This window comes from Miniopterus natalensis, chromosome 13 (assembly GCF_054644295.1).
Source record: "Miniopterus natalensis isolate mMinNat1 chromosome 13, mMinNat1.hap1, whole genome shotgun sequence".
Lineage (NCBI taxonomy): Eukaryota > Metazoa > Chordata > Mammalia > Chiroptera > Miniopteridae > Miniopterus > Miniopterus natalensis.
In genome coordinates, this window is record NC_142093.1 from 48,384,554 (window position 1) to 48,492,259 (window position 107,706).

The 107,706-nt window shown below is 43.2% G+C and overlaps 1 protein-coding gene and 2 pseudogenes across 2 annotated transcripts; 2 read left to right on the forward strand and 1 right to left on the reverse strand.

Moving 5' to 3' along the window:
• Window positions 1-14,337: 14,337 nt before the first annotated feature.
• On the reverse strand, window positions 14,338-18,535 carry LOC148091671 (large ribosomal subunit protein eL32 pseudogene; annotated as a pseudogene).
• Window positions 18,536-24,687: 6,152 nt separating this feature from the next.
• Window positions 24,688-90,371, forward strand: KCMF1 (potassium channel modulatory factor 1). 2 transcript variants are annotated; one of them, XM_087823665.1, is made up of 7 exons: window positions 24,688-24,778; window positions 61,939-62,106; window positions 65,654-65,793; window positions 78,694-78,795; window positions 80,852-81,026; window positions 82,856-83,138; window positions 87,856-90,371. In XM_087823665.1, exons 1-7 carry the CDS (start codon window positions 24,763-24,765, stop codon window positions 88,115-88,117), a joined length of 1,146 nt encoding a protein of 381 aa, XP_087679791.1. In that variant the 5' UTR covers window positions 24,688-24,762; the 3' UTR covers window positions 88,118-90,371. The 2 variants fall into 2 exon arrangements, with proteins under 2 accessions (XP_087679791.1, XP_087679790.1); XM_087823664.1 differs by lacking the exon at window positions 24,688-24,778 and having other exon boundaries at window positions 60,785-62,106.
• Window positions 35,749-37,262, forward strand: LOC107544362 (small integral membrane protein 13 pseudogene; annotated as a pseudogene).
• Window positions 90,372-107,706: the final 17,335 nt, after the last annotated feature.

Sequence of the window (107,706 nt, forward strand, 5' to 3'; positions counted from 1 at the left end):
GAAAAGCGGGCCTTAGGGACAGGTTCGACGGGTTAGCCCGGGACAGGCTGCCCCTGACCATTTCTCCCCTGGACGCTTAGAGCTTAGGAGATGAACACCTATGGGGGAAGAAGAAGGGAAAGAGAAAGGCCCTGGAGCCTGCTCCCGGGAGGGAAAGCACAACCTGAGTCCTGATGTTGCAGGCAGTTAGACAGACATGAGCTGAGCAAGGCCAGGTACGGAAGGTCTCCAGGGTGCAAAGTCCTGGGTGCCTAGCAAAGGACATTTGTAGGGTGGGACCTCACCCTCAGAGTGACCTTGGTCATGCAGTTTTGTTCTCCTGACCTTTCCTCTCTAGAGAGAACATTTAGGCCTCAGTTGTATCTCAGCCCCAGGCCCAGGAAAGGAGCAAAACCAGACAAGGGACACCAAGGCTGACCTCAGGACCAGCTGCATTGCATAATGACGCCCTGCCCTGTCGCCAGCCAATCGATCAGCGGTGATCTAGACCCTGAAAAGACACACCTGGAACACTGCTGAATATTATAATGAGATCTTCCCCTGGGACCTCCCCTAAAATTTCCACCCTTAAAACCCTTAGGACAGAGGACCCAGGGCGCTCTCCCTCCTGGGAGCAGGCCCACGTCTTCTCCTTCCCTTTTCCCTTTCCCTCCCCCCTCCAGGCCTGGTGGAGCATTACCTTCCTCACTACCAAGTTCCTAGGGCCCTTCCTTTGCCTCTATAACTTGTTCCTAAGCCCATTTCTTCTATGAAATGCTTCTTCTACCAAATGTTCTCTCTCTCTTTTTTAATACAGGTGGTTTTTAAAAAATATATGTTTTTATTGATTTTGGAGAGAGATGAAGGGAGAGGGATAGAGACAGGTAACATCGGTGAGAGAGAGACATCACATTGATTGGCAGCCTCCTGCACCCCCCCCCCCCACACACACACTGGGGATCAAGCTAGAAACCCAGCTGGGAATCGAACCAGGGACTTCTTGGTGCATGGGTTAATGTTGGTTCACCCATTGAGCCACGCCGGCCGGGCCCCAGTGTTCTCTTATAGTTTTGAATCTTGACTCTGAATTTCTTTCCTAACCAGAACTCAAGTACCAAGGTTGCTGAACCCAGGTGCTATCTGACCCCCCCGGACTAACATCTGGTGCCATTCCAGCTGCCTACAACACTTTGTCTTGAGGGTTTTAAAGGCTAGGGTTTAGGGGAGGTCTTAGGGGAGGCTCTCAGCAGAATATTCATCAGCTTTATGCTGATGTGCCAAAATGAGATTTATTCCCTTAACTGCTTCTGTCCTTGGGTGTAGTTGGCAATGGAACTAATTGGATTTCTGTTCCTAGCCTCACTGAGTAGGGTGATTTAGGCTATTTACGCTCTGGTTGGGGAGGAGAAATGCAAACCATTTACTCTAGAGTGTCCCTGGTTAGGGAAGATAGGATTTTGCCATTTAGCAGATGGCGGTAAATTGCTTGGCCCTTTAAACCCTGGCTCAGTTTCCCTATTCCACTTGTCCTGGCTTACTAGCCTGTCTCACCTGACCCAGCCAGGGGTGGCGGGGATGGCGTGAGGATGTCAGCGAACTTTTCTTCATGGAGGCGATACCTAAGTTTTAAAAGTGTAAAGACAGGCGCTAGCTGGGTGGCTCAATTGCTTGGAGCACCATCCCGATACACCAAAGTTGCGGGTTTGATCCCCAGTCAGGGCACATACAAGAAGCAACCAATGAATCCATAAATAAGAGGAAAAACAAATTGATCTCCCCCCTCAAATCAATAATTTTTTTAAAAAATTAAATAAAGGGTCCCGGATTTGATTCCAGCCAAAGGCACATACCTCAGTTCCAGGCTCAATCCCCGGCCCCAGTCTGGGCACATGCAGGAGGCAACTGGTGGAGGTGTCTCTCTTGTATCGATGTTTCTCTCTCTCTCTCTCTGAAAAGCAATGGAGAAAAATATCCTTGGATAAAGGTTAAAAACAGAAAGAGAACTGGCCATGCCAAGAGGAGAGGAAAGGACATAGCAAGCACAGTGGGCAGCTTCAAGAATGACCCAGAAGTGAGGACAGATTGGTCTGAATCCACTGACCGGCTGAATGCAGGCTGCTCTCGCCACCCATTTCCCTCCACTACCACCAGAAAAATCTTAAAGCTCAAATTTGACTTCCTGTCTCTCCCGCTTGCAACCTGCTGCTAGTTTCCCTTCCTGATCTGCGGCTTCTCAGCCTCCCCTCTGTGGTTCAACTTCTTAAGGTGCCTTTGACAGCATTTCCCGTCTCTGGACCTTCTGCTTTTCTGCCTGCCTGCCAGGAACTTCCTGCCCTGACTATGTTGATGTGACAAACTCCTATTCATACCTCAGAGTGACTCAGATGTGACTCAGCGGTGACTTATTGCACAAAGATCCCTCCCACTTGCACTCACGTCTGTGGTGCACGTACAGGGCGGTGAACTTCACCTGTTTACCAGTCTCCCTCCAGCCTCCGAGTGAGGGTACAGACCTCCCCCTTCACCCACCAGCACCGGGACCAGCCCCACAGCGGAGCTTCAGCAAATGAAGACACGAGGGCTCCGGGCTAGGTGAAAATGCAGCTAATGACCCAGAAAGTAAAAGCTGCTGTAACATTCCTGAGACCCTTTAGACCTAGAAGGAGCTGGACGTGAGGGGGTTGCCGGCCAGATGGCTGATGCCCCTGTCCCCAGCTCTGCCTCACACCCTGGCTCCAGCACAGCTCCGGGCTTCCAAACCAAGGCCCTGACCTGGCTTCTCAATCCAACCTGCTTCCCCTTTGTCCATGGATCCAGCTAGACTCCCATTTACAAGCCTAGATGGATGCTTAGGGGCACTGTGTAATGGTAATTGGGTGGTTATTGTCATTGTGAAGTTGTTATTCATGTCAAATAAGGCTTATGTACATTATGATTAAGACTAGTGAACTCTTGCCCTTGCCGGTGTGGCTCAGTGGTTAGAGTGTTGGCCCATGTACCAAAGGGTCACGGGTTCAATTCCTGGTCAAGGGCACATACCTGGGTTGCAGGTTCAATCCCCAGCCCCTGGTTGTGGCTCTTGCAGGAGGCAACTCTCTCACTCTCTCTCCCTGCCCCCTGCCTTCCCCCTCTCTAAAAACAATGGAAAAAATATCCTAGGGTAAGGATTAAGAAAAGACTAGTAAACTCTTCCGAATTAAAAAAAAAAGTCCCAACTGAATTTTTAACTTTTTATTGATTGATTTTTAGAGAGAGGAAGGGAAGGGAGAGAGAAAAATATCAGTTTGTTGTTCCACTTATTTATGCATTTATTGGTCGATTCTTGCATGTACTCGGACAGGGGACTGAACCTGCAAACTTGGCATATTGGGATGATGCTATAACAAACCAAGCTACCCGGCCAAGGCTAGTTGAATTTTATTTAATTACAAAGCAAAGCTCTTTCGGTGCACGACATTTAAACAATAAGTTAAGGAAATGTACTCATCTGCTCCTACCTCCCACTTCCCCAATTCTAATCACTTGGTGTGAGTTAGGTGTGTCTTTTTCATGTGTATACAAATGTGTGTAATTCTGACCCCTTCTTCAAAAATATTTACTTATTTATTTAACAGCTTAATGGACATCTTTGTCAGTACACATAATTTTATTTGATTCTTTTAAAAAATATATATGTTTTTATTGATTATTTAGAGAGAACAGAAGGGAGAGGGAGAGAGAGATAGAAACGTCGATGAGAGAGAACCATCGATCAGCTGCCTCCTGCACACCACCCGTCGGGGATCAAGCCCGCAGCCCGGGCCTGGGTCCTGACTGGGAAATCAATCGGCGACCTCTTGGTGCATGGCTCAATCCACTGAGCCACACTGGCCAGGCTTATCTGATTCTTTTTAATAGCAAAATGGTAAGAGTTCATTATATCAGAGCTCGGCAAACTATGGCCTGCAGGTTGAAGATGACCTAGCAACTAAATAAATGTTCCTGGAACACACACCAGCCCATTCAGGTATATGTTGTCTATGTCAGCATGCGCTTCTCAACAGCCGAGTTGAATGGTTATATCAGACTCTGTGGCCCACAAAGCCTAAAATGTTACTCTCTGGCCCTTTCCAGAAAAAGTGTGGCAACCCTTTCAGCACATGGCTGTGCCATGCTTTTTTAACCCTGTTAATAGCATTTAAATTGTTTCCATTTGTTTAGCAGTACAAACAATCCCACAATTAACATTTTTTTTCCACTTAACACCAGTCAATGGTCACAGCGGGGGTCACTGAGTGAGAACAAGATTGAATGTGAACGCAGTGTGTCCACACAGAAAGATTTCCTTTAAAAAATTTCTTCAAATCAACAGACCAAGGGACTCTGCGATTATGAGCAATTGCCAAGGTCATTGGGGCAAAGGGTTGTAGCGAAAGATCTTGTTTTCATGATAGAGAACCAGAATACCCACCAAAGAGCACACTCCAGGGTCCAGCTGAGGTGAAAATTCAGGGATGTAAAACAATAAAAAATAGATACTAGCAATTAATGGCCTACTCTCGAGGATGGCAAGATATAAAAGAGCCCCAAAGAGAAGGAAAGGAAAGAAAATTAACAATTCCCAACCGTACGCCAGGCAAGTGAGCCAGAAAACCTATATACTACAGTAATGTCAAATAGCCACTGCAGGGGAACTCACTGCGATGTCATATGGCTCTAGCACCAAAGGCGGCTGGGAAATGTTGGACTCCTAACTCTCTGTAGCCTCAGGCTTGGCTGACTACCCAGAAAACTGAAATGTTGCCTGAAGATAAACGTCATGGCCCCAGGAAGGAGGTTACTGAGTGTATACAGTGTGATAACTGTCCGATGTTATCTGTTAATTTAGGAATGCCCTGTTCTTTCTGATGGTCTACATGAGTACACACCATATGGTTTTATTTACCCCCTATTTAAAGGGATCCTGTCCTGGGAGGGGTGTGGATTCTTGCCAGCTGGCCACCACTGGGTTAGCTGCTTTGCCCGTGTAGGTAAGTTTCTCTTATTAAAGCTTTTATGAATTTGAATAAGGCTACGTGTCATTTCTTCAAAACTGATCCTGAATTTAGACTTTTGGGTCTTTCCTTCAACAGCCATTATGTTATAGGCATCAGCCAATCAGGAAGGATGCAGACCTTAAATAACAGGTATCACTGAACCCATATGAGCCACTGAATATCACCCTGCCCATATTTAAATATTAAACTTAATCAGCTCAGCGGTTGAGCATCAGCCTAGGATCCAGGAGATCGAGGTTCAATTCCCGGTCAGAGCACATGCTCGGGTTTCGGGCTCCATCCCCAGTAGGGGGTGTGCAGGAGGCAGCCGATCAATGACTCTCACATCATTGATGTTTCTATCTCTCTCTCCCTCTTCCTTCCTCTCTCTAAAATTAATAAAGATATATTTTTTTAAAAATTAAACTTAATCCCCAGAGTAATATGCCACCTGACAGCCAAGAAAAGCAGCATTGAGGGGAAATATCAACCTACAGCATTCCCCTTTCTTCAAGGAAACCTCAGGAAATTGCCTCTCCACTCTAATCACTTTTGGTAGCTGAAGAAGCACTTAACAGGATTTGGGTCCAGTCTCGGGCTGTACTGGGGAATATGAATATATGTGTAAAGTGTTAAAGTTATGCATATTTCTCCAAAGAAGACATACAAATGGCCAATCCATGTATGAAAAGATGCTTGACATCATTATTATGGAAGTACAATTCAAAGCCACTGTGAGGTACAACGTCACACCCACTAGCATGACTATAAAAAGACCAACCCTAATAAGTGTTGAGTAAGATGTGTAGACATTGGAACCCTCATACATTGATGGTAGGAATGTAAAGTAGTGCAGCCACTGTGAAAAACAGTTTGGTAGTTCCCCCCCAAAATAAACATAGAGTTACCCACCACATGACCCAGCAGCTCTACCCCTAGGTATCCAGGTTTCTCCCGCAATCCGAAAGTAGAGCGTTCCCATGAAACCTTTGGTAAGCAGAAAAGGCGTAAATGGAAGAGGCAGTTACCATTTACTTACATGAAAAAAAAACAAAACTCGAGCATTCTCAGACCCAGAAAATAACCTGCTAAATCACAGTAAATAATACATAAAACCTAAAATAACACCAACATTTATTGAAGGCAGTGCCCCTCTCACTGCTGGGGGTGCGTGCTGCCCCTATGAGGCTCGCTGCAAAATAAGTGCTGAATGATATCTTTGCTTTTTACCTTTTTCATAAAAGAAAAACGCTCTTCAGAGGGTTTTATTACCGTTAGCAATAAAACTTTCAAAAAGCGGTGAATACCTGATACTCATGAAAAAACGAAAACAAGCTCACACAAAAACGTGGGCACAAATCCTCATAGCAGCATTATTCACGGTAGCCAAAAAGTAGAAACCACACAAATAGTCACCAACTGGTGAGTGGACAGACAAGATATGAGCGTCCACCCATGAACCAGGAGGTCACGGTTCGATTCTGGGTCAGGGCGCACGCCAGGGTTGTGGGCTCCATCCCCAGTAGGGGGCCTGCAGGAGGCAGCTGATCGATGACTCTCATCATTGATGTTTCTCTCTCCTCGCTCTTCCTCTCCCTTCCTCTCTCTGAAATCAATAAAAACATATTTTTTAAAAGTTAAAAAAAGAAGAATGAAGTACTGATATATGCTACAACATGCGTAAGCTTTGAAAGCATTATGCTAAGTGAAAGAGCAGCCACAAGCATATTGTACGATTCCATTCACATGAAATGTTCAGAACAGGCAAGTATACAGAGACTGAAAGTAGATTAGTGGCAGCCAGACACTAGGACGGGGGATGGGGAGGGACTCAGTGGATACAGGGTAATGAACTGTTCTAGGATTAGGCAGTGGGTATGGTTGCACTGCTCTGTGAATACACAAAAATCCTCCGTATTCCCTTTTCAGAAGGGTGAATTCCATGGCATGCGAGTAAAATTCTTTTAACAGTTATACGTTGTTACACCAGTGAGCCATAGTTTAAAGTTCCATCCCGAAGATCTCCCTTTATAAGAGAGAACATTTATAAGCCCAGTTCCAGCTAATTCTGCTAGTTCCCTTTTGAAACCAAGTCCTCTGCTGAGCCCTGCCACTAATGGGCCTGCTTCAGACAGCGGTTCTTCCCTATGCCCTGCGGGCCCCGCGTCACACCTCAGAGCCAGACCCTGGCTCCCTTCCTGCGCACAGTGCCCTCCCTGCTCAGCCAGGCTGCCACCCCGGTGGGGACAGGAGTCAGCACCTCTTCCAGGATGGGGCAGAGCCCTATTAGGAGAAGAGATAGAGATGAGAGAGACACACAGAGAGACAGAGACAGAGGGGAGGAAGGAAAAGAGGTTCCTAATATTCTGCTTTGCCCCCCCCTTTCTCTTCCCTTCACTCCTCCAATGAGCTTATCCATTCATTCTTTCACTCACACATTGTTCTTATGTAACAGGCATAGGACCAGGCCCTGAGGAAGTCACATGTTTTCTGCTTCAGTTTTGCTCTTCCCTTCGGTAAAGCTCCTCCTGCTTCTTCTTCTTCTTTTTTTTTTTTAATGTATCTTTATTGATTTCAGAGAGAGGAAAGGAGAGGGAGAGACAGAAACATCAATGATGAGTCATTGATCAAGCCCGCAACCTGGGCATGTGCCCTGACCGGGAATCGAACCCCGATCGCCTGGATCCTAGGTCAACGCTCAACCGCTGAGCCACGCCCGGCCGGGCTCCTCCCGCTTCTTGATGACTGCCAGCTGACATCCTGGCTAACTTTCCTCAGCGGCCATGTGGCCTTGATGGCAGATGTCCTCTGTTCCTGGAGCCTGTCAGCAGCACCTCAGCAGCTTCTGACGAGCTTGCATCTTCCTATTTCAAAGCCCATGTCCACTGGAGTCCAATTCCTTGACTAAGAGACGCCTCTTGCCCACAGTCTATTTATAATGAAAGGACAGTAGGTCCTGGACACTCTCCAAGCAGCCAGCTCCCCACGCTTCCATGGGTATTTAGGGGAAGGACAATTAACAACCCTCAGCCTTCATGCGGGTGGAGGGTCATCTGCAGCGAGGAGTAGGTGAAATTACTCCACAGGGGCACAGGACTGGCTGAAAGGGACCCCTGGTCACAAACTGAAAGTGATGCCGCAGGAATAGACCAAGAGGGAGTCTTAGTTTGTGAAAGGTCAAGGCGAGTCGTACGTACCAGGTACATGGAGCACAGTTTGAGGCAATGTGGCAGGGGTGAGGGGATGTGCAACATTTAAAATATGGCTTTTTCTTTTTTTTTCTTTTTTAAATATATCTTTATTGATTTCAGTGAGAGGAAAGGAGAGGGAGAGAGAGAGATAGAAACATCAATGATGAGAAAGCCATTGATTGAGCACGAAACCCGGGCATGTGCCCTGACCGGGAATCGAACCCCGATCGCCTAGATCCTAGGTCGGACGCTCAACCGCTGAGCCACGCCTGGCCGGGCCGGCTTTTCCTTTTTAACTGCTATGTGTGCCTTCCTCTTTTGGGACCACACCTTGCCTACTTTAATTATAAGGTGATAGTAACAACAGTAAAAATAAGTAATGCTTACCTAGGCTGACTCTCGGCCAGACACTGCGCTAAGTGCTTTACAGGAGTGAGTAAGCTTTATTGGGTGGGAGGAGCCACTGTTTATACCACTGGAGCAGTGGTCCCTGAGGTCTCCCCATTAGGGTTCTGAAGAGGCGGCCTCCACATTGGGATGTGGGCAGCAGTGGTGCAGAGAGAGCACAGGGCACTGTGTCCAAAAGAATCAAAAGGAAACTCAGAACCCTGGCGGAGGATAGCCTGGGACAGTGCCCAACAACAGGGAACAAGGCGAAGCTCAAAATCGGGAACCAGGTTGCAGACTGGGATTGGAAAAGAAATCAGAGTGGGAGGTGGGTTCCCAAGGGGACAACCCTCAGCACCCCGTGGAGGGGCTGGTGCTACAACATACACTCTCAACAAACATGGTCAGTGTGATCTAGGTCTCCGTGAAGAGCCCTCGTGGCTGCTCAAGAAGTAAGACTGGGGCACAGAACTGGACGTGAAGTGCAGGGGTGGTGCCACTATGGATTTCCAAGCCTGCTTTCCCCGTGGGTCCTGAGAGGATGGTGCCTGGGAGAACAAGGCAGATTCCAGTGATCTGGGAGGTGTTCAAAGATTTAATCTATAAGGAGGGAAAGAAAGAGAGTAAGCCCGGCCGGTGTGGCTCAGTGGTTGAGTGTCGACCCATGAACCAAGAGGTTACTGGTTTGATTCCCAATCAGGGCACATGCCTGGGTTGCGGGCTTGATCTCCAGTAGGGGGCGTGCAGGAGGAGGAGGCAGCTGACAGATAATGTTTCTCTTTCATCGATGTTTCTATCTATCCCTCTCCCTTCCTTGCTCTCTAAAAAACCAATAAAAACATATTTTTTAAGAAAAGAAAAAAAGAAAGAGAGCAAGACAGAATAGCAGGACCCTAAACAAAAGGCCAAGCCCAGGAATGGGGATCATGGGCAGAGTAAGCAATGATTTCAGAAACAAAATGTAGGCTCAGTGGGTGTCCCTGGGCTGTAGGCTCCAGGGGCCAGCACATAAAGCAAAGGTGTGGGAAGCAGACACACAGCTCAGGGATCAGCACAGTGCTAACAGCTGAGTCTGTTCCCAGTGTGCCCCCTGGAATAAAGGTGGGCTGACGGGCTGCATAACAGGACGCAAGGGAGACCACGGGACAGGATTGTCAACCCAAATTAATTCTAGACTATAACAAAGAATAAAAAGCATTATTTAAGCAAAAGGAAGTGTAGCCCAGGAGACACAGATTCAGGCAGCAACCTAAATTGTGTTCTGCCCAGACAAAGGACAAACCGCCTTTTGTAGTGAAAGTTCCCACCCAATTAGGCCCCATTTATGTACATGAAAAATCCAAATTGTGTAGTTCTGATTGGTTAGTATAGATGCACACAAGGGTATAATCTGTGTAGTTGTGATTGGCTGGGGCAGGCCTCAGTCAGTTGTAGCAGGATGAAACCAGGGCTCCCTTGCAGTTGTTGACTCAGGCAGTGTAGACCAGCCGGGTACAGTAAGTTCAGTCTGAGGTTCTTCCCAGCATACAGAGCACCTGAGGAGCCTCTGTCAGCAAAAGGCCACCAGACTCTTACTATTTATAAAATGTGGGCCCTCGGTTGACCATAGGGAGTCCATCGCAGCAGATAATTTCCTTCTCCGGGGTTCATGTTAAATGAATCTTCTCGGGGTCCACAGAGTCCAGGGGAAAGCTAAGAGCAAGCCTAGCACTCTTTCCAAAATGTCAGTCTTCAGGGACTTTGCAGAAACTAAATATCAGGAGGCAACACAAGGGCCAGACATCTCTAGGATGAGATGCACAAGACAGAGCTAGTGTGTTCAGAATGGGGACAGGAGACAGTCCTGGGACAGCTCCCCTGAGCCACCCTGAGCATGGTCAAACGTGGCTGTATGCCCCCCGGGCGGATGGGGTACTGATGAACGCACCAGGCTGGTTCAGACAGGAGCTAGGCCCTCTTTGCTCAACAGCACCCCCGGGGCCAAGGCTGCGCCCACACTCCCCGCCCAGGAAGGACTGGCTCTGGAACTAGTTAGAGAAGGTACAGTGGGCCCAGCTGTGAGCCAGTGTTTCTTGAGCGCAGACTGTGGCCAAAAGCAGTGCTAACCATGACTCTGAGGGGGACCAAAGTTTTGCTGCTCCAAAATATGTCTTTTGGAATATTGATTTTAAGCTAATTATTAAGAAACAAAAGACTCAGGAAGAACCTTTGACCCTCTCCTCCCCCCTTACCTGTCTAAAGGAATTCAGACAAAAAAGCCTGCTTAGAAGGAGAGAGCATCACCTTAACATCATAATATAAACTAACTACGGCAGGCAGGGGGAAATCTAGCAGAGCCTATGTGTCAGGCTTCCCCCTGCGCCCCATTGTTTCTAGGTGGCCCAACAGGAGTTTATTTACCATGCGCTTCTCATTCTCACCCACCTGTGAACTGCCCGCTTTCCCTTTGAAATCCCAGATCCCTGCTCCCCTTGTTCTTGGTTTAAAGCGGCATATAAACCTCAGCTGCCCAATGTGCTCCTGGTCTCACATTCTTAAGGCACCTCTGCATGGACACCCATAATAAATTTTGGACATTTTCTCCTCTTAATCTGTCTCATGTTAATTTATTAGCCCAGCCAGAAGGACTTAGAAAGACAGGAGAGAAAAATTCTTTTTTGCTCCCCCAGTTCTTTGTTTATAGTTCATCTACCCAAACTTTCCATTCTTTCTTCCTTAAATGAAATTCTCTTTTCTTAATTATTTATTAACCACAACTTCTGCAAGAACATTTGTTTTAGGAAAAATGACAAATTATCTGTTCACTGTGAACATGTTACAAAGAAAAGGCTGGGATGTCATTGTTTTCTGTTCTCCTATTCCTGGGGGAAAGGAAAACATCATAGATGCCTGATGAGCACTCCAGGAGTCGGACGCTTGTACATACGTTATTCTTTGTTCAGTTTATTTGTAGTTGTCAGTCACTGAGATTTTGAGGTTCTTTGTTACTGCAGCATAACTTCTCTTATCCTGATTTATATAAGGTTATAGATGAAGAAGATCAGGGCAGGCTTCACAGAGATGCTTTGGAGGGTAAAGATGTTTAGGGCAGCAGAGAACAGAGCAAAGGGCGTTCTAGAGAGGGGATGGGGTGCAGATCGAGCTGCACAAGCCACTGACCTGGTCCAATGCGGCCCGTATGCAGGACACAGAGGAGAGGGTGTGGGAGGAAACGGGCCTGTGGAAGAAGATTGGGGCCAGGAGGTAAGGAAAGCTTGAAAATATACCTAGAGTTGCAGAAAATGAGGAGCCAACAAAGGTTTTTTTGAGTAAAACCCTACTGGGTTATATATTCTAGAAAAACAATGAGCTGCGGGGTAGAGAGAGAACAGAATGGGAGGAAGACTAGTTAGGAGGCAACTATAAGCTGGGAGTAAAGTGATGAAGGCTTAAATCAGAGGTAGATAAAATTTTTTCTATAAAGGGGAATATGGTAAATATCTTAGGCTTTGTTTATACGCGGTCTCTGTCACAACTACTCAGCCATGCCATTGTAGCACAAAAGCAGCCAGTACTCATGGCTATGTCCCGATAAAAGCGATAAGACTTTATTTACAAAAAAGGCAGTGAGGGCCAGACATGACCCATGGGCTGCAGTTTGCCCAGCCCTGAACTAAAGTAATAAGAGGATTGATACCATTTATTGAGACCTACTACACGCCAGGCACTTTGCCGGCAGTGTTGCTGATTCTTGCAAGCTTTCAGGGAAGATATTATGGGCTCCGTTTCACAAATAAGAAAATTGAGGCTGAGATACTGAGTGACTTGCTCAGGGTCACACTGATGGTGTGTGGCAAAGTGGGGATTTAGACCCAGGCCTGATTCTAGAGCTCGGGTTCCTTTGTTATTCTAAGGCCACCTCCTGAAGGCAGTCAAGAAGGAAGTGAGAGGGGCTGTCAGTCTCCGTGCCTGAGACCATTCACTCAAGCATCCGTCCATTCAATGAATATTCTGCTTATACTGTGTGTGAAGTGCAGGGGGCTTGAAGGTGAATGAGAAAAGATTTCTGTCTCTGAGTAGCTCAGAGTCCGGCATTTAAACTTGTTATTGGGTGTGGGGGAAGAAGAATATGACTTATTAAGATCAAGGAAGACTGAAGTTGCTCTCATCACTACCTTCTTTCCTCTCAGCACCCAGAGTTCCCTGGTCCCTTTGGATCACAGACATCCGATATTTTTACCCCCCAGCATTGAACACATTGGTGGATTTACTGTGCAACTACTGAAGCCTAAGCTTCAGGGTCCCTGGTTTCACGAAACAAAGCCTTCTGAGGTCCCTGTGATTTCCGCTGCCTCAAGCTCTTTGGAATTCAAGATGCCCGGGGATTCAAAGCTCCAAGAATCCTCTTGACAACCTCTCAGTGGGCCATTAGGGCAGGAAAGCCATCCTGATGGGGCTAGGAGGAAGACTGAGGCAGTGTGGTTGCTGAGCAGTGAAGGCTGGCCGTGCGTGGTTAGCAGGACTTCCCAACGTGGGGAGGTCTGTCAAGCTCATCGGCAGGCCCAGCTTTATATCCATTTGTCCAGAGCAAATCATACCCTGCAGAATTGACTGCGTTAAAAACAAGACAACAGGCCCCAAATGGAGTCGATTATGCTAAACCCTACATCACCAAATTGAAACTTAGTTTGGGCTCTCCCAGAAATGGAATCTTAAGCCAGTCAATCAAGAATCAACCTAATCAGCTCTAGGTAGGTAATCTGCCTGATAGACCCCTGCCATCCTCTAAAGGAAGATGACTTTTCACTAACCAATCACTTTTTTGTCTAGTATAACTCCTTTGTTCCCTCTCCTTTCTGCTTATAAAAGTATTTCCTTTTTTTACAGTTCCTCAGAGCTCCTTTCTATATGCTAGATTGGATACTGCCTGATTCATGAATTGTGGAGTAAGGCCAGCAAGATCTTTAAAATGTACTCAGTTGAATTTTGTTTAACAACTGTTTTACACTCACCCAAGTCACAAGTGACTCAAGACTAGAGAGTTATTAGTGTGAGAACAGGCGGCCTAACTGGCAAAATAATTGGCTCTGGTCTCTTGCTCAGAGTCCTATGCCCTGCCAGGCAAATCCGCAAAGAATACCAAATTACAGGCTGGGAATTGGGTGAGAATAATACTGACTCCTTAGGGCAGGAACTGTGCCTGTTGTGCCTACTTTCACATCTCTAGCAGCTAGTACAGCCCTTGACCCATGAGAGATGCTCAATAGAGACCTTTATTAAAAGATTAGCTGTTCTTAGAAGACATACCCATTTCTCCCAAGATGAACTGGCAGTCTTTTAGACTAGTTCTAAATTACCAGCACTGGCCAATAGTCTCAGAGCATCTTTATCCTTGGATAGTGTGGGAGATACACTATAATTTCTCCATGCAAGCCACACACACGCCTTCTATTATATGACTCATTACCTGGGAGCACCCACCTTATTGTATCATCCCAGGGCTCTTTCCCAGAGTGTGTTTTAACTCCTTGCTGGGTTTGGGGGAGACTTGGGTGACCCTTAGAATCAAAGCAGGATGCAGGGGCTTGCTCGCTCCCCCCTTTGTGGTAGTTCTACTCACTTCAGTATCATAGGGCCTTGTTTTCTGACTTTCCTTAGGGCAACCAATCCTCCATAGATCCCATTTCCCCCCAAATCTTTTCTATGTGGATTTGTGAGGGTTTTTGTTTTGTTTTTTTTCTGGCAGAATTTTAAGGTTTTATTAACACAATGTGTACACAATCTGTCTATTCACTTCCTTTGCTGTGCAGCCTGGCATTGGGTTGGTGACTCTGTTGGCCAGCTGGGCTGCCCTTCCCACAATGGCCTTGCAGCTCTTTGAGGAGACATTGTGAGCAATCTCAGCACAGTAACATTTGTTGCACATCAGCAGCACTTCAAGTTCCCTGATGCTGTGGACCAGGAAAGCCGCTGGGCAGCACGTGCTTTGTTTTCTTGTTGCTCCAGTAACCAAAATTGGGCATCAAGATCTGGCCTTGAATCTCCTGTGCACCCTATTGTCAATGCCTCTGGGTTTCCGCCAGTTCCACTTAATGTTGACGTATCGGTTTGGCTGGTGTTGGATGAACTTCTTGGTCCACTTTTTGACAATCTTGGGTTTCACGAGGGGTCTGAGGGCAGCGGTGGTGCCGAGTTGGAGGTGGCTGCTACTTCCGTAGACAACGCCAAGGAAGAAAGCAATTTGTGAGGTTTTTAAGGTGGCGTATTGTTTTTAGGAGTAGTTGGAGCAGGAAATACTTTCACAAAGAATTCGGAAGCTTATGGAGATAAAACATGTGACTGCAAAAACAGCAGATCTAGGGATCAGGACACCTGAGCTCCAGTTTGGGGCACATCACTCATGTCACAAATAAGCACCCAGAGCCCACTGTGATAGCCAAATGCAGGGCTGAGCTAGAAGTATGTAAACAAAGAGACACTCCCTCCCAAGGACAGATCGGAGGGCAACGAAAAGAATTTTAATGCAATAATGGAGAATTGTAAAATGAATTGGGAGCACTTAGTGGGGTGGTTTTCCAACTTTATTGCACTATCAGGATCCCCGTGGGTGTTCTTTCAAACACAGATCCCTGGGCCCCACCCCTCAGAAACTCTGATCAAGTATGAAAGGGTTCAAGGACTCCAAAGCCTTAACAAATGTCTCCCTCCCCAGCCCCCCACCAAGATGATTCTACTGGAAGTGGCCCCAGGACACTAGAAGCTAGTGGTCAGGAAATGGTTCCCAAAGGCAGGGGTCTACAGCTGATTTTTAAAGGGGGAAGGAATAGAAACTTATCAGACACAGAGACACAAAATGGCATGACCTTACCCTCCCCTTTGAGAAAACGAAGGCCACGAGGCGTGACTGCCACAGCTTCCTGCTCTACCCAACTGACTCCGTCCCTATTGAAGACTGTCAGCAGAGAATGAGCTGTCTTGCCCCCTCCTGGTGAAAGCTAATCACACCTGGGCTCCTCCTGGCTCTGCCATCCTGCCCCCTGCCCCACCAGTACACACACGCACACACGCACACGCACAATCACATTGGGATGTCCCATTCCAAAAACAATCGGAAATGTTCCCTTTGCTCTGGGCCCCCTCCACTCACCACCTTTTACTTCCCATTCATCTCAATGCCAAGCTTCTTTAAACATAAAAGAAAGAAACAAAAGGGCTATGAAACCAGTACATGGTCATTAAAGAAAATTTCAGAATTAAGGGGGAAATGGCCTTTCACATCCACATCATAAGCTCTTAAGACACCCTTACCACTTTATCAGAATGGCACAATTAATTTAATTTTATCACTAGAATGCAAATGTCTCAAGGACATGGACACGGTCTTTTTATCCTGTGTCCTCCGTAGACACAGAAAACTCTCAATAAATATGTATAAATTGAACCAATAATACAAATTGTCCATATTGAACCCTAAGGAGTCTGACATCCATCCAGTCTTTATGTATTTGCTTCATTAAAAAACAAACCTGCCATCATGCTATATATACATCACTTAGAAAAGGATCAGTGTATGTTTGAAACCTTTTTTTTTTTTTTTTAACTGCAAATATATTTCAAATATACCACAAATATATTTCTAGCTCCTTTGGGTTTGCATAAACCATAATTTATTTAGGTTGTCTTCAATTTTAAATATTAAAAAGAACATTGTGGCCCAGCCAGCGTGACTGAGTAGTTGAGCATCAACCTAGGATCCAGGAGCTCGTGGTTCAGTCGTGTGAGGGCTCAGTCCCCAGCAGGGGGCGTGCAGGAGGCAGCTGATCAATGACTCATCATTGATGATGTTCTCTCTCTCTCCCTCTCCCTTCCTCTCTGAAATCAATAAAAATATAATTTAAAAAAATAATAAAAATAATGTTGCCGTAAGCATTCTTGTATCTAAAATCTTTGCATACATCAATAGTGATATAAATAGACTAAATGAGTTGAAGCTGGATTGCTGTATCAAAGAATGGGCAAGTCTGCGGCTCTTGAAATCCCATTTTGGAATGGTTGTAATAATTCATGTGAATATTAAGAAAATAAAAATAAGATTAAAAACAACAGTGGGGAGAGGGCTGTGGTATTAGCTAGTGTTCAGGAAAGGCTTCTCCGAGATGATTTTAAATTAAGTTACCATAAGACAAATCAGGTACAAACATTCCAGAGGCCCTGAGACAGGAAGGAAAGGAGACCACCCTGCAGCCACGGCAACCCATCAAAGACCGACTACACAGAGGCCGGCAGGAGGCAAGCTGGAGAAGTAGAGGCAGACCCTGCAGGGACTTCAGACCCTGGCAGGAATTTGAGGTAGTCTCTGAGATGGGGAAGCACTGAAAGTGAGCCACTGAAGGACTGTAAGCAGAGGAATAACATGATCTAATTTGTGATGCTGAACAATAACTCTAGTAAGAAAACACATCAGAATGCAACACAGTTTATTATCTCCAAGTGGTAAGGTTATGAGTGATTTCTAATTTCTTTACCCTTTTCTGTATTTTCCAGATTTTCTCTGACCATGTATTGTATTTGTGGTTTTCAAAATTTAATCAAAAAGGAAAAAAAGCTAGCTGGAAAGCGGTAGGGAGGGAGTATGATTGGTGGTGAGGGACCAGGATCATTCTGAGTCTCGAGGAGACTAAAATGGTTTGGCGGCCACAGAAACGGAAAGGGGTGAACCTGACCAGTGTTTACCAGGTGAAATCCACTGGGACTGACTGGCCGTGGGAGGAAAGTCTAGGACGAGAGTCGGGTTCCATCCTGGGTGACTGACTAGGTTGATGGTGACCCCTCTCAACCCAACAGGGGATACAGGAAGAGCACACGCACGGGAGGGCAGATAAATGTGGTATCACAGTAATTGAGTGGCCCACAGCATCACAAGCCAAGCAATTAGATGATGCAGGTTATAAAGCTGAGGAAGAAGACTGACAATTCTTTCAAAAAGTTTGAATCTAAAAAGGAACAAACAATAGGGCAGTAACGAGACAGAGTGTAGGATTGAAGGGGTGTTTGTCTTTTATAAATGTTTTTATTGATTTCAGAGTGGGAAAGGAGAAACATCACTGATCAGCTGCCTCCTGCACGCCCCCTACTGGGGATCTAGCCCGTAACCCGGGCATGTGCCCTGACCAGGAACTGAACCATGATCTCCTGGATCACGGGACGACACTCGACCACTGAGCCACACCAGCCGGGCTGAAGGAGTGTTTTTTCAGCCACAAGGAATGAACCTGTAGAGGCTGAGTGGTTGAAAGTACAGATGTTAAGGGAGTGGCTGAAGGAGCATGGTCATGAAGTGGGATCATAAGCAGAGGTTGGATTTAACTAGAAAAAAGACATCTCAGTTCTTTTGGGAGAGGCAGCAAGATATACATGTACAGGTTCTTTTGGAGGCTCGTAGTGGGGAGGAAAAGTTCTTGCTTTCGGAACTTTACTCCCTCTGTGTATCAGAAGGTGGTCATCTACTGGGAATGTGGGTGAGTAAGCAGTTGAAGCTAAGTGGTAAAGGGTTATAATAATCTGAGAAGAATGGTAGTGGGTGCTGATCGAAGATAAGGGCTGAAGTTGACCTACTAGATTTTGTAACTGCCCTCTCCCCATGATCTGTATTCTTTTTTTGTTTTTTACACTGTGTTCTACAACCCAAGAAGATACAGGTGGGGAGAAATTAAATCATGCAATTGATTCCGGATTGGGAGTTTGCAGAGCTGGTTAACCTTGAGAATAAGGGCTCCTACGAATGGAGAGTTGTGAGAATAATTTGAAGTACCACGCATTACAGGAGCACAAGCGACTCTTCGGACCTCCTGCCTCACCTCTGCTGGAAATGGACTCCCGCTGCTCCTGTAACACTGCTGGTTCCTGGACCTGTACCAGCTCCTACAAATGCAAAGGCTGCAAAGGCACCTCCTGCAAGAAGAGCTGCTGCTCCTGCTCCCCCATGGGCTGCACCCATTGCTGTGTCTGCAAAGGAGCATGGACAAGTGCAGCGCTGTGCATGTCAGGAAGAGCCTGCTCCCAGCTGTATAGAGCATGTTCAAATCTGCATTTACTCATTGCACCCTGAACTGTTTGCCATATTCCCTTTTCTATGAAATATGTGAGGGATAATCAAAGTTGTTGACTTAGACACTAGCAGATTTGGCTAAGTGGTTGGAGCACTGCCCAGTGGACTGAAGGGTCCCAGGTTCAATTTCAGTGAAGGGCATGTACCTAGGTTGCAGGCTCAACCCCCAGCCCCGGTTGGGCCACATGTAGGAGGCACCCAATTGGTTTCTCTCTCCCTTCCACTCTCTCTGAAAAGCAATGGAAAAAATGTCCTCGGGTGAGAATTACAAAAAAATAAAAGTTCACTTAGAATGGGTTTAAAAGGAAATTTTAAAAAAAAGGCCGAATGAAAAGATAAAGAAATTGGGGTCCTAAAGTAGTAAAAGAATAGACTTATTGGCAAAGAAAACTGAAAAAATAAACACTTACCGATAAGACAGGTCATATATTAGAGCCCAGATATGGTCAGGACAGGGGAGTGGGTGGTTTAAGTGCAGGGGCACATGGTTAGATTTGAAATCAAGGCACTGCAAGTCCAGGCTTGAAAATACTCAGGGTTGCAGAATTTAAAATGAAAACTGTAAAGCAAGTTCAAGGCAAGTTTGGGATGTGATTCTTGCAGTGTCTGTGAGGTTGATGGAGTATAGAGGCAACCAGGTATGTCTTTTTGACCCTTTCCAGGCCTCCAGGGAGGTGGCAGAAAACTAGTTAGCAGCTGGGCATCTGGAATACATAGTGACTCAACTAGTGACTAGGTTCTAAGAGTGACTAGGTACGTGGCCAAGTCAATTAACTTCTCTGTATCTCACTTGCCTTATGAGTAAAATGAAGATATAATACCAGACACTAAATGGGCCTGAGGCCACCTGTCACTACTTGAGCCAAATTAAGTAGAGACAGGGTTGAATCATATTATGAACATTTATTCCAATAATGCCGGCAGCATGGGGAGAGCAGTCGATCACCCTGGAAGTTCTGCTGATTCCTCTTGACAGTTGGCTGATTATATACAAGCGAGGGAGATAACTGCGTGCAGCTGTGAGCTGCAAGTGTTAACAGGGAAACGGAGGGGGCGTGGGGGTGGGGGTTGAGGGTCTGCAGTCCAGCCTTCAGCTCAGTCAGATAACAGGGCGGCTAATCCTCTATGACAGGGGTCAGATGAGAATATCTGGCCCGCTGGCCGTATATGGCCAGCAAAATCATTTGGTCTGACTCTACCAAGGCAACCACAGGAGGGACTCAAAATTCAATAAATCTAGGAGCTTTTTTCATAGATTTTTTTTTTTTAACCCTCACCTGAGGATATTTTTTCCTTTTCAGAAAAAGTGGAAGGGGTGGAGGGAGGAAGAGAGACATTGATGTGAGAGAGACACATTGATTGATTGACTCCTACTTGCGCTCAGACCAGGGCCGGGGATTAAGCCTGTAACAGAGGTACATACCCTTGGTTGGAACTGAACCCAGGACCCTTCAGTCCGAGGGCCGATGCTCTAACCACTGAGCCAAACTGGCCAGGGCACTCACAGCTAAATTTTAAGTTGATAATTTTGTATGGCCTGTGAATGATGTTATAAATATCCAAATGGGCCCTTGACAGAAAAAAGTTTCCCTACCCCTGCTCTATGTTACAAACAGCTCAGCCCGTTCCTGGAACAGCAGAATGGTCAGCGTTCCTGAGGCAAACTCCCGGAGGGGGTGAGGGTCCAGGCACAGCAACCAAATAAAAATGTGTCCTGTCCTTGGTCTGTTCTCAAAACCTCTTTCTTTTCTGAGTAATGGACCCATAGAGGCAACTTCTCTTTCTACAGCCTTGTTTCATCTTCCAGTTTCCCAGGGTCTGTAAGAAAACCTCATATCTATAGTTAATAAGGTGAATAATTATTAAACAACTGTGGCTCTATTCTTTTTTAATATTTTAAAAAATATGTCTTTATTGATTTCAGAGAGAGAACCATCAATGAGAGTCATTGACTGGCTGCCTCCTGCACGCCCCCTGCTGGGGATCAAGCCCGAAACCCGGGCATGTGCCCTGACCAGGAATTGAACGGGTATCTCCTGGGTCCTAGGTCAATGCTCAACTGCTGAGCCATGACAGCTGGTCAGCTCTATTCTTATTATGTGCCCTTCTCCCTGGTCAGCTCTATTCTTATTACATGCCCTTCTCCCTATCAGATACAACAGCACCTGCACATAAAGTGCTTGTAACAAGGCCTGCCACATGGACCATGGCACTACTCTAAATGTCAGCATCATTATCAGTTCTCATTTGAACAATGAGGGGCCTGTAACAGTCTCTAAGGCAGAGATTCTCAAACTTTTTGGTCTCAGAACACCTTTACACTCTTAAAAATTATCGGAGATACCAAAGAACTTTAAAAAATGTGAATTATATCTATTTTTTTAATTTCTTAAAATAAAGCTATTTCCTAGTAACATAAGTATTTTTAAGAAAAGTAACTTTTTCAAAAGAAAAATTTGGAAGTGTGACACACTGTGCAAATAACTTGAATGTTTGGCTTATCTGAAGACAGCTGGACTCTCTTTTCTGCTTCTACACCCAATCCACTGAGGTGTGCTAGTTGAATACAAGAAAACCCAAGTACCTCACTGACCCTCTAAAAAGGGTCTTAGGACCCTGCCCACACTTTGACAATGGTTTTTTAAAGCTTTCTTCCAGCTTTAAATCATTCGTTCATTCACCCATTCAACACCACTGCATCCCAGAAATAGAAACAAATCATGTGGTTGCCTGTCCTGAAAGAGTTTAGCTGACAGAACAGATGAAAACTAAAGAAAAATTACAGCCCGGCTTAAGTGAACACAGAGGAGGAAGTCACTGGTACGCTTGAGAGGCAAGGGAGGTTTAACAGAGTACAGGGAATTTGAATTTGGGCTTTATTTCCTGTGCGGCCTCTAAGCGCAGGGAAGAGCATATGCAAATGCCCAGAGGCAGGAATCACTATAGTACAAGAAAGCACAGGGTATTTGGCAGACGAAGGAAAAGTCATTAGGCTGGAAAAGATCGTTGGGCATTCATTACACGTTTTACCCTCTAGACTACAGGAGGCTGGGGTAACAAGAGCTCGCTTTTCCTTTTTAAATCAGGTTCATTGAAGTATAACTTACATAGAAGTAAAATTTACCTTTCTAGGTGTATAGTTCTGTAAGTCAGGACAAAGGTGTACAGTAAACACTGACGCAATCAAGACCTAATACATTCTCCTCACCTCAAAAAATTCTCTCTGTAGTTAATCCCCAGCCTCCACTCTCTCAGCTGCAGGCACCTATTGACCCGATTTCTGTCCCAAAAGTTTAATTTTACTTTGAAATAAATACACACATGCACAGCAAGTTGCAGAGAGGGCCCACATACACTAGCCCCAACTCCTTCCAATGCTAATACCTTATACAAAACTGTAGAAAAATATCAAAGCCGATATCGTTGTAAGCGATGATATGATTAATTAGACTAAAGACCTTATTCAGATCCCACCAGTGTAAACATGCATTAGCTCGTTTTAGGGAACAAAAGTGGGCCACAGCATGCAAGACGGGTTGGAAGGAATTCAAGGAGGTGCAGGGACAGGAGAGGACTGAAGGAAACACTTCTGGAGAACAGACATCATTTGATGAACGATTTGGTATGAGTATTTAAATTAATCCTTTCTTCGGAAATGCAGTCTCCCACGTGGCAGGACAGCAAGCAGGCTGAAGGGCCTGACCTTTGACTGAATTGAGGAAACGTGTCTTCCAGGCATGAAATCCCCAAATAACCGTAACATTCCTGCTAACTCTTACTCAAACGGGGGAAAAACAAACAGAAACATGTTTAGTCATTTTCTTCCTTCTGCATGGTTGGGAACAACGAAATAACTGTTAAACACCTGATATTCCCTTCAGATTTGGACAGCTACCTGCTGGTTCTCATGAACAGAATTAGTTAAGTCCCCAAACCAAAACATACTAAAACCTCTATACTTTTATTCCTTCCTGGAGCTCCATATTTTGGGGGCTCTCCTACCTGCTCCAGCCCAGCATCTGACCGCAGTATTAATAATGCCTACAACTTAACATATTTACAAACATCATCTACTCATCACAAGACTGTGGGGTGTTGTCATCACTTTTACAGCCCAAGAAATCGAGGCTTGTGTTTGGTACCCAGGACATACCAACACGGTCAAGCGCTTAGAAAGGTGTGGGCACAGGGTACCCATGCAGTAAATGTGGGCCAGGCTCCTTGAAGCTGGTTTCTCCCCCCCCCCCCCCAATGGCCGCATGGACCTCCACAGCCCCGGTGTACTCAATTCAAACAAAAGCTCCACACATGCAATGCTTCTGGTGATGAAAATCCTCATTTACATCTCAGTTTGTTTAAACCTTCCTCCGGCTGCTATCTAGTTTACCACTAGTTACTACCAAATACCAAGTATCTTAAAACCAGATTTAATGAAATATGGTAGCAAACCCCTTTTACTGTATCCTGGGGTAGATATTTTACATACATTTTAGTCCTTAATCCTCCAAATAGCTACGTATGAATATTACCATCATTAATCACGTTATTATCTGTAATCATGCTCATTTTAAAGAGGGCACAGAGAGGCCAAGCGATTTGCCCCGGCCACACAGCTAGTCATGGCGGACATGAAGGTTACCCTAAGGCAAACACTACCTTGACTGAACTTCAAGTCTCAGTAGACTTCGCTTAGGGTCACAGTTCTCTTTCGTGCGAACAAACAAACCAAAAAGCAATGTCAGATATAAGAGGGTAAATTAAAATAACAACCCGACCCAACCCAGCCCGGACACAGCGGCTCGGCGAGGTTCAAGAGCCCGTCCGAGTCGCGCGGAGGGTGAGCCAAACCCAAAGCGCGACCCGCTTCCAGCGCCGCGCGTTACCCACGGGCCCGGGGCAGGGGCAGTGCCGATGCTGCATTTGTTCAACTCACGTCTGGAAGCCAAGCTGACAAGGAAGAGGGTAAGGACGGAGAGCTAGCTCACGGGCAGGGGAAGGGAGGAAAACACACGCACACACGCACACGCGCGCGCGCCCCCAACAGTTTTCAAAGCGGAGCACTCAAGACGCGCCGAGGCGCCGGAGCAAACTTGGCGCGATCCCGCCGGACACCCCGGCAGGCGGGCGCCGAGTCTTCAAAGATGGTTCCCGGGCAGGCGACCTTGGAGCCCGGCCGCCGACCCCGGCGCTCCGGCTCCCTCCCGCGATCGCCCGTCAGCCGGCCGCGCGGCACCGGACGACCGCCGGGCGCCGGCTCGGAAAGGAACGAGCACGTGTCCCCGGGCGGCCCGGCGCCGCGCCCCGCGCCCCAGGGCGGGGGCCCCTCGCGGCGGCCGCTCGCGGCCCGGAAGCACCGGCGGCCCCGCCCAGCCGCGGGGGCGCCCTCAGCCCCGAGCGCGCAGCCCCCGGAGGGCCCGAGGGCGGCCGGACCGGCGGGCGGGCGTCCCCGAGCCGCGCGCGCCGGCGGCCCCGCACTTCCTCTTCCTCCCCACGCGCGGCGCGGCGCGGCGGCCAGACCGAGGCCGGGCTCGAGCCCCGACCGCGACCTGCTGGGGAGCGCGGGCCAGCGCCGCGCCCCGAGCCGCCGCCGCCGCCGCCCCGTCCCCGCCGCGCCCTCGGGCCGCGGGGCCTCCGGCTGGCTGGGCCCCGCGCGGGCAGCGAGAGGCGGGGCCGCCGTGCGGGCGGCGGAAGGAGGCGGAGGAGGAGGAAGAGGAGGAGGAGGCGGCGGCCGGGAGCCGGGGGAGAGGGGCGGGGGGTGGGCCGGGGAAGGGGAGGAGCGGGATTTCAGGAGCGCGGCGCCGCAGCCGGGAGCCGGCGGGCCCGAGAGTGACCGAGTCACGGCGGGCGCCGGAGGAGCCGTGGCGTCGGACCCGCCTCCTGGAGGAGCTCAGCCCCGGCCAGGCCCGGCCCCATTCCCGCCCCGCGCCGCCTCCCCGCCGCCGCCGCCGCCGCCGCCGGAGCGCTCCCCTGCCCACCCCGCCCCCGCGGCCGAGCCCGGGAGTCGAGTGGGAGTCGGCCGGCCTGCGCGGGCAGCGCCGGGACCCCGCGGGGGACACTGCAGCCGGAGCCCGGGAGGGGCCGCGCCGCCACCGTCTGAACTAGGATGTCCCGACATGAAGGTGAGAGCAGCCCCCACCCCCACCGCCTGGGCCTCGGCCTACCCCTCCCGGCCCGGGCGCCGCGGCGGGCGGCCGGGAGGCGGCGGAGACTTGGGCCGGGCCGAGCGGGCCCCGAAACGCCGGGCCCGGGAGCGAGCGAGAGGCGGCGGGGAGCCGCGGCGCCGCCGCTGGAGCCGCCACGGCCGCGGCCCTGAGCTGGGCCTGGTGCCGGAGGCGGGGCGGCCGGGCCGGCCGGAGGGTTTGCACTGTCATGGGGAGGGGGAGGGGAGGCGGCGGGGCCCGTTACCGGCGGGAGCCGGGCCCCGGGGACTGATACCGGCCGCCACGGCCCGCCCGGGCGATCCCGGAGCCGCGGGCCCCGGCGAGGCCTAGCGCGCCCGCCACCCCGGAAGGGCCCGGTGCGGCCGCCGAGCGGGGCCACAGGCGGAGGCGGGAGACCGAGGAGCCGGCTCGGGATCGGCGGGCGCGTCCAGTCGCCGGGAGACGGCGGCGAGTGGCCCTGCCTGCGGAGGACCGCAGGGCAGGCGGGAAGGCTGGGCGGCCGGGGGACGGGAAGCCCCCGCCGCCCGGCCTCGCGGCTAGGCCTCGGCGCGTCCCTGGGCTCGGGTAACCAAGTTCCCGGGGCGGATCCGGCGGGGCCGCGGCGGGCACACTCCCTGCGCCGTCACCTGGTCGGGGCGGACTCGTCCCCGGCCGGCCGCGGCCCCTCTCGCGGCGTGCACCACCTACCGGGACCGGGGCTTGGGAAATGCCCGCGGGGAGGTCTAGGAATGGTCGGGGGGAGTTTGGGGCTTGGTTTTGAGCTATAAAAACAGGATGGGGCACAGTTGCAAATAAGTAGACAGTTCTAACCCAGTCCCAGGGTACAAAGAGAAAAATAAATGTTCAGGGCCCATATATAGACGTTGCGCTGGTAAAAAAAATAAATAAATAAATAAAATAAGTTAACTTCAGTTTACTGCCATATGGTTTAGAAAAAGAGGAGGGAGGTGTGTTTTTCTTTGTTTCGCTGCCACAGGTCTTTAAGTAAAAACTATTAAGAGACTTGGGGAAAACTTTATCCTAATAAGGTTAATGCAACATTGTAGAAGTGGCTGGAAAGTATTGTGTACTCTTGATTTTAAAGTCCTATGTAGGTACAGGTGATGTAGGTAGGAGTGGAGAACGTTTAGTGAGTCAGATTAGTGTGTGTGCTTCACACCCGTTGGAAGGATATTCTTAGGGAAATACGGGCCTTGGAATTTTGAGGTTTAAAAACTCAGGTTGGTTAAAATGATACTGAGAGCAAATTTGCATTACTAGTTGCAATGTTGAGATTGACTCAAAGAATATTTTGTGTTCAAGGATTCTGTATTTTGATCTTCACAAACTGAATAGGAAATATAATGCACTTTTTTTACTCACTGTGTACAGCTGTGGACATTTTGAAATAATAATGTACTTAGGCTCATAGGAATATTTTGAAACAGTACTTTCTACATTTTCTACTTAATGGAAATATATTCCCTATATGTAATTTAAAAGACATTGTAATTCTAATCAAATTTTAATTTGGAATATCAAAGTTTATATTAGACTCTAGTTGTGTGTACATTGACCACCTTCAAAACAAAATTAACAGCAATGGCTTCAGGCCCTCTTGCTCATAAGAACTGGAAGAGTTAAAGTTACAGTATCATAGCAATAGGACCCATTCTCCTTGCTTCAGGAAAGCATGCAGGTAGTTCCAGACTGAGTATTCAAATTGAGTAGTATCCTAGGTAGATTCCTTTATCCTCAGTAATCTTTTAGAACAGCAATTTTCAACCAGTGTGCTTGCAAGAATTTTTAAAACATGCAATACCTGATCAGAGTCAGGGGCCTTGATCTCTTTTTCCTTAGATTGTCAAATAAAAAAATGACAACAGCCAACACAATAACCATCCAGTGTGAATGAATCAAAATTATACTTTTTTTTTTTAATCAGCGTGGCAAAAAATGTGTTTTTTGTGTTCTGCAGAACTTTAGTAATTAGTTTGTGTGTGCCGTGAGTTGAAAAAGGTTGAAAATCGGTGTTTTAGAATAATTAAAATCCCACAGTGCTAGTAGTCTTAAATGTAACAAATTCAGTAATCTAAGCCCACTCTCCCTTACTTGGCCCTGTGGAAAAGCATGTGGCGTTCAAACTTATATTACTTTTTAGTTGCTTGAATATTACTGAACCTTAGGACATTAATAGCACACCTTTTCTGGTAACTTATATAACACCAGATGTTTCTGAAAAAGGAACATTCCTATAATACATCAGTTGAAGATTTGTAGTACAGTATTTGACAAGTAATTATCTTTTAAAGGTCTAGTTTATGGCCTAAGGCAGTTGCATTGAGAATCACATTTAATTCATTAGATGTTCAGGCTGCCGTTACTTTCATCAGTGGGAATTTAACCTATCAACAAATACAGAGTTTGACACCCTCACTATTCTAGTTCTTTATTCACCTTTCTCTTCTTTGGACCTACTAATTCCATTTCTGTTAGCATTTCTTTAGAGGTATCCGTCTATCCACCTTCAGATTCTCTGTAGTTCTTGTTTCCTTTCAGTAGTGTGACCCAGAACTGGATGTAGTAGCCTGGTGAAAGATCTGAACTGTGTTGCCTGTAATGTACTTGCAATGTGTTTCCTTTTCAGTGCCTTCAGTATGCATGTAATTTGTTACTTTGTCTTTGTATCCACCCTAATGTGTTGCACTATATTATGTATATCTAAGCTGTAACTTTGGACAACACAGCTCCAGGATGGACATCTATCAAGCTTAGACTCTGCCTTGTGAAACAGTGGACTACCTCTGAGAAAGGAGATGCAGCCAGGAGCATAGAGAATGCTTTAGCTCAGCGGTCAGCATTCTGTACCAAGGGGCAGGTAGTAAATATTGTGGCTTGGTGAGTTATGAAGTCAGCTCTGCCATTGTAGTATAAAAGCAGCTATAGACAACATGTAAATGAATGAGCACAACCATGTTCCAATTAAAACTTTTATTTACAAATACATTTGAATTTCATACAATTCTCGTGTCATGAAACATGACTCTTAGGTTTGCCATTTGAAAATGTAAAAACCATTCTTAGCTTGCAGACTGTACAAACACAGAAGGTGGCTGAATTTGGCCCAGTTTGGCCCAGGGCTATAATTTGCCTTCTTTTGCTCTAGACTAGAGCTTTGGAGAGTAAATGGAAATGGAATTTTGTATTCCATCATTTCCTTTGGGGTAATAGGGAATGAGTCTGTGGACTAAACCAGTTCTGTACCTCAGTTTCCAGCATTACCCTGTAGATTGGGATAGAAGTAATTGTTCCCAGGTGTGGGAAAGAGGTTCCCCACCTTTCCGGAACTTGTCTTAGCAGGGGTGGCAGTACTCTACATTGTTTCCTGTTTGCCCGTTATGACTTTCCCAACCAGAATTTCAGGGTCTGCTTTAATTCACTTTGTAATGTTGTTATATTAGTAAATATTTTACAACATTAGTGCCCAATTGCTTAATGTTCACTATGCTAATACCCTGTTACACCTAGTGAAACCAATTATTTTCTATTTTATTTGTAAGTATTTTTTAATTTTCACTACATACTTTCTTTTAAATACTTTTAAAATATGTTATTCAGAGCTTAAGACCATTTAATAGCTTTAGATTTTAATAAAACACATCTAATTACTCAGTGCTTATTAGCTGAAATGAAGTTATGAATGTTCTTGCATGAGTTGGAACCTAATTGACTATCCAGAGCTAGGAATACATTTATTGCCTTAAGTCAATCCAGCATTTTTTCAGCGGCTACTGTGTATTAGGCATTTTGCTAGATACCAAGGAGTGTGAAGATAAGTAAATGAGACACGGTGCCTTAACTACAGCACAACGTGAGACGTGCCAGGAGAAGGGGATAATTAATTACCAGCGTTTTTCTTCGTAATTTTGCCCAATTTCAGAGGGAATCTATTGTAATTTCTAATGCTTTTTTCTTTGATTTTAGAGAGAGAGGAAGGGGGAGGGAGAGAGAAACATCCATGTGAGAGAGAAACATTGATTGGCTGCCTCCCTTATGTGCCCCAACAGGAAATTGAACCTGCAACCTTTTGGTGCACAGGAGGATGCTAAACCAACTGAGCCACACCGGCCAAGGCTGACACTGTTTTTTTCTTGAGTGCCTTAACTTTTTGTGGGCTACTCTTGATTTTGGATAGCATTAAGATCTCAAATACAGTCCTATCTTCACCTGATTTATGCTTTCCCTAGCTGTTTGAAGATTTTCATATGTAAAAATGATACTGAATAAGTGGACAGGAGATCATATTGCTTTGTTATTCTCAGAAGCATCTGATACTGTTTATTTGTAAAACCTAAAGTACAAGAGTAGGCGGGCCATTAATCTAGTTTCCGAAAGTTGTACCATTTTTTGAAATTGTACCACTCTTCAGTTGGTAGGTTCAGATTTTCTCTTTTCTACAAATTGGTGCTAAGCCCTGCCGGGCGTGGCTCAGCGGTTGAGCGTCAACCTAGGATCCAGGCGATCAGGGTTCAATTCCCGATCAGGGCACATGCCCAGGTTGCGGGCTAGTCGATCAGTGACTCTCATCATTGATGTTTCTAGCTCTGTCTCTCCCTCTCCTTTCCTCTCTCTGAAATCAATAAAGATATATTTAAAAAATAAAAATAAAAAAAAATAAAAATTGACGCTAAAACCACATACAAATAATCCCAGAGTGAATTGCAATAATTTTGTTTTCAGAATTTGGGGATCGCAAAGACAAGATTGGTAATTAGTATGTGGTTTTAATGTAGTGACTTTTGCCTTCATGTAGCAAAGTAAGTTAACTGCCACTGAAAAGATCTTTACCATGTCATACAGTTTATTTTACTTTAACTCTGATCTAGTAAAAGATTATGACATTCTTACACCTTTTCAATTTCAATAAATCATGAATTACATTTACCTTAACTTTCAATAAAAGAAAGATAAGAATGTAAATATTTTAATTTCTGGGGCCCTTGATTTCATGATTTCTTATAAAGTTGATTTTGAAGCCCATTTTTCCCATATTGACATTTGTGTTTAACTTAATGTAATAAAATATAACTTTACTCTCTTTTAAATTGGAGATTTAATTTGGAAGAAATTCCTTTTAGTTTTAGAATCTTAAGTTGTATTAGCAGCAAACTTATTTAAAGATTGAAATTTTTTTTCACAGTAGAACTTAGGAAACTTTGGATGTGAAATGACCAAACAAATCCCTTCATATTAGGCTTGCGATGTTTTAAAAAAGAAATCCATGCACTTATGTCTGAGCCATCAGCTCCCTAACGTCTATATACATTTGCTGAGGTTTGGTGGTTTGTTTGTTTTGTTTTGTTTTTTTAATCCTCACCCAAGGATATGTTTTTATTGATTTTAGGGAGAGGGTAAGGGGGAGAGAGGGAAACATTGGTCTGTTGTCTCCTGTACGTGCCCTGACCAGGGACCAACCTTCTTGGTGTACCAACGTTGGAGCCACCCTGCCAGGGCTGTTTTTGTTTTTTTAGCTGGAGGTTCCAAAAGTTGTTTTCAGTGAAGGTTAAGGCATATTGGATTATCCTAGAAATAGTGTTGTTTTTTTAATTACATTATAAATATTGCTTTTGGGCTGCTGGCTACTGGCATAAATACGGACTCAAACATTTCCTACATTTCATAGTCATAAAAGTAAAAACTAGAATGTTGTTCATAATTAAAATCTTTATAAAAGATTAGTTTCAGTGTTGTGCTAGGAGCCATGTTTTTCATTTCCTTAAAATAAAAAGTACAGTTTTTTTACTCACTGAAGTTATTAAAATTGAGTCAAGAGCCCCTTAGAAGTATGCATATCAGAGCATTTTTATAAATATTTTAATTTTTAAAATATTAGCCATGTCCTTGCTTATGTGAAAGATAAAGGGATCATATTACCTATTACCTAGATTCTGTGCTAAGGAAGGAAGTGGTGAAGAAAAGAGGGGGTTGTTGAGATGGTAAATGACAAGGCCTGGAGGGTGATGGCAGAGGACAGCTAGGCAAGGTGGACATGAAGCTTGGAAATGATCTGTAGCCACAGAGAGTCAGAAACAAGCCAACCTTCATGCCTCGAGAACCGTCTTAAGAGCTGGGTACCAGGAGGTGGTAAATTGCCTTGTGAGGCAACTTCCATGGCGCCGTCCCTACTACCGCTCTCCCACTCTTTTGCGTGTTTTTAGTTGTCTTTTTGAATAGTAGTGAAGCAGGATGTGGGTCCATCTAGTACGTGTACATGGCCCATTTATCTCTTCCATGGCCACAGTCCCAACCAGCAGTCCAGCAGACTTGGCCAGTGGCCGCAAGGGGTGTCATGGAGAAAGTATGGATGGATCTTGCAAATCCAGCACTGCTGCTAGAAAAACCAACTGAACTCATAAGAGTGGGTCAGTCTAGTCACCTTCAGCCAGGAGGGGCAGGCAATGAGTGGGTAAGGCCTCTTGACATCATGACTAACTCGGTTTGTGTTATCTTCTGCTAAATTGTGTGGGGGTTTTCCTCTCTTGATAATACTCAGTGCCAGTGTCAATAACTTCAGTTTTTTCCAGAGTAAGAGGATTTTCATTGGAAGAGTCACTTTAGAGTGCTAACTTGATGTGTTGACTATTACAACAGTCACAGGCATATTCTACTATAATTTATTTTTTAGTTTTGACTCTTGTTTTTTTGTTGTTCTCCTAAGACTGCCACCCTCCCCTCTCAGCTAGCAAAGTTACGGGTCCATGCAGTGGCACCTCCGCCTTATTCTCCAGGCATTTTTTTTACCCTGTAATTGTTTACTTGCCTGTCCGCCTCCCCCACAAGCTACCTGAGGGGTAGGTGTAGTGTTACACTTAACTTTGTACCTTACCACTTAGGATTTGTGGGTGATTGTTAGAGATGGTAATACTTGTCTAAAAAATGATGGGACTGGAAAATGCTTTCCTTCGTCTTCATCTGGGGAAGCTGGTTAAGAGGGAGGAAGATTGTGGGAAAGAAGGCTTGCAAATTTCAAAAATGTGAGAGGAGATGAACTACATAGAGCGAAAATAACTAAGGGAGCTGGCTCATGGGGAATGGCCTGGACTAGGCTTGGAGTGTGTTTTGTTCATCTCTTCCTGGCTCTGGTTGCAGATTAACTGACTGTGGGTTCTGCATATTAATTGTACTATGTGCATGAGTTTTCTGCTTCATTCAGTCATTCATTCAGTTAATATTTATGGACTACCTACTTGAGTACCACTCAAAGTCATCTCCAGAACTTGCTGCAAGTTGTTGACCTTGCTGCAGGATGGTGACATTCAGTGGTTTGAAACACGTGTTTGGGAATTACATGCTTTCCTGTTGAATGGGCTGTGGCTCCTTTCCAGTGTGCTGGGCTTAGTTCTTAAAGTTTATATTTTATGACAGGGTGATTAAATCATATAAGTATTTTAATCTTTTGGCAATTACTTCTACATGCCCAGCAGTACATTTTTTTCTGTAACAGTATTGTCCTTAGACGATGGAAGTCTCAACATACATCTATCTGCATATGTTAAAATATATTGAAATAGGTTATTCCTCATATGTTTGTATCTTTTTGATGCTTGGCGAGAACTACAGGGATTAAATGTTTAATTTTTCTATTCAGTATAGTGTTTTGCAAAGTCCTAATAGTTATATAGCAACTGTTGGGGTAACTAGACCCTGCTTCTGTTCTTTTTTTTTTTTTTTTTTTTTTAAATCTATCTATATTGATTTCAGAGAGAGGAAAGGAGGGGGAGAGAGAGAGAAACATCAGTGATGAGAGAGTCATTGATCGGCTGCCTATCCCGCAACCCGGGCATGTGCCCTGACTGGGAATCAAACCCCAATCTCCTAGATCCTAGGTCGATGCTCAACTGCTGAACCACACCTGGCCGGGCTGCTTCTGTTCTTTTTCACCCAGTATCAGTATCCCCTTTGGTGTCCTCTGGTTATAGAGATTGGGCAGGGCAAGCCAGTGTGAAGCTTTCTAAATTCGGAGATAAAGTAAAGGACATTAAGGTAAAATGGCAGTGATTACAGGAATTGTTACAGATGTCTCTTTTCTGTAAGAATGAAATAACATGCTAGGACCTGGGAGTGGTTGGGTGCTGGGAGCCAGGTAGTTTTTATAATCAGAATTATGAACACTTATAGGGATTGTGATACATTTAATTGCAATTTGAAATGAATGTAAACTGTGCAGTGTGTTTGTATAGTTATAGTTATGGATATACAGAGTGGTCGCAGTGGTGGAACTAATCTTCCCTTGCCTAGGAGTATGGGGATTAAAACATCAAGTGGCAGCGGGTGGGCACTTGATCTGTGGTGTTCCTACATTAGGCCAAGATCAAGGATCTTCACGTCAGACATACTACGTATCTTCATGTTCATTCATTGCGCCATAACATTTTCTACAAGCAGTTTAGAAGTCACCCAAAGGAGGAGGAGCTAGCAAATCTATTTGCAGAATCAGGGTAGACTTTAACTTTCCAATAGAAATCTAGTGCAAGGCATTTGTAATTTTAATTCCCTGGTAGCCACAGTAACAACTAAGAAGGTACAAATAATTTTAATAATTTAATACTTTAGCCCAGTATATCCAAAATAACATTTCCACGTGTAATCAACATAAGATTTGTTAATGAAATGTTTGCTGTAAAAATTTGATATATGTTTTACATTTAGCACATTTTAATTCAGGTGCTAAATTTTCACCAAAAATTTTTCACTTTTTTTCTTTTTCAATTACAGTGGACATTCAATATTTTGTCAGTGTCATGTGTACAGCATTGCGGTTAGACATATATGTAACTTATGAAGTGATCCCAGGGATAAATCTGTTATCTACCTGGCACCATATATAGTTACTACAATATTATTTACTATATTCCCTATGCTGTACTTTACATCCCAATAACTATTTTGTAATCGCCAATTTGTATTTCTTAATCCCTTCACCATTTTCACCTGGCCCCCCAACAACCTCCCTCCCATCTGGCAACCATCAGTTCTCTGTATCTGAGTCTGTTTCTGTTTTGCTTATTACATTTCACATATAAGTGAAATCTTAACTGTGTTTGTCTTTCTCTGCCTGCCTTACTTAGTGTAACACCTTCTAGGTCCATCCATGTTGTCACAGATGGTAAGATACCATTTTTTATGGCCGAGTCATAGTCTATTGTATCTTTGTACCACATCTTTATTTAATTATCTCACCAAAAATATTTGATCTTAGCTGAAAATCATCTTTATGCAATGGCGATCTGCTAATTCATTGTTGATTATATGCTGCCTCTTCTGTGGGTACATTTTGATGCAGTAATGCCATCTACTTAATGGTCTACTCATGAACATTCTGGATTTCTGCTTCTTGAATTTCTCTTCTAAGAACTTAGATTTTACCTTTTTCACCTCAAAATTATTTTTTAACTTACTTTCGTTACCATCACAATAGAAACCTGCTTTACAAACAGCTACAAATGTATATAAATTCTAATCACTTTGTAGGCTGTTCAGATTGGAGTAAATAATGGCTTCAAGGTGGTTTTAATGTCATTTTGGGGGTTTATTTTAAAGTCCCCTGCATTTACAAATATAGAGCTTGTAAAAATTGTTATAAGTTTTAATATATGGTGAAATTAGAGGATAGTTGTGAGTTCCTCCTGGTGGTAATAGACTTTTCATCACTTTTGTAATTTATTGTAGACATGTTTTTTTCTTCTTCTTCAGCTAAGATAGCATAAGAAATGACTTACTGTACACGTGTCGCATTCAGCCACAACTGAGGACAACTGATCCAGAATGTCAGGTCCAGGGCAAAGGACCAAAAGGGACTGTTTTTATACAAGCAAGGTAGATAGATGGTCATGGCAGTCAGATGATGATGGATGCTCTAGGTCCATTGCCAAGTTCTAGACAATAGGCATGTATGTAGTCCAGCCGTTGGTACCAGTGTCCTTGGCCTCTGGCTTTCCTTACTTGCACTCCTGTGGGCGCATAAGCTAGCGATTCAGTTGGACCTCTGCCTCACCTTTCTTTGGCTTGTGCATTCATTTCTTCCTCTACTGGGAGCTCAAGGCGTGGAGGTTTCTAAGAAAACGGTGCAAAGACCAAGAAAGTTGTAGGTGTGTTTCATTGTAATGAGATTGGATCTCTAGTATAGTATCCAGTCTGTACTCTCTAACAATAGGAAACCCAGTGGCTGTGATTCTTCCTAAAAGTAATTTTAAGGAAACTGATTATGGAGCTAATTAATACGTAGCCCACTATCAAGGCTAGCCACCCACTGGCGATTTTTGTCTTTGGCATATGTGGTTTATTGTTTTAGCCAGTTAAAACTACATTTGCAAATGGAAGTAGACTGTTTGGAAGATCAGCTGTTAGAAATTAAAAACCTAGTGTTTTTCTGCTTTCACTTTACTGAAGCAGCGGTTGCACTGCAGTCAGTTTTATGGCTCCGTTCTTTTTCAGGCCCCCCGCAGCCTGGTCACTGAAACTCAGGAATTTGTGTCTCTCTCTTTTTTTAATAGTATAAAAATGTGGGGGCTGAGAAGTAACTGTAGCGGCTGCTAGAATACGTTACCTGCCGTTCGTTAGGGCCAAGGGAACCCTCGGGAGGCGGCTCCTCGCCGGGTGGTCGCGGTGCGCCCCTGGGCCCTGCCGTCTCCTGCCCACAGGCGCGTGGTGACCTCCATGGAAGCGCGTCCGGTCGCCGCCGGGGTACCGGGGACTCCGGGCGCTCCTGGGAGGGATGGGGGTCGGGGCCCCCCGCCGCACACGCCTCTCCCCGCGCACATTCGCCCGGGGCGGGAAGAAGGGTTGGTGGGGTTGGCCCGCCTGCTGCGGGGCCGCCCCGCACCGCCTCCGGCGGACGCCTGCCTCTCGTGCCGCCGCCCGCCGCTGTGAGCCGGCCGCCCCGCCCCGAGATGTGGCACAGCGTCGGCCTGATCCTGCTGGTGTTCGTGGCCGCACTGCTGATCGTTCTGCTGCTGATAGTGTGCGGTTGGTATTTTGTATGGCTTTTTTTTTTATCGAAATTCAAGTTTCTGCGGGAACTAGTGGGAGACCCAGGATCCCAGGAGGGAGATCGTGCGCCTCCAGGGCCTGAAATAGAAGAGGACCTCTCATCGGTGCCGCACAGGATCGGATCTGCGCGCCAGAGGAGGGCGCCCGCCTACGAAGGCCGCCCACCCCAACCGTCGTCCTCTGTTAGTGAATGATGAAGGGCAGTGGGAGCCTGTTTCTTACAGACTTGGCTTTGCAATTGCTAAAATATCGAAGAACATTCGTACTTGGATTTCAAGTTCCATTTTAAAAAATTTACATGTAAAACATATGAAAATAAAGGGCTTTTACCCCCCCCCCAAAAAAAAAAAGGTATTAAAACGCTAGTGCTCTAGTGTTTGGATATGCTCATCCAGTGGTTCCCAGAGTGTGAGTCAGGGCCAGCGGTGTCAGCATCACCTGGGAACTTGCTGGAAAGACGGATTCTTGGGCTCTGCCCTTGACCTACTGGATCCGCACTTCTGGGAGTGAAGCCCATCAGGCTGTGTTTTAAGGAGCTCCTACCAGGTCCCAGTTGTGACCGAAGGCTATGTGTGATGTGGTCACTGCTGTTGACAGACGCGCACTAGGATTGCACGACCACCCTTCATGGCGTGATGCTGACTAAGTGGAAGGGAGCCGCTGCCCTGGCCTCGTTCTTTAACGCTGTGGTGTTCGGAGGTGGAAGACAAGCGTGCCTCATTTACTCAGCACACACTGATCACAAGGGTCCTTGGGCCAGAGAGGAGTCCGGTCCCTGTGACACTCCCATTTTATTAGAAGGAACTTCGGTAGCAGGAGTATATGGCGTGTGGGCCAAACCGAGCCAGCTGCCTGTTTGTTGTGTGTTAGTGAGTTTTAATCCTCACCTGAGGATGTGTTTTTTATTGATTTTAGAGCGGGGGACAGAGAGAAGCATCGATTGGTTGTCTCCCTTATGGGCCCGGACTGGGAGTCGAACCCCACTACCCTTTGGTGTACAGGATGTTGCTTCAGCCTACTGAGCCACCTGCTCAGCGCTACCTGTTTTTGTAAATAAAGTTTTATTACAGCACAGCCACATCTGCTCATTTACATATTGTCTAAGCTGCTTTTGTGCTACAGTGGCAGAGTTGAGCAGTTGTGACAGAGAAAGCTGAAAATATTTATTGTTTGGCTCTTTATAGGAAAAGTTTGTGAACCCTGGGAATAGACCATAGAGGAATAAATATGCAGTAGAGTGTTAGGAGGTGACAGTGTTATGAAAAACTGTACAGCAAATGAAGGGACTAGAGGGGGGGGCCTACTTCAGATACAGTGGTCAGGGAGGGCCTTTCTGAAGATGGGACATTAAAAGAGAAGGATATTTAAAGGAGGAAGGAAGGATACATCTGAATGTACAGCAGGTGCAGGGGCCCTGAAGCTTGGAATGTCTGGAAATAGCAGCAAAGCCAGGAGGAAAGTGACTGAGGGGGTAGGAACTGAGGCTGGCATAGCGGGGGCCAGATCCTGCATCCCCTTGTAGGCGCAGTGAGCGCTGGGTTTAGGTGTGAGTGCTCTGAGATAATTTTGGAAACCATTCTTCTATAGAGCGATCTTTTTGGCTAAACAAATACCTTGTAGCATATTTCAGCATCTCTAAGAACATTTTTTCACCAACTTTCCTGTACATTCACCACTCTTTTAAGCTTTGTCCCCCTCAGCCCCCATGTACTGTCTGTGTATTCTATTTAGCTGAATTTTCTCAGAGGGCGTGCAGTTTGGTGGAGAGCAGATATCTCCCTGGTTTGAATGTAAAACCTTGCAGCCTAGAAATTTGGATCTTCTACATTAGCAGCTTTCACACTTTAAAAAAGTATATCCTAACACATGATAAAAAAATGTATTTGATATTATGAGTCAATAGTTACATACATATGTAATAAAATAGTTTTACAAAACAAGACTCATCTTTACTGTGAGAGATGTATTCCATTTTCTGTTCTGTTTCATGAAAAGCAATAATACCAGTGACCTTCTGAATTCACCTCTCATTCTCCTCAGGGGTCATGCCTGGCTGTTGGAAAGACACTGGCCTAAGCTGTCTAACCCAAAGCTTTGTGTCCAAGGTATTGTCATAGAGACTGCGAGGAAAGCAGAAAACTCAAATACTCTTTCCTCCTGGAGGAGAAACGGGAAGGTCTAAGCATGTAAAATAAACTAGCCGTAGTACAACTGGAGCAGTAAGTGTCCAACTGCTACAAGCGCCATAGTGTTGGCAAGTGTAATAGAATGTGTTTGGGGTGTCAGAGAAGGTATTCCCAGAGAGGTAACATTTAAACTCAAGACTTGAAGAACTTCTGTATTTTTATAACAAGAGTTGGGGACAGGTGTCTACCAAGTGGGAGAAGAGTTAGGAGGTAAGGTGCAAAGCTAAGGAAACATGAGGTGTGTTGGGGAGAGGCAGATGAGATGACACCGAGGACCAGAGTTTCTGGAACAGAAGACTCCTGTATATGAGTGGTGTGAGCGAGGTATTAGAAACATTGATTTACCTAAGATTCTGAGGGGAAAGTGGAACAGGGGCCCTTTTTTCTGACTCCTAGTTTAGGGCTAGAAGACTGTTTTTTCTCCTGTAAAAGAAGGATACTAAGCCTGCTTTGCTTTTGTGTGCAGTGAGGTGCCAGCACTTGTAAAAATGTTTTCTAAGTTAAGGAAAGCGCTGCATAAATGTTAGGTGCTGGTATTATTTATTTATTTATTTAAATATATCTTTATTGATTTCAGAGAGAGGAAGAGAGAGTGAGAGAGAGAAAGAGAGAAACATCAATGATGAGAGATGCATTGATTGGCTGCCTCCTGCACGCCCCTGACTGGGAATCGAGTCCACAACCCAGGCTTGTGCCCTGACCAGGAATCGAACCTCTATCTCCTGGATCCTAGGTCAGTGCTCAACCGCTGAGCCACACCCGGCCGGAAAGGTGATGGTATTTTATAAAATACATTTTGAGAGGGAGAGAAAGGGAGACAGGGAGAGAGAGAAATATCAATGTGAGAGAGATTGATAGTCTTTCGTACTCACTCCTGGGGACTGAACCTGCAATCCCGGGCATGTGCCCTGACTGGGAATCAAACCAGCAACCTTTTGGTTCACGGGGTGACGTTCAGTCAATTGAGCCACACCAGCCAGGGCAAGGTGATGGTATTTTTAACATGGGAGATAAGATTAGAAAGGAGGATTGGCGCAAGTTAGACAGTGAAGGATTTTGATTGCCGCACTACAGTCAATCAGTCGTTTCCTTTTTCCATGCCAATTATGGGATAGAAAAGAGGGTAGTGCACCTCAAGTTTTAAGCACAGAAAGGTCATGATGAAAAATGGTATGTTTTAGGAAGATTAGTGCTGTAGTGGTAGTGCGTGCAGGAGAGTTTGCTGCCTGTGGCAGGGAGACCAGTTAGGGGCTTTTTGGTGAAGTACACTTGAAGTTAAAAGGACCTGAATTAGTCCATGGCAGTAGGAACAAATAAAAAGATGACTTGAAATAAGGTCTCAATCCAAGAGAGCAGGAACTAAAGTATAATTTCAGGACAAACTAGCCAGAGAAGAAATGGGAAAACACAATTTTCGGCTTTTACCATTTTGAATTTAAGGTGATGGTAGGCCGTTAGGTAGAAATCAGGAGTTGCATGATGCTCTACTGGGGCTCAGGGGAGAGATCTTGGCTAGAGATAAGAATTTTATAGCTCCCTACATTGAAGCCTGGGATTGGCTAGATTTCTAAGGAAGGATACATCCAGAGGAGGGAAGATCATCAGATTGCTAAGAGAAGAACCGTGATTGTGATGTGACACCGAAGCCACAAAGGCCCTAACAACACTTGTCATGCAGGTATTGACTGACTCCTTTAGATGCAGGCTGCTTTGAGTAGGGATGGAAGATAGGGTAGATGAAGAGGTGGGAAGGGGAGAAACCAGTATTAACCAGGTGTCTGCTATATTAATAGTACTGTTTATTGAGTGCTCACTATCTGACAGGCATGGTGTTCAGCATTTCACATGTGCCAACTCATTTAATTCTTTCAGCAGTCCTTTGAGATACATACTAGTATCCCAGTTTTATAGGTGAGGAAGTTGATGCACTGAGAAGTTAAGTACCTTGTCCAAGGTCACACAGTCTGTGATACAGCTGGGATTCAGACCCAGGCCATACTCGGTACCAGGCCCTTTATAAACTAGTTTCTACAGCAGGGACCTCAATTAAAAGGCTTAGTAAAATTTCCAAACAACCCACCAAGGTAACATGGGATAACCCATTTTACAAATTAAGGAGTTGAGTCTCAGAGATTAGGTTCTTTATCCTAGGTCTCAGAGATACTAAGTGGTAAAACCAGGATTTGAATCAGTCTGTCAGCCCATATTCATTTATATTTCATGCAGAGGTCAACAAACTTTTGTGCAGAGCTAGATAGCAGCTATGGCTTTGTGGGCCATATGGTCTCTGTTGCAACTCCTCCATTCTGCTGTTGTGGCGTGAAAACTGCTATAAGACTAAACATACATAGGTGAGCATGGATGGCTATGATCCAATAAATCTTTGTTTATGGACACTGAAATTTGAATTACATGTAATGTTCAGACCTCACCAAATATTACTCTTTAAAATTTCCTTTTCTAAACATTTAAAAATGAAAACAGTATTCTTAGCTAGCAGGCAGTACAAAAACAGGCGGTGGGCTATGGTTTGCTGACCCCTGCTTTAATCTGTTCACTTAATAAGTATATTTATATTGAATACCTTCTCTATGTAGAGACATTGTGTTGGAGACTGGAGACAGAAAAACAAAGGGGGTTCCAACCCTCTAAGATGAGACAGGTGATTCTAATACAATAAAGTAAGAACTATATTAATACTTAAAAGGTATAGTGAAAGAATAGATATGGCAAGCTTCTCAGTTTCATGGGTGAATTCATGAAGACATCCCAAAAGAAGTCATGCATTTGAGCTGGGAGTTAATAGGTTGCCAGGTAGGTAGTGTGGGGCAGAGTATCCCATGGAGAGACATGAACAGAAAGAGTGTCCTTTGAAGGGAGGTTGTGGGAAATTCGGCATTACCGGAGCAGAAAGGGGCTAATGCCAGGAGAAAAACCTTGTCAAGATGGTACAGTAATGGGGAGTGAGTTTTTAGGAAATTTTAAGGAATCTGATTTTATGTTCTAGAAAGAGATGCTCTGGAGAATGGATTTACAGGGAGGAGGGGGACAGGTAAGTGACCACAAAAGATAATTGCTGTAGTGGGTATAAGATCAGGCATAGGGATTGAGGAAGAATGAAAGGTCTAGGAAAACTTGGCATTTGGGCTTGATTGGCTGGTCAGTGCCATTCATCAAGATGTTTATCTAGGGAGCAGAGAAAAGAGAAGTGACTTCCCATTTTTAGCATTTGGGTTTGAGGTACCTGTGGGTCCAGGTAGAGATGTGCAGTGGCAGTTGAATATGCGGATCTGGAATTCAGGAGGAAGAGGTTCTGGGCTAAGATGAATCTATGGTAGTAGAGTTGATTGCTCAGTGATGGTGAGAACATATGGGTTATGAAGAGGAGACTGATCTTTAAGCCCTTAAGATTAGAAGATCAGCAGACTGACTGCATGAGGATAGTCTGGAGAGTAGGAGAGAACCAGGAGAGAGTATGGGCGTTGAAACTGAGGAAGGTGATTTGCTAGAAGGAGGATATGGTCAGTTTTGCTGCAGAAATGTCAAGAAGGTGTGGAATGGAGTGTTCATGGGCTGGGGCTGTTGGAGTCAGGAAGGTGGAACTTAATGAGCTCTTTCAAAGGAGTGGGCTAGACCCCAGATTGCAGTTTGTTAAATCCAGTAAGAACATGAGAGGTTGGAAACACTACTTAAAGATTTAGCTGGGAAGGGAAGGAGATATCCACAGCTAAGGTATCTCAGCCAGTTAGTTGGTGTAGGGTTTGGCAGATACTTGAGGCTGGGAAAATTGATTCATTCAACAAACACTGTGCTGGACACTGTTGTTAAAACGGGGGATAGAGTAATGAAAAAGAGTAAGAGGAAGTTCTTATTGGAGAGCTCACATTTTAATGGGAGGGGGCACAGAAAAGAAGCATAACATGATGTTGGCCAGTGATAAAATTCTGAAGGAAATAAAGCAGGGCATAAGGATTGAATATGATAGAAGGTGAGTGAGTGGCCTATTTTTAAGGGGATGGTCAGGAAGACCTTGCAGAGAAGGTGACTCCTCTCAGGCCAAGACTTCAAGTATAAAAGGCCTGAGGTGAGAATAAAGTAGGTTGTTTGAGGAATGGAGTGGTTGGAGCAAAGAGAAGTAGAGAAGATGAGGTAGGGAAAGACTGGGTCCAGATTAAATGAGTCATTTTAATTTAATTCTTTGAATGTAGAGCTAACAGAACTTGATGGTATAGTGTAGGTGAAAGCAAATAGGTGAGGAGAGGACCACTTACTGAAATGGGGAAGGCAGGAGGATGGGCGGGGCATTTTTGGGGATGGAGGTCAAGAGTCCTGTTTCAGACGTAAGAGGTTAGGGATGTCTGTTAGATGTTCAAGTGGAGAGGTACAAGCCATTTGGATGAATAAACTTGATTGGGTATTATTAAGGATCTAGACTTGATGTGATTATGGTGATTGTGCTTGAGTTCCTCAAACATTTTAGTAGGTAAATGTCTGTTTGGGGGGCATATGAACCTTGTCTTTATAATCAAAATAGCAGAAAAGAGAAGCGTGTAGAGGTAGAAAGCCCAGCGTGTCTCCTGTGCCAGTGCTGCAGGGATGCAGGTACAGGCCAGGGGAGCTCACTGTGGGAATTAGGCTGTTTTGGGAGCTGGATAATGAATCATTTCACTTTAGTTCTTTTCTCTCCAATAAAATTCAAGAAGACAGAATAATAGACCTTTTAGTCTAAAAAGAAATCAGCTTTCTTCCTTTTTTCCCAAATAAAATTGTGGTCTAGAAGGGCTGCTAAGTCATACTACGTGAGGTCAGTGTCAGGACTAGAATTCAGATCCCATGACTTTTACTCCTGCCTATTTTCTACTGTGTGTGTCACTGGGATAAAGTGAACCAAAACTGCAGGCTCAGAAAGCTTATTAGTTTATAAGATACTTCAAGGCCAGACTTCTGCAGCTGATAAGATTTTTCTGTTTACTCATGTTTTTTCTGAGATTCTGAGTAGTAAATTTGGGAATGGGACTTTGGAGCCAGACTCTCTGGGTTCAAACCCCAGCTTGGTCACTTACTAACTGTAACCTCTGGTAAATTGTTTCTCTCTGTGTGTATCATTTCATGAAATAGGCATAATGCTTAGTAACCTCAGGGTGGTTGTATTTGATGGTTATTATATATAAAATGTTTAGAATAGCGCCTGGCATATAGTTTGGGTGATTTTTATTATTCTCATCTTGGATATAGAAAACAGCTGTTTACCATACTTCTAAAATCTTTGCATGTAATTTGTGTGCTAACAGTTACAAGGTATATTTCCTTATATAAGATATGGTCCTTGCCCTTAAGGAATTTGCATTCTGTCAAGGAAGGAAATATAAAAATATAGGAGAACTAAAGGGATCAATCCAACAGGAGAAAATAACCCTTATAAACATTTATGCACCCAATACAGGAGCACCTAAATATATAAAAAATTTCTTGGGGGACTTTAAAGGGGAGATTGACAGGAACACAATCATAGTGGGGGACTTTAACATCCCACTGTCAGCATTGGACAGATCATCAAGACAAAAAATCAACAGGGAAACTCAGACCTTAAATGAATCACTAGACCTAATGGATTTTAATTGACATTTACAGAACATTTCACCCCAAAGCAGCAGAAAACACATTCTTCTCAAGTGCACATGGAACATTCTCAAAAATAGACCACATGTTAGGGCATAAGGCAAGTCTCTACAAATATAAGAAGACTGAAATCATATCAAGGACCTTCTCGGATCACAATGCCATGAAACTAGAAATCAACCACTATAAAAAAACTCAAAAGTATTCAAACACATGGAGGCTAAATAGCATGTTATTAAACAATGAGTGGGTTACCAAGGAGATCAAGGAAAAAATCAAACACATCATGGAAAGTAACGAAAATGAACAGACAACAACCCAAAACCTATGGGACATGGCAAAAGCAGTCCTGAGAGGAAAATTCATAGCATTACAGGCCTATCTCAAGAAACAAGAAAAAGATCTAATGAACCATCTAACACAACAACTAAAAGAACTAGAACGAGAACAGCAAGAAAAGCCCCGATGAAGTAGAAGGAAGGAAATAATAAAAATCAGAGCAGAGACTAAAAAAACAATACAAAAAATCAATGAAACGAAGAGCTGGTTCTTTGAAAAGGTTAATAAGATTGGTGCACCTTTAGCCAGACTCCGTACGAAACAAAGAGAGAGGACGCAGATAAATACAATCTGAAACGAAAGAGGCAATGTAACAGATGACCCAACAGAAATACAAAGGATTGTAAGAAAATGTTATGAGCAACTATATGCCAACAAATTGGGCAACATGGGGGAAATGGACAAATTCCTAGAAGCATACAACCTTCCAAAGCTGAATCAAGAAGAGGCAGAAAACCTGAATAGGCCGATAAAAACTAGTAAAATTGAAGCAGTAATCAAAAAACTCCCAGCAAACAAAAGTCCTGGACCAGATGGATTTACAGGCGAGTTTTACCAAACATTCAAAGAAGAATTAACACCTATTCAAACTATTCCAGAAAACTCAAAGGAGGGAAAACTCCCAAACTTTTTATGAGGCCAGCATCATCCTAATCCCAAAACCAGATAAAAATACTACAAAGAAAGAAAATTACAGGCCAATATCCCTGATGAACATAGATGCTAAAATCCTCACTAAAATACTAGCTAACCAGATATAGCAATACATTAAAAAGATCATACATCATGACCAAGTGGATTTATTCTGGGGATGCAAGGCTGGTACAATATCCGCAAATCAATAAATGTGATACATCACATAAGCAAAATGAAGGACAAAAATCATATGATCATATCAATAGACGCAGAAAAAGCATTCGACAAAATCCAGCACCCATTTCTGATAAAAACTCTCAGCAAAGTGGGAATAGAGGGATCATACCTCAACATAATAAAGGCCATATATGACAGACCTACAGCCACCATCATACTCAGTGGGCAAAAACTAAAACCATTTCCATTAAAAACCGGAACAAGACAGGAATGTCCACTTTCACCTCTCTTATTCAACATAGTACTGGAAGTCCTCGCCATAGCCATCAGACAGGAAGAAAACATAAAAGGTATCCAAATTGGAAAGGAGGAAGTAAAACTGTCATTATTTGCAGATGACATGATATTGTACATAGAAAACCCTAAAGACTCCACCAAAGTACTACTAGATTTGATAAACGAATTTGGCAGGGTAGCTGGATACAAAATCAACATCTGGAAATCAATGGCATTCTTATACACCAACAATGAACTTTCAGAGAGAGAAACTAAAAAAGCAGTACCATTTACCATTGCAACTAAAAAAATAAGATACCTAGAAATAAACTTAACCAAGGATGTAAAAGACCTATACTTGGAAAACTATGTGACACTGAAAAAAGAAGTAGAGGAAGATTTAAACAAGTGGAAGAATATACCGTGCTCATGGATTGGAAGAATTAATATTAAAATGTTCATACTACCCAAAGCAATTTATAAATTTAATGCAATTCCTATTAAAATGCCAACAGCATATTTCAGAGACCTAGAACAAACATTTCGAAAATTTATATGGAACCAAAAAAGACTCCAAATAGCTGCAGCCATCTTGAGAAAAAAGAACAGAGTGTGAGGGATCACATTACTGGACTTCAAACTGTATTACAAAGCGACTGTAATCAAAACGGCCTGGTATTGGTACAACAACAGGCTTATAGATCAATGGAACAGAACAGAGACCCCAGAAATACACCCCCATCATTATGGTCAGTTAATATTTGACAAAGGAGGCAAGAGTATCCAGTGGAGTAAAGACAGTCTCTTCAACAAGTGGTGCTGGGAAAACTGGACAGATACATGCAAAAGAATGAAACTAGACCACCAACTTTCACCATACACAAAAATAAACTCAAAATGGATAAAAGACTTAAATGTAAGTCACGAAACCATAAAAATCCTGGAAGAAAACATAGGCAGTAAAGTCACAGACATCCCACGTAGTGGACTTTTCACTGATACATCTCCTAGGGCAAGAGAAACAAAAGAAAAAATAAACATATGAGACTATATCAAACTAAAAATCTTCTGCACAGCAAAAAACAGCCTCAAAATACAAGGGAACCCCGCGGTCTGGGAAAACGTATTTGCCAAGGATGTATCTGATAAGGGGCTAATTTCCAAAGTGTACAAAGAACTCATATTACTCAGCAAGAGGAAGACAAACAACCCAATTAAGAAATGGGCAAAGGACTTGAATAGACACTTCTCCAAAGAGGACATACGGATGGCCAAGAGACACATGAGAAAATGCTCAACGTCGCTGACCATCAGAGAGATGCAAAATAAAACCACAATGAGGTATCACCTCACACCTACCAGAATGGCTGCCATCAACAAATCAACAAACAACACGTGCTGGCGAGGGTGTGGAGAAAGGGGAACCCTAGTACACTGCTGGTGGGAATGCAGACTGGGGCAGCCACTATGGAAAACAGTATGGAGGGTCCTCAAAAAATTAAAAATGGAGCTGCCGTTTCACCCAGTGATTCCACTCCTAGGAATGTATCCTAAGAATGCTGAAACACTAATCAGAAAGATATATGCACCCCGATGTTCATAGCAGCACAGTTTACAATAGCCAAGATCTGGAAACAGCCCAAGTGCCCATCAGTAGACGAGTGGATAAAAAAGCTGTGGGACATTTACACCATGGAATACTACGCAGCTGTAAAGAAGAAGAATCTCGTACCCTTTGGGACAGTATGGATGGAACTGGAGAATATTATGCTAAGTGAAATAAGCCAGGCAGCGAAAGACAAATATCACATGATCTCGCTTATACATGGAATCTAAAGAACTTAATAAACTGATGAACAGAATAGATTCAGTGACACAGAAGCATAGACGAGACTCACGAATGTCATTGGGATGGAGGAGGGCGGGTGGGTGGAGTGGGGAGAGAGTAACCAAAGAATTTATATGCATATATGTACAACCCAAGGACACGGACAATGGTGGGGAGAGGGACTGGGGAGGGGGAAGGGACAGGGTGGAACGGGTCATTGGGGAGAAAAAGGGACATTTGTAATATTTTAAACAAAAATAAAATTAAAAAAAGAAAAACAGGAGATACCAAAACCAAGCATACCAAATTTAACTTTTTTGATTGGGCTCCTAAATTGGTATATCAAAGTGTATCTTTCCTTCATTAAGGTATATCAGACAAAGAGTATTAATGTCCTTTGGACAGGATAAATGTATAGGTTGATGATATAAGAGAAACTCATCATTGATGGAGTAGCTCAGAGAGTGTTGATACACAGGTTAGTGGTAACCTAGGCCTAAGGAGAGATTCTGTATCTCTTTATTTCTGATCTAAGATTTTCTTTTAAACATCAACCGAGATTAACACAGTTATTAATATTTTCCCCGCTCTATTACCCATTTGGGATTTACTATATTACATTGAGAGGCCCATGTCTGGTTGTCTCAGTGGGTTCAAATGTCAGCCTGTTCCTCCATTGGCGGTCACTGATGTAAGCTGCCTAGATCTGTTGTTTCATAGTGGTTGCAAGATGTTGATTTTCCAACTGTTATAATTTTTCCTATGTTTATTCATTGGAATTTTTTTGTAAAGAACTTATTCACATATTTTAAAGAAATCACTAAATACTCTTTTTAAAAATATATACATCTTTATTGATTTCACAGAGAGGAACGGGGAGGGAGGGAGAGAGAAACATCAATGATGAGAGAGTCATCCTACACACCCCCAACTGGGGATCGAGCCTGCAACCCGGGCATGTGCCCCAACCAGGAATCGAACCTCGATCTCCTGGATCCTGGGTCAATGCTCAGCTGCTGAGCCATGCCCAGCCGGGCTATTATACTCTTAACATAAAGGAAAAGGAAACATAAAAATGAAATAATGTACAATAAAATAATGTCTTTAGATGTAAATGTTCAGGCATAATTACATTGGAAGAAATAATGAAGAAGATATTTGTACCTTTATACAGAATCACTGTGCGTGTGGCAGCTTCAAATGCAAATCCGTAACAGACATGATGTGTTGGCAGTTCAGATACCTGGCAGTTCAGATACCTTAAACATTGTTGCCATCGGTGCTGTTTCCTTTTGAACAACTCATGGTGTCAGGTTCTAAACAGTTTTCCCAGACAGTTGTATTACTGGTGATTTCAGTGTGTGTTAAAATCATGCAAAAGTACTTAGTACCTCTATGTAAAATTGAGTTAGCGTCTATGTTCAAATAATTACAAACAGGTTTTTCTGTTGGGACACTTGGAAGTCATGGAAAAGGTGGGACAGTTCTTCATTGTGTGATATTGTCAATCACACTGCAGATTTCTAGAATCCCTGGCATTGACCTTCCAAAGGCCAAGGTGACAACCATTGTGACAACTAAATTTTCAAAATGCCCTCTCAGAAGTAATGTCACCTTTTTTAGGAACTACGAGTCAAGTTCATATATAAAGACAGGAAATCAAATAGTCACTCTAAGTAAACATTTGAAAATAATTAACATTTCTCTTTTTGCTAATATTACTTTATATACCTAGAAAACCTAAGAGACTCTAAAAATTGCTTAAATTCATGAGATAATTTAGTAAATGTCTAGATACATAACCTAGAGTTGAGATTTACTGGGTCGTAAGTGTGTGGCTTCATTTTTCTGTAAAATTTTTTGTTACGCTCACTTTCTCCCCTCATAGAATTGCATGTGTGTTGACTGTCCCTGGTCTTAACCTTCTTTTATATTGTAGGACTTTCCTTCCCAATCACATTTGCTTTGTATATGGTGTCTTGGCTTCTCCAAAAGATTTTTGTTTTATTATAGACATATCTCTGCCTTTCCTTTATGCCTTCTGGATTTCATCATGCCTTAAAAGGCCACTTTTTGGCCTTAAGTGCCATGCTCATAGCTTCTGGTTTGTTTGCTTTTAATAAGGACAGAAAAGATAAAAAAGAAATGGAGGGAATGACTTGAAGGCAGCATACATGTGGGAAGTGGGGAGGATGAAAGCATCTGCTTTAGAAGAGAGCACGGGTGTGGGGAATAGATCACAGTAAGACTGAGAGCCCAGGAGAGGAGGCACCTTAGTGAAGTAAAAAGGGACTGTGAGGGACCTTGTAGGAGAGTTGTTGGCCACTGGTATATTCAGTTCTTGGGGGAGCACTTTAACAGTGGCTTACAAACTTTTTTGACCTTGACTTAAAGCAAGAAATACATTTTATAGCACCCAGAAACACGCACATAATGGAAACAAAAGTTTCATGAAGCAATATCCTAACTATTTGCAGTCTACTCTGATCAAATTTTCAATTCCGTTCAGTTCTCAAGAAATGCTGATTAAGACTCACTAAATTATGGATTCTCAACCCTGTCAGATCCAGTGCCTCATTTATCTTTGTAACAAATATTTTACCACTTTGTTGGTTATCCTGAAGTAAAGTTAGTGCATAAGTCATCAACTACCTTTGATGTTACAGTGAAGTAACTGAGCCCCTACCTACTTACAGTAAGTACTCTAGGAAAATGGCCCCTTCTCTTTCCATTCACTTTGTTCATTCAACAGATATTCCTTGAATTCTTACTTTGTCCCAGGCACTCCTTACACCCCCCCTCTGCCTTCATTTTATGTGTTAGTCAGAAATCAGCTCTAATCATGGCTGAGTATAACAGTAGATTGAGTAATATAGAAGCTTTTCTATTTCCAGATAAGAGGTTCTGAAAGGCTGTTCCTAAGCTCGCTCATAAGCAAGTCCATTGTTACTAAGACAGGTTTCTGTTTCCAGGTCAGAGATGCATTTCTACAAAATAAGAGTGTAGTCCAGTTTCTTACAACCAGGCAAACCAATCATTGTTCTAAAATGCACCAACTTCCTTTACACTGAAAACTTTTAGAGATTAAACTTCCCTCTTTGACAAAATGTATAAGGAACTCCTTAAATGTAATGTCCAACCCTGCCTTTTTATCTACTTTGTTGGTCAGGTTTAAACTGGTTTTGAATCATCCATAGCCAGGGAAAAAGTTCTGTCATGCTTTTCAACTACCTCATGACTTTGTTGCAAAGATTAATAAAGTAATATATGTAAATTGTCTGGCACACAATGAATAATGATGAAAGTTGCTACTAATACAGCTAAAGTATTAGCTCTATGTAGCAAAGATTTTCATTGATTGCTGTATCCCCAGAAAACAGTTTTGTTCACTGCTGTATCCTGGCACATAGTAGGTACAGATATAGTAAGTAGTGAAAGGATAGATGGATGCTCCTTGTTGTTACATATCACAGAACCACCTGAAAACAATACCATAAAAGTGAAAAAGCTGAGTCTCCGTACAGAAAAAGTTGTTTTAAATTGCCAGGTAGATGTATAAGAGTTTCAAGCAAGCCTATCTATTAAGTGTAAAGAGCGCCCACATCCACAAAACTTGCTTACCAAGTGTCTCCATGCTTTACCCTCTCTGATGTTCCTCTCAGCCACCAGTTCTCTTTCTTCTGGATCTTGTCCTCCCCCAACTATTGTATGCCCTTTCTCTTTTTTTTTGCTTTTTAATTCTCACCCGAGGATATTTTTTCCATTGCTTTTCAGAGAGAGAGAGAAACGTCAATGTGTGAGAGACACATCGATTGGTTGCCCTCCGTATGTGCCCCAACTGGGGCGCAGGCTTAGGCCTGCAACTGAGGTTTATGGTCTTGATCAGAATCGAACCCAAGACCCTTCAGTACACGGGCCAACACTCTAACCAGTGAGCCAAACCAGGTAGGCCTGTATACCCTTTTTCTCGTTTCTCTTTCTCTGCCCCTGAATTTCTTTGACTATAGGTCTTTTCTTGAATAGTATGTTTGTATGAGTCTCTCTACCCAATTTGATTTTCTCTCGTCTTGAGTCTCTCCCTTAACCACATGGCATAGATTTTTAAAAATAAACATGTATAGTTACATGTATATTTAATACGTGTGTGTATTCCTAATTCTAAAAATAATTAAGCCCTGGCTGGTGTTGCTCAGTGATTAGAGCATTGGCCTGTGCACCAGAGGGTCACGGGTGTGATTCCCAGTCAAGGGCATGTACCTGGGCTTCGGATCCTATCCCTGCCCCCTGTCAGGGCACATTCTGGAGGCAGCCAGTCGACATCAATGTCTCTCTCTCTCTCCCCTTTCTCCCTCTCCCCCTTCCTTTCCCCTCTCTCTAAAATCAATAGAAAAAATATCCTCACTCCTTGGGTGAGGATAAAAAAAAGAAACAAAAATAATAATAATTAAGTAGGATCTTAAAAGAAAAAGCTCCTTGAGTTACTTTACCTTTGCAAGGCATGATTGCGTTCCTGTGATTCTTTCACAGACTTGGGGCAGCGGGGCAGGGGGAGTGGAGCTTCCTACTGCTGTTGATCTAGGCTCCTGTCTTGTGAAACATCATAACATTTGCCTTAGATTTCTCTCTCCAGCAGTTTTGCTTCCAGAAATATCCTCTGACCACCCTTTATAGTGGAACCTCGGTTCTTGAACTTAATTTGTTCTGGAAGGCTGTTCAAGAGGGATTTGTTCAAAAACTGAATCAATTTTCCTATTAGAAATAATGTAAATTGAATCAATCTGTTTCAGACCCCTAAATGCTTCCGTTTTAACCTTTCTTATATGCAGTACATGTCTAATGTAGTGTTTAATCTGTAAACAAACACTTATTAAATTTATTGAACCACCCCCACTAGCCTTAAACAAATCACTTTCAGCACTCGTTCCAGAGGTCTAGCATCTTCACTTTTTCACATATCACTGCCTCCAAAATGCTGTCGACTAGCTGCTTTTCATTTACCCAGATCAACAACAGTTTTCCCAAATCTTCAGTTGCCTGAGATCCTTGTTCTGTGAGCACTTCCACACCCCCAGCAGCATCAGCACTCTTATGGCCTCTTTATATTTTAAAATTGTGCCAATCACCCATTTTACCAGCAACAAAAAGCAAAAAAACACAAAAATATTCATAGCACAGTATCTTGAGATGTTAACAACTCGAGGTTTAGGGGTAAACTGACTTATATTCTTTCCTTTGTTTGTGGCCTGAAAGGCTTTTTGTCATGATGTTGTATCAGCGTGAAAAGGTTGTCAGGTTGAGAAGAACTGAGGTTCTGTTAAAAAACAGATAGTTTTTCCCTGAACTTGGTCAAGAACCGAATTGTTCAAGATGGGAGACATTCGAGAACCGAACTTTGACTGTATTTCTGGTTACTTGTGCTTTTCACTGAGTTGTAATATACAATAGTTCCTTTTTTAAATTGCTTCTCTGTTCATCTAAGTTCCTTTTCAAAGGCTGCATGATTTTTCAGCCACTAAATGCAAAGAGCCTCTTTTTGGGAGTTGGCCTTTATCATTGTAATGTTATTTTAGTGGCATAATTCTCTGTGCAGCTCTCGATATTAAAATTATTGTATAGCATGTGGCATAATATACACACACACTCTTAAAATATATATATTTTTATTGAAATTCGGAGAGAGAGGAAGGGAGTGTGGAGGAGAGAGGGGCATCAATTGGCTGTCTGCTGCACACTACCTGTGGAAGATCGAGCCTGCAACTTTGGGCTTGTGCCCTGACCGGGAATCGAACCAGCAACCTTTTGGTGCATGGGAAGATGTCCAACCAACTGAGCCACACCTGCCAGGGCAACACACACACACTTTTTTTAAATCACAGTAATTAGAAATGCATAGACCCTGAAGAGATGATACTTAAATATTTCACAAAACAGGGCCTTCTCCCCAAATTACATGGCATCTAGAAGTCAAAATAAGTTTTGAATACCGTATAATCCCAGGCCATCAAATTCCAGGTGGGGTTGACTTCCTGTTGTGTTCTTTTTTACTGTTTCTTGACAGCTTGCTCTTTATTGGCCTTCCCTTCCCACCACTCTCTATTCTGTACCTAAAAATTCATTCAAATCAGAAGAAAACGCTACCGTAACCTTTGGGGTTTTCCTCTTTTCAAAACTATAAGTAAGTAAACTTTTGTTTCATTTTTAAAAAGTAACAAAGAAAAATCACTTTACATATTATTTCAGTGACTTTTTAAACACCTGTTCCCACTAGGAGGCATTCTTTTATTTATTTTAGTTCATAGCATTTATGTATTTATTTTTCAGAACTGTTAAATACAAAGGTAAATGTTGAGAATATGAATGTGTTCAGATACACCTTTTACAGGTAGGAGTTGTCAGATATACATCATTCTTTTCACTTAAGTTTCACTTGGGCCATTGTGAAAATTGAGGTTAAACTATATTTCCTCGCATTTTGTTTATACTGTTAGGCGAACTTGACCAGATGGGGAATCACAAATATCCCATCATACCTTAATTTTTTAATTTTTTAATAATGTTTTTATTGATTTCAGAGAGAGGAAGGGAGAGGGAGAGAGAGATAGAAACATTAATAAGAGTCATCGATCGGCTGCCTCTTGCATGGCCCCAACTGGGGACCAAGCCCCAAACCTGGGCATGTGCCCTGACGGGAAGTCAGACAGTGACCTCCTGGTTCATGGGTCAGCACTCAACCACTGAGCCACGCTGGCTGGGCCCCACCGTAACTTTATGATGCAGCTTGTGCTAGTTACCATTTTACAAACCAGTGACTGAATTTATGGCACAAGATGGTTAAAGCTGGATTATTGAAAGACGAGTTGCATGTTTTATTATTTATTTAATTCAGCTTTTGCAGTTGTCAGTATCTTAATGATATCTCATCAGAAACAGCTCCATTCTTTCTATCAAGGAACTGATCATTTTTCGTATGCCACATACATGTCCTGTTTAAGATTTTCCTGAGCCTCCTGGTACCAGATAGAACCACTGTTGTTAACCAAGGGACTGTGCAGCAAAAAGATAATTTATTTTTTCTAATAGGAACTGTAGATTACTTAGGGAGGAATTTTTGTTAGCCTATCTTCTAAAATGAATTCTGAATGATATACTTAGAATGGACCCTGTTTTGAGTGGGAAATCTGGTCCTTTTCAAAGCTAAATGAGATTTAGCAATTTTAAGTGGGGATGAGGGAAATGGGTTCCTGTTGAGAAACTGGCAAAGCCTATGCATGCTTCTGTGCTTTTTTTAAAAAAAAAAAAAGACTGGAGCTTTTATTTAAACAGATTATAGGTATGAAAGGGCAGAGCTATTAACAATAGAAAACTATGTTACAAAACATTATTACTTCCCTGATTTCTTACTTATAATAGACAAATCACACAAATCACCTATAGCATACTTGCCACCATAGATTATTATAAGGTGACCCTTACACTGTAAGAAACCCTGCTGAGAACTTACTAATCTAACGTGTAATGGTATGACTGAAATACATATTTGTGTTTGGAATAATGACCTTGGATCATAAAAATTGTTAAATGTCTTTCGGTGTTTAAGAAGTTAGAAAATATACATTTTAGAAACAATTCCATCAAAAATCGTTAATTAAAAAAACAACATGATTTTTAGTTGGGTTGTAGGTGAAGTCTGATACCACCCCCACCCTCACCCCGTTGGAGAGCAAGGGACAAACACCATCAGCATCTTCCTGCTGAAATGATGCAGAGTTTGGCAGCATCCCCACCCACAGTCCCCTGAAGCATCGTTCATTTATACTTGGTAGGCGTTCCCACCACAAAAAGAAAAGTCAGGCCTACAGAGTATGTCAGATGGGACACACCAAAGAGTTTGTGTTCAAAGCTGAATTTACCTTTCTGGCACCTTTTTAGCACAGTTCATACTATATTTGGTTGGTAAACTTATTGTACCCAGTTACTTACATTAAATTTTTATTTGTGAGTCTAAGTAGATATCTCTTTTTAATATTTTCAGTGCTATGCTTAAAGTGTCTTGCTTGGAAGCTATTTTGAGTAAGCAGATTTTGAAGCATCCCATCTTCTTGCTGGAATACCTTTTCAGCGAAGCTTTCTTTGCCCAGAGTATATCCTTCTCTCCTTTATTTTTCCTCCATAGCACTTTTCTTCTAAGTTGCTTTATAACTTAATTTTTGTGCCAGTTTTGTGCTCATTAAAATATTAGCTTCATGGGGGCATAACTGTTTTGTTCATTGCTGTATCCCCACCCCCTAGAACACAGTAGGTACTCAATTATATATTTTTTTAATTTGCTGAAAAACAGGCTTGATGCCATCATTTGGCTCTCAATGTGACTTGATAGGCTCCCAGTACCACTTTGGAAGTCTCAACAATCTTGAAGGTTATTTTGAGGACTGATTTAAGAAGTTATGTAATCTGTTATTGACATCAAATTGTATATGATCTTACTACATCTGAATGAAGTAATGTTAGCACCTTAAAATTTAGACTTTCATCTTTTTTTCTTTAATTTGATTCTCAAAGCAAGCTTGATAGATGAAGAAATTGAATAGAGGACAGTAAGTGATTTGCTAGTGATACGTAATAATAGGAGTGTGTGTGTGTGTGTGTGTGTGTGTGTGTTAAATAAAAATGTATTCATTCAATAAGCATTGATAATCTGCAACCTGCCAATGCTATGCTAACTTGAACTGACAGCCCAGGCGTTGTTATAAACAATCCAGCTTTGGATTTGTTTTGTTTTGTTTTTGATTAGAGGGGGAAGAGTTTTTAAAGCTGAGTGGATATATGAGAACATTTAACAAATGAATGCACAGGAAAAGGAGAATGTTTCTACAGATCCCCCCTCCCCTATCTGTAAAAGCACTTCCCTGTCAGGGTCCTGAGGCTTCCATGCCCTCCCTCACTGACCAAAATGTTATCCTTGTCTTCCTCCTCTACTTTTATTTCATGTCCATTTCTAAACTAGATGATTTTGAACTTCCTATTTTATGTATTCTTTGAGACTCACTCACCTGAGATTGTCTGGCATCCTCGCCTATGGCCATGGTTCTTTTTTTATTTTTTTCATTCTATAACGTACTAGAACAACCCAAAGGCCTGTTAAACACCTTTTTATTTTCCGTTGCAAAGATTGCCGTGAAAGCTCTTCTGCATTCTTCTGATGCACATGGACAAAATATCCCCCAGGGAATATATTTAAGAGTGAAATTGCAAGGTCAGAGAGATTGCACATGTTCAACTTCACTAGCATTTGAACAGAGTTTTCAAAGTGGTTATACTGATACATGCTCCCCTCCAGCAGGATAGAAGTGTTTTTGTTGCTCCTATCTCCATTAGCAATTGGTAAAGTGATAGCTCAGATAGTTTTATTAGCATTTCTTTGATGACTTATGAGATTGAGCATCTTTTCATATATTTATTGATTGTGTTTGTTTTTTGTATTCCCCATTGAACTCTTTGCCCATTTTTCTCTTGGATGTTGGTCGTTTTCTTATTGCTATTTAAGAGTTCTTCATGCATTCAGAATACCAAACCTTTGTCACATATGTGCACATATCACCAGTTTCTGGGCTGTGTCTTTTCCATCACTCTAGGGTATTAGAAGGTGAAGAAAAATCTTAATACTAATGTGGTTTCACTGTGCATGTGTGTGATTTAAGAGACTGTTTCCTACACTGAGCTCATAAAAATATTTCTTTATATTGTCTTCCAGATAATTTTTTGTTTTCCTTTGCATTTGTCTTTAAACCATCTGGAATTGATTTTTTGTGTGGGATGCTATAGAAGAGATCCAATTTTACTATCCCCACATAGGAATAATCACCTGTCCTAGCACCATTTATTGTCTGTTCCCTCTTCTCTCCACTGGTCTCCAGTGACCTTGCTGTCATATAACAGATTTCAGCATGTGTGCTTCTGTTTCTGAGCTTTCTATCCTGTTCCATAGGTCAGTTTGTCTCCATGCTGGTACCATTCTATCTTAATTACAGTAGATTTGTAATAGCTCTTGATACATTAAGCAGATCCCTCCATCTTGTTTTTCCAAAGGAGTATCTTGGTTATTCTTCGGCCTTTGCAACTTACACAAAAATTTAAATCAGCTTACCATGTGCCACAAAAATTTATTTTGTGATTTTGATTAGAATTCCCTTGAATCCTCAGATCAGTTTGAGGAGAATTGACATTTTATTAGTTGAAGTTTCTAGTTTGTGAACCTGGTAGTTTTATTTTAAAGTCCTCTCGTGTCTTTGAATATATTTTTTTTACTAATCTGCTTTCATAAAGTTTTTAACTCTTCCCCATACAGTAAAAAATTTTGTTAGATTTATTCATAGGTACTTACTTAAAATACTGTTACAGGTGGCATAATATTTATTGTGATAAAATATGTACATAACAAAATCTATGATTTTAACCCTTTTTGCATGTACAATTTAGTGGCATTAAGTACATTCACATTGTTATGCAATCTTTACCACTATCCATCTGTAGAATTTTTCCATCATCCCAAACTGAAACTGTACCGATTAAACAATACTCCCTTCCAACCAGCCCCTGGTAATCACTATTCTACTTTTTTAATTTGAATTTGACTAATATAACTGCCTCATGTAAGTGGAATCATAAATGGTGTGTTTTTAACAATACTTTTTTTATTTTTAGTGAAGAACTATAATCAGTGTTTTATTAAATTGGTTTTTATATTTAACAACCTTGCTTAAAATACTTATTCTAATAATTTAGCTATATTTGGGTTTTCTATATAAATAAGTATATATGAATAAAAAAGGCTATTCCTATAATAAATCTGCTCATTGACTTTTAAATTTTAATGTTATTTTTGAATATATGTTGTTTGACTCATTTTCCAATCTGTTGGTTACCTCTTCTTATCAGGCTTCTTCTATTTCTTTTAACCTATTAAGTATCTTTGATATCCAGTTCTGATATAAACTCTTTGGCAGTCTGACTCTGCTACTTATTTTTAGTAGTGCTTTGTATTTTGTTGTATAAACTAAATTCTTGACCCAAGAACCATTTGGGAATCATTTGGCAGTTTGAATTTGAGCTCTCCACTTATAAGATGGCTGGGCTGGTTTATGGTCATGACTTTTCAGGATTTGTTGTTGCTTTGTGCTGAGGGGAAGGGGGGATTTCACTAGGGCAAGTTTTATAATCCTCTGGGGAGAATTTCTAGCTCACTCATACACTGAGGGTGTACGTTAAGTTTTCACTTAATGTCATTGATAGATTCTTGGAAACTGTGGCAAACAAGTTTTATCATAGGCTAAGTGATAAAAACAACAGTTAAGCTCCTAAGATACAAATAAGTGGAAACATACACCATGTTCACAGGTAGGAAGAATTAACATCGTTAAAATGTCCATACTACCCAAAGCAATCTATAGATTCAATACAATTCTTATTAAGATACCAATGACATATTTCACAGAACTAGAGCAAATATTCCAAAAATTTATATGGAACCACGAAAGACCCCAAATAGCCACAGCAATCTTGAGAAAGAAGAACAAAGTTGGAGGAATCATGCTACCTGATATCAAACTATACTACAGGCTATAGTAATCAAAACAGCATGGTACTGGTAGCTCAAAGAACTTAGTGAGAATTATAAGAAACTTTGTGGGAACGACAACCGCATGTAAAAGGACATAGAAAGAATGAATAAAAACCAGTTGGATATGAAGAAAACCATATATGACATCAAGAATACACTGGAAGGAATTAAAAGGTTGGATGAAGCAGAGGATTGAATCAGTGATTTGTAAGACAATGTAGAAAGACACCCTATCAGAGCAGCAAAAAGAAAAAAAGAGTTTAAAAGAATGAAGGTAGTTTAAGGGAACTTTGGGACACATGAAACAACATATGCATCTTAGGGGTGCCAGAAGAAGAAAGTGAGCAAGGTATAAAGAACCTGTTTGATAACTATGAGGAATCTAATGAACAAAATAAACTGACGAACAAAATAGAATCACAGTCATGGATACATGGAACAGACTCTCAGAGGTTGGAGGGGTGGGTATGAGCTGGATAAAAGGAAGGTGAAGAGAGTAGCCAAAGAACATATATACAGAGCCCATGGACACAGGCAACAGAGTGTGAAGGCCAGGGAGACGGGGAGGGGGCTAGGTGGAGGGGGGCAATGGGGAGGGATGTGGGGGACATCTGTAATGGTGTCAACAATAAAAAACAACAACAGACATACAGATCAATGGAACAGAATAGAGTCCAGAAATAAACCCATACCTCTATAGGCAATTAATATTTGACAAAGGATGCAAAAACATACAATGGGGTAAAGGTAGTTTATTCAATAAATGGTGTTGGAAAATGGTGTTTGAAGATAGATACCTTCAAAAGAATGAAACTAGACCACCTTTTTTTTTTTTTTTTTTTAATATGTCTTTATTGACTTCAGAGAGGGGAAGGGAGAGGGGGAGAGAGAGATAAAAACATCAATGATGAGAGAGTCATTGATCTACTGTCTCCTGCACGCCCCCCACTGGGGATCGAGCCTGAAATCCGGGCAAGTGCCCTGACCGGGAATCAAACCACGATCTCCTGGATCATAGGTCGATGTTCAGCCACTGAGCTACGCCCTGCCAGGCTAGAGCACCTTACACCATACACAAGAATAAACTCAAAATGAATTAAAGACTTACATATTACACTTGAAACCATAAAAATCCTAGAAGAAGACGTAGGCAGTAAAATCTCAGCCATTTCTTGTAGCAGTATTTTTTCTGATATATCACCCCAGGCAAGAGAAACAAAAGAAAAAATAAAAACAAATAGGAATACATCAAACTAAAAAGTTTTCGCACAGCAAAGGAAACCATCAACAAAATGAAAAGACAAATGTCTCACCAAATGGGAGAACATATTTGCCAGTGATATATCTGATAAGGGGTTAATTTCCAAAATTTATAAAGAACTTGTAAAACTCAACACCAAGAAAACAATCCAATTTAAAAATGGGCAGAGTACCTGAATAGACACTTTTCCAAAGAGGACATAAGATATGAAAGAGGCCAATTCATAAGAAAAGATACTCAACATCACTAGTCACGAGAGAAATGTAAATTAAAACCACCTCATGCCTGTCAGAATAGCTGTTACCAGTCAACAAACAAGTGTTGGTGAGGATGTGGAGGAGGGAACCCTCGTGCACTGTTGGTGGGAGTGCAGATTGGTGCCGCCACTGTGGAAAGCAGTGTGGAGTTACCTCAAGAAATAAAAAATCACTTCTGAAAATATATCCGAAGAATCCCAAAACAGTAATTCACCCCTGTGTTCACTGCAGCATTATTTACAATAGCCAGGATTTGGAAGCAGCCCCAGTTTGTCTGTCAGTGGATGAGTAGATTAAAAACTAGCACATTTACACAATGGAATACTACTCAGTGTCAGAAAGGATGATTTTTTACCCTTTGAGACAGCATGGATGGACCTGGAGAGCATTATGCTAAGTGAAATAAGCCGGTCAGAGAAAGACATGTACCATATGGTTTCATTTACATCTGGAATCTAATGAACAAAATAAACTAACAAAATAGAAACACTCATGGATAGAGAACATACTGAGAACTGTCAGAGGGGAGAGGTGTTGCGAGGCTGGATTAAAAATATTGAAGGAATTAAGCACAAAAATATAAAACTAATAGACAACAGTATGGTGATTACCAGAGGGAAAGGGGGTGGGGGGAGTAGAAGAGGGTATAGGGGAGATGTGGTGAACACAATACAATATATAGATGACATATTATAGAATTATATACCTGAATCCTACATAACTTTATTAACCAATGTCACCCCAATAAATTCAATGTAAAAGTAGATAACTTTTGCATGGCAGCCCCCCAAAAAGTGTTAACCTCGTAAGGTATATATCTGGTTAAAAAACATCACCAAACTTCTAAATAAAGACCCACAATACTTCTAATACTAAACATTGAAATAAATGTGAGCTGTACATACCTTAAGAAAGATGAATAAAAATAAGTAAGATCATCTTTTCCAACCCACTGATTCCAGTTCAGGTTGGTCAGTGGCTGGAGTCTCTCCCAGCACCTCAGGGTGCAAGGTGGGACCCACTTCCATCACAGGGCCACTCATATCCATGCTCACTTAGACTAGGACTGTAGACACACCAGTTTACCTCCCATGCACGTCTTTGGGATGTGGTTGGAAACCAGAGTCCTTAGAGAAAAGCCACATGGACATGGGGACAATGTGTCAGCTCCACACAGACAGTGGTGACCCTGACCCGGAATCCTCTTTGTTTTCTCATCAGCATTGTAATGAAATGGCATTATTGAAGGACCTGCTGTATTAGGGTCTCTGCTTCATGAGAAATTGCCTGTTAGACATTCCACCTTTAGCAGACTGTGGGCTTTGCTTCCTATTTTTTTCCTACAATGCTTTGAAAATCTAAGCTTGTATTTTTTTTTAGTGATTCCAGTTAACTTTTCCTCTTTCACTTGGTTTTTACCCTCTTGCTAGCTCATCAAGGCATAACTTTTTAAATTAAGGTAACATTGGTTTATAACATTACATAAGTTTTTGGTGTGCAACATTATAATTTGATACATGTATACATTATAGCATTCTCACCACCAAAAGTCTAGTTTCCATCTGTCACCTTACATTTGACCCCCTTTACCCATTTCACACCCACACCCACACCCCCAACCTCCTTCCTCACTGGTAGCCACCCGTCTGTTGTATCTGTGAGTCTGGTTTTTTAACATTTTATCAGGGCATTTTAAGTTCTTTTCATTAAGTGTAAATCAGACATGGTAACAAATTCACCATATTGTTGGATATTCCTATATCATTTTACTATGTCATTTGTAGTTGTTTTGGAAAGGAAATACGGGGTTAAATGAGCACCTTAAAAATTTATAAATGCGAAATGGAGAGTAGCCTTTTACAGTTGCTAATTAATGATTTTTTTTTTTTTATAGGTGTCAGCTGTGATGCATGTTTAAAAGGAAATTTTCGAGGTCGCAGATATAAGTGTTTAATTTGCTACGATTACGATCTTTGTGCGTCTTGTTATGAAAGTGGTGCAACAACAACAAGGCATACAACTGACCACCCAATGCAGTGCATATTAACAAGGGTAGATTTTGGTACGTATTTAATACTATTTTAGTGGATTATCATTTAGAATTTTATATGCATATGTGTGAAGAAGTAAAGGCAAAATGTTCCCAATAGCATACATGAAGCTCCAAATTTATTTTTAAAAAAAACGAACTTTTATAAATTCTGAGTAATTCTTTCTCCTAACCATAGTATACTTGTTTATGAAAGCCATTCAGAAACATATGTAACTGACAAGATATGAAATGGAAGAGTGCCTCAGTAAAGAAGGAATAAAGTTAAACTGCCTGTTCTTGCTAATAGTATACAGGTATTCTTGCTCTAGTTACCAGAAAACAGATTATTTCTACAATTGATCAGAAGACATTGTCAATCCGTAAGAAAAGCTGTAAATGTTTCATTGCTATAATTTCTTACATAGTCCGCTCTTGTTATGATCTGTCTTTTTGATTATAGTCACAAAAGACCTAGTGGGTGTGAAGTGGTATCTCATGTGGTTTTTGATTTGCATTTCTCTGATGGCTAATGATGTTGACCATCTTTTCTTGTGCTTATTCACCATTTTATGTATACTTTGGAGAAATGTCTGTTCAGATCCTTTGCAGGTATTTAAATTGGGGAATATATTTTAACAATATTTTGTTATTGAGTTTTAATAGTTCACAGTTCATTGTATATTCTATATACAAGTTCCTCATCAGATGGATGGTTTGCAGAAATTTTCTCCCATTCCATGGGTTGTCTTTTCACTTTCTTGATGGTGTGTTTTGAAGCACAATAGCTTTAATTTTGTTGACGTCCAGTTTATCTGTTTTCTTCCCCTTACATTATGCTTTTGGTGTCATCTAGGAAACCTTTTGCCTAATTCAGGATCACAAAGATTTAAAACTGTTTTCTTCTAAGAGTTTTATAGTTTTTAACTTTTACATTTAGATCTTTGATCCATTTTGACTTAATTTATGCTATGGAATGAGGTAGAGATTCAACTTGATTCTTTTGCATGTGGATACTCAATTGTCCCAGCATCATTTGTGGAAAAGACAGTTCTTTACCCAGTGAAATATGTTTTGGCATTCTTGTTGAAATCCAGTTGACCGGGGAAGGGGGAAATAGAGTGATGTTGGTCAAAGGGTACAAAGTTTTGTTATGCAAGATGAATAAGTTTTAGAGATGAGTTAAGTACTAATGCACAGCATGGTGACCATAGTTAACAATATTGTATTCTATATCAACAAACACACATACACAATGGTAACTATGTAGAGGTGGTGGATACATTAATTAGGTTGATTGTGGTGATCTTTCCTCTGTATAAATCATCAAAACATCAAGTTGTATAGCATTAATAAGTATAATTTTTATATGTCAAAGGTATCTCAATAATGCTCTTTAAAAAGTTAGTCAGTCATAAATACCAGTGTTTATTTCTGGACTCAAGCTATTTCATTGATTTATATGTCTATCTTTATGCCAGTACCACGCTGTCTTGATAATTGGCTTTGTAGTAAGCTTTGAAATCAAGAACTGTGAGTCTTGCAGCTTTGTTGTTTTTTAAGATTAATTTGGGTATTCTAGATCCCTTAAGTTTCCGTGTAAGTTTTGGCTCAGTTTGTCAAGTTTCTGCAAGGAATCCAACAGGGATTTTGATAGAAATTGTTTTGAATCTGTAGATCAGTTTGGAGAGTAATGATATTAAATCTGTCAGTCTATGAACATGGGATATCTTTCCATTTATTTGGGTCATCTAATTTTTTTCAACAGTGTTTTATAGTTATCAAAGAATAAGTTTTATGCTTCTTTCATTAAATATATTCCTGAGTATTTATTCTTTTTGGTATTGTAAATGGAATTTTTAAAACTTTATTTCTGTATTTTTTTACTGCAAGTATATAGAAAAGCAACTGGTTTTTGTATAAAGAACTTGTATCCTGTGATGTTACTGAACTGATTATTACTTCTAATAGTTTTTTAGTGGATTCCTTAGGGTTTTCTATATCTAAAATCATGTCATCTATTAGAGGTAGTTTTATTTTTTCCTTTCCATCTTGATGGCTTTCATGTCAGTTTCTTCCCTAATTACTTTGGTTAGATCCTTCAGTAAAATATTGAATAGAAATGGCAAGAGTGGACATTCTTGTCTTGTTTCTGGTCTTAGGGGGAAAGCATCCAGTCTTTCACCAGTATGATGTTAGCTGTGCCTTTTTTGTAGATGCCTTTTAACAGGTGAGGAAGTTCTGTTATTTTTCATATATTTATCCCCACCTACCCCAAATTTACCGGGCAAGTCAATGGTCAATATATATGTAGTGGGTACATATTTTTAAGGTGGTTTAAATCTCCCTAAAAATTAATGTGAACAAATTAATCATGTAGTGAACACTTCCATTTTCTCCTCTCACAAAAGTGGTCATATCCTTTTAAATTAGGCATTTGTTTCATGTTAAATAATGAGATAGTTCTTTGTAATGAAGTGACATAACCTACTAAATATACTCTTTTTTAAAAACTATATCTTTATTGATTTCAGAGAGAGGAAGGGAGAGAGGGAGAGAGAGAGAGAAACATCAATGATGCGAGAGTCGTCATTGATCGGCTGCCTCCTGCACTCCCTCGACTGGGGATCGAGCCCACAACCCAAGCATGTGCCCTGACCAGGAATCGAACCTCGATCTCCTGGATCCTAGGTCAATGCTCAGCCACTGAGCTATGCCTGGCTGGGCGTAAATATATTTTCAGTTACATTTTTTGTGTATACTACAAATGGAGGAAAATAGACTTCTTCCTTGAGATATACTAATGAGGCAAACAGATTATTCTCACCCTCTCACTAATTGGTGTGCTCTTCACTGCTGAGTTGAGCTAAGTATGTTGTGGTAGTGTACTGTTCAAGTTAGCATTGCAAGAACTGAATGCCCAGAGTCCTTCCTGCTGTAAGAAGGGTAATTGTTCTATAGCCGAAACTGCATCTGGGAGTTAGTATGTTGATCATGGTCATCTGCTTTTTCCCTCTGAGCACTTGTGTTCTTGTATATGATACACCCTGCTGATTTTTTTGCGTCGACATTGGTATTTCCACAGTATATACACAGAGAAAAGTAAATTACAATAAAATTTTAACCAAGAACTCGCCAGGTAGCTCAGTTGGTTAATGGCATGGTCCTGATATGCCAAGGTTTCGAGTTCGATCCCCGGTCAGGGCACATACAAGAATCAGCCAGTAAATGCATAATTAAGTGAAACAACAGATCTCACTCTCTCTATTCTCACCAATAAATAAATTTAAAATAAAATAAAATTACAACCAGATGTGAAATGAGAGATGTTTTAACATTAAACGGAGGGATTAAAGAGCTCTTTGCTTTGGTTTTTCTCATGCCGAAATAGCTGTGTGCAAAAGGAACTTGGAGAAGGAGTCCTTGAGAATAAGGGTGTAACTGTAAAGCACACATTGGCAGTGAGGTTGCTGGTAAAGATTTTCGGCACACTTTTTTAATAAACTGTACCACACAATTACATTCTTATATATTTAAAAACTAATAATAGTTATCAGTGCAATTCCACTTTATTTTTCAGATTTGTACTATGGAGGGGAAGCGTTCTCTGTAGAGCAGCCACAGTCTTTTACTTGTCCCTATTGTGGAAAAATGGGCTATACGGAGACATCTCTTCAAGAACATGTTACGTCTGAACACGCAGAAACATCAACAGAAGTGGTAAGTAAAGCAGCCTCGTGACTAAAATGATAGGGTAAAGTGCATTATGTCTAATATAAATAAAGCTAGGTCACTATCGTGTACCTTTTAAGTTTGCATAATAATTACTAAAATTATCTCTTAACAGCAAATTTTACACATCCTAGGAGACGGCTTGTTTGCAAGATAATGCCCCTCATTTGTCCACGCTATTCATTCAAGCCCTATTGCTAGAAGCAGAGTGTAGAATCTTGATCAAATTCAGGAGCCTTCAGAAAATGCATTGTGAGAAGATTAAAAGCACCTCAACCTGTCACGCAGCTCTTTTTATAGTATTCTTGCCACCTGCCTAATTTTTCTTCTATAAGGAAACCTTCACAAGGAAATGTAAAAACCTTTAGTCACATATTAAGTAATAATCAGTTGTCACATCTCATTGACTTTACTGTATTTGGTTTTTATCAGATCACATCTCTTGCGTCGTAGCTCAGAGCTCTGAGGTCTTTAGAAGTTCCTCACATTATGATCTTTTCCAGTAGCTAAAAGACGAAGACACAGAATAATAAACAGAGTCTCACCTTGAAAGCTTCTTAGATATTTTACTTGACATCTGATTTCAGCATATATCCAACTTCAAGAAATGACCCGAAAGAGTCCCCTCCCCCTCTTTACCATTGGTTATAATAAAGTAAGAGGTGAGAAGGAACTGTAGGTGTGGAATTTGGAGACTCTTGGCACGAGCAGTAGTATATTGCATCAACTAATAAGCCCCTAAATGTATTCAAAACAAATTAACTGAAATGGAAGAAAAAGAAAAGTGTGTCCAAGGACATGCAGCTAGTAAGGGGCAGAGCCAGGTGTTTGAACTCTGCCAGAATCCCTCTGGATTGTAGAGTCTCTGCTTAACCCATGTCCTTTTTTTTTTTTAACATATCTTTTTTGATTTCAGAGAGAGGGGGAGAGAGAGATAGAAATATCAGTGATGGGAAAGAGTCATTGATCAGCTGCCTCCTGCACGCCCCCCAACTGGGGAATCAAGCCGACAACCTGGGCATGTGCCCTGACCAGGAATCGAACCTCGATCTCTTGGATCCTAGGTTAATGCTCAACCGCTGAGCCACACCTGGCCGGGCAACCCATGTCCTGTTTTATCTCCACTGCAGCTCTGCTGTTACAGCTGTGAATAAAATACAGGTTCACTTTCATTCCCGTTTACATTGCTAGCTTGATGCTTCAAGTTGTTAAAGATTTATCCTTCAAACAGTTGGTAAATTTACATTATGTCATCCTCAAGCCCAATTTTGCTGCCTGATGACTCAGAAGTGCTCTTATCTTGCATGTTGGGAAGCCTGAGAACACTGTTGTCACATTTCACTACTGTTCTTAATTCATTGTTTTTATTCTGTCAAGGCGACTTTGCTTCCTTTGGGTACAGTCCCAGACACCAGTGTGAGGAATGCTGACTTGATTGCATCTTCAAAAACTTGGAATAAGTTCTCCTTGATTTAATTTCTGTCAGGTTTGGGTACTTGATTTACGTAGGTCACTTTGTACCTGCCTACAGGATTTAAGGATCTCACTCCTCTAACCATTTAGAACCATTTGGAACCTTTAGGGGCAAGAGGATATATCACTGCAGATGCCACTGTCACCACTAGTGCGATTTCCTGGCACCTGACATAGCCAGCGAGAAGGCCTGCTGAAGGTTGATTTTGAAAAGAACTTTGTAGTCCTTGTCTATGTTTTTCTGTTTCCCTTTTTAGCTAGGGACTCTAACGCCCCAACGTGAAGATTTTTCTCCCTTCTTAAGATTAATCTAAGATTACACACAAGGTTTTTTATTTCGAGAGTATGATATCTGACATAGAATGCATAGTGAAGGTGATTACTAGTTAAAAATTTAAAAAGCAGATTGGGTATAGTCTCAGGAGTCTTTATGTAAACACCAAATATAAACAATGATTTTGAGCCCTGCTGGTGTGGCTCTGGTTGAGCGTTGACCTGTGATCCAGGAGTTTGAGGTTCAAATTCTGGTCAGGACACATGCCCAGGTTGCAGGTTCAGTCCCCAGCAGGGGCCCTGCAGGAGAAGGCCGATCAGTGACTCATCATTGATGTTTCTATCTCTCTCTCTCCCTCTCCCTTCTTCTCTCTGAAATTAATAAAAACATTTAAAAAGACAACAAAAAATACATTACAGTGTGATTTTGAAATTAAGTACAAGTTCTTAAAATCCCTCATAGTTATCATGCGATTTTATAGTTGAGACAACTAACTGGATTTTGATTGTGGAAGAATTAAGAGGGGAAGTAGCACTGTGTAGGTATCAGAATCCATCAGTCTGGTGGCAGTAGTAGAAGTGAACAGTAGAAGGCAAACGCCCCTTCTCAAGCCCCCTCTGGAGAGTAATAAAAACAAAGAAATATGTTAAATAAAAAATAGAAAAAGACTGCTATTAATTATGAACAAAATAATATAATGTAGATTTCTAGAAGTGAGGAAAAAATGTTGGTAAACCAAAACGGGAGGGAATGTCTCACTAGCAAATAGGAAGCACCCTTTTTGATGAAAACCTAGATAGGTTTTTACCAAATTGAGTTTAATTCTGAAGTAGCATGGTAGTATTTTGTTCCAGTTATACTAATTTGATAGGAAGTAATAATCAAGGATCCCGGCTGGGCGTGGCTCAGCCGTTGAGCGTCGACCTAGGATCCAGGCGATCGGGGTTCGATTCCCGGTCAGGGCACATACCCGGGTTGCGGGCTGCAGCCGATCAATGACTCTCTCATCATTGATGTTTCTCTCTCTCTCTCCCTCTCCTTTCCTCTCTCTGAAATCAATAAAGATATATTAAAAAAAAAAAAGAAAAAGAAATAATAAAGGAGAAAAATTATTTTGAAATTTTCCACAATCTGACTTTAGACAATTTTATTTTTATTTTTTGTTAATCCTCACCTGAGGATATTTCTTCCATTGCTTTTTAGAGAGAGTAGAAGAGGGAAAGGGGGAGAGAGAGGGAGAGAGATCTATGTGATTGGTTGCCTCCCCCCATGCGCCCCAAGTGGTGCTGGGGATCGAACCTGCAACCCAGGTATGTGTCCTTGACCGTGAATCAAACCCAAGACCCTCTGTGTGCAGGCTGACGCTCAGCCACTGAGCCACACCAACCAGGGCTAGACTTATTTTATTTTGAATAATCTTATGGAGAAAAATGATGGCATAAAAGGGCATAGAAATTTTTTTTTTTTTAAATTTCAGAGAGGAAGCTAGAGATAGAAACATCAGTGATGAGAGAGAGTCATTGATCAGCTGCCTCCTGCACACCCCCCTTCCTCCCCGGGGGGATCGAGCCCGCAACCTGGGCACATGCCCTGACTGGGAATCAAACCTTGATCTCCTGGATCATAGGTTGATGCTCAACTGCTAAGCCTCGCCGGCTGGGCACAAATCTTTTTTTAATGATTATAATAATCAGTTTTAGCAGATAATGTATTTTTTTTTTTTAATTTATTGATTTTTAGAGGAAGGAAAACATTGATTTGTTATTACACTTATTTATACATTCACTGGTTGATTGCTGTATATGCCCTGACCGGGGACTGAATCCACAACCATGGTGTATTGGGACGGCACTCTAATCTCAGATACTCAGCCAGGACACATGTGTTTAATACGTAAACAGTTGTTTGAGTGTCAAGTAAAAGGAACCATAGAGCACAAAGTAGAAATTATCATCATCAATACGGCATTTTATTTGTAAACAATTAGGTACATTTGATATAATTTCTCAACACATATATTTCCTTATTGAGAGCAATAATTGTGAGTGAACCACAAATTTCCCAAATATTTTAAATGTAATCTTGTACACTTTATAAATATTATAATCACCTACTTACCTATATAATCAGGTTTTCAGGAAAGGTAAGCATTTAAAAGCCAAATACACATTAAAAGGGAAAAAAATAGGCTTTGATTGTTGCTGCTTGCATTCTTCTTCATTAAAGACTGCAGTTGGATACTGTCTGCCCTGTGAACTAACAACAGTATTTAATAATAGTGGAGAAACAGGATTTGAAAAATACAGTTGCTACAGGCAGTCATATTGCCATTAAGCTGCATTCAGCTAGAAAGATTATAGATCATCAGGATGTGGTGCTATTACCATTTGCTTTTCATTACTTTTGACTCAAAACACTTTCTGTTTTATAGATCACTCTTTTCTGTCTTTAGTATTTGGCTATCTTTGCATAGTTTTTAATAATAGTTATTTTTAGCACATTTAGTTATTTAAAATCAGATAGTAGTGCTTTTGATTTTTAAGGGTGATACAGCCATTAGTATACCAGCAGATTTTTGGGTTGATAGGGAAGGAAATGATGGGAGACGCTTTGGATATTTCACATTTGTTCTGGCATAATCCTGTGTGTATGTGTCAGGATACTGTTAGGATACTTCTATAAGAAAGCAGTTTCTTAAGGAGAATCACGGAGATTATCATGAAAATGAGGTAATAGTAGCTCTTCCAGGAAGGTGTCTGTGCCTGCTATTGAAAGTATGTTGTTATCTATGGGTAGGGTTTCCTTACTCTGTGCTTTCCTCCGTGTTGAATTAAAATCCTGCAGGGGAAAGTGAACAGGCAGTTTTCAGAATGGGAAGAACACATAATATGAAAGGAAGTGCTAGGTAAGGGAGCAGTAGTTATTAGAGACATTCATTTTGAATTCTTTTTTTCTTTGGCCACTGGTCTGGTTTCTTCTTTGTCCTATGAAATACTGGTTTGTCTAGTTCTGTGTTGAGATAGTTAATTTCAGTTAGGTGCAGAGAATGTTTTGCAGGGCCTGCAGGAAGATTTGTAGGGAGTGTAGTATAAATGAAAGAAGAAAGCTCTCTGGCATTTGTTGGCAAATTATAAGGTAGCTCAGAAGTTCTTAATGTACTTTTCAGCCTTCTCTTCTCCTTTTGCCCCTTTTCCCACTATGCTCCTCACATTTAAAAAATAAATAAACTGGTTAAGAAAATTATTTTAAGATGCCATTCTTGGTATTCAGAGTGAGGTCATTCTTTCTAAGAAGCCCTACCACACTCAGCCTCACTGGACAAGTTGGTTATGCCCTTGAGAGGAGGAGCATACAAAGCCTCTGTCCTCACCAGACTCTAATTTTTATAAACAATATAAAGCCACCAGTGTAGGTAGAGTTTATCTCTGGTTCTTCCCTAAAGTTGTTGCTGGCTTTTGGGCACTGCCTCCATTCTTGTCTCCATGCAGCATTCAGGCTCTTATGGACACCATTAAGCAGTAAGAGGTTCCCATTTCCTTAAAGTCCACAGGTAAATACCTAGCTTACCCCTGGGAAGGTAGAAAAGTAAAGCTTACATTGGCGTTTTTCTTCTAGGTAAGCACGGATGCTCAAAGCTAGAGTGACTTGTGGACAGGACAAAGCTCTGACTCTTTTGGAGTTACTGTTTATTGTGGCTTAATTATGTTATTTCAAGGTTTGTGAGTCCCAGGACATCAGCATGCACATATAATTTATATTTCTGTCCAAGAAACATGTTTAAAAGCAAAACTTACTTAGGACTTTTAAATCAAGTTTAAAATGTAAGGAAAATTAAAACTTTTGTATATAACAAAAACTACTGAATGCTCTAAACACTGCTCTCTCGGAGCAGGTGACAGTTCCAAACTAAGCATTAAAATGGGGAAAATGGAACTGAGGAGAAATAAAGTCAATATGAATTAATTCATATTTGATTATGTTAATTTCAGTGTTCCACTGCAGCAACAGAAAATTAGAGTATTATTGAGTTGAACAGTGTGTTTACTCAAATCTTGTAAGGACTTGTATCTGTTTTGGCAAAACGAGTGGCTACAGTGTAAGTAGCTCCAACTTAGATGGTTCTAGTTAGGCCCAGAGAAGTTTATGGACCACATAGGATAATTTTCCAATGTGCTTTATGTATGTCCTCAAAGCAACTCTCCAGTATTCAGTCTCATATTTATTATACCTTGCAGAGTTTATAAACTGCTTTTAACTGGGCAAGAGATCCAAAAACCTGAGGCTATCAGTGAGCTTCAGTAGTTGTTAGCTCAGTAGAATATCAGCTTTTTTTTTTTCGTATAAAGATTAAATATAATGCATGTAAAGTTTCTCTGGCCCTAGCCGGTTTGGCTCAGTGGTTAGAGCATCAGGTTGTGGACTGAAGGATCCCGGGTTCAATTCCAGCCGAGGGCATGTACCTTGGTTGCAGGCTCGATCCCCAGCCAGTAAGCGTGTGGGAGGCAGCCAGTCAATGTGTCTCTCTCACATTGATGTTCTCCTCCCTCTCTCTCTCCCCCACTCTCTCTATAAAGTAATGGAAAAAATATTGTCAGGTGAGGATTTAAAAAAAAAAAGTTTCTCTGTGTCTTGGCTTTAAATTCTAATTGTTCTTTTTGGGTCATCACTCTTTAGAAGAGATTCTGTTAAAAGCACACCATCGTATTTGCAGGTGATGAGAATATCTGCCTTACAGAACAAGCCGGGCTATTTCTAGAGCCAAGTTTAAGACCCCTAAAAGGAAAGACATGAATTGTACCCTCAGTTTGAATAAGTAATGAAAAATACACCCTGATTTTCCAAAAGAGATATTTGTGTGAATTTTAATGATGGCAGGTTCACCCTTGCTCACTTTTTGATAATGTCACTAAGCTCATTTCTTGACAATTTTTATAACCCGGGATATTAAGTTAATACTTAGTACTCAGTAAATACTTAATGAATTACTTAATCCATAGTAACAAATTTATAACTTTAACTTTTCCCAGCTTACCTGGCTTTCATGGCACAGGGCCTTTAACTGGAAATGGGACATGGCTGTAGAGAGTTGTGTAAGAGAAATTGTGCTTAATGCAGTTCCGGAAGGTGCTCCTGTCTTAACATTCACTGCTTTACTTACATGATTTCATTTAAATTTACATAGGCTACATATCTATTTCAGAAAGAAGGAAGACCCCAACTACAAAAGGGGTGTCTTTGTAAATATCTCTGGACATCTAGTTCAGAACTCAGCACAGTGAGCACATAAGCTGGCAGAACGCACCGCTCCATGTGGTGAACTTTCATTTCAAAGCCTGCTCAGGGAAACCTACCTAACCTTTTACTAGAAATGAGTATAGTATTAAATAACAGGGAAATTATTTGACTTGAAATTGTGTTTTTATCTTCTGAGTGATTGGATAAAGAAGCAACTTTACATAAACATGAGGAAATAAAGCAGAGCTCTTCTGAGGACAGTGGAGCTGGAATCGTGGTTCAGCTTTTTTTTTTTTTTTAATGTTGAAAATATTACAGATGCCCCCATTGACTTCTTTCCACCACCCCACCCCACCCAGGCCTTCACTGCACTATAGCCTGTGCCCCTGGGTTATGTACATACGCGTCTAAGTTCTCTGAGTGGGCTGGTTCTTCACTGCATCTTAATTTTGCTTCGGAACCTATAACTCCTCAGATATAAGGGCATCACTTTTCCTTTTTTCCAACCATGATTCATTTTATAACTTGACTCACAGTTGTAATGGGGGAAGGGAATGAGGACTGGGAAAGGGGGAAGGAATTTTCATGTATTGATGGGACAGAAAGCAAGGAAACAGGAAGATTCGGGGGCTGCAGAGGGGCTTATTTGTGAGAAAGGGGTGGGTGTTTCAGCAGAAGTTAACTGAGGAAAAGGTGAGGGGACACAGCATTTACTTTACATACTCCCCTGCCCTCTGAAGAGGAGTGTCTGGAAAGGGAAACAGTCACAGGCCTTCTGTAAGACAAATGTTTGTGGCGCCTGAATGAGTCTTTCCAAGTATTAACCAAGAGCATCACATTTACTATGTAAAGTGTGAAAAGATACTGCTTTCTGAAGTCATCAAGCTCTTGGAGTAAGGCATAAGGCTGTCGGAATGACAGCAGACTTAGAGTGTGGCTCCTGCCTGCGTGCTTCATGGCCTGTCTGAAGACCGGCCTACCTCGAACGGGAGCACTGCTGGGAAGTGACGCAGGAAGGGGTCGGAGAGGGCTTCCGTGAAGAATGGCTGGGATTTAAAAAGTTTGCAGAATGTGGAGGGAATGACATTATTCAGAGGGAAAGGACGGGATGAACCAAGACAGGATGTTAAGAGAGAACGTACTAGGTGGAAGAGATGGTTGTTGTGGGAAATCAGTTGAGTTGGCCGAGTGGGACCAGATAAAAGAGCCTTTAAAACCAGAGCCGCGGTTCACTTGGTCTGCTGGGCAGTAGAGACACGGCGCCTGCAGAGGAACGCCATGGCCTTCCTCGCTGTCACGCCACCGAGGCTGTCACTTGGGGGGGGGGGGGCTCGGGCGGTCCTGTGGTCCTTTTGAAACAGGATGAACCTAATCCTAGTGAGCATGTGGGTAAGCATGGATCGAGGAAAGGTAGACATTGTGAAGAAGCGGTGCTGCCCGATGCAAGATCATGGCCACCAGAGAAATGCGGCATCAAACACTTGGTATCACCAGAAAGTAACAGTGTAAGGCGATGTAGTGAAGTCACTGAGTTGGAACAGACATCCCCTAAAGGAAGACGTTTCTCACGGATCTAAAACTAGTCGCAAAAAAGAAAGAAACAAGTTTGTCAAGTTTGTGCTCCGGAAACCGAGTCAAGAAATGCCAGTTGCCAAGACCGTTCTTCCACTTCACGTGTTTGCTGTCAGCACGAAGCGTGGCTCCCGAGTTCAAGGGCAGTTCCATGTGGCCTGAGAGGGTGATGCATCAGAGCGAGTCGGCCTCACTCTGAACAGCCGCCCTGGCTCTTCGGCATCTGCTGGGTCATTTCGGTGAAAGAGCAGTCTATGCAAGGCTGCAGGCTAGCTTCAGTTAGAGCCAGGTTATGGGCGGAGCAGATAAGCAATTTTAAAAAATGCTTTTCTGTAGCAGTGAATGGGCAAGAAGCATGTTATGAAGCCTATCCAAAAAGAAAGGGAGAAAAGAACAGGAGAACTCACCACAGGGAACTTGACTCTTCCTCTGTTGTTTTGTTTTTTGTTGTTGTTTTGTTTTAAATATGTCTTTATTGATTTCAGAGAGAGGAAGGGAGAGGGGGAGAGAGAGAGAAACATCAATGATGAGAGTCATTGATCGGCTGCCTCCTGCACGCCCGGAGTGGGGATCGAGCCCGCAGCCCAGGCATGTGCCCTGACTGGGAATCGAACCTCAATCTCCTGAATCATAGATCGATGCTCAACCACTGAGACACGCCGGCTGCCAGGCTCCTCTACTGTTTTTAAAGCTCTATGCAGTATGTAGAGCGAGAATGCTGTCTGGTGTTGGGGATATGAGTTCAAGAAAGAGACCAGAGAAAATCTCAGCTTGGTTTAGACTGGTTAATAATGATATGGGGATGAATGTGTGGCACTTTTGTTTAAAAACAAAAGCCACACATACTGATTTTAGATTATTTTTGTGTGTGGACATAGCCTGTGATGGGGGAAAGCTTTGGAAGTTAAGTAGCATTTGTATGTGGACTTTAGAAGGTTTGTTTTAGACATTGGTAACCACCTGTGTTAAGAATCTGCACTGACTGGTTGCTTGCTCTGAATCATAAACTGGGACCATGTGGAAAAATGGAAACTCTGTTGTTCTAACTACAGTATCTCGGTACATTGGTAAAGTTTCCCAAAGGGTTGCTGGTGAAAAGCAGGACTGGTGCTGACCTTCGGCAGCAAGGTGAAGCAGAAGGGGAAGACCTGAGCTGCAGCAAAGACCGTGCAAGGACATCTGCAAATGGGGGGAGGGGTAGTAACAATAACATTTGGTGTTTCATACAACAGGGCAAATATTTTTCAGATCCGTTGTATATTTAAACTTGTATTTGCCTGATTTATTCAGTTATAAGACAACTAGGGCCCCTGTCAAAAATACAGAATTTCGAAATTCGTAGAATCAGTTTTCAGGAAGAGGCCTAGGGAACTGTATTTTTAAAATCTTTAGTCGAGTTTAGGAAACACTGACTTAAGCCAATTCAGTAAGCCTTAATGTTGAGAAGTTGTTACAATTTTAAGTTAATGTGTTACATGGAATTTTCTTGTTGAGTGATAGACGTTGCTATGTCCTGTGGCAGAAGTATGATAAATATTGTTGACAAACTCATAATTTTGGGGTCAATAGCTTATCGTTTGTGTAGAATTTGCTGTCCTGTACAAGGTATTAGTTACCGTCATGTGGACATGAGACACACTCAAGACGACGCAGTTTTGTGCTCGGGAATGTGAAGGTGGCCCTCTGTCTGTCCCCTCTGCCTCCCCCACCTCTCCGTTTCTCCTGCCTCATTTTGCTCTTGTTTTCTTTCCTCTTGTTCCCTCCATTACCTCTCAGAAAGTATATCCTTAAGTTACCAAAATTCTTATCCCAAAACATGAATTAGCTTGCTAAGTATGCAGTATAAAACTTGAAAGGTGACCGGGCACGTGGTGCCATCCACAGCTCAGCGTCCTCGTCTGAGGTAACTTCGTCCGGCGCGAGGGGGGCAGCATCTTCCGCTGGGCTCTAACCTAGTCTCTTTCTTTTTCTATGCCAGCTGCCGAGCCAGGCAGTCCTCCTGTTCCACTTACTCCTTATGCTGGTCGTTCTTTATCCCTGGTTATTGTAGAAGTTTGAGTACTTGTTTTTTTATTACTTCTCTCTGAAGGAAGCAGTTCTGAATGCCTTCATCTTGCCATCAGCACATCACTAGAATCTGAGAGCCTTTGAGTTACAGAACTGAAATTAATACACATTGTTAAAGGTCTTGGTTGTCTGTATGTTACATCCGCATCTCAGAGGCTTTTCTAGTTTGTAGGAGATGATCGATCTTACTAGAAAATCCTTAGTACACTTGGTATCTGTACTTTACCATTCCCATTCTTGAGAGTTTTCTCATCCAGGAGCACTTACGTGCATCCTCACAGTACTGAAACTTCTGCAGCTGTCCCTGTGTAATTCAAGTTGTGCATAGATTTTATCCAAAGGCCAATCTAAAAAGAGATAACTTAAAAGGAAGCTGCCTTTTCCTTTGGTGGTCATTTTCTCTCTGGATAAAAATCTAAACTGTGCAGTCTTGTGATATTATAAAAATACTATACATGGTCCAGCACCTGTTAATTGTTGCAATATACAGAGTCTCAAAAATATCCAAACTGGCTTGTTTATTTTTAAACAGCCAGTGGTTTTTTTCTTCAAACCAATTGGTCTTTTTTGCTTTAAGCAAGTCTGGTCGTGGTTCCCAAATGAGAAACAAACCACACTTCTGTATTCCTCAGAGGTTGCAATCTAGCTAAGCAAGACAGACATAGTGAGAAGGAAAAGAAGTGTATCAGGCATCACTCTGTGTCACAGCCCAGGAATGGTACAGGTAGTAAAACCTAAATTCCTAGTAAAGAGAAGTTGATACTTTGTAAACTTGTAAGCACTCACAATTGCTTTTCTCTCTGATAGAGGAAAAAAACGTGTAACTGCCTTTTGCCTCATAGGCACATCCCATTGTGACCTCCCTACTTTTCTTGGACACTCATGCTTCAGCGTTATTTCTCATGACCACCTTCGGTGTTCTTGAGGATGTTTGTCAGTCCTACGGCAGGTAATCAGGACAGCTGGCTGCTTGGACAAAGGAGAACTGGGATCACAGCTGAGTCACTTTCTCAGGGGCCTTGTGCCTTCTAGTCTTTAAAGATGGGTTTGGGTTTACTTAGTCTCTAGAAGTCAGAGTAGTTTGTTTTTCCCTCTGTGTCCCAGTGTTGTCCTCCCAAGCCTCACCTTCCCCTGCCTCCTCACCTCCAGTGCCACTCTGCTCCCCTACTGCTGGAAGAGGTCATGAGGTCACCAGTTGCCCCAATTTTCTCCAAGTGAAAGAACTTAAGCACATGGCACATGTATTGGCAAGATGCATCACCTATCCTAGAGGCGCGTACCTAAAATTTGAACTTACATTTCCCTGGGGCTCCCCCTTTGCAGCAGAATGCTTGGCTGTGTTCTTTACGATTGAAGTTCTTCCTACTTCAGGGCTTAGCTGCCACTCTGGGATCATCCTCTGCCCAGTTGGACTTTGGAAGAGGAAGCCTTCCCTCTGAGAGTTCCTCCTTTCTGCCCTCCCCTCTCCTGCCTCCTTTCACTGCTTCTGTTGAAACTACGGTTTCAGAAACCACATTTCAACCTCTGAAGCCTTCTCTGCCTCCCTACATGCCATTTTATTCCTACTTCCTCCGGTGCCTTGCCCTGCGGCCCACAGGGAGGTTGGTCTTCTGATCCCTGGCCTTGCTCTGATCCCAACCTTTTGTCCCACCTCTCATCCCTCTGGGAAATAAGGATCTAAAAACGGGCTCCCACCCCACCCGCCCTCTTTCCCTCCAGGAAGTCCCATTCATGAAGTTACAGGGCATATTTGCATATGGTCAGTGATCTTTGTCTGTCTTACCATATCACATTTAAAGTATGTAAGTTTGTACAGTTGCATCATAATAGTTTCACTGTCTTATTTGGAGATGACCCTCAAGTCTAGCTTACGGGGAAGCTTATGTCTCAGTCGTTACCATCAAGACTGGACTTCGGTATGGTATGCACTAAACAGCACATTTTAAATCTTTTTTTATGGAAACTGTTTTTGCTAGACCGTGTAAATGAATCATCCAAGCTGTTAGAAGGCTTCACCAGAGCTCAGGTGTGAGCTGTCTGTCTAGAACTATTGTGTCTGACCCTGAGAGTTTGTCTGCTTTTGCTGTGAATGACAGCATTGATGTGCTGTAGCTCTTGTTCAGGCCTCCCCTGTGGTCACTAGTCCAAGATCTGCTGTGGCTTTGCCTGGTGAGAACTTGGTAACAGTAAACTTTATAGTAAAATATTCATACAGAAAGGTGCCTGGTCAGTGTTCATGGATTAAATCCGCTTTCTTTTCATTTCAGATTTGTCCTATATGTGCAGCATTACCTGGAGGTGATCCCAATCATGTCACGGACGACTTTGCAGCTCATCTGACACTTGAACACAGAGCCCCTAGAGATTTAATATCCTTTCAGACGCAACAAAGAAACATTGTTTGTAACATTTATCATTTTGATTGTTTTTAAGGACAGTATCCTCAAAGAGAAAAACCTTCAATTTATTTAATTTTGTTTAATTGGCGTTTTCCTAAAAGTGACTCAGTGTTGAGATGCAGTTTCTTCTATTTTTATTTGCTGACTTTTATATGAACCTTGTTCATTGGGTAAAAGTTGACTTGCTCATCATTGTTTATTACAATCAGATGTTTTAAGACAGTTTTCATACAAAAGAGGAAAATGCTAATCCAAATTAAAATCTGATTAACTCTAAGGAGGGTTTATTTGCATCCCCTCTCTGTTCTCTGGTTCCTTCTGCAGTAGGTGGGGTGGTGGGCAGATATGCACTTGGGCTCTTCTCCTTTTGGAGTCCCCTTCTCCAGAGAAAGCTGTTTCCTGCCCGTCTCTGAGCAGGAGAGCACACGGTCAGGCCAGCTCTGAATTCCCTTCCCGCTTTCATTTCTGCTTCCCCTTCAAATCTATCCCATGACAGTGCCTGACAGCTCTCTCCTGACCTCCCAGAAGTTGTCCAGCCCACCAAAGTGATTAATTTTGTAGACTCCATGCTCTGGTTTCAGGTTATGGATTGTTTTTCTAAAACTATCACCGATTAACTTAAATTTCTGTTCTGTAAAGGTTTCTGTGTTCATTGCATTTGGAAGTAATTCGAACACTAATCACAACTTCTTTCTCTGCCAGGCTTCACTCTTACTCTTCTGAATGCCTCTTGGCAATCATAATTCAACCTCAGACCTATAGAGAGGGAAACTGAGTAATTACGGGAAGATAAGTGGAAACCAATGGGAAGTAAAATGGGCCCAGCCCGAGATACTAGAATGTCAGCCTGACCTGAGCCCGTGCTCAGTGAACAGAGGGGACAGTCTTCTCTCCCGAGTGCAGGGACCCTGAAAGCAAGATGAAGGGAACAGTGATTTTTTTAAAAAAAAGAGCGTAATAAAACCTAAATGGGCCCAAAATACTTAGGCCTTTTAGTCACTTTGCATTTTGCGTAAAAGAATCTGATAACAGGACCCAGGACTGTGCGTGACCCAAGCTTCCCTCCAGCCCCGTGAGGAAACTAGGCAAGAAATGTAAGACCAAGCTGTTACCCTGAGCTTCCCAGCAAGTCCGAGGGGGTCTAGTGAAGTTGGTGTCCATTCGGTTGAATGTCCTGCATCATCCACATCCATTTCTGTGAGATTTTTATGAGTCTCTGGTTACCAAGAGAAGATGAAACTGTAAAATGTAAGAGTAGCAGAAGGTATTTGTTACATTTTTCGATTCCAAATAAGCATTACTGTGAAGCTCTAGGAAACAAAATGCTGGCATAGCAGTTGTCCTGGAAGCATACTGACTTTCCAGGTCCTTCAGGTGCTGTGGTAACTATGTGCGACAGGAGGGAGTGGCTTCTCCCCAGGTCTGCCGAGCACCGAGACCTTTCTTTTTAGCAGCAGCATTGAAGAAGAACTTTGTTTAAAACTGGTAGCCCAGAGGACTCTTAGTCCTGTGTTTAAATTACTCATTCTGTTCCTTTCTCATTACAGACAGTAACCAAGGTTTGGTTAGCATATATATTAGCACACTCCCCAGATATAAAAACCGGTGCTTCTTAGTTGTGGTTCAAGTGTGAACATATCCGAAGTTCAGTGCTGAGAGCACGGTGAGGGAGTGTCAGCTGGCTTGTGTGCTCGGGTGATGCCTTTCATCTCGCCTGGCAGTGTTACGCTGGTTGGTGTAGCTGGAGCCAGGAAGAAATTTCTTCTTCCCTGGGGAAGCTTTTCCCTTTGAAAAAACACACACACAGTGTACACACGCTCTCACATTGCTTTATATTTGAGAGTTTTTTGTTGGTTTTTTTAGAATTAATAACCCTTACAGGTATAGTTGTGACATTTCACACTCTAAATTAAATGTGCTGTTTTAAAATGCTTACGATTTAGGAAATCATCTACCTAACAAGGGCTCAAGTGATTTTTTTGTTGTCTGTGAAATACTTGGTTTCTTTTCTTAACTTTGGAGTTATGATGAATCGAGTGGTGTTCGACATGTACGTAGAATGTTTCACCCTGGCCGGGGATTAGGAGGTCCTCGCGCTCGTAGGTCAAACATGCACTTTACTAGCAGTTCTACTGGTGGACTTTCTTCTTCTCAGAGTTCGTATTCTCCAAGCAATAGGGAAGCCATGGACCCTATAGCTGGTGAGTTAGTTTCATATTAATAAAGGAAATGGCCGGGGAGGGGGCTCCCTTTAAAATTTTTCTGTGGGATTTGTGGTCCTAATCTCTAATCACACTCATATTCCTTCACAAAATTCCCCAAAATTTTAGTATAAATATAAAGTATTTTTAAAATAGACAATATAATATTCATATTATTCTGGCATTTCTTTCAGTAGTTAGAGGAATAAGATAGTAAGACATGGCTCTGTGTTCTGTATGTGGCCTGCATTGAAACCCAAGAAAATCCTAAGAGAGTTCAGTTGAAAGACCAAAATCCCACAGTTCAACCTCCACAAATACACAGATTAGAAAACTAATCGACAAGACTAAAGAATTAAGCTCATACAAGAAAGTAAAGTAGGAATTTCTCTGTTTTCTCTTTGATTTGGAAGCTATATTGGTATGGAACATACCGAAAAGTGCATATTTTAATAGCTTGGGAAAGTCTTACTAAAAACAGCAGTTGAACATGGAGTTTTTTAGCAAGTCACAGGGTTTAATGCATGGCCAGCCTGGAAGCCAGCCACAGAACACAAGGGTTGAGTCAAAATAAAATGTCAAAAATCACTGTAGGTTATGGAAGGAAGCTAGACTTTGGGTGGTGAGCACACAGTACAACATACAGATACCGAATTATAATGTATACCTGAAATTTATGTCATGTTATTAATCAGTGTTACCTCAGTAGATTTAATTTTTTAAAAAATGACTAGCCTGAGACTAACAGACACAGCAAGCACAGACAGGCAGTAAGACTGGGAGGCCTGAAGCAGGTTCTGAGTGTGTGCACATGGCAGACTGTGTGCCGGAAGCCACGGTGCGCCTCACGGAACATGCCGAAATACTGACGGGTAGATCTGTGACGGAAACTCGATAAATGTTCTTTAAAATGTGATATATGCACGTAAAATCTTCATTCCAAATGTGCTTTGGGAATTTGGATATGCAATAATCCCAGTAAACTTGAGTTTGGGATTTTAAAAAATATTTCTTTATCCAAAGGGAATCCAGTATTTACCTGCTGTCTTTGGTAGTGAGGTTCTAAAGCGAAAAGTCAAAGTAATTTCTGGGCTGAGTTTTAATGATGAAGAGCATTTGCCAGCCTGGGAATGCCTCCAAGGCAATTGCCAGCACCATGTGACCCTCTAAGTGAGAGAAGGCAGTGATTGCGCCTTCTTAAACGAAGAGGCGGAGACAGAGGTCACATCACTCTTAATGAGCTGGATTAGAACAGACCACTAAACAGGCTGCATAGCGAGGAGCCGGCAGCCTTCCTGCGCGCCCGTGGTGCTCTGGCCCTCCCACGTGACCGAGCCGAGGGCAGGCCGAGGCCGGTGGGCAGGGGCCACAGCGAGACGTGATCCAGGTCTCTTGGATTTAATTCTGATTGTTCAAGCACCAAATAAATGTTCTCTGTATCAGACACTGTCCTAAGAATTGGGAAGTTCCTTGCTTTCATGGAGCTCATGTTGAGAGGGTTTATAGTCTCATCGGACTAGAAGATGAACGACTTTGATCCACTAAAAAGTAGAGAAAGTATAACTAAATTAGCTCATTAAGGAAATAACTTAAACAATCTTATGTTTTGCCTAAAACAACAGTCATTGTATGTGGGTTAATACTCATACGTGCAAGCGCCTGCCCCCGGGAGGTATTCTAAACCTGCTGCGACCCCCCGAAGCCACGAGCTGCCGTGAGAACCTGCTTCACCGCCATCGCGCTCGGGCCCTCGGGTGTGAGAGTGGCATGCACCATTCCGCTTTCTGTCGTCGTGAGTAGACAGTAACGGTCTTCATTTCCATCGGCAGAGCTTTTGTCTCAGTTGTCGGGAGTGCGGCGTTCTGCAGGAGGACAGCTTAATTCTTCCGGCCCTTCCGCCTCCCAGTTACAACAGCTGCAGATGCAGCTGCAGCTGGAACGGCAGCACGCCCAGGCGGCGCGGCAGCAGCTGGAGACCGCGCGCAACGCGAGCCGGCGCACCAACACGAGCAGCGTCGCCGCGGCGGCCACGCAGCCCGCGGCCGCCGCCAACCCCGCGAGCACGGAGAGCAGCCAGCCCGCCGTCCAGAACTCCCAGTTTCTCTTAACGAGGTAGCCCATTTCCCAGCGCTGCTTTCGGAAGCAGCGTTGCGTTATTAGCACTGTGCAGTCCAAAATAACCTTTCTTTTTTGTGCTTATGTATGTCCTTAAGTGCTTGGCCTTTGATCGAACCATTAAAGCCCATGGGTCTCTGCTCAAAACTGCACATTCAGTGCTCGCCGAAGAAAATGCAAAATAATTCTTATTTCAGATAAAGTAGGAATGCTGGTGGTACTGTTCTAACAGCACATCGGCATCTAGGAAGAATTTCTTCTCCCAGGTTGCCCATAAAACTTAAACACCATATCATCATATACGGGGTATATTAGGTACATTTGTTATCATAATTAATTTCTTTGTATTGCTAATTTCAGTCTGCTGTGAAATAGTAAAAGGTACAAGAGAGGATTTCTGCCCAGCCAGTGTGGCTCAGCAGTTGAGCATCGACCTAGGATCCAGGAGATCGTGCTCGATTCCTGGTCAGGGCACATGCCTGGGTGGTGGGCTCGACCCCCGCAGGCGGCGTGCAGGAGGCAGCTATCAATGACTCATCATTGATGTTTCTATCTCTCCCTTCCTTTCTCTGAGAAATAAATAAAAAGAAAGAGAGGATTTCATAACATGGTTTTCTCCCGAGACTTCATAAAGAAGTGGTATATAAATTCTTATGGTCGGCACACACAATAGTAACTACTAAAAAAGGGTTTGCCGCAGTGTAAAAAAGATGCAGTGCACACAGTAAATGGTTCTGCTGCATAGAGTAGAGTTCATATTTGCTTCTGAAAACTACCATTAGCAACTGATATGTTCCTATACCAAAAACCTCACCCGCATTTGATGTGACTTTTAAGAATATAAAGGAGTTTGGAAAGAGCAATGACGAGTAAACTTGGACCCAACGGAGAATGAATCTGGACTAATTTGGGCTTTTAATGGAACAGAGAAAAATAAAGTAAAAGCTGTAAAATGAAGACGAAAATTAGTGTAGTACATCAGTTGTCTCCAGAATACAATGTGTGTGACAGTTAGATGTTAGAAGGAAATATTTCTATGTGTATGTCGTTTATCTCATACTTTTAAAAATCTCTGGCACATTTAAAGAGTTGTAAATAACATATTGTGGGTCCAGAATAGAAAATGTTTGTGACCCCTGTCCAGGGCCCCAGCTTTGCCACTTACTAGTTTGGACCTTAGGCAAGTCACTAACTTCTCCAAACCTCGGTGTTATCATCAATATTCTATGGGTTTTGCCCAGCTGATGTGGCTCAGTGGTTGAGTGTCAACCCATTCACCAAGAAGTCACTGGTTCAGTTCCCAGTCAGAGCACATGTGTGGGTTGTGGGCTCGATCCCCGACAAGAGGCATGCAAGTGGCAGCTGATCGATGTTGATGGTTCTCTCATTGATATTTCTATTTCTCCCTCTAAAAATCAATAACCATATTTAAATATATATATATACACATATGTATACACACACATATACATACACACACACACACACACATATATTCTATGAGTTTTGCCTCATGAGAGAGAATTGTTTTCAGGATGAATTGAAATACTGGTATGTATATGGTCTGGCTCAGCAGCTGGCAATAGAGTAAAGGCCCAATTAATGGGACCCATTATTACCATTTGTTGTGGACCTAAGGAGGAAATTTCAAGTGGGGAATTTACCTTTGTTTTATCTCTGCAAAGTCAGTAACTACCTGATTGTTACCATAAAATGTTGCTTCAACATAAATCAAAGAGCCTCAGATAGCTCTAGCCTACTGCCCTGTGACCTTACCTGTAGGGACTCACCAGCAGCAAGCCTGTAAGTTGTCAGATCTAGGTACCTACCTGCCAGTGCGTATATCCACTGAGAGCCCACTGACCTGTGGGTGGAGTGAATGTCTTGCCAGTGCCCTTAGAAAGACATCTTCCTACCCTTGCCCCGATGTTTTTTTTATTTCATTAGCCCCATGCTCAGTGGGCTTGATGTGGGATTTTTCTCTGTGCAGTTTTTCTACATTAGACATCCAGCTCTAGGGCATGGTGTGGGTGACCTGAGTGCTTTTCTTAGATTTTGGCTGTAGCTTGTTGAAGGCCCCTGCTGTCATCTGATGTTGTACATCGCATAGTACCTTGCAGTTTGCAGACTGCTTTCCACATCTTTCATTGTATCATTTGTTCATGATTTACCTAAGGCAGTATTCCCCCAAAAATATTCCCTGGGCCCAGCCGGCATGGTTCAGTGATTGAGCATCGACCTGTGAACCAAGAGGTCACGGTTCGATTCCCGGTCAGAGTACATGCCTGGGTTGCAGGCTCAATTGCCAGCAGAGGCTGTGCAGGAGGCAGCCGATAAGTGACTCTCTTGCATCATTGATCTCTCCTCCCTCCCTCCCCCCTCCCTCCCCCCTCCTCTGTCTGCCCTCCTCCTCTCCCCCTCCCTCTCTCCCCTTCCCTCTTCCCCCTTCCCCCCCCTCTCTTTTTCTCCCTCTCCCTCTCTGAAATCAATAAAAACATTAAAAAAAAAATTCCCTGGGACTTTATATATTCTAAGGAATATATGTAGTTATGTTCAACTTTTTTCCTGATAAATAAGATTGGGCAAAACTGACAAAAATAGCGTATTTACTGTTAGATTTCTCAGCACTTCCAGTAGTACATCAACATGCATTGTGATGTTCAAGGCCAAGAGCGTGGCTGCAGTGCCCCCAAGGGGAAGCCCTGGTCTCTGATCACAGTTCCTAGGTGACGTGTCCACACACCTGACCTTTGGTCTCTTTGGCCAGGGACAGCTTCTGTTCGTGTTGCCCTGAAACTGATGGTGAGGACACAGCTTTTTGGGATCCAATATGGTTGACCTTCTAGAAAGTGACTAAGTGCCTGTGTTAGGTTTCTGTCTTGGGAGTGGAGACAGCTAGTTTTTCTAGCCCCAGTTTGAAAATCCTTATAAGCTTTTCTGTTACTTCTTGATCCCAGGTGAAGTTTGGCCCATCAGGAAACCTAGCCCTAGTACCAGATTTTATCTGCCTCTCAGGAATGAAACTCCCCCCCCCCCCCCCCCAGTTATTTCCTAAAAAAAATTGAAACAGTAATATTGGAATTACATGTTCTGCAAACAAAGTGTTGACGCCTCAGCCTATCTGTTTCTGGTTTTCCTGCTTACTATATAGATATTCCTTTATACATTCTTTAATTTTCTATAGTGGCTTTGACTTAGATTTTTTTTTTTCTTTACTTGGAAGCCTTTTCCAAAACTAAGGATGTGGAATGTATTTCAGTTCTTGAGGGGGGGGCAGAGAAACATCAGTCGGCTGCCTCCTGCCTGCCCCCCACGGGGTGTCCAGCTTGCAACCCTGGCATGTGCGCTCACCAGGAATCGAACCTGGGGCCTCTTGGTGCATGGATCAACACTCCAACAACTGCACCACTTCAGCCAGGGCTCTTATGATATTCTTAATTTGTTTTTTACCGTAAATGTCATCAGTCGTTTTCTTTCAATGTAGATTTAATGGCTTTTTATGTAATTACCTTCCATGTACTTTTGCTTTCTTCAAGTTCCGAAATTCAGATCTTTTCATTTGTTTTCTGAGCCATAGATCTAATCATTCAGTGGTTTTGAACTTGACAGCTATGAGATTTTGAGCCAGTCACTTAACCTCAGCTTCAGTTTCCTCTTCCTGTAAAATGTTGATAATAACAGGGCTTCCTCATAGGAGGTAAGAGATAATACATACAAAACGCACTTAGAGCAGAGCCTGACCCCTCGTGCATGCCCAGTGCGTGCCCCTCCTTGCGCCTCCGGGCGGCCCCTGTGCAGTGCAGCATAGGGAGGGCGGCAGCAGGGCAGGCGCCGCCCGAGGACGTGGGGCAGGCCTCCGGGGCTCCAGGTGCCCCGCTCCGCGGGAGGCTCCCGCCCAGCATGCCTGCGGCGCCCCGGCACTGTCGCCCACTTCTCCATTTGGTTACTTTTCCTGACTCCAGTGCCCTAGCTGGTTTTCCTTTCTTTGCCACTAAAAATGTAGAGAAATAAAATCAGTACTGAAACTAAGCAGAATTTTGCTTAAGTCATTTAAGAGGTTAATAACGAGAATTCGACTCTTAACATCTATCCTGTCTCCAGGCAGATAAGCACTCTGGGCCGTTAAACCTCAGCTCAGCCCGGCTTCCCAGGTCCTTGGCAGGAGAAATGCAGGGGTGGGGGGCGTGTTCTTGCCCTGTCAGGCTTCTGGATATGTCTTCATCTCAGGAAGAAGTACATGGACTCAGAGAGAAATGTCAAGGAAACTTCTAGGAATTCTTTTCAGTTGAATATTCTAGTCACTACGGGTTTTGTTTTTGTGACCAGGGTTGCTACATTTCCCAATTTTACTACCCTGGTTAAGGAAATTATGCTTCCCCGGGCATAGAAATTTTGTTTTCCTCAGAATTTTCACTGCAGTTAGAAATTTTGTTTTCCTCAGAATTTTCACTGCAGTTGTCTCTGAAGGAAGTGTGAGAAGTCTAAATTTGTCTCACTGAATGTTAATTAAAGCATAGATTGCGCCTCAGGGTAACAAGTGTGAGAATTAATCTCAACAAAATAAAGGTGACAGATGAGAGCAAGGTGTTCCAATAATGTGCCTCAGGCTCTGAGTCCTGCCACCTGCAGAGCTTGCGCAGTGTACGTTGCAGAACTTGACGGTGCCATGGTGCATTGACCTTTGTCCAATAAGATCTTTTCTTTTTAACTGCAGGTTAAATGATCCTAAAATGTCTGAGACGGAGCGCCAGTCCATGGAAAGCGAGCGCGCAGACCGCAGCCTGTTTGTCCAAGAGCTCCTTCTGTCCACTTTAGTGCGCGAAGAGAGCTCCTCCTCAGACGAGGATGACCGGGGGGAGATGGCAGATTTTGGTGCTATGGGCTGTGTAGATATTATGCCTTTAGATGTTGCTTTAGAAAACCTAAATTTAAAAGAGAGTAATAAAGGAAATGAGCCTCCACCACCTCCTCTTTGATGACATCCCAATTCACAGACAATGTCCTCTGTGCTGTATTTGCCAATGAAAGTGGACAACAACTATCTTGGGTTTGTTTGGTGATTGTAATTTCAGGTCTGTCACTCTTGTTACATTGTGTACATTCAAAAGGAAGAGAGAAAATATATATGATAATCATTTCCACTTAACTAATTTTTACTTCTAGCAGGTAAATGTAGGTAGCAGTGCAGGGGTGATCTCTGCTTCCTGTACCTTGACATGCAAAAGGCTCTCCTAATACTCCACATTCAAACTGAAGAGGAAAATTGAAATCTCTAATGAAGCTGCTGTGTGTATTTATGAATATTAATGAATAAAAACTGCTTGGATGGTTTACCTTAACTACTGCATGAGGTTTTTTGCAGCGTGCATGAGTTTTAGTGACCTTGTTATTTAAAAAATTAAATACAAGGAGTAAAACTTAAACAAAAATAAAAGCCCAAAGCTTTCCCAAACATTATTCAATGGTTACACGGCAAGAGTCACGTGATGAAGTAGCTCTTGAATAATGTCTGCCTGAACCACCTTTCTTTGTGTGCCTCCTACGCATAAAGCCAGCTCTGCAGTGGAATCTGGGAGTTGTAGCGGGTGTCGCGCTCCGCCCTGTGTGACTGTCCTGTCGCCCTGTTAATTCTCTTTCCCACGTGGAGCTCAGCCTGTCTCTGTAACTCATCTAGAAGACACACCAGTAACGCCACTGTTGGGATCTGCTGCAGGGTGCGCGTGTGCCCTAAAAACAAATCTGTTCATGTTTGTTCCAAGTTTTTACTTTCCGTGGTTGTTTAAAATTTTTTCAATTGTTAAATATGTTTTATTCAGGTGTAGATGAATTTCATTTATTCGCTGTTCAACAAAATTAACCTGAATTATGTCGTCTTTGTTTTTGAAAATCTCACATTCTCAATCATATCTGCATTATTTATGTATGTGCTTCATAGTTGCTGAGACAGATCAGTATCAGGGGAGCTTGGAGGATTTGCCTTCCCAGATTTTGTCGATATATTACAACCAAATTCTTAATGCTAACTTTAGCACCTTTTATTTATTGGTTTTTTTCAGGCATAAAAAGTAAAGCCTTTTAATTGAATCATGCCACCTATATGCCTATATTATTAATCCTATGTGTAAAAAAATTGTACAGCTTTTTGGGGTTTGGAGGGGCCGGGATATTTTTTAATTTTCTGTTGCAGTTTTTGTGCATAGACTTTCACAATAGCTCCAAGGCAGGGACAGTGGGTTTGGGGTTTGGGGGGCAGTTTTTGGAATGTAAATTTAGGACTTTTAAAAAAAGGTGCGCACAGCTTCTGATAAATTTATAATAGACTTAACCTAATCATGTCTTGTTCCAGTTCCCGTCTCAGCCCTTTTCTCAGTCTCCTCTCCCTGAGCCCTCTTCCTTTCCCGTGTGTTTCTGTTTCTGCAACACAAGCATAGAGACTTGAACACCCGCCGGTGTTCTTCCGAGAACTGTGAAGTCCATGTCCATCCAAATGTAACCAAAAAAGAAGTCACCCCACATGTCTAAAAACTGTCGCTTCTCCTCCTCTGCAACCTCAGACTCCAACAGTTTCCAGATACGATAGCTTTGTTCCCTTGAGTTCCTGTGACGGAAATGTTCTGAAGGAGAGTCCTGCCGCAGGCGCCTGGCTATCCCAGGCGTCCAGTCCAGTAGCGAGTTTCTTTTCCTCAATTGGTGTTGAAACGTTTCCAAAACCAGTTTTCAAGCTGTGGTCTTTTCAAACACATCTCTGCACATAAGTCACACATTTCAATAAAGCATTTTCAAGACTGTTGACCACTTGAATTTATTTGCTGTTGGTGAATTAGCCTAACTAACCATTGCTCAGAGATTTTATATCTCGAATCCAGTATTTTTTCTTTTTATGCTGAACGGAGAGGTCCTCATTTTGCGTGAATGCATTACTTTGGATGTGAGACATAGAAATTGCCAATTATATGCTTTCCCTTTTCTGCACAAATTCTGGGAAAATGTAAGATCCATTTTTTAACGTGGTTTGAGGAAACAACCGTTTAATTTAGGTGATGAATTGAACACTTCAGAGGACGTTAAAGGTTCATAAGGTTCCATCTCATGTAGAATACTGTATATTAATTATTTTTTACCAGCTATTTTACAAATACCTCACCTCATCCTGTATGTAATCAATAATCATGTATTAGGGTAGAAAGACACAGACTATCGATATAAAAAATATATTTTAAGTCCTTCAAATTCTTGTGTGCTTTTTCTTTAGTTTCTGAACGAACATATTTTTGGAATTACTGAACAGTAAGCACAAAGACTTTGACATAGAGGAGACAAAGTCAGTACATCCTTGTTCTGCGTGCCCGGGGTGTAGTGTGTCCGTGTTCTGCAGAGCTCGTCTTCACGTCCTGTTTGTCAGTCATGTTAAGTCTGTCTGTCGGGTGTCTGCAAGAAGTTTAATGTCATGACTCGGAGAACCCAAGAAAATGTACAGCAAAGGGGAAAACCTGCAGAGAACGTTACTGCTGCGAGTATCATTTACGGGACAGAATGCGCTGGGCGTGAGACTCCCAGAGGCGCTCCTGCGGATCTGCACTTGCCTGTGGGGTGTTCGGGGCATCACGCTCCTGGGCAGTTCATCACGGAGAACAAGGGAATTTTAAATTTGAAATAGTAGAATCTACCTCATGACTTGGTCAGATCGTCATTCATTTCGTTTCCTAAAATATTTTAACTGAACGAACTTGACATTCCTATGCTGTTTATGGCTCTAGTCAGATCATTTCCTTTATTGGCTACAGTGAAATATTTGGATTTAAGTTGTATTGTTTGGAGCCTAGGTTTTTACTAACAGTGGTGGGTTCTTACTGATAGACTCAGGTGATTTACGAGGAAGCCCATTTCCCTGTGGCCCCCCAAGGAAGTCGCTTAGGATAGCAGGTTACATTATTAGAGTAACAAGCAACACGAAAATCCATCCCATTATCTTCTCTCTCCCCCCAATATTTTTCCCTTGCAGTGTTTGAATTTTCAATAATGCGCAGTGGTCACTAAGCCTATTTTTTTTTTTCTGATCCATCAGCCACAAGTAAAGAACAGGAAGGGGTCCCAAGAGTTCTCTTGATGGCCCCTCACAGCACGTGTCCTACCCACCTGTGTATTTTACGCCGTGGCTCTTGGGATCCGCACAAACCTCAGTAACTCATAGCTCTTTTTAAGGGCAACTGAGGGGGATGATCGAGAGAAGGCACCAGGAGGAGGTGGTTGGGGGAAGGGGACCTTTTGAATGGGATCCCTGCCACCGAAAAGTTCAGTAAAAAAAAAAAACTGTCGTCGGAGTCTAATATGGTTCCTGTGAAACGAATGTAGAAAAACTAACCACAGATAACAGAGGAGTGGGGGGCTAAAAGCTCTTTCACAAATGTAACCGTTTTGTAAGGAAATGCCCCATAGCTATGTTTATATAAAATCTTACGGTGTTTGTAAGTTACTGCCATGTACAGTTCTGGAGGCACATGCAAGAAAAATTTTTATATAAATATGTCTATTGACTTCAAAGAGAGGGAGGGGGAGAGAAACCTCAATGATGAGAGTCATTGATCGGCTGCCTCCTGCACGCCCCTGCTGGGGATGGAGCCCACAACCTGGACATGTACCCTGACCGGGAAGCAAACTTCCATCTGGATCATAGGTTGATGCTCAACTGCTGAGCCACACCGGCTGGGGGGCACATGCAAAATTTATTGTATTATTAAATAAAACAGTAGGTATGAAGTTTTCCCAGAATTCATATGCTAAAGTTGACGTTAGTGCTGGCTCCAAGGGCACGCTTTTCTGTGCTCTTTCTAAGGCTCCACTAGACACTTGAAAACCAAAACAGTTTTCTCTCTCAGACCTGGTAACTGGAGCCCTGTCTCCAGGTCGGAGTGGGGAGAGGTTAAGGCTGGAATGAAAGATGGAGCAACAGGTTGCAGATTTTCTGGTCATTTGTGACAATGTTGTGAAATTCTGTGGCTTTAAACATGGCCTTATCTGAATAATTTCATCACAGTATATCCCAAAGCCAAATTCGAGTGACTTTTCAGAATAGTATCAAAAGTAACTCCCTGTGCCCATCCACTTCGACCAGGCTTAAGCAATGCTTTGCCTTCGTTGCTGGTTAACTCTTGGTGTTTCTGGTTTTGCAGCCCATCTCTGTCCAGTGTTCTGTAAGTAAATAGACGAGCTTGGGGGTTCCTTAAGGAACCCTGCTGCAAGCCTCGCGTGTAGACGTTGGCACTTGGTTAGCAGATTCCAGTTTGAAAGCTTATGCATCTCAGAGAAGCTGGTCCAGATCCTGAAATCCACGTGGCATTTTAGTTGATATCAGGTAGGTGGTGCTTCGGTTAGGTACAGAGTAGGATGTTCCCCTCAAGTCCTCTGGTTTTATGAAGTCAGTTGAACTATACAGCATCTGGTTAAAAAACAGTGTTCAATTAAAAACGAATTTAGTATGATTCTATGTCTCTGATAACGTCCCCTGGTGCCCAGATTGTGCAGACATTGATGTGCACACGTGATTAAAAACCCCTGTGGGCTACAATGTGTGCACAGACCCCTCTGAGCTGCCCTCCCCAGGCCTACACCCATGATTTTTCTCTTCTAATCTAAAGGGTCTTCACTAACCAACAGGAATCTGGTATTTACATTGTTTGCTTTGTAGACAGTGGATGTGGCCTGTGGTTTGTTGGCTCCTCTGTCTACACAAACCGCCATCACTCCGGTCGGTCGCTTTCATGCCTTGCTTTTTGAGCTCAGTAGGTTCAGGGCTTTGGTCTAAGCCCCATTTACAACTTGCAATTTTACAGACATTCTCCCTGCCCCCCCCACCCCCTGCCATCCGACGCCCCAGGAAAATTCTTCAGAAGCAGTTTCCTAAAAGAGCCTTTCTCCCTCATCAAGTTGGGAGTGTTTTGTTGCATTTGGTAGGTAAATCTGGTGACAAATCTGATCTGGAGAGCGAGCTACTCCTTTAAACCTTGCTACCGGATTTGGGTGAGCGTATTTGGAATTCTACCTTACACATGAGACAGTCCGTGTCCAGTAGCCAAGCTGGCACGAAAGCAGCTGGTACGTCCTGTTCTGCAAGCTGGAGGAAGGCCCAGCTCGCTCCTGTTAGATGTTCTGACCACGCCGTATGTGAAAGGTTTACCTGAGGTGGAAGCACCCACATTCCCCTGGTGCCTGCTCCCCAGCCACTGTCTAGGGCAGGGGTGCGAATGCCCAGCCCTTGAAATCATTCGGTCTGGCCCTGCCAAGGCAACCGCAGGTGGGACTCGAAATTCAATACGCCTAGGAGCTTTTTTCATAGCTAATTTGTAAGTTGAGAATTTTGTATGGCACGCGAATGATGTAAATATCCAAATGGCCCCCCTGCCCCCCCCCCTCCGATCTGGGGGATGACGATTTCATGGATGCTTACACCCTAGTCACGTAAACCATTCTGGCCCAGCTCGAATGCTTTTCATTTGTCTCAGAGCTGCTCCTGACAATTAACAGGACACTAGTTTCACCAATAAAACCCCGTTTTTTGATGGGCAGGGTGCTCGTTAAAGCCTGTTGAATTGCAAACGAGCTTGTCAAAGCTGTCACTGGCGCCCAGCCCAGCTGGACGGCAGCCACCTTGTTAGCGGACCACTCTCAGACGAGAGCTTACCTTGGAAAATACCGCTGACTCTAGAGTAGTACTTGAAAATAAATTACAGACGCAAACAGCCTCCCAGACTCGCTGAACCTTATCTCTTAGAGCATCACTTGGCCACCGGCTTATCTGCGTTTTCTGATTTGAATATATTCTTGGTTACATACATCAACCGTTGCATCACTTTGCATTTCATTCATGCGGCTGTCCTCGAATTCAGTGGCAGCGTTGCATCACAGGACGTAAGGAATGCTCAGCAGGCGGGCGTCTGTGGTGCCAGTGCCTTAGCTGTCCTATGGGGGATTTCTGTCGTCTTAAACGCCCCACGACTATCTTGTTTTCTTCTGTCTGTGCGCATGTGTCACTAGTGCTTCCAGCGACACCTCAAGTTTTAGCTCCGTCTGCCTACAGAATTGTCAGGATCCACCCGGGTTACCCTAAGACTGATGGCATTTGGGAGGCGGAGCCTGAGAGGTGCGGGTGTGGCCTCTGTCCTCAGGCCAGAAGGGGACTTTGGGACACCTCCTCTGCTTAAGCTTCCCAGGACAAGTGAGACGAGAAAGGAGGAGCTGGGGCGGCTCCTCCAGAACGTCACCTGCGTGGACAGGAGCACTGCCGCCCAGGACTGGAGAAGGGACCAGGCCTGCTTCCTACCAGTTTTCTCTTCCTCTTCAGGGTCCCTGTTGGCTTCTCGGTCGTTGGTTTTCCCTTTTTCAACACCCGACTGCCTTCAGCGAATTACAAGGTTAAAAGCCACCGGTAAAAAGCACGAAGTGCTGACGTCCTGCACCCGAGCCTTTCACTTCAGCTGGGGCTCTAGGGGCTGAGACGACGAAGCAGGGACTCTGAGGAGGAAGGTGGGGTGGATCTTTTCAGAACACTATTAGCATATTTCAGTGAGTCTTCATTATTTGCAGTGTTTTTTTCCCAAGTGTTCACCATCCTGTGGTTGCAGAGCACCAGACAGGCCCACCTGGTTAAACCAAAACCACCGTAGGCCTCAGGTGCTTGGCCAGGGGCCCTGGTGCCCGGCAGCCTGTGCCCCCGGCTCCGTTTCGGATTCCCTCCAGCGCAGCCAGGGGCTGCCCAAGGCTTCCTAAGGGTGCAACGAGGGCTACCTTCCACATCCCGTTACACTGTTAGAAGGCAGACATCGTTACGGGGCATTTCAAGCCCAATGGAGGGCAGTATTTAACCAAGTATTTGGAAAATGCTCAGCTTTTATTTACTTTTTATTTTAAATATAACTTTACTGATTTCAGAAAGAGAGAGAAACATCAGTGATGAGAGAGTCATTGATCGGCTGCCTCCTGCACGCCCCAGACTGGGGATCGAGCCCGCAACCCGGGCCTGTGCCCCAACCGGGAATCGAACTGCGATCGCCTGGATCCTAGGCCAACGCTCAGCCACTGAGCCAGGCCCGGCTGGCAGTGCTCAGCTTTTAGATGTTTGTAAGTTCTGTAACCAGCCATAACAGACGGTGGTCAGGAGAAAGAAGGGAGTGAGATGGGTGGCAAGGAGAAGTTGTTGGAAAGGTTGCAATGAATGGTAATGGATATGAATTTTCAGTATTAGAAATTAGGGTTCAGCTCATCATCTTGAGGGTCCCTCTCCCACCTCAAAAGTGCCCAAATCATGTGTCTGGGTTCGGAGGCAAGCACTGGGTGAGGATGGGTCGGTGGATTCTGGACAGGAGTGTGACGTTTGCAGAATTCCCTGGTTTACTGACGTCGCTTGTCCCAAGGGAGGAAGAAGACACGTGGTGGTGTTCCTTGATCAAAAGATGAATTTAAAATTCACGGTGGGGACTAAGAGAGGCACAGTGTTGTATCAAGGGCAGTAGGTGAGGCTCGAGACCAAGTTTAGGAAAAACTTGGAGAATGGACGCCTGGAGTTAAAAGCTTAGAGTTGGAAAGGTCCAGTTGTCCTCCAAATGCAGTTCCCATGGAAACAGTCCTGACAAGTAGACGTCCAGCTAGAACAGAGAAGACGAAAGGGCAGTGGTTACGGCACAGACACGGGTTCAATCCTGGTTACCACCTCCTAGCTGTGTGATCTTGGTCAAGTTAGCTAACCTTGGTTAAACAGTGTGCTATTTTCTCACTATTAAACGAAGCTAATAGTATTAAATAATGTGCTAATATGATGCCTAGTGCAAAGTAACCAGCTGTTCAGTAAGAGGTAGGTGGGGGTCAGGAGTCAGAGAACACAACAGGAAATGCAGGTGGGAGCAAACTCCAGAAGACAGGACACATGCCTTCTTGCACGGGCGTGATCAGCCGCCTTCCTCCAAACACTTCTAAGATATTCTGGCAAAATCTCCTTGAGGATCAGCGACCTCGTAAAAATCATGAAAACCTGAGATTCTTTATTTGAAGAGTTTGAGACCAAGGAGAGAGGTATCCCCCTAGGTCAGGTGACCATAGGTATGAAAGAATTAACACTGATCGAGGCCTCCCCGAGGACCCACCACCTTTCACTCACTCGGTTGCGCCTACTGAGTGCCAGGCTGTCGGGGTTCTGCTGGCACAGCTTTCTTCCCGGGCAGTCGCTGAGGCCAAAACCTGTCGGGATCATTTTCTACTCTTCTTCTTTCTTTCACTTCACATCCATTTAATCAGCAAGTCCTGTTGTGCCGTTACCACATCTTATCCAGGACCTGACTTCCCCTTCTCACTGTCTCCCCTGCTCCCCTGGCCAGGCCCATTGCTGTCATCTCCCCACCGGCATGCCTGCCTCTCCCCAATCTCTTAGCACAGAGCTGGACCGTCTCATGGGAACCCAGGGAGATCCCGCCACTGTGCCCCTCGGGTCCCTGCCGTGGTCCCCGTCTGTCTCGGAGGGAAGGCCCGAGCTCTCTCCGCGGCCTGGGCGCTGCAGGACGTGGTTCCTGTTGCTTTTCCGTGCTCACCGGCTACTCTCTTCCCTTCACACCAGCCTCGCCTGCCCCCTTGCTGTTCCTTGGGCAGGCAGCCGCTGTGAGACTTGCCTTTGCAGTTCCCTTTTCTTGGAAGGTCCATGTTCCCTTATCCCCTCCTCTGTGTCAGTGAGGCCTTCCCTCACTATCCAATTAAAAACAGCGACCCGTGCCCGCGCAGGCCTCCCAGAATTCCCTGCGCCCCTCTCCACTTTATCGTTTCCCCATAACTCATATCACCATCTGACTCCCTCCCGAACACATACACACACATATATACACACACACACACACACACACACATAAACATACATATACACATGCATATATACACTCACACATGCACATAGATACACTCATACGCACACGGACACACGGATGGATGCTAGCTTTCTATTATTTGCCACTATATCCCTATGTCTACAACAATGTTTGGCACACAGTAGGTGCTCTGTAAATACTTATGAAAGAATGAATATTGTGGGCCAGGCTGTTCAGAGCGATCTGAAAAGTACATACCGATGTAAAACACTTAGCTGCTGTGGATAAGATTTTGGCAGCTCCTCAAAAAATTAAACACAGAGTCACCATATGACCCAGCAATTCCACCCTAGGTATGGGCCCAAGAGAATTAAAAACATACGTTCACACACACATTCATACATGAATAGCCAAGTCAGCACTACTCAGAAGAGCCAAAAAGTGGAATCAGCTCAACTGTCCTTCACGTGACAGATAAGCAAGGTGATATATCACTTGGTCCTAAGGAGGGGTCAAGTGCTGCAACTCGGATGGGCCTTGGAAACAAGCTAAGTGACAGAAGTCGGAAACAAAGGTCACACATTACATGACTTCACTGAAATGAAATAACCAGAACAGACAAACCCATAGAGACAGAAAGTGGGTTAGAGGTCACCAGGGACTGGACGGAAGGGCAGTGGAGGGGAGCTGGTTACGGCACAGGGTTTGTTTTTGGAGTGATGAAATGTTCTAGAATTAGGTAGTGTGATGGTTTCACAATTCTGTAGAGATATTAGAAACCACTGCATTGGTGTAAAATGGTGAATTTTATGTAAACTTTATCTCAAATAAAAAAACATACCTGTGTTAGATATTCTTAATATTCCCATCCTACGGGTGATAAAACTAAGGCTAGGGGAGCAGCCCTGCTCTGGTGCCAGCAGCCTCGCAGGTCCCTGCACAGGCAAGGTGACTGCGGTGGAGGTAAGCAGCCCTGTGAGCTGCTCGGCTAGAGTTGAGGGTTGGCTTCTGCACAGCAGAGCGACCCACTGCCCCTGCCACCTGTCCTCTGGACCTCCAGCCCAGCGTCATCCTGTGGGACTAGGGGCGCAAGGAGCTGGCACCAAGCTGATCCTGCTTTTGCTGTTGGCTCAGAACATCCTGTCTGAGCCCACGTGGGCTCCCCGTCTCCTCGCAGCCAGCCTGTGGAGTGTGGCCGGCCGAGCCACCACGCTGCTGCTCTGGGAGTGCTGAACGCTAAGGTGCAGAGATGAAGTGGATTTTCCCAGGGCCCCCCACGGCCAAGACCCTAACCCAGCTCGTGTGACTCAAATCACACAAAGTAAAGTCCATCCGGCATGATATCTGATGTGACAGTAAATTAAAACTAGGACATTTCTAGAAAACACAAGACGATCTGTTTTGCTAAAGTTCTTCTCTGATCTCTTCAGAAGGAAGGTCTGCCTCCGCTTTACCACAACAAATTCAGAGGAGTCGAGAATTCAGAAAAATCTCCCTAGAGCATTTAGACAGTCATCCTTGGGAAAATTCTGGGCAGGACACTTAGAGCCACTTAATTTTTAGAAGCACTGGCCTCAGAATACACATAAGTTTCTTTCTCAGGATTATAATGAAACTGGGGCCTTTACACTGTATTTGAACACTGTCTCCAAAATCACCGCTGCCGTTTCCAAAGGCTGGAGGTCATTGCTCATTAGGATCATTTGAGTTGTGGCACCTCGCCTGGGCCTCTATTACCACCCAGATCTTCCAGCTGCCCCTCTGCCCTTGAGATGGATGAGCTCAGCTAATTCCTGGGAGCCAGAGGCAGCAGATCCTGCGGAGTTTCCGCTTGTGTTTGTGGTCGAAGGGGTCACTTCGACAGGGATGGGGGTATGCGGGCAGTGCCAGAGCTCCCCTTCTTGGCCTTCGAGGCCAGTGATCAGCCGTTGTGAATGGGTTCGGTGCTGACAAAGAGGCAAGTGCCACAGGGCAGACCTGGGCAGTGCCAGATCTGAGACTGAGTCCCAGCTCAGGCCCAGGCCAGACAGTGAGGTTAGAGCAGCTCCTGACCCGGAGCCTGACCCTCCTGCTCTGCAAGAGCTTCCTCACGGGCTGGCTGTGTTGATGGGCAGAAGCCATGTCCAGAAGGCTCCTGGCATCTCACAACCACTGGTCCAGGGAGGAGCGGTTTGGGGGAAAATCCACACTTTCATGACCTCAACCATGGGGAAGTAGGTCCTTCCAGTAGAGCATTGTCTGGTGAGGGACTTCTCCTGGGTCCCAAAATCAGGGATCTGAGCCAGACCTCCCATCACCTCAACCGCTTCCCTGCCTTCTACTCAGCTGTAGTCTGAGGCAAGCCAGCAAGAACCGAGCTAGTCTGGCAGAGCATTTTTCAAGGAGCCTTAAGAAGGGTTGAGCCTTAAGAAGGCCTTGTGTTGAACACCGATTCCCAACATTTGCAGTTGACTTTGTGGCTCGCTCATTGTAGCAAAGGCATGAGTGTGACAGTCGCCACCCTTATTTTAGAGAGAGAGGAGCCGAGCACTACTGCACCATTGCTGAGGTTTATTTGGGCCCTTAGTTTGATCCAGGAATTTCAGTGTATCATTTCATTTCTTCATTTCATTTCATTTCATTTCATTTCATTTCATTTCATTTCATTTCATTTCATTTCATTTCATTTCATTATTTCATTTCATTTCATTTCATTTCATTTCATTTCATTTCATTTCATTTCATTTCATTTCATTTCATTTCATTTCATTTCCTATCATTACCCCACTTTAGAAAGGACAAAACTGAGGCCCAGGAGGGTTAAGTAACCTGCCCCGGGCTGTCCCAGGCCAGCGGGGCTGTGCTTCCCAGCAGGGTGAGAGGGAAGGTTCTTTCCAGCAGGGACAGCATCTGGAGAGCCTGCCTTCTTCCAAGGATGAAGTTCAGATGTGGCCACGTGGGGGCAGTGGATCAACACAGATGGAAAGGCCACCCCTTGCCCAGCCTCAGCTTATTGCACAGGTTTCCCAGGCAGTAGGCGGAATTGGGTAAAAGTGTGGTGGTGTCTGGCTGGGCCCGGCTGCCTGGGATGCAAGCGGCCTTCATCATTTCCCAGCTGTGCCACCTCCGGGAAGTTATTTACCCTGGGGGACCTGTCTCCTCCTCTGCAAAGGCTCACTCGGCAATGGGCCGATGGGACCACAGCAACAGAGGACAAGTGGCGGCACTGAGCTGCTGGAGGCCAGGGAGTTGCAATCATCACAGCAAGGTTGAAGTGGCAGCTGATGGGTTCAGGGCAGAAGAATTTGGGATGATGATTAATGGAACTTAGAATGACCACAGGCAAAAGAGTTTGTTGGCCAACAAGGGTACTACTCAAACTGAAGCGTCAAGAGAAATCAAGGATGTGGATGATGAAGGTGAGGGCCGCTGCTACAATAACAAGTCACACCCCCTCTCCAGTTTCTACACTGAGCCAGCTTTCAAACCCAGAGCCCACTAATAGAAGAAGAGGCCGGAGCTCCAGCTTGAAGGACCCTGCAGCTCATGGCAGCCGAGCATGGTAACGATCCCTTCTCTTCTACCGAAGGGAACTGCTTACTTGGGGCATTGGGAAGGGGAACGTACCTAAACATTTTGAGGACAGTTGGTCACAGACTACCAGTTGACTACCTGAGACTCAAACTGTATCATGGGCCCCCCCTTTTTTTTAATACTCACCCAGGATATTTTTTCCATTGCTTTTCAGAGAGAGTGGAAGGGGGAGAGAGAGAGAGAAAGAGAGAGAAACATTGATGTGAGAGAGACACATCGATTGGTTGCATCCCGCACACATCCCAACTGGGGCTGGAGCCTGCAACTGAGGTATGGGCCCCTTGGCCGGAATCGAACCCGGGACCTGCCGGTCCCCAGGCTGACGCTCTATCCACTGAGCCAAACCAGCGAGGGCTATCGTGGGCCCTTCTTAGAATAGGAGCACATAGGGGCTAGGTAATAAGTAACAGTTAAATGGCGTTATGGCCAGAGTCTAGTTCAGAGTAGGTCCATTAAAGTTTGTGCTACCCAGTGGTCATTTTCCCAGTCACCCAAGGTATATTAGGCATAAACACGGTTGATAGCTGGCCTAATCCCTACAGTATTTTTATTTACAGTCATTGGAATGGGTATATGATGGTATCTCAGTGTGCTTTAAAAACTTATTTTTTAGTTTTTCAGTTACAGTTGATATTCAATATTTTATTAGTTTCAAGTGCACAACATAGTGGTTAGACATTTATATAAATTACAGGGTGATCCCCCTGAGCCGCCTGACACCACACATAGTTATTGCAATATTATTGACTGTATCTTCCATGCTATACTTTACATCCTCATGCCTGCGTTGTAGCTGCCAATTTGTATTTCCTAATCCCTTCACCTTTCCACCCAGCCCCCCAAAATCCCTCCCAGCTGGCAACCAGCAGTTTGTTCTCTGTGTCTATGAGTTTGTTTCTATTTTGTTCATTTATTTTGTTCTTTAGATTCCACATATAAATGAAACCATACGGTATTTGTCTTTCTCTGTCTGACTTATTCCACTCACATAACACCCTCTAGGTCCATCCATGTTGTTGTTTCCATCTCTCTCTCTCTCTTCCTCTCTCTGAAATCAACAAAAACATATTTATAAAAATAGAAGAGTCTGTGCACTTAGTCTTCAGGTGGTTCTCAAAGGTGGTTGTTCTATCATTTAGTTGTGATTTTAATGTGGCTGTGGGAGAAAGCAAGCACAGTGTTTAATCTACGCTGCCATCTTCACCAAAAGTCTCTCTCAATGTGCTTTTAATTTACTTTTCCAAATTGACTAATGATATTCAGCATTTTTCATATGCTTATTAGGTACTTGTATATCTTCTTTGGTGAAATGTCTATTTTGCCCATACTTTAATTGGTTTGTTTCTCTTGAGGTTAGTTCTTTATATGTTTTGATAGAAGCCCTTCTTACATATATAAGGTGCAAATAATTTTTCCCAGTCTGTGGCTTATGTTTTCACTTACTTAATGTTGTCTTTCACAGAGCAAAGGTCTTTAATTTTGATGAAATTCCAATTTTTCCCTTTTATGGATAATACTTTCAGTATTATGGCTAAGAATTCTTTACCTAACCCCAGGTCATGAAGACTTTCTCCTATATTTTCTTCTAAACCTTTTATAGCTTTACTTTATACATTTATATCTATAAACAAATTTATTTTATCACCAAATTCCATTACATCATTTAAGAACTATACAATTATTTTTTTATTGAGTTTAAATTATATAATATAAAACTAACCATTTTATAGTGTACAATTTAGTCCTGTTCACAGGCTCTGATGGTCTGCAGAGTGGAATTCACAGAGGACAGAAGTGGCCAAAGACACATAGGACCTGCCAAGGGCTGGGGGTTGGGCAGTGTCCTGGCCAATAACTTGGAGTAGTAACCATATCTACGCCAAATTCTGACCTCTGGACACTGGGGAGAAGGGGCCAGAGGGGGTTGGGAGAAATAGGAGCAGGGGCCCAGATGAGAGCCATTGAGCCCTATGATTCACCTGCTTTCACAGGCAGCTGAGCTGAATATATATTTTTATTTAACAAATACTCATTTAGGACTTACTATTGATCAGTTAGCACTTTATCCACATTAACTTACTGGTCTTCACAACAACCCTCTTGGGGGGGGTGGTGATCAGTTCCACTTCACGTAAGAACTTGGAAGCAGCGAAGTTAGGTATCTTGCCCAAGGTGACCTAGGATAGGAATTCAGATCCTGTCCATCTGGCTCTGGAGTCCTTGCTCCTGATCACCAAGAGAGAAAATACTGCCTTTCTCCCCCCAAATTGGAAATGTCTATTGTTTCTTCCTGATTTTGAAAGTCAAGAGATAAAAAATATTTGAACAATGTGGAAGGATATAAACAGAAACGGAAAATTACCCCATGTTTAGACACAGATGTAGATACAGAGTCCACATCTTGGTTCTAACACTATATGTTATAGCCAGTTCTTTGGAGACTGAAGTAGCAAATCAAATGCTGACAGCCAGGCTCGGTGGTCCCCACAGGAGGAAGCTGGTAAAGAAGGCTGGGGATGGGGGGAGTGGTGCACCGCAGCTGTGGGCCTCTAGAATGGAGGGCAGCGACGGGCGTGTGCGGGGCTCTGAGGAGACCCGCAGGCCCGGGAGGGGAGGCTTTGGCACTTAGGAATATTCCAGGCAGGCTGCTGGGCCTTCAAGAGCGGAGCAGCTTCGCCTTAGGCTGTGGGCACAGCTGGGCCTGGAGCTAGCTCGATGCAGAGGACATCCAGCCCAGGAAGATCTGCCCCCTCTCCTCCCTGCTCCGGGCCCACTGCCTGGCCCCAGGGTTGTGAGGGGGGAGCGAGATCTCCTAGATCCCCCACCCAGCTTCCCTAATGAGCCCCGCAGGAGCTCCATCTGTCAATCACCTGGCTCCCAGCACAACCTTTATATTAGGAAGGGGCTGATGGGCAAAGACGCCAGGCATGGTGGCAGCCGGTCTGCCAGGAGGGCAGTGACTGAGGACTGGCAATGCTGCAGAGGCCAGCACCATCCCTACCCCAGGTGATGAGGACCCCGGGCTTCCAGGAGAGCTAGGATCTCTGAGCAATCAGACTGTTTTCCTTCACTGACATAGGATAACAGTTATAGACATTCCTGTTCAAAAACAGAGAAAATGAGAGGCAGAGGAAATCGCTGGCCAGATGTTGCAAGCTTCCTGATCAGGTTTAAGGCCTGGGAATAATTCCCTGTGACTCTGGCTGCACCCTCTGCCTCGGAACCCACCCTTCCTTTCTCTTGAAAGGCAGTGCATGTTTGCACCAGAATAGTGTTCCCAGCCTGCTTCCTTCCAGTAAAATTTGGAAGTCCAACAGACTTTTCTCCTTTTGTACATCTCTGCCCTTTTCAGGCCAAGCGGGCAGTGTTTCTACTTACATGGTTTTCTCAAAAACGTTGTGGGTTTCTTGTGAATCTCACTGGGGTTCACTCCATTCAACAAAATCATTTCCACAGATCTCCTTAAGATTTGTGTCTCTCTGCCTTGGGCTCCTGCTGGGGGATAGTGCTCTTGAACTGCTGAGGCCCTACTGTTTGAATGGAAAGGATCTGGTAGGCACACCCTTAATCTCTTAAAAGAGCCTTTTATGTGATTGAATTCTTTGACCCTCTGATCTGTGTGAGGTCTTACCCTTATAGTCATATCCTTGCCTTTACTACCAGACCATGTGTTTTCTGAGAGTGCTCAGAAGTCATTTCTGGACTTTGGCATTGTTTGCTGTCGAGAAAGACTGAGAACTTACAAAACTATTGAGTCCTAGCTCTTTTTTGCTTAATAGTTCTTCCTTTGATTTATATCTCTCCTCTTGCATTTTATGATAAGCAGCAAGAAGAAATCAGGAGGCACGTTCAACACTTTACTTGGAAATCTCCTCAGCTAGGCTGCCAGGTTTATTTGGCAAATGTTCTACCTCCCATTTGATTGCAGGTGACAATTCACTAAGCTCCCTGCTGTTATGTAACAACTAACCCCCTTCCTCTAGTTTCTAATAATATTCCTCACTTCCTTTAGAGCCTTTACTTGCAGCCTCCTCAAAGTCCAGATTTCTACTAACAGCTTGTTCAAGGCAATCTAGGCTTTTTCTAATATGCTCCTCAAAAATCTTCAGGCCTTTGCTCAGTACTTGGTTCCAAAGCCATTCCTACATCTGTAGGCATTAGTCTGCAGCCCCCATTTCCAGTTACCAAAATCTGTATTAATTATTCATTGCTGCATAACAAATTGCCCCAAAACTTAGTGGTTTAAAGCAACAACATTCAGCCTGGCCAGCATGGCTCAGTGGTTGAGCGTTGACCAATGAACCAGGAGGTCACGGTTCAATTCTCCATCAGGGCACATGCCTGGGTTTTGGGCTCAGTCCCCAAGTAGGAGGTATGCAGGAGGGAGCCGATCAATGATTCTCTCTCATTATTGATGTTTCTATCTCTCTCTCCCTCTTTCTTCCTCTCTGAAATCAATAAAACAAAACAAAAAACCTTAACATTCATCACCTCATAGTTTCTGTGGGCAGCTTAGCTCCCTGGCTCAGGGTCTGTCACAGGCTGCAGTCGAGGTGTTGGCCAGCGTTAAGGTCTCATCTGAAGACTTGACGAAGGAAAGGTCTACTGCGAAGCTTACTCACATAGCTGACTGAAGACCTCAGTTCATCTTTGGCTTTGGCTGGCATGCACCCCAAGTTCTCTGTCAGGTGGGCCTCTCCATGGGAAAACTCACAACATAGCAGCTTGCTTTCTCAGAGCAAGCTAGGAGATGACTAAAAGAGAGAGGAAATTCAAGCAAGACAGAACTCACATTCTTTTGTAAACTCAGCTGGGAAGTGACATCCTATCACAAACATATGAATGCCAGGAGGTGGGAGCACTGGGGACCGCTTCAGAAGCTGCTGACTGCACAAGCATTCCTGAAAGTGTCTTGCGAGGGTTTGTAGATACCATACTCGCCAAGTCCTCAGGATTTCAGCCTTCAGAGATGTTGGTGGGCCTCAGTCTTCCTCTCTCACACCACACCTTTCTCTTGACTGAACTTAATTTCATTTCTACTGGTGACTCTGGGGTTGACCCCATTAGAAGTATACTGTACTCAGGGGTAACAATCTGGCTAGATGTCAAGTCAAGACTGATGAAAAGATACAAGAAATAATATCGTGGCCCTGGCCAGTGTGGCTCAGTTGGCTGGAGCATCATCTCATACACTGAAGGGGGGCAGATTCAGTTCCTTGTCAGAGCACATACCCCGGTTTTGGGTTCGATCCCTGGTCAGGGCATGTGCAGAGGCAGCTGATCGATGTTTCTCTCTCACATGGATGTTTTTCTCTCTCCCTAAAATCAATAAAAAAATTTTTTTAAATAATAAAAGCCTTAGTTTCTTTAAAATAATAATAACAATAATATTGTGGATAACCACGTACTCACCACCCAGTTTAAGAAATAAAATAATATGAATTGAGTTGAAGTCCCCGGATCCCCCTCCGCGTCCCAGGCAGCTGCTATTCTGAGTTTGGTGTTGATGGCTATTACGCATTTCTTCATATTTTCACCACAGTAGTCCCCCTTGTCTGTGGTTTTGCTTTCCACAGTTTCAGTTACCCACAGTCAACCATGGTCTGAAAATATTAAATGGAAAATTCCAGAAATAAATGATTCATACTTTTTAAATTGGGTGCCATCTCAGAACGTGATGAAATCTTGTGTGTCCTCTCCGCCCCGCCTAGAACGTGAATCATCCCTTTGCCCCGTGTCCCTCGCTCTATAAGCTACTGCCCGTTAGTCACTTAGTAACCATCTTTGTCATCAGATCTACCAGGAGTGGAATATAGGCTATCTTAATGTGCATCTTAAGTTTTTCTAGATAATGACAACTAGCTCCTCAAAGTGGTTGTCCCAGTTTATGCTCCAACCAGCAAGCTAAAGAGAATGCTTATAAATTAAAAATATAACTGTTGCAATAAAACTCAACAGACAGACCAGCCTCCCTCATGAATATAGATGCAAAAATCCTTAACAAATATTAGCAAATAGAATTCAACAACGTATGAAAAGAATTATACCCTATGACCAAGTGGAGTTTCCGGGGTGCAGGGCTGCTTCAATATTCAACAATGAATCACGTTTTTCACCATATTAACAAATGAAAGAAGAAAAATCACACGATCATATCAACACATTCAGGAAAAGCATTCACAAAATTCAACACCTGTTCATGATTTAAAAAACAAACGAAACTCTGGAATAAGCGGATGAATGTCCAGAGAATTACGCTGAGTGAAAAAAGTCAAGTGAAAAAGGTTATACACTGTATGGTTCCATTTATATAACATTCTTGAAATGACAAAATTATAGAAACGGGGGACAGATTAGTAATTGCCAGGGGTTAAGGAAGGGGAGGGGTGGCAGGGAAGTGGGTGTGAGTATAAGAGGGCCGCCTGAGAGATGGCACATGATGGAAATGTTCTGTAGTTTGGCAGCGTCGATGCCAACATCCTGGTTGTGATGCTGTGTTACAGTTTTGCAAGAGGTTACCACTGGGGAAAATGGGTAAAGAATGCATGGTAACTTTCTCAATTATTTCTTAAACCTGCCTGTGAATCCACAATTATCTCAAAATAAAAAGCTGGGGGGAAAACTTAATGGAAGGCATACACAGAGATTATACAAAGATGAAGAGAAAAATTATCCAGAATGGAAAGACAGAGAGGCAAGGAGATGAACAATATGAAACGGAGGTTTGTTCACCAATCGATGAACGCTTCAGTTGCTTCCATTTTTTGGCTCTTATGAATAGTGCTTCTAGGAACATTCACATGCAAGTTTTAGTGTGGATACATGTTTTCATTTCTCTTGGGTATACACCTAGGAGTGGGATTGCTGGTTCACCTGGTAGCTCTGGGTTAGGTTTCTGACAAGCAGGAACACCGTTAGCTGCACACATCTTCTTCCTTTCCGAAACTCCACCAAGCAAGGACGCTATTGGGTCAAACATTATTGGAATTACTTTTGGAGGCCCTGGGATTTAAAAAACAACACCACAAAGTAATATATGCATGTTGTTTAAAAAGCTAAACAACAGCTGAAAGTTACTCTGCTTGTTCCCCCTTTTTCTCACCTCTTCTTACCTCCTTGATTCCCTAGAGGCAACCGCTTTTAGTTGTTTT

Bases quoted from the DNA above. Each gene is read 5' to 3' on its own strand.
- KCMF1 (XM_087823664.1), top strand. From the start codon at position 61,857: ATGAGCACCTTAAAAATTTATAAATGCGAAATGGAGAGTAGCCTTTTA. The intron at 65,794-78,693 runs GTAAGTAAAGCA...TTTTCATTTCAG, and splicing joins CAGAAACATCAACAGAAGTG to ATTTGTCCTATATGTGCAGC. The intron at 81,027-82,855 runs GTGAGTTAGTTT...TTCCATCGGCAG, and splicing joins AGCCATGGACCCTATAGCTG to AGCTTTTGTCTCAGTTGTCG.